This window comes from Nicotiana tomentosiformis, chromosome 8 (assembly GCF_000390325.3).
Source record: "Nicotiana tomentosiformis chromosome 8, ASM39032v3, whole genome shotgun sequence".
NCBI classification, from domain to species: Eukaryota; Viridiplantae; Streptophyta; class Magnoliopsida; order Solanales; family Solanaceae; genus Nicotiana; species Nicotiana tomentosiformis.
In genome coordinates this window covers 85438560-85582738 of record NC_090819.1, presented here as the reverse complement: position 1 = coordinate 85582738, position 144179 = coordinate 85438560, and the positions used below count along the sequence as shown (strand labels likewise).

Sequence of the window (144179 nt, the reverse complement as noted above, 5' to 3'; positions counted from 1 at the left end):
GAATGAGATAAATGCTAAGTTACATTAAATCTAACTGAATTAATTCTTGATACGAGTAGTCTAGGGAATTTTAAGAGATGCATTATGTTTATTCTGCTCAAATTAATACTAGCAGAATTTGTTTGGCCAAAGCACATAAACTGAAGAAAATCACCTTCAAGCACATAAGCAGCTTTTAAAAAATATATATTTTCATTTCAGAGAAACATGCAATTACACTGTAAGCAGAAAAATACAAACAAGTCCTCCAAATATCATCTCTATATTACAAATGCCATTCATACTCGTCATCTAATAGAACTTCCCATTCAAAAGCAAAAGAGACTAGATAAACTGCAACTGCATTTTGCAGAGCCTATTGGCTTGCGGTGTATAAGATTTCGGGGTTAAAAGGTATGCGGCAAGATAAGGTGGACTTGATATGCGTGTTGCTAGTAGGGGAACTACTTGAAGCCACGCGGTATGATAAGATGGGCTAAAACAAAGGAAGTTATTTGGGGAAAAATAATTTTCTAAATGCAAGCTCCCGCGGTGATATAAGGAAAGATTGTGAAATGCTTTGTGATTTGAGACTACGAGACGGTACCTCGGTAGTGATTCTTGTTGATACTTTTTCATTACTTCACTTGTGTTTTGTTGCTTTGTTCCGTGTCATAGCATTCTCTTGTCTTCCTTCCGTGATGCATTATTTGACTTAGTTCAGTGTAGTTAATCTTAGTGTATTTCTTTATTGTCTCCTTTCTATTGCTATCATTATTTCACTGCTACATACCTGTTCAGCTTCTTATTTATTCCAATAGGGCCTTGACCTGACCTCGTCACTACTCTACCAAGGTTAGGCTTGGCATTTACTGGATACCGTTGTGGTGTACTCATGCTACGCTTTTACACATATTTTTGTGCAGATCCAGGTACCTCCTACCAGTCTAAACATTAGTGAGACGAGCTCAGATTCAGAGACTTCAAGGAATATCTGCCGGCGTCCGAAGGCCTCGGAGTCCCCCTCTATCTAGTCTACTTTATTTTCTTTTCCTTATTAGACACATTGTTGTATATGGATGATCAGTACTTATTCGTAGAGTTTGTGACTTGTTATCACCAGGTTTTGGAAAAGTTGTATATGCTGAGTTGCAGAGTTTTCTTTATTATAGTTGTTGAGTATTTGAGAGTTATTCGTTATTTCTATTATATTCCGCATGTATATTAGGTTTACCTAGTCTTAGAGATTAGGTTCCACCATGATATCCGACGGAGGGAAATTGGGGTCGTGACAAGTTGGTATCAGAGCTCTAGGTTCATAGGTATTATGAATCACAAGCAGGTTTAATAGAGTCTCGCGGATCGGTACGGAGACGTCTGTACTTATCTTCGGGAGGCTATGGAACTGTTAGAAAAATTTTACTTCTTTGATTCCTTATCGTGCGAATTTATTGACTTCAAAATCCTAATTCTCTGTCTTTCTACTATCTCCCGGATGGTGAGGACACGCACAGCTGGATCGGATGATCTGACACCTGCGCCCCTGCTAGAGCAGCGAGAGGTCGGGGAAGAGGCCGCGGACTGGCACATGGTGCATCCAGAGCACCTGCCCGAGGTGCTACAGAGGAGCCACCAGTAGCTCCAGTTGGGGGGCAAGCATCTAAGATGCCTGTTACTACCCCCGCACTTCAAGAGACCCTCGCCCAGTTCTTGAGCATATTTGGTACTCTAGCTCAAGAAGGATTGATCTCACTTGCACCGGCCACATCCCAAGCTGGGGGAGGAGCACAGACTCCCGCAGCCCATACCCCAGATCAGTGGGTCTAGGTTGACCAGGTCCCAGAAGTCATACCAGTGCAGCCGGTTGTCCCAGTTCAACCCGAGGTTAAGGCAGCAACATCTGAGGAGGAGCAGATCAGGCTCGAGAGGTACAAGAAGTACCATCCTCCTAAATTCAACGGGCTAGCTGTAGAGGACGCACAGGGTTTTCTTGAGGAGTGCCACAGTATCCTCCGTACTATGGGTATTGTGGAGTCGAGTGGCATTGTTTTTACTACATTCCAGCTTAAGGGAGCGGCTTATCAGTGGTGGCAAGCGTACGAGTTGGGTAGCCCGGCCGAGGTAGCTTCACTCACATGGGCTCAGTTCTCAGAGATGTTCATGAGAGAGTTTGTTCCCCAGAGTCTTCGGGTTACATGGCGCGCAGAGTTTGAGCAGTTGTGCCAGGGTGCTATGACCGTGTCGGAGTATGCTACCAGGTTCAGCGAGTTGTCCAGACATGCACCAGCTTTAGTCTCCACAGTCAAAAAGCGAGTTTGTCAATTTATTGAGGGGCTCAACCACAGTATTAGATTCAGCATGACTCGAGAGTTGGAGACCGATACCCCATACCAACACGTGGTGGAAATCGCTCAAAGATTAGAGGGTATATGGGGATGGGAGAGAGAAGAGAGGGAGGTCAAGAGGCCTCGAGATTCTAGCACATATAGTGCTGCCCGTGCCCCAGTTGTAGCCCGTCATGGTAGAGTCTATGTGACCCATCCTGTTCATTTAGTACTTCCAGCTTCTAGTGGTATTCCGACTACTCCTATGTCTCAGGTCGCCGATTATGCACCGCCACTATCTAGTGTACCTCCTGCACGAGGTGCTCTTAGTGGTCAGTCCAGCCGACCAGGCCCGAGCCAGTCTCGGCAACCACATCCTCCGAGAGCTTATTTTAAGTGTGGTGATACTCGTCATATGGTGAGGGACTTCCCCAGACTCAGGAGGGGTGCACCTCCACAGTCTACTCAGGCTCCACGTATTTCACAGGCACCCCAGACTTCTCAGGTCATGGTTACCGCGCCAGTTGACACTCCACGTACACAGCCAGCTAGAGATGGAGGTCGGGTAGGTAGGGTTCGCCCTACAGGGGGAGGCCAGGCTAGATATTATGCTCTTCTGACTAGGATAGAGACGGTTGCATCCAACTCAGTCATCACATGTATTGCTCCAGTTTGTCATAGAGATGCATCAGTCTTATTTGATCCAGGCTCCACTTATTTCTATGTATCATCTTACTTTGCTCTATATTTAGGTATATCCCATGATTCCTTGAGTTCTCTTGTCTATGTGTCCACTCCGGTAGGGGATTCCATTATTATTGACCGTGTGTATTGGTCGTGTTTAGTTGTTCTTGGTGGTTTTGAGATCAGAGTTGACCTATTGTTGCTCATTATAGGAGATTTTGATGTTATTATGGGCATGTACTGGTTGTTACCCTATCATTCTATTCTTTATTGTCACGCCAAGATAGTAACGTCGCGATTGGAGTGGAGGGGTACTTTGGATTATGTTCCGAGCAGGGTAGTGTCTTTCCTTAAGGCACAGCAGATGGTTAGGAAGGGGTGTGAGGCATATCTAGCCTTTGTGAGATATGTCAGTGTTGATACTCTTGCCGTTGAGTCAGTTCCGGTAATGAGGGACTATCCAGATGTATTTCCGGTGGATTTTCCGGGCATGCCACCCAATAGGGATATCGATTTTGGTATTGGTTTGTTGTCGGACACTCAGCCCATTTCTATTCCACCATATCGTATGGCCCCAGTGGAGTTGAAGGAGTTAAAGGAGCATTTGCAAGAGTTGCTTGATAAGGGTTTCATTCGTCCTAATGTATCACATTGGGGTGCTCCGATCTTGTTTGTAAAGGAGAAAGATGGTTCTATGCGCATGTCTATTGATTATTGGCAGTTGAATAAGGTTATAGTGAAGAACATGTATCCATTGCCATACATTGATGACCTATTTGATCAGCTACAGGATGCCAGAGTGTTCTCAAAGATTGATTTGCAGTCAGGCTATAATCAGTTGAAGATTCGGGATCCGAATATTGTGAAGACTACCTTCAGGACTTGGTATGGTCATTATGAGTTCCTTGTGATGTCATTTGGGCTGACCAACGCCCCAACAACATTCATGCACTTAATGAACATTGTATTCCAGCCTATCTTGACTCATTCATCATTGTGTTTATTGACGGCATCTTGGTGTACTCTTGGAGCTGGCAGGATCATGAGCAGCACCGGAGGATTGTGCATCAGACCTTAAGAGAAAAAGAAATTGAATGCAAAATTTTCAAAGTGTGAATTTTGGCTTGATTCGGTGGTGGCTTTGGGTCATATAGTGTCGAGTGAAGGGATCAAGGTAGATCCGAAGAAGATTGAAGCAGTGCAGAGTTGGCCCGGACCATCTTCAACTACTGAGATCCAGAGTTTTCTTGGTTTTGCAGGGTATTACAGTTGTTTTGTATAGGGTTTCTCATCTATTGTTGCACCTATGACTAGATTGACCCAGAAGGGTGCTCCGTTCAGATGGACCGAGGAGTATGAGGAGAGCTTTCAAAAGCTCAAGACTACTTTGACTACAACCCCAGTGTTGGTATTACCTACGTGCTCGGGGTCTTACACAGTGTACTATGATGCATCGTGGATTGGCCTCAGTGCGGTGTTGATGCAAGACGGTAGGGTAATTGCCTACGCGTCTAGACAGTTAAAGGTACATGAGAAGAATTATCATGTCCACGACCTTGAGTTAGTAGCTATTGTTCATGCCTTGAAGATTTGGAGGTACTATTTGTACGGTGTCACTTGTGAGGTCTATACTGACCATCGGAGTCTACAACATCTGTTCAAACAAAAAGATCTTAACTTGCGGCAGCAGAGATGGTTAGAGTTGCTTAAGGACTATGATATCACAATTCTATATCATTGCGGGAAGGTGAATGTGGTGGCCGATGCCTTGAGTCATAAGGCGGAGAGCTTGGGAAGTTTAGCATATCTAACAGCAGCGGAGAGGCTATTAGCATTGGATGTTCAGGCCTTGGCCAACCAGTTTGTTAGATTGGATGTTTCGGAGCTAATTCGAGTTTTGGTTGTGTGGTTTCTCGGTCTTCTCTATATGATCGTATCGGAGAGCATCAGTATGACAACCCCCATTTTCTTGTCCTCAAGTACACGGTTCAGCACGGCAATGCCAAGGAGGTTACTATTGGGAATGACAGTGTGTTACGGATTCAGGGCCGGTTATGTGTGCCCAATGTAGATGGTTTGTGTGAGTTGATTCTTTAGGAGGCTTACGATTCACGGTACTCCATTCATTCGGGTGCCGCCAAGAAGTATCAGGACTTGAGGCAGCACTATTAGTGGAGGAGAATGAAGAAAGACATAGTGGAGTATGTAGCTTGGTGCATAAATTGTCAGCAGGTGAAGTGTGAGCATAGCGGCCAGGTGGATTGCTTCAGAGGTTAGAGATTCCCGAGTTGAAATGGGAGCGGGTTACCATGGATTTTGTTATTAGTCTCCCACGGACTCAAAAGAAGTTTGATACAGTATGGGTGATTATGGATAGGTTGACCAAGTCGGGTCATTTCATTCTAGTGGTGACTACTTATTCTTTAGAGAAGCTAGCTCAGGTTTATATTTGCAAAATTGTCCGACTTCATGGCGTGCCGGTATCCATCATCTATGACCGGGGTATGCAATTTACATCATGATTCTGGAGGGTCGTACAGCTAGAGTTGGGCACGTGGGCTGAGTTTAGTACATCATTCCACCCTCAGATGGATGGACAGTCCGAGCGCATAATTCAGATATTATAGGATATGCTTTGTGTATGTGTGATGACGTTTGGGGGTTCTTGGGATCAGTTCTTGCTGCTTGAAGAGTTTGCCTACAACAACATCTACCAGTTGAGCATTCAGATGGCTCTATATAAGGCCTTGTATGGGAGGCGGTGTCGGTTTTCGGTGGGTTGGTTTAAGCCGGGTGAGGCTAAACTATTGGGTACTGACCTAGTTCAGGATGCTTTGGAGAAGGTTAAATTGATTCAAGATCGACTTCGCACAGCCTAATCTAGACAGAAGAGTTATGCAGATCAGAAGCTTCGCGACGTTGCATTCATGGTTGGGGAGCGGGTCTTGCTCCGGGTATCGCCAATGAAGGGTGTTATGAGGTTCGGGAAGAAGGGAAAGTTGTGCCCTAGGTATATCGGACCTTTTGAGATTCTCGAGAGGATTGGACAGGTGGCCTACAAGCTCGCACTGCCACCTAGTCTAGCTGCAGTTCATCCAGTATTCCATGTTTCTATGCTCTGGAAGTATCACGGTGATCCTTCTCTTCTATTAGATTATAGCTCAGTCCAGTTGGACAAGGATTTGTTGAGGAGCTAGTAGCCATTTTGGACAACCAGGTCTAGAAGTTGAGGTCATAGAACATTGCTTTGTTGAAGGTCCAGTGGATGGGTCAACCAGTCGAGGAGGTGACTTGGGAGACCGAGCATGATATGGGTAGCCGTTATCCTCATCTTTTCACTACTTTAGGTATGTCTCTATACTCGTTCGAGGACGAACATTTGTTTTAAGGGGGGAGGATGTAATGACACGGGTGGTCGTTTTGAGAATTTTAGCCTCAATCCCCTATTTATTGCCTCCTTTATGTTGTATTATTGTTATATGATTTGCCGGGGGTGTTTGGTTTTGGTTTCGGGTGAGTTTCGGAGTGAAATGGAACACATAGTCCCTAAGTGGGAGCTTTAAGTTGAAAGAGTTGACCATAGTTTGACTTTTGTGTAGATGACTCTGGAATGGAATTTTGACGGTTCCAATAGCTTCGTATGGTAATTTTGGATTTAGAAGCATGTCCGGATGTTGATTTGGAGGTCTGTAGGTTGTTTCGGCTTGAATTAGCGAAAGTTAGAAAGTTAAAGCTTTGGAAGGTTGAGAGGTTTGACTGGGAGTTGACTTTATTGATATCGGGGTCATATTCTGATTTCAAAAGTTGGAATAGGTTCGTCACGTCATTTATGAATTGTGTGCAAAATTTGAAGTCAATCGAAGTTGTTTTGGTATGAATCGGCATTAGTTTTGGATGTTAGAAGTTCATAAGTTCATTAGGCTTGAATCGATGCGCGATTCGTGGTTTTAGTGTTGTTTGATGTGATTTGACGCTTATAGCGTGTTCGTATGATATTTTAGGATTTGTTGGTATGTTTGGTTGAGGTCCCGAGGGCCTCGGGTGTGATTCGGATCATGTTCGATGCATCTTAAACTTGGGGGGGACTGCTGATTTTTCTATTTTGGTTACATGATATGCGATTGCGAGTGGGGGATCGCGATCGTGAAGAGTGTTGCAGGCATCTTGGTAAATTTGTGCTATGCATTTGCGAATAGGTGTCTGTGATCGCGAAGCTTTGGGAGTCAGTGAATCGCAAACGTGTGAGTTGGGCCGCGTTCGCGAAGAATAAAGGAGGAGACTGGAGTTCACGCGATTTGTTCTTCGCGATCGCATGAGGTGGTTCGCGATAGCGTAGGTCGGGGTGTCTGCGTATCGCATTCGTGACTGTTGGTTCGCGTTCGCGAAGAGTACTTTGAGGGCAACTTGATTTTTGTTCTTCGTGATCGCGAGGGTGTCACGACCCAAAATCCAACTAGTCGTGATGGCATCTAACCTAACCCTCTAGGTAAGCCAATTTAACAGTAATCCATTTCAGATGAGATTAACTAAGAGAAGTAATGATAATACAACTGAATTTTTATACAAAAAAAACAAAGATTGATATCATGAGCTTCTAAGATTTAGAGTTTACAAAGCGTGTATGAAATAAATACATCATCTATTTGAAAAATACATGAAGAAATTAATAATTCTAAAGCTACCAAGAATAAGAGGCAGCTAGGACCGGAACGCATGTACACCTTCAATGCCAGCTCCCGCCATACACAGCAACATTAGCATCCAAAATCTGCACTCAAGATGCAGAAGTGTAGTATGAGTACAACCGACCCCATGTACTCAATAAGTAACAAACCTAACTTTAGGTTGAAAGTGATGACGAGCTTGGACAATGGTCAGAGTCCAACACCAATAGCCAACAACAACTCATAACAACATATTAAAAGTAGTACAAGAAATAACTCAAGGATATGATGCTCAGCTCGTTCACAGTTACAGCAAATAGGCATGCTTTTCAAGTATAACAGTAAAACCCAAATCTTTCACCGAAATCACCAAAATATGAGTAAGTCAGAAATTTGTGATTTTTATCAAAAGATTTCAACAAAAGATAAGATATTTCAAATCTCATGTAGCATGAGGAAAGTACATCTCTATGCCAAAATGTCAATGTGCATGTGAAGTCATGAATATCACAATACCGTACAGCATGAGGAAATGCATCTCTATACCTACATGCCAAGTATGCATGTCAAATGTAATGCACCATAGTGATAAACTCGTGTGCTCATGCTTTCGGGGTATTCAACCTCCCTCAGCACGCTTAGTCACTCAGCACCTCCCAATCACTCAACACTCTCAATCACTCGGCACTCCCACTCAGTAGGTACCTGCGCTCACTGCTGGTATGTCAGACTCCGGAGAGCGGATCCTGCCGAAGCACTAATATGATATGCAAATGAATGAATATGAAACTAATATGGCATGTTGCGGCGTGCAACCCGATCCCATAATCATCACTCACAATCAGGCTATCGGCCTCACTCACTCATCAATCTCTCCAATCTCTCGGGCTCGCAAATCCCATGCCAATCAGCCCAAACAATGCTAACATGATATAACAACAAGTGATAACAGAGACTGAGATTTGATATGCAAATGAATGAATATGACCGAGTATGTAATTGCAATTTAAGCAAATAGCTTAACAACATAAATGACCTTAGTGGGACCTAGCAGAGTAAGTACATGGCCTAAACATGATTTCTAACATGGATCACACTACAATTACTCTAACACGTAGGAATTTCATGGATAAAAATAAGATAGAATACTACAAGGTACCACAGAATCATCTGAGTCATAATTCACATGGTGCACGCCCACACGCCTGTCACCTAGTATGTGCGTCACCTCAACACCAAACACATAACACGTATATTCATGGGTTCATACTCTCAGCACCAAGTTTAGAAGTGTTACTTACCTCGAAAAAGCCGAATCCAATATGGGCAAGCCAAACAATACTCTAGAAATGCCCTCCCGCACGTATCAACCTCTAAACGACTCGAAACTAGCCAAAAGTACCTAAAATACGTCAAATAATGTCAAGGAAACAAACTCAATCGATAAAGGTCGAATCTTTAATCAAAAGCCCCAAAGTCAACTAAAACGTCAAACCCAGGCCCGCACCTCGGAACCCAATAAAACTCACAAAATTCGATAACCCATTCAATTACGAGTCCAACCAAACTAATTTTACTCAAATCCGACTCCGAATCGATCTTCAAAACTCAAAAATTCACTTTATAAAATTTTAGACAAAACCCCCCAAATTTTACTTTGAAATCATCAATCAAATACCAAAAATGAAGATGGATTCATGAAATATAATCAAAATCGAGTAGAGAACACTTACCCCAATCCATGTGGTGAAAATTGCCTCAAACTTCATCTCAATCTGAGCTCCATAGCTCCAAATATGATAAAATGGTCGAAACCCGCAAAAATACAGTACTTATAACCACTAAACAGAAGTACCATTCGCGCTCGCGAGGCATCCTTCGTGATCGCGAAGAACAAACTCCATTGCCTCCAACAATACGCTACGCGATCGCGAAATTAACCATGCGAATGCGATGACCACATACACCTGCACTACGCGATCGCGACAAGACCCACACGAACGCGTAGAAGAAATCTCCACCTCTATAATTCTCAACTCAACCCTATGCGATCGCGAGCTGAAGAATGTAAACGCGATGCTGAGGCCTCACAAAGGTACGCTAACTCGGTAACATTGTCGTGAACGCGATGAAGGAAAAGGCCAGCTCCACTAATACACTATGCGATCGCGACCCAATCTTAGCGATCGCGAATAAGGTCTGAAACACCAGAAATCAACAGTGCCAAAAAGCATGGAAATGATCCGAAACTCTTCTAAAACTCACCCGAACCCTCGGGACCCTGTCCAAAAGTACCAACAAGTCCCATAACAAGGACCTATTTGAGGCCTCAAATCACACATATTGACATCAAAACCATGAACCATGCCTCAAATCGAACTTAATGAACTTTTAATCTTTCAACTTCCAAAACTCGTGCCGAACCTTAGCAAATCAACTCGGAATGAACTAAAATTTTGCACACAAGTCCCAAATGACATAACGAAGCTATTCCAATTCCTAGAACCAAAATCCGAATACGATATCATCAGAGTCAACTCCTGGCCAAACTTATGAGCATTTCAAACCTTCAAATTTCCAACTTTCACCAATTAGTGTTGAAACCTTCTAGAAATATCCAAATGCAAATCCAGGCATATGCCCAAGTCCAATATCATCATCCTAACCTAACGGAATCATAAAACCTCTGATCCGAGGTCAAATACTCAAAAGTCAAACTTGGTTAACTTTTTCAACTTAAAGCTTCAAACATGAAATTCACTCTTCCAAACCAATTCTGAATCACCTGAAAAACTAAAACCGACAACTCACACATGTCATATTATATCATATGAAGCTACTCGAGACTTCAAATAGCTTAACGGGGTGCAAATGCTCAAAATGACTGGTCAGGTCGTTACATTCTCCCCCACTTAAACATATGTTCGTCCTCGAACGTGCCAAGAGTCGTTCCAAAGCCATCAAATTATCGTGTAACCTTACCATGCACATACCCGGGGTGATCCCACGTCACCCCAATCCATTTAAGCCTGACAACACAACATAACTAAAGATAATTACTCTAACCTTAGTTCGTAAAATTAGAATCCAATTCCCAGCATCTGGAATTCCTTACAAGACCCAAATCTCGTATCTACACATTGTATAAGTCTGAACAAGCTATATCAAGCCATAACCATAACTGAAGACGTAATCACCTAATATACCACACGACTCGCATACTCGTAGCAATAATTCTCGATCATAGTAGCTGCTCAAAATAACTCGATACCGGTAATAGACCTCATATCAAATAAAACCTCATTCAGAACCTTCATACATTGCCGATAATGAAGGAAACATACAGAAACTCATAACCACCCATCAGATTAACAAGTCGTGGAGCTCTCCCCCCTTCGACAAGAACTATAGCCAATTTCTAATTCGATCAGTGAAATTATCCTTCCAAAATATACCACAATCAAATTTGATAACGCCCATTCTAGGTCCAATGACCTCATCTCATCAAATACAACCACTCTACTGACATGCCACACCAATATTGCCCTAAGCCTCAAACCGTGCAATTTCTGCACCAATACGCAATAATTCAAATGCACCCAAAAATGGAAAATGGCTCAAATGAGATAACCGTCCAGCAAGCTCAACAAGTACCACCATAACGCAATACTAAGGACCTATCACATACAGTAGAACCAAAACACACAAATCTAACATAAAGGATCATATCCCAACATAACTCTGATGCGATGTGTGACCCCATCCAAACATCGGTCCTATGAAATACCTCAAGCCACAATGCTCAAAATCAACAACCACACGCAATTCGATATCAAGTACACGAAATGCATTACCACAACCATGGAGAAGCATATAACACAATATACCACAGCCCGAAAAGACCATAACCAATGCGCAATCAACCATTCCACACCCCAATCACCATCTAGCTCGAATTCCGCTACAAGGCCCAAATAGAACCGCACCATGTGTGCACATAACCCATGAATCACAAGCCCTCATAGCATAGGAGAGGAACGCATAGAACATATCAGAACATGAACAAGCTCACCTATAACAGAGTGACTCACCCCTCAACACTAACCGTGTTGAGTCAACAATTAGGCCTGCTGTAACGTTCAGCCCGATCCCATAATTATCACTCATAATCAGGCCCTCAGCCTCACTCAATCATCAATCTCTTCAGTCTCTCGTGCTCGCAAATCTCATGCCAATCAGCCCAAATAATGATAACATGATATGACAACAAATGATAACAGAGACTGAGATATGATATGAAAATAAATGAATATGACTGAGTATGTAATTGTAATTTAAGCAAATAGCTCAACAATAGAAATGACCTCAGTGGGTCCCAGTAGAGTAAGTACATGGCCTAAACATGATTTCTAACATGGATCACAACTCAATTACTCTAACACGTAGGAATTTCATGGATAAAGATAAGATAGAATACTATACAGAACCACATAATCATCCGAGTCATAATTCATACGGTGCACGCCCTCACGCCTGTCACCTAGAATGTGCGTCACCTCAACACCAAACACATAACACATATATTCAGGAGTTCATACCCTCAGCACCCAGTTTCGAAGTTTTACTTACCTCGAACAAGTCGAATACAATACCGAGCAAGCCAAACAATACTCTAAAAATACCCTCCTATGCGTACCAACCTACGAACAGCTCGAAACTAGACAAAAGCAACTCAAATACATCAAATAATGCCTAAACAAACAAACCCAAACGATAAAGGTCAAATCTTTAATCAAAAGCCCAAAGTCAACCAAAAAGTCAAACTCGGTCCCGTACCTCGGAACCCAACAAAACTTACAAAATCTGACAACCAATTCAGTTACGAGTCCAACCATACTAGTTTCACTCAAATCCGACTCCGAATCAATGTTCAAAACTCAAAAATTCACCTTAAGAAATTTTAGACAAAAACTCCCAAATTTCACTTTGAAATCATCAATCAAATGTCAAAATGAAGATGGATTCATGAAATATAACCAAAATCGAGTAGAGAACACTTACCCCAATCTATGTGGTAAAAATTGCCTCAAAAATCATCTCAATCCGAGATCCATAGCTCCAAATATGATAAAATGGTTGAAACCCCCAAAAATAGTGTACTTATAATCACTGAATAGAAGTACCATTCGCGATCGCGAAGAACAATCTCCAATGCCTCCAACAATACGCTACACGATCGCGAAATTAACCATGTGAATGCGATGACCACATGCACCTGCACTACGCAATCTCCATGACCAATGCGAACGTGAAGAAGAAATCTCCAGCTCCTAGCTTCTCAACTCAACCCTATGCGATCGCGAGCTGAAGAACGTGAACGCAATGCTGAGGCCTCATAAAGGTACGCGAATGCGGTAACACTGTCGCAACCACGATGAAGGAAGAGGCCAGGTCCACTAATACACTATGCAATTGCGACCCAATCTTCACGATCGCGAAGTAAGTCTGAAACACCATAAATCAGCAGTGCCAAAAATCATGGAAATGATCCGAAACTATTCCAAAACTCACCTGAGCCCCTCGGGACTCCGTCCGAACATACTAGCAAGTCCCATAACATAACACGGACCTACTCGAGGCCTCAAATATTACATATTGACAACAAAACCATGAATCGCGCCTCAAATCGAACTTAATAAACTTTGAATCTTTCAACTTCCAAAACCCGTGCCGAACCTTATCAAATCAACTCGGAATGAACTCAAATTTTGCACACAAGTCCCAAATGACATAACGAAGCTATTCCAATTCCCAGAACCAAATTCCGAACACTATATCATCAAAGTCAACTCCCGATCAAACTTATGAACATCCCAAACCTTCGAATTTCCAACTTTCGCCAATTACTGTCAAAACCTTCTAGAAATATCCAAATGCAAATCCGGGCATACGTACAAGTTTAAAATCATCATCCGGGCCTAGCAGAATCATAAAAATTCTGATCCGAGGTCAAATACTCAAAAGTCAAACTTGGTCAACTCTTTCAACTTAAAGCTTCAAACATGAAATTCAATCTTCCAAACCAATTCTGAATCACCTCAAAAAACCAAAACCGGCGATTCACACTGGTCATAATACATTATACGAAGCTACTTGAGATTTTAAATAGCTGAACAGAGTGCAAATGCACAAAACGATCGGTTTGTGGGTTTGAGGGTTTGATTTCATTATCTATTTTTGGACCTAGAGAGCTCGGTTTGTGGCGATTTTTCGAGAGATTTTCAAGAAATTCATTGGGGTAAATGATTCTAACTCTGTTTTGACTATATTACACGAATACATTGTTATTTTTATCCTTTAATTAGTTATTTGAGTTGGAAATTTGGAAAAAACTGTAAAAACTTCTTAGGCTAAATTTTGGGGATTTGAAAGGCGATTTGAGATCGGATTTGAGTAATTCTTGTATGGTTGAACTCATTATTGAGTGGGTGTTCGGATTTTGTAATATTGATCGGGTTCCGAGATGCGGTCCCGGTTTGACTATTTTTTGTAACTTTATTGTTCGAAATAGTTTTCTATAGTTTATATTTATGGTATGAAGTTATTTTGGCTAGATTCGAGTCGTTCGGAGTTGCATAATCGAGGAAAGGGCTTACTAGTAGATTGAGTTTGCGTATTTTGAGGTAAGTGTCTTGCCTAACTTTGTGTAGGAAAATTCTCCCTTAGGCTTGGTGTTGGTTTGCTTTAATTGTGATATGTAAAAGTCGTGTAAGCAAGGTGACGAGTGTGTACATGGATTAAATGTGGTAATTGCACGGTTTTAGCTATGTAGATTCCTTCCATGCCTTTAATTGAGTTACCATAACATGTTATATCCATCATCATTAGTCTATCTTCACATGCTCTACTTGTCTTTATCTCTTACTTATTAATTGCTCTACATGTTTAGTTGAAGTTCGTATTTCCTCTATTCTTTATTCATTATTTAACCGTTGAATTCTTTACTTGAAGTTGTTATTCTTAGAATATCTTGTTATTGAAATTGGTATTGAGTTATAAAGGATGTGATTCATATTGAGGCAAAGTGTTAAGTTGTGAAATACTATTCTTGTTGAGTTATTCACTTTCGGTTGTTATTGTTGAGACTCTTGAGTACATTGTGATTGAGCCATGGGCTATTTATTGTGAAAACACTATTATTGTTGATTTCTTTGGCAAGTTGTGATATTAGACACTTGAGGTGTGATTTGTGATACATTGTGATATTGATACGCATACGGTGGTATAAGATTTCGGGGTTAAAACGCATGCGGTGAGACAAGGTAGGCTTGATATGCGTGTTGCTAGTAGGGGAACTACTTGAAGCCACGTGGTGTGATAAGATGGGCTAAAACGCGAGAAGCTATTGCGGGAAAAATAATTTTCAAAACTAAATGCAAGGGTCCCGCAGTGATATAAGGAGAGATTGTAAAATATTTTGTGATTTTAGACTACGAGGCGGTACCTCGGTAGTGATTCGTGTTGATACTTTTCCATTACTTCACTTGTGTTTTGTTGCTTTGTTCCGTGTCATAGCATTTCCTTGTCTTCCTTCCGTGATGTATTATTTGCCTTAGTTCAGTGTAGCTAATCTCGGTGTATTTCTTTATTGTCTCCTTTCTATTGCTATTATTATTTCACTGTTATATACCTGTTCGACTTCTTATTTATTCTCGTAGGGCCTTGACCTGACCTCGTCACTACTCTACCGAGGTTAGACTTGGCACTTACTGGGTACTGTTATGGTGTACTCATGCTACGCTTCTGCACATCTTTTGTGCAGATCCAGGTATCTCCTACTAGTCCAGGCACTAGTGAGATAAGCTCAGCTTCGGAGACTTCAAGGTATATCTGCCCGTGTCCGCAGGCCTCGGAGTCCCCCTCTATCTAGTCTACTTCATTTTCTTTTCCCTTTTAGACACATTGTTGTATAGGGATGATCAGTACTTATTCGTAGAGCTTGTGACATGTTATCACCAGGTTTTGGGAAAGTTGTATATGCTGAGTTGCGGAGTTTTCTTTATTGTAGTTGTTGAGTATTTGAGAGTTATTTGTTATTTCTGTTATATTGCGCATATATGTTAGGCTTACTTAATTTTAGAGATTAGGTGCCATCACGACATCCTACTGAGGGAAATTGGGATCGTGCACTCTCATTTAGATACATTAGGAAAGGAAAGAAATAAGTTGACATAGAATAGGATAAAGCATTTTGCTTAACTATACTTGAAATGATTACACAACATGACTGACATAATTTGGAAAAAGACAAATGATTCTTTTTCATTTTTCATTAATGATTATAATCATTTAAACATCAAAGTGTGCATTAACAAGCGTTCAAAAATTAGAATATCAACTTCAGAATAGAGTTTTCGATTTGTTGTCCTAATCTGGAAAAGTGAGTGAAGTACTGATTGAAATATGTAGTCTAGATCTAAATTCACATATAGTTTTTATATATTACTATGCAGGAATGAGATAAATGCTAAGTTACATTAAATCTAACTGAATTAATTCTTGATACGAGTAGTCTAGGAAATTTTAAGAGCTGCATTATGTTTATTCTGCTCAAATTAATACTAGCAGAATTTGTTTGGCCAAAGCACATAAACTGAAGAAAAGCACCTTCAAGCACATAAGCAGCTTTTTTTAAAAATATATTTTCGTTTCAGAGAAACATGCAATTACACTGTAAGCAGAAAAATACAAACAAGTCCTCCAAATATCATCTCTATATTACAAATGCCATTCATACTCTTCATCTAATAGAACTTCCCATTCAAAAGCAAAAGAGACTAGATAAACTGCAACTGCATTTTGCAGAAAACTCAAGCCTGGAGATGATCTATTGGCAGGCAAAAAGCCTCTAAGGGAATTTGTAGTCAACATCGCACCAAAACTGCATTCAAGAATTGCAATGTTGTCTCACAAACGTGTAGCGGCTGCATTGGCACGAGTTTCGTGCCAAAATTGCTTAACACACGCTGGTTGCAAGTTCAAGCTTAGCTTGAAGTATATTTCCTTATCAAAGAAAAAACTGCAATGTAATTTCTCACTTTTGCTAACCACATTTGGATCTCTGACTATTTGCTATCAGGGACACAATAGTAACCCTAGCCACACCTCGAAATACAATCACCAAAACCTCCAGGGATCCTTGTACGGAGGAACATAGCTTTCTGTGGGAGGAAGAAGTCGGAAAGATGCCACCGACTTTTCCAAGAATGGCCCCATCTGCAAAGTAAAGACTATACCATGAATTTTGCAACATAGCATAAATATCAAAGGGGAAAACAGGAAAAAGGCAAAAGGAGGTAGAAGGCATATTAGACCCGCTATTAAATTGTTGCGTATAGCAAAATTGTGTCATGCCAAAAATGTGCATCTCGAGAAAAGTAATACAAAGTTTTATTAAGAAGGCAGAATATTTTTCTTTTTTCTAAAAATCAAATAAAGAAGGCAGATTATAATGGAAGGGGATTATTGACGAAATGGTAAGAGTTGTAAGCTTCCTGCAGAAATGCAAGGTCAGGCTGCGTACAGCAAGCTCAATGTGGTCCGGCCCTTCCGGTGCGCATAGCAGGAGCTTAGTGCACCGTGCTGCCCTTTAAGGCAAAATCTTATGCTTCATGTAATGATGTTTTAAAAGAAACGATAAATTAATCCTGTAAGACAAGAAGGTTTCAGTGATGTAGATCTTCACGAAATGAAACCTCTTTAATTGAATCTTGTAAGGGAATGTCACAAAAGGATCTCAAGATAGAACTGTGCCGTTGATGACCCAAAAATTGTGGTCTAGTCACTAGCTTTACTTTTAAAATTTCTTGAGCATTTCAATGGAGTACAGAAAGCAGCAAATCTTTCATCTGCTTCAATAGTCTGGTTCTGCTACGGCTATTTGTGTAGTATCAAGTCATGTAAAGGCAATGCTGTAGTATAATTAATTGATATACCATTGTGTGATATTATAAATTCATAATAAAATTTTTAAATAAAATCACTAAATAGAACCACTTACTTTGTCCCATTGCTTGCCAAGAGTGGATGCGCTAAAAGTATACAAATAACCTGAAATGACACGCATTCTCCAATAAGCTAACTAGCAAACAAGGTGAAATATATTTTCAATATAAGCTTGTCGGATTGCTCTAGTGATAAGCACCCTTCACTTCCAACCAAGAGGTTGTGAGTTCGAGTCACCCCAAGAGCAAGGTGGGGAGTTCTTGGAGGGAGGGAGCCGAGGGTCTATCGGAAACAGTCTCTCTACTCCAGGGTAGGGGTAAGGTCTGCGTACACACTACCCTCCCCAGACCCCACTAGTGGGATTATACTGGGTTGTTGTTGTTGCTTGTTGGATTATTATGTCAATACATGAATACGCTGATGCAATTACAAAGACGCATCTTCAAATTACTATGTCAATATAGGAATATGCTGATGGCATTCTAAGATGCATCACTTTGGTTAAAGGTATAACATATATTGAATTTATTACTTACATTTATATGTTCAAAGAAGACTTTAGCTTTATCAAATGTAAATAAGACATAGAAAATTTAGAAAACAGTTATAAGACCAAATTGATGACATATTCTTAAATTTTATATAAGACATTCACTTCACAAATTCATGTGTGTGCAGAAAATGTTACATCCAAGATATTTGGTCATTTCCTTAATAAGTTTTTACATAGGGTCCTCTTTTTGTAGGCCAAAGACCAGAAATCTGCAAACATGCAAACAAGAATAATCTGTGTAATCCAACGAAGTCATAACTAATGTCATACCCAATGCAATGAATATGCTTGAGGAAAATGATCAAGCATGTCCAAGAACCAGAAAATTAAACACCTTTCTATCCAACCTTCTAAAGCCGCTCTAATTATCAACTGAAAACCTTAAAGGAATAGATTATTTAGTACTATATCACGAGTAATAAGACAGCACGTAAGATGAGCTTTTCCACTTTAAGTCAAATGTCCTAATTTTTTGAATCACCTCAGACTAGTTATAATTTTTCTAAAGAATAGCTTAGCTAATGAAACAATTATTTCAGAAATATTGTATTAACTAGCTAAAGGAGAAATTAGTGAGTTATGATTTTAAATACCATAGTTACATCCCAAAAAGAAAAAGTACCACTTCCTATTAATAAAATACATTTTCAATTGTCCCAAAGATTATGTTTATGTGAAGAGTAAAAAATAAAATAGTCACTAACTAAAACTCAATTTTACCATCTCGCTCAGCTGTTGAAGCAGCATAGTGACGAAAAAGATTTGTTTCTTGAGCCTGCATATTACAACATGAAATATGAGAATTGTAGAAGATCATTCAGAATTTAGAAATTTGAACTTAAAGAGGGAACTTACTGTTTTGGTTGGTGATTTCCGTACAAGGTACTCATAATACCAATAGGGCTCACCATCAATCTAATAAGTTTGTTATAAAAAGAAAAAGTTGACTGAGTGCACGAAGAACAAAGTGGGCTCAATACTACACAAATGATAATTCATGCAAATACATAACACAAATTTAAACATGTAGATGAAAAGATACTCACTTCAGAAGCATGTGCATCAAGAAGTGAACTTTCAGCCAATCGCTGAGTTGAGGTTACACGCTGTAGAAACATATAAAATGTTACCTCACACAGATACCATTATGGATTTTTGTTTTGGCAATATGCCGTGCAAAAAGAAGGACAAAGAATGGGTGATGCATTTCAAGAAGTTTTATAATGCAGCCGGTGGAAGAATATGTGCAATGATACAACCAAATGCCATCTGTTTAGAGTTTATCCAACCAAATATCTCACGAGAAATTTTGTGATGCATGAAGCAACTAATTTGGTTTCACTAGGTAATGAATTCAAAATTAATAACATTTTTTCTCAAATTGAATAATCAATCTGTAAGTTCATATTGTATTAGCATAGAAGCAAAAGCTGATAAACTAGTAAAACATATTACAAGAAGCAGCTGGGGGTTGATATCCAAACCACAAACCACATCATATATTTGCTAAACTCGATTATGCATCTGCTGCCTTTGGAGATAAAGAATCATTACCAAAGCAGACTTATCAGACAAAACAGAATCAGCAACATCTTTGGCACTCCATGTACTTTTCTCCTTTGACTTTAAGAACTGTGAGTTGGGAGGACCTATCTGAATAAACATATTGCAGTAAGTCTCGACAAAAGAATGGAAAAGATTGTCAAAGTTAAGAAGAATGAACAGGAGTAGACGAAATACCGAAACAGAAATGATGAGATTATCGATGATGTCAACTCGTTCAGACACAATGCGAAGGCGTGCATCAGCTGCATGATATATCAACAGATGGCAAAAGAACCATTACATCAAAATCAAAAAGTATATTTCAGAAGCCCGTGACTCTAAGTGGACGTTTGGACATAAGAATTGTAAAATTCCAAAAAAACGTGAAAAAATTTTCAAGTGAAAATGGTATTTGAAAATTAGAGTTGTGTTTGGACATGAATATAATATTGGGTTGTTTTTGAAGTTTTGTAAGTGATCTGAGTGAAAATTTTGAAAAATAACTTTTTGGAGTTTTTCTAATTTTCGAAAAATTACAAAATTCATCTTCAAGTGAAAATTGAAAATTTTATGGCCAAACACTGATTTCGAAAAAAAGTGAAAAAATTCTTATATCCAAACGGGCTCTAAGTAATTTTTTTCCTTTTTATGGGATACGTGAAGTATGTATAAGTGCACCATGCTAGGGCCTAGGTGCTCGGAGAAACTGCCACTTAATTTGGACTTTAACCTAGTTTAGTGACTTCCTTAGTATCCAACCAGAATATCGAATAAATTACATATTTTAAATGTCACCTTCGTTTGAAACAGGAGACAAGCTACACAAACTTACGTGATAGTGGCGCAGCCGATGAATAACGCTCTGGTTTTCTGGTCTCCACCCTTCAAATAGATGAAAAGAGTGAGGTTCCTACAAGATGCAGTGCATGAAAAAAGAGAGTTTCTCTCATATGGTGAAAATTAAAAGGACAGCTCATTTGCATAAAGTTAGATAAATCCACAAGAATAAACGAATCTATAATGGTTGTCAAGTGAGCTGCAAACACTGTGTCAACGGGAAAAATGAATTATACAGAATAGAAGTGGATTTGGACATCAAAATGGATAGAGCTTTTGGCAAATGCTGAACTAAAAGTGCTCATTTGCACGATGAGATCAACTGAATTCATGTCTAAGAGTTCGGTCAAGTGTGTCCCTGAAGGCACCTAGGACTTTCCAAATGTACTGAAGGATTTGAATGTGTACTTCAGCGACTTGTCTTTTTCACCTATATTTGACGATCAAATACATTAGAATTTTCAAAGGTCTAAGCTTCTTTTGGGCTAAAACTACCATGTCTATTGTTTCTTACTGTACAACTCCATAAGAAACCAGCAATGCAGGCTAAATATTTTTTTTTTCTTTTTTCCTTTTTTATAATTCCAAAGACACATATCAAATGGAAAGCAGATAAGAATTTAGTAACCAAGCTATTGCTTACCATTTGAAGACAAACTTCTTAGAAGGCAGTTCTATAGGATACAAGTAGGAATAGGAATTTACATCATCGACAGATGAACCCATTTTCAACTCTTCCTCAGCACTAAAACCTGCATATAATACCATGTATGAGAAGATCAAATTGGAACTCAAGTCAAACAAGTCTCTCTTATATGAAGCATGCCTCACCCAGGACAACCTCACTAGGAGAAACTTTCACATTGTCAACAGATGTTATATGTGTCAACAGGCTATTGAAACCAATAGGCACCTTTTGTTACATTGTGCAGCAGTTATAGGCATATGGAACATGTTCATCCCAGCTTTTGGTCTCAAATGGGTTATGCCTGATAGTGTAAAAGATGCATTGACTAGCTGGAGTTCATGGAAGATTAGAAAATCCAGCAGGAAAGTTTGGAAGATGATCCCAGCTTGTATTTTCTGGTGTACATGGACAGAGAGAAACGCAAGATGTTTTGAGGGCATTTCTACTCCAAATTACATTCTTAAGGCTAGATGTTTAGCAAGTTTATGTAGCTGGAGTAATCTTTCCCCTGTTAATTCCCCTGACACCTTTTGGACTTTGTTAACTCCTTAACTTTAGACTATGCCTTTTGTAATAGAGCTAACATTGTCTTTTTGTCTTTCCTGCATTGTAAATTTTGCATCTTCTTGATGCCTAATATGAAATTCATTACCTTATCTAAAAAAAGTCTCTCTTCATTAAACCTAAAAGCGATTAGAAAAATACAAAACCATATTTTCTCTTGAAACATGGTTCTCTACATTAATCTAAGTATATGAAGAAAAATTCAACTATATTCGTATACAAAATCATGCTGACCCTTTTACACAAACATTCTTTATCCATATCACCTGAGAAAAACAGTAAGGAATCTGCCCGGAATCCCCCCCAGCAACTATTTTCACTTAGTTTTTAGGTAGCATAAAGACAAGATACCCTTTCCAGCAGGCAAAACTGCTGCAGTGTTGCTGTTAATAAGCCTCATTATTCTTTTATTTACACAAAAAGGAAATAAATTATAATATCAATCAACTAGGAGAGGACTAGTGTATTTTTCAGTATACGAATGTAACGGTTTCTTGCATTGGACATGCAAATAACATCCACACACCCAGCATTGATTTAGAATCAGCTGTAGTATTTATATCGTTTCTTCCTCTCTGACACTCCGTCTCCTTTCATCTTGATTCATTTTAAGGTAGTCTAACAAGGTAAACTAACGCCAATGCTACACTTATCCCTCATTTCCCTCCATGCCATCCAAATGAAGACTAAAAGCATACATATAACATAGGTTAATCAGCAGTAACAAGATTTAGGGTGAAACTTTATTTTTTTTGAGATTTGGCATTCATGCTTAATCAATCCCATTTTACTTGACCACTTTCCTTCATTGGCAATAAATTTAATATAATATTTCTTTTTCCTTTAACGGATTATTCAAATAACCATCCTAAACATGCATTTTTAAGTTAATACTATTAAAGACCGTCCCTTTATGAAGAGAACTTATTTCATCAGTCCTAACAGTATTTGTCTACCTTTTAATGGGAAACTTTTCTCCCTCCAGCAATTCAAACAAATATAAACTAGCTATTACTTCATATAATTTCAAACTACTTTTTAACGTTTCAAAATAATATCCTTGACACTTCACTACCAAACACATTATTATACCTCTTTATTATTTTATAGGACACTATTACTATTTGGAGAGTCAAACTCTATTTACACCAAAAAGGGTCTAACTTTTTCTTTTTTGGATAATGGTGAGCTTGTGCGCACCCGACTAACTCCACCGAGTACCTGCATCCGACCAGTACAGGTACCGGGTTACTCTGTCCACCAAAAAGGGTCTAAATTATTGGGTGGGGAAGGAGTTCAAAGACACCAACAAACTAAAAAATGATAATGAGATATTTTGTCTTATCACTATGATTACAAACGGAAACAACAGCATAGATAAGGTAAGAATAAATTCACTGAAGTACTCCAAATTAAAAATTGTGATGTGGAACTAGAAAATGATACTCAAAAATGCAAACTTTACAGTTGTTGTTACCTGAAAGTGGGAAAATTAGAGAGAGTGAAGAAGAAAGAGCAATGAAGGCCAAATCCCTTCTTAAAATCCCATATTCCAAAGCGGGTTCTTTGCAAAACTCTGAGCAAGCCCTGATTTTCCCACATTTCTTTTGCTTCCATAGAATCTTGCTCTGGTTTCTATTGAAAAAAAAAAGGAAATTTCTTTGTTAGAGGCAAATACGAGATATAAAAATGGAGAAATGAGTAGGAAAAGTGGAGTACTTTAAACGGGTGGGAAGGATAGAAGGGTTGGATGAAGAAGATAATGGAAGAGGAGGAGATGAGAGCAGAGCTGTTGCCATGGTATGGTTCGCCTTTTTGGATTTAGCTCATATCCTAATATGGAACTCTTTTACTGCTTGCCTTGAGTTGAAATAGTAGAATATATGGATTGTTTTAGTTGGCAGACAATTTTTTTTATTACCATTCGCGCCAATTAAAAGCAAGTACACAAATACCCATATTTTGGATTCTTATTTAAAGAAGAGCTGAAATTTAAAATTTAACCATCTTAAAATTGATTTTAGAATCGCAAGGCTAAAGTTGAAAATTCGCTTTCTAATATTTAAATCTTCATAGCTATAAAGTTGGAAAATGCTAAATTGGAATTTGGAACTTGATAACATGTGCATTTGTAACTTGATAGAAGGATATGGAAGTCGGGAATTAGGGTTGTAAGTTAGGTATAAGGCATGCGTAGACACTTTCCTCCACAAGTCATGCTTATGGGATTATACTAAGTTTTTTGTTGTTGTAATTAGGACTGTTCAAATCGAACCGAAAAATCGCATGAAACCGAAAAGTCAAATCGAATCGATTAAAAATATTAAGTTTGGTATTGAGTAAAAAAATCTGAATCAGGCCGACATATAAATATATAATTTTCTTTAGACAATGTCTAAAAATATTTGTGATTCTCTCATGGGATGTGATATTTAATAGGACTATGAAGTGCATCTATTGTTATTTACTTTAAATAATGGTTTGTATCATTAATATCTTATCAAGTGTTATTGAAATATAGCAATCTCTTTATTATTCCATATATACTCATATGTCAAGATCTATTAAACTCTTATATTATTTTTTTTAGAATTTAAAATGGTATTTTATTGGTTATTTTAAAATTAAATAACACATATCATTATTAAGATTTCGTATTATTTTTTGTGTTTAGTTATTAAATTCGGTTAACTTTGAAAGCATATATCAATGAAAAATTATTGTTAGACGATTAAGAAAATAACTATCAAGTGTTACTTAAAAATACATCAATAACTTCAACGAAATATGATCGAAATAAGATTCATATAACAAACAAATCAAAAAATCCAAAAAACCCGACATTAACCAAACCAATCCAAACCGATATAATTGGTTTGATTTGGTTTTGATAAAATTCGAACCAACCTGACTCATGTACACACCTAGTTGTAGCAGTAATAGTTGAAACTTCAACCATTTACTTATGAAGATTGAGTTTCTAATCATGGGCGTATCTACCATGTAAACTACGGCTAACCTAGTAGATTTTTCTTAGACGATGTAAGTCTATAACATTTGAATGTGAACTCAGTTGGTATTATATATTAATTTGAAGTCGTTGTACGAGCCCATAAATTTCAAATTTTCATTAGTTTCTGGGTCTAATCAAGCAAAATAAAATAGATCATAGGGCTGATTTGACACTTGTTGAAACTAGAGGGGTGCTTTAGCAATAGTCGAGAAAGCTCCACACGAAGGAGTTAAAGGAGTGTAGAATACATCAAACAATACTACCCAGACTCAGAGCTACTCTCCAAGATTTGCAGAGACAGTAGCGGCACCTTCTTGATCTCAAAAGCGGCAAATTTTTGAGAGGCCAAAATGGAGGAATTAACATCAGCTTTGAATTCTCATATGGACCAAATGGCAGATCTCGTTGAGAAATTCAGTGCAGAGATGAGGTCCAGTCTTAGACCCGCCTATGACAACTTCATGGGCTTCTTCCACGCCATTGACTGGACGGTATTTCCCTTTTTATCCAACTCCTACAAATGCTACCAACTTCGTAAAAATCAGATTTTGTTAGGGTTCTCTTATTATTTGTTTATTTTCTGTGAAAATATGTCTTTCTTAATTAACCAAAAAGAGAGTAAAAATTTTAAAAATATAAACAGTTTCCTTTGTGTATTCCTATTTAATAATCAATATTATTGTTCCTTCGGGGACAAATGATGAAATTGGAACAATACAGAGAAGATTAGCAATTGAATATTCAATATTCTCAGCAAGATATTGTAGTTTCTGTTCTTTGTTACTACCAAGTTTCAACTAACGGATAACTTCGAGCTGGCTTTCACATTATTGCCGGTGAAGTGATGCCAAAGATACTTAGTGTGCTCATCATAAACTCATGAATTTTTGTTTTATCTTGTTATCCTTGATCCCATTCATTATCTAGATTATGCTGGTTTCCACTGCATGAAATTGAGACAAGAAGTGGAAATTAATTTATGATAACTTATCACTAACAGTAGATATGAGGAAAGACAAGAAAATATGATCGTCTAGCTGAATAGAATAGGTTCAGAAATTTTAACCTGCAAAACTTAGATAGATCTTCACCTAGGCACGTAGAATCACATAGCTTAAATGGATGTCAGTTAATTTTAACTGAGAATTTACCGTGCTTTACTTTGAACTCTCATATGCTTTACAAGGAAAATCCACACTTGGATGAATGTGCATAATCAAATAGCCTAAATGAATGTCGTTTCATTTGAATTGAGAATTTTAACAAGGAAAACCTATACTTGCCTGATGTCAAGAGAAATTACAGTAAAGAAAATGGATCTTTGTTCTAGCCAAAATAGACCCGCTGCTTGATGCATAGGAACAAGCAAGATGAGAAACATTTGACCAGAAATATGAAGTAGTAGAATTATCCAATTGAAGGAACTAAATTGTTTTTGATTGGAGCAAGTTGCTGGAGTATTTGTGGAGTCTAAACTTCACTGTAACTTTCGTTTAGCACAATTATGAAATGTATTAATCACGCGAAATATCATGCAGTTGTATTCGTCTTATCTATACCCTTGCACCATCTTATCTATACCCTTGCACGCATTGTCCAATGTGAAGAGATAAGTCTGCTGAGCACTTGTCCCTGTGAAGTGTTAATATTAGTAGCATCCTCAAGCTTAAGCTTTTATGTTTATTCCATTTGTCTTGTAAGAAATGCACTTTAAATTTTAACGTATCCATCAAATATCCACTTGCTCTTGGCACCCATTAGCTTATGTTCACAGGTCATCATCCGCTGCCATTTCTTTTCTCCTTATTGGAGTTTCAGTTAGAATATAGGTATCTAGAATGACCAGTGATGCTTTAACCTTCCAGCACACACAGGCAAACCGCAGAGGCTATCGAACCACTTGTAATGCTTTAGAAGTAAGGGCCATGTTCTATCCAGTTTCACTATATCTTCCTTTCTCTACATTAGAATCCGCTTACCCTCTTCTTATGCTATATGGTTCTTCATGCTAATCTTCTTATGTCTAGTTACTTTCTTCCTTTTACGCACTTTGTATATTCTTTTTTTTTTTTGGGCCCCCAACTTATGAAACTGAAGATGAGCAAGAGTATCTAAGAGCTCTAATTGATGCCCAACGAGAGCGAAGTCACATGAGATGTGGTTGGTGCTGCAAGCTGTCTAATGCAATACAAGGAGAATAGTAGAGAGAAACTAAAGCTATATGTTCAAATTTTGGTTGGAAATTGAAATACAATTCTTTTTGAAACATATTGAAATACTATTTGTATGAGATAATATATTCATTATTACCTTATCAATATTTTCTTCATGAGAATTATTACCTTATCAATATATATGCATTACTAATTATTTTTGAGCAACTAGGTCTCTTAGGCTAACAAAGATGTCCTTTGACCTTGTCAAATATGAGATATTGGCATTTTGACATGGACGAGCTTTCTGGTTGTCTTTCTTATTGTTGGTTTTCCTTTTCCTTTTGCAGGAACCTTGGTTGATATGTCTTCTTTCATTTCATGCCATGTTTCTTCTTGTATCATTTGTCTCTCGGAGGAACATCAATTTCCAGATGTTTTTGTTCCTTCTTGCACGTAAGCGTTCCTCTTTTTATTGTAACCTGATTTCTGATATTTCTTCTTTTTACTTGCTTAGGTATATTAGCACTCAAGGCCTTGAAATTAATCTAGTAGTGTCGGTGTTCTTCAGCTCAGTTTTTTTACCCCTTTCCTAGTTCTGTTTCTTTACCTGCCTTTATCTCCTTTTTAGTTCTCTCTTTCTTAACAAAAAGTTTCTTTTATGTTTTGCATCTTTGAATGTGATGAGTGATACTATTTTCAGACATATTCGTTGAACCGTAAGGAAGAGGATAAAAGATATGGTACTACTGAAAAAAAGGAAGAAATGAAGTGAAAAGACATGTCGAGGCAAACCCTCTATGATGTGGCCGCTTCATGCAGAATAAATGCTTAAAGCATTCTTAGTGGACTCTGCGATCCCAGAAGTTAAGAACAGTGACTCTACTGTAGGATGTATAATTAGAACTCTGCAAAAAGAATTCAGGTAATCAGCGAGTAACCTATAGATTGTATGCAAACAACCATTCCTGGAACAATTGATTTGTTCTGATAACCAATTTGCGACAACTAGAACAGCTTTGGCTCCATAGAGTGAGAATAATCTGTGGTAGACAACTTCAAAAGCTCATTGACATAGTACAGTTCCAGAATGATCAGTCAGAACTTCTACATGGATTGCTAGCGTTCCTCTTTTGCAAAGTCACATAGAACTTCAGTTTTTTGGTGATTGCATTTTATGTTCTTTGAACACAAGATAAACTCTTGGAATTTATTCACTTCCTCCTCTTGGTTGTCTAGTTTTTTGGTGTATAAAACTACATATTTGTTGGTTTTCAAATTAAAAGTTCCAAAAACGAAAAAAGTTGTGGCTTAATTGAAAGCATAAGTTTTGAGGCCCGTTAAAGCTACTTGCGTTCTATATGCTTGTAACTTTTGTTGTGAAATTGCTGAAGTGAGGCCATCTTTTTAGCTCGCATGTTAGAAGCTTGATCTTTTGAATTGCAGTATGTGAATATGTTCCTTTTGCCTTACTTCTTTAGTTTCCTTATAATGCAGTTGGAGGAGTGTATAGTGCTGAAAGGCTTAATGGCTTATTAGCTGCAAACTGGAAAAGCTTTGCGCGCCAGAATTACTTCGATTCACATGGCATTTTTCTTTCCACACTTTGGTCTGGGCCTCTGTTGGTTATTGCGATAATAATCTTGGCGAGTATTTTTGGTCATTCCTTTCTGTTTGTTTCCGTCATTTCTAGTGTTTTCTACTCATTAAGTTGCTGCGCACTTTTCTTCTTTGCAGGTTAATACCCTCTTTTCACTATGTTACCTGATTGTAAGGTGGAAAAAAGCCGAGCTTAGACACCGGGCCAGACTAGCTCGTAACAAGGAGGATTAACAAACATATTGCTGCTCTGCTACGACTGGAGCATAGGGTGGGCTCCTGGAATGCGGATTATGCAAAGACTTACTCCATTATCTCCCTACACAAGATTAGTGAAGAGAATACCTTAGCTTGGACCGGGAGCACGAAGCACGTGTTACGTTAAACTTCTCCCTATTTAAATGTGTTTTCATAATTTGGTTTCAAAATTTTTCCCTTTGTAGAGGTGAAATCAGCATAGCCTTTCTTGCTTTTATACTCCATCTGAGAATCTGAGAGACGCTGTCCGTCTTTTATTTATCTTGCAGTTCTAGATCTTGGAATTTCTTATTTCATGATTAATGCAACTCTGTCCTCAGATAAACTTGCCTGTGAAACAGGAAGCTGAAGAAGCGAGAAAAATTAACACTTGAATTTCCCTTAGAATTACAAGAAATATTGGAATTACATCAATAATCTTGGGAGGTACTTAGCATTTTGTTTCCAGCCAGGTTGAAGGTTTGTTATTATGGATTTGCTGCTCTTTTTTCCACGCTAATTTCCAAACCATTTCACGCCACATTTTCCCAGCGTTTCGTTTGATAACTCACAACTGAAGGCAAATATTCGGTCTCTTTTGGTGTTACCTAGATTGCACCTAATGATATTTAACAGTTCCAATTGTGAATCTCTTATTATACATGTCACCACGAAGTTCACATCATTGATACAATTCTGTTACCATTCATAAAAGTACAGTGATGAGTGTATGCAACTGCTCTGATAAATGGATGCTCACTTAACACTCAAGGAGTAAACTATTCAAATCTTATACAGTTTTGATCGAACCTTCTCAATTAGTTCTCCCATGGGAAATTCCCAGAGGCAAGCTTTTGCAAGGTGTAACCTGGTATACAGTGAATTTATGAACATCTTTCGCAGTCAGAAAGCTATTAGCGAACAAACAGCGTATGCAATTGGAACCTCACCACCCTCAGCATCAGGAAACGGGATAATAACTGAATAACAGCATCTAATATTTAAGGATGAGAAACAAGTAGACCTTCAAGCTCTGCTGGTGCGACCTGAAAACCTTTTTACTTGATGAGCTATCTGATCCTGTCTACGACATAAAGCATTCCTTCCTTGTCAAAGTACCCAAGATTTCCAGTATGAAGTATGAACCCAGTCCTCATCTATAGTCTGCCTTGTGGCCTGTGGATTGTTGAAATAGCCTTGCGTCATGTTGGGACCACACGCCCATGTTTCCCCTAATTGTCCAGGGGGAAGAGGCTTCAGTTTATCAACACTAACTATTAGAGCTTCCACTCCGGAACTACAGACCCCGCTGATACTGTGTGTCTGGGGCCTGCATATTGATTCTCCAATGAGACAATCTCACAAGTTTCTGTCATACCATATCTCTGTGCAACAACACCTGAGGAAAGCTCTCAGCGAATTCCTCCATCAACTCCTTCCCCAAAAGTGTAGCACCAAACCCAATATGCTTCAACGATGTTAAATTGTACTTCTTCACCACAGGATTCTTAGCCAATGCCAAAACAACCGGAGGCACAATCCATAAATGTGTCACCCTATACTATTCAATTTTTCAAAATCATTTCCAAATCAAACTTTGTCATAGACACACAGCATTACCCCTTAGGAAGTGTGAATACATAATAATAGAGGACCAAACACATGAAACATAGGCAAGCCACACAAAAACACATTATGCATTTCACCCCCCAAATCTTGATCAGCAGTCACCATTAAAGACACAACAATGAAATACTCTAGGAATATGATAATAAGCTCTGAGTTACAATTATTCACTTGCTTGGGAAGTTCTAAAACTGAATTGGATTAACAGTAATGGCAATGACACCAAAGAAACAAAGAGGGAACTGGAAAGAGTTGGGGGCAAAAATAAGTACGACCTTGTTTTTCTTGATGCCAGGCGATATTCTGGACATCATGAACTTGAACTGAGAAAAGGTAATGATTTGACCAGTCAGCACAAAAAAGGGCAGGTTTTTCAGGAACAGACTTGATGTTTCTGAAGGGAAAAGAGAGCATACAAAGATTTTAACAAAACGAAACATGACAAAATGGGCAAAAAAGGGAAAAAATGTAATTCAGAGCTATATTCTCTTGTCAACACCCGAACATGACTTATATCCTTCTCCTATTATCAACACGTTTTCTCTTTGATGGTTCACCTTCCAAATGGTCCACACTGGATTTTATCTAAAGAAGAACAGAATAAATTGTCAAATAAAATAAACAAGCACATCTAAATCCAATTATTGCAAGTCAAAAGAATGTTGATTGTTCACCTTATCTAGTTTCTCTCTGACCAGCTTAACAGTTTGATTCATAGACTGTGAAGGGAAGTATTCCTGACATGGCACCAAAGGGGAGAAACAATCATTCTATTGAACTTAAAAACCAAGTATTGATAACCTGCATGCAGTTAGCAAAAAATCACGCACATAGGGTTCATATTAGTATTGCAAAGAAAAGTTGAAAATACGCTTTGCCTGCAGATTCTCGGTAAAAGAGGTAGTTCTACAATTAGATCATCTAGGAAGTGATAGCCTGACTGAATTGAAGAACTGAATAATCATTTTGAAAAGAAATGCTTAATTCTCTAGGTTTATTCTCCTCTCTTCTCTAAGGGTCTCTTTGTTGGTCCTCCCCGTGTCCATGAGTAAAATGAGATATGACCGAATACTAAAAGGAAACGTGTCATATCTCTTAAGTAAATTAGCAATTGCGCCTCGCCAATAATTTGTTGCATGACAACAGGAAGAGGAAAATAACAGAAAAGAAAGATGAGGCAGCACCAAAAGAATTGGCACCACTCACGAACCTTGCTTTCATGACCCACACTAGCCAAACAAGCATAAACTAAACCCAAAATGACGGGATCCACGCCCCATCTAGCTAGACAGGCTTACCCCAAAAAGGCGCACCCACATGATACCCAATCTAAATAATCCTCAGCCCTCTCCTTGATACCAACTCTATCAGCCCAAGGTTTAACTCGAGGGAGTACATTCAGATCATTTGATGCCATCAATGAAGCCAAGTACTTCATCCAAAAAAAAAAAGGGAATGTGTTCAGATCAACCAATGTAAGTTGCTAATTAACCAATGTAAATTCCTAATTTTTGCCATCGTAGCACTAGCTAATGACTCTATTGCTTGATAATTCTCCATCAAGCAATTAAACAAGATATCCACAGTAATCTTTCTGTTTATTCGAAGTCACTGCAATCTATACCACGAAAATCTGCCCCTGGAAACATGTCTACAGCTGCCATATTGCCAAGACCACAACAATCACAAAAGATTTTCTGTCGATTTTTCTCCCCTACAACATTCTTCTCGCTTTTTTGTTAATCAACCAACTACAAGCGTATTAATGGGTGCTAACTCTCCTACTTCTCAAAACCTAAGGGGATCTACGTGAAATTTACATACACATTTATAGCCTTCACGCACTCTAAAATGCACAAAAATGATTATCTGGCAACCACCTCCCTTCTTCATAACTTGACTATGGAACTTGATAACCATGTTAAAAGCATTTGCCAAAAGTCGAAATCATACGAGGTATAAATGCATCACAATGCAATTCTATGACCAACCTTGTCTGATGAAATTGTTGTCGCAGGAGAACACTGTACGTCATGAGCAGAGTTACACCGCGAATTGGAGCTCTGCCTACAATAAAAATGATTTTATTCTATCTTGATACAAAACTCAAAACTCAATTCAGAGCATCTCTATTAAACTACCTTTGATTAGAGCCAACTGAGTGTACAATAGAATTCAACTGAGCTGGAGAGGGCTCACTAATCACATCTGCGCTATATGTGGCAGATCCTTTAGATCTTCCAGCTGAAAGGACATTGATCCCAGAATAAGAAACTAAGGTCTACAAAATAAAGGTAAACTCATTAGACAAATTAATTGCTAACTTGTGAGAAGGTACTTACGATTTAATCGTGCTAAAACTTCCTTCCTCCTAGCTTCTAACTTATCCTTCGTCTCAAACAGACTCTCAAATTGAGGTGCATAAGAGACGTGTAGCCTGTTCCCGAGGAAAACAGACTCATCCAGTTTCCTTTTGGCAAACCTGGAGTAGCGAATATGTAAGTATAACTTATGATGCAATATAAACACAAATGTTCACATATATGAAAATTGCATGGAAACTATCAACGAGAAAACACATGCTATATAGGACTAGTTCCCTCAACATTCTATTTACGCATAGTTTGATTGGGTGCAGAGTATAAGAAAGAAACGAAGACTTTTGAAACTTGTGGTCTTAATAGGACATAACATTTGTGTGGCTATAAAACTTTTGAAACGTGTGGTATTAAACATGCCATAACATTTGTGTGGAGCTTGTCATTAAGCGTAAAATGCAGAGTTCATGTTAAATTGTTTTCAAATTTAGAAAAGTGTCATTCTTTTTGGAACAGACTAAAAACAAAATAGTGTCACTCTTTTTTAACCAGAAGGAATACAAGGGAATTGGGATCCTCTTGCAGTACATATTTCCTGCACTTTCTCGTAGCAGTTTAATGAAATCTTTCACAGTACTTATAAAGAAAATACCAATATCCATTTACATCTCTAGATGTAATGGTGATGATCTGAGCATTGAAATAACCTGGCATTGTCAACCCGGTAAAACTTGATCCAGAAAACATCTGTAAACTGCTCGCAATCTTCAGCATCCATTGGTTTACATCTAAGAACCAAGAGAACGATAAAGATGAAGGTAATACACTAAAAGACAGTATTGACAATACCCTAAGATCATCAAACTTTATCTTCAAATCTCGCATAAGTGAGTACAGTCACCATTCTAATTATATTCTTAAAGCAAAAGGACAAACATACACGATGCACGAATACATAGTTTCAACAAGCAGATATATGGATATCATCTCCACCATCCCCCCTCTCCCCAATGAAACCACAAAATAGATACTCCATAAAGAGCAAGATGCAGTATTGGTTCTCTATTACCTTTGTGTGTACTTTTCATCTCTTTCTTCTTTGACCTTTCCTTTTTAACCTTTAATTGTCGAATATAGCATTTTTTTGTGGATGACCAAAAAATCCGTCTGGAACCAGCCGCGGCCTTCGAAACTCGGAGATAATGAGCCACCCCCTCTCCTATTAATCCACTTAAACACCATGTTTAGTTCGTATAGCACATAGCTCGAACCTGTGATCTAAGTCACAAGTCCCGGAACCTTTGCCACTTGAACTACACCCTAGAGACTTGAATATAGCAAAATTGATCTAACTTTTAGGTGGAACTAGCTAAGCTAACATTTTTGTTAACTTTCACATGACACGCTCGTTTGGAAACAAAAGGCAAATATAAATTATCTATATCAGATAATTAATGTACTAAGTCCATTGCACACCCAATTGTTTCAAAAGTGAAAACAAACCAAAAGGTTTTAAATTTACGAATAAATCTCCAATTAGTTGAGAGAAAAGCCGTACTCTTCAATTTCTCCGTAAGTGGAGAATAGTTTAGAGAGCTGATCGCCACAGCCCAACGCTGGAACATTCCTCACAATCAAATATCTGCACAAAATTCCAGCAAACTCACATCACGAAAGGATTAAATAAATTTGAATTCACGATGTTAATATAATCTAGAAGACAGAGAGATAAGAGAGTGGGTTAACGAACTTGGATTCATCACAGATTGTGTAAACGCGGACTGCAGGAGGCTCGTCTTTGTATCGAGGCATACCACTTCACAATTCAATTTGGATCATATGATGGCCCCTGATAAATAATAAAGGAAATTTTACCTCACTGTACCAAAGTATACCCTCACTTTATTTTAAACCAGAATCATTTTAAAATATTATTTTTTATAACTATTTTTTATATTTTATAACAAAATAGTTATTTATGATATATACTATCATTGAATCATGAAATACGCTATTTATATTTTTAATATCTCTGTATTTCAATTAACACACGATTGTATCTCATATTTTTTCTTTTTCTCTCTCTTCGAGCAAAATAGACTGAATCATCTAGAGTTATTGCAATTGAATATTTGGAGGTGTGGATGAGAAGGAAGACAATAGTCGCTCGCTGTTAAATCAAGCAATCAATGTTCAACTGTCCTTTTCAGTTGGAGAATAGCAAAATTTCTAATGATCCTAGTGTTGCAGATAAGATTAGTTTTCTAGTGAAAGTAGGAGATATAATCGTGATGGGAACAAATGGATTGTTCGATAATGTTCATGATTTTGAGTTAGAATTTGTTGTGAACAATGGGGTGGACTCGTGGGAGTCAGATGTGCCTGATACATTGGCTTGGAGGATAGCGTAATATGCATTGGAGTATTTTTATCTTCTAATTGTTTCTGTTTGTGAATAGATGATTCGGAAAACGTCATTTTCGACGAACTTTCTTCTCTTCTTTGTTATTTAGTCACATACAAAGATACAAATATATTGTATTATGTACAAATTCACTCAAACACATTGTATTTTTGTATAAATATATTTTTTTGCATGTATTTATGTATTTCGAAGATCTGTATTTTTTTAATACAACTGAATACACTTGTATTCAAGCATTCTGTAGATACAGTATGCATGAATACAAGATATAAATATTGACATATACTGAATACAAATAGAAATACAGTGAATACAACCAATGAAATATACTGAATATAACAATAATAACATGAATTAGGAATAACTAAAATATTATTAATACAAATACATTTGAATACACTGAATATAAAACAACGAATACAGTAAATACAAACATTGAATCTAATGAATGCAACAGTAAAAAAAATACTGAAACACATTAAATACAAAAGTTAAATACAACAGTTATATACGACTGAAAATCATTTTAATTAATTAGGTTGATAATGAGGCATGTTAGAATTAATTTTGTTGAGTTATATTAGGAGTGTATCACGCTAATTGATATTATTTCCGTTATTAGACAGCTGGACAGACCTATTTTTAAGGTGATTGTCATTATTGAATTCATGAATACATTGCGCGAATACATATGAATACATGCGCGTATAGCTGGACTGCCCTTATTTTTAGGCATTTTTTTTGCTACTGTATTCATGAATACAGTAGCGCGAATACAACGAATACACTACTGTAACAACTGAATAGTAGCTATAGGAAGTAATTATGTATATGATAGCTATATGAAGTTAATAGCTACCAAACAATAGTGGTTTCTGAACATTTCTCATAACAGTATGCATGAATACAGGATATAAATATTGAAATACAGTGAATACAAATAGAAATACAGTGAATACAATCAATAAAATATACTGAATACAATTGTAATAACATGAATTAGGAATAACTAAAATACTATTAATACAAATATATTTGAATACACTAAATATAATATAGCGAATACAGTAAATACAAACATTGAATCTAATGAATGCAACAGTAAAAAAAAATACCGAAACACATTAAATACAAAAGTTAAATACAACAGTTATATACAACTGAAAATCATTTTAATTAATTGGGTTGATAATGAGGCATGTTAGAATTAATTTTGTTGAGTTATATTAGGAGTGTATCACGCTAATTGATATTATTTCCGTTATTAGACAGCTGGACAGACCTATTTTTAAGGTGATTGTCATTATTGAATTCATGAATACATTGCGTGAATACATATGAATACATGCGCGTATAGCTGGACTGCCCTTATTTTTAGGGATTTTTTTTGTTGTTGTATTCATGAATACAGTAGCGCGAATACAACGAATACACTACCGTAACAACTGAATAGTAACTATAGGAAGAAATTATGTATATGATAGCTATATGAAGTTAATAGCCACCGAACAATAGTGGTTTCTGAACATTTCTCATAACAGTATGCATGAATACAGGATATAAATATTGAAATACACTGAATACAAATAGAAATACAGTGAATACAACCAATGAAATATACTGAATACAATTGTAATAACATGAATTAGGAATAACTAAAATACTATTAATACAAATACATTTGAATACACTAAATATAAAATAGCGAATACCATAAATACAAACATTGAATCTAATGAATGCAACAGTAAAAAAAAAATACCAAAACACATTAAATACAAAAGTTAAATACAACTGAAAATCATTCTAATTAATTGGGTTGATAATGAGGCATGTTAGAATTAATTTTATTGAGTTATATTAGGAGTGTATCACGCTAATTGATATTATTTCCGTTATTAGACAGCTGGACAGACCTATTTTTAAGGTGATTGTCATTACTGTATTTATGAATATATGGGGCGAATACATGCGCGTACAGCTGGACTGCCCTGATTTTTAGGCGTTTTTTGTTGCTGTATTCATGAATACAACAGCGTGAATACAACGAATACACTATCGTAACAACTTAATAATAGTTATAGAAAGTAATTATTTATATGATAGCTATATGAAGTTAATAGCCACCAAACAATAGTAGTTTCCGAAAATTCCTCGTAAATAAATGAAACGCTGGAGTTTGTTTCAAAAAACGATGAAAGACTTTTGAAATTATTTGTCCTGTTTTGTTAAGTAGCTACAAAAAGCCTTCTTCAAATTATTTTGTGAAAGAATTTTTGCTCCTAAAAATAGCAAAATTTGTGCTTCTAGAAATTATAGAATAATCAGAAATGAAAAAGACGACCCGAAATTTATCATTAGAGGATAGAGTTCAATTTAAACAAGCATTAAAGAAAAAAATGGGTTTGAGTAATTTTGCCCCGTCCATATTGCTCAATGTTGCACCTCATTAAATTCGTTCAAATCCTTATTATTAGTAAATTGCCTTGTATTTGACCTTGCTATGAAGGAAGCCTAGTGTAATATGATGGACTTCACTTGCCCAAATTAATCCGAAAAAATATCCAAATTTATCTTTTAAATTTTGACTATAATTTTAAAAAATTCAAATAAGAATATCGTTATAGATCATAAGAAAGAATGAGACTTTTTAATACAAAGGTTAATAGTAGAGCAAACATTTAACTTTTCCTAATACAGAGGTTAATAATAGAGCAAATATTTAACGAGGACAAAATTATTCAATTTCGAATAGTATAAGAATAAATTTGATCCTGTTTTCTAAAATTAATCGATAGAAACTTCAGTAGGTAATAAATATTTACATGAGATGTTTGAGTAAACTTGAAGAATATAATTTAAAAAAATTTAACATAATTTAATAGAAAATTTAAATTTTTTTCCTAGAATAAATTGGTGTCAAAAGAAAAACGGAAGATGCTTATGCATTGTCCAATCTCAAAATGGAGATCAAAACGCTGTCGAGATTGACTCGTTGCAGGCGTGCATCAATCCGGATAAGGTACCAAGCATCAACAATCATGTTCGAATTTGAGAGGGTTTTGGGTCGGGTCGGTTTAAAAAAGCCCGGACAAACCAAACGTCTTAAATGGTTGTCACGTGGCCTCTTCCTTAACTTGGATATTTTGTTCAACAGTAAGACGGTAGGGGTATTTTTAATCGATTAGTATAATGAAGGGTTCTTTAAATATTATTTAATAGTAGAGGGATATTTTTGACCCTTTTCCGAAAGAAAAAATAAACAAAAGATATTTGGACAAGCAAAAAATTTGATTAGAAGTTTCTTTTTGGGACTCATATATATATACATATATATATATGATTTGATATACACAAAATATTCATTGTTGTTATACATCCGGTAAAAACATATAAATGACATACACAAAATATATAATTATGTCACTATGTTGATGTATGTGTTTTGTATGTATCCCTGCGTATGTAATTATATATTCAGTGATACATTGAATATACAAACAATATACAATCGACATACAACTAATTTATCATAGAACTACCATCAGAAAAAACACCATATCCATCACCAAAATTCAATTTCAATTGATTTATTCATGAGAAGGTAATAATATCTGAAATCGACCAACCCAATTTGTTGCTCCAAACAAGGTTAATATTTTTCTTTCTCTTAATTTTATTAACTCTAAAGAATGTGTTTGTGGTTTGATATGTCTTTTTAGTTTATAGTTTTATTTGACATTTTAGAGTGTGAAAATAGATATTTAAGCCTATTCCTTGATCTTTAATGACGTTGAGGTTCAGTTATTAGACAGGAAAAATGTTCGAATCTATCCCACTGCTATTGTATATTATTTATATTTGTCCATTGTTATACTTTTCGTCTACTTTCGCCCCTACCGATAACAAACTCTTCAGATTTTTCCCTAATCCTAACGGACCTATATTGTGACAGTTGAGCCCTCCAATTTTTGTCCATGTTAGCTGCCAAGTCAGCCCTTCAAAATTTAACCGAAAAAAATGAAATCCCAAAAACAGTTTTTTTTTTTTTTTTTAATCATCTTTCTATCTACCCTAAAATCATTTTTTTTGTCTTTGCATTTTGATTTCTTTTAATCCTCATGTTAAAATTGTGCAACTTTTCTTTCATATTTAAATATTTCTTGACTGTCAATTTTTAGCTTTTTATTTGCAGAAATGTCACTTCTATGTTCGTAATTTACTAGCAAACATGAAATAACTAGTTATTAGGATTCCAATGAAGGTGCTACGAATTTCTTAAAAGATTTTAGGAGAAATATTGCTTGAGTTGCCAATAGCATTGAAGAACTTTGTTAATCAAGGGGAAAATAAGAATGGAGAAAGCCAATGTCATCGATAAACCCGTAATGCAGCATCCTGATTCTCACTTATTAGCTTTTTCATCATCTGATTCGTCGCTGAAACTAAGTACACATCCAAAGGAGTTTCTTGGAGATTTATATATAAGGGAAAAAGGTCATTATTGCCACGTACTATTGTAAATAGTACACGTTTGTTCTCCGTTTTATTTTACGTCCAACAACCACCCTACCGTTAACAAAGTTGATGTAATTGCCCCTAACCCTAACAGATGGTCAATGTGGCAGCTGACTCACTCCATTTTTTTCACGTCAACTGCCAAGTCAGCTTTCCATTAAGTTGAAAGCCCCAATTCGACTCCCAAATTAGATTGACCCAATTTCACTCCCAAAATTTTGACCCGTAACCCATAACTATTTGCCCACTAAATAAATAGAAATAACCCGTGTAAAACGAGTAGAGGCCTTCGTTTGGTCGAACCTTCTAGTACTTAAAAGAAAACGAGAGAACCAAACCTGTCTATAGAATCCTTGCGTCCAGTGCCGATTTCAAGCAAAGGTAAGAAGTTATTCCAAAAAATTTGATGTTTCTGTTAGTTTTATCTCTTTCTTGTACGTAAGTGAAGTGAAGTTTTACTGGGGTTTCAAATCCCTTTTAGATTTGTTGTTGGTTGGTTAGGGCTTTCAATTCCTCCTTTCTTTATCGATTATTTCAAGCTGATAGGTGTGTGTAACCGAAGTGTAGTTGTCATAGGGTTTCGAATTTGTTGTTTCTTGGAGTTAGGATTTTCAGAATTGTTCTTGGTTGGTTAGGGTTTTCACTTCTCCCTTTCTTTGTCGATAATTTCAAGCTGGTAGGTGTGTGTTTTGCGTTTGTATTCAATTGCATGTATTTTTTTATTATTAAACCGTAATTTTGTTCTTTTTGTTTGCATGTGCCTCATATCTGGTTTATACTTTCTTGGTATTGAAAAGTCCTTTGGTGGTTTAGGGTTTCAATTTTAATATTTTGTGGTCCCAACTTCCTTTGATTTTTTTTTTTTTAGAAAATAAGTGAATCAGATTTTTTATATTGGCTTTTATTTGTTCTTTTCTGCGTTGTTTATTGGACGGTGGGGCAGGGGACACTTTATTTGTTACTTTAATACTTTAATGTATGGTCCCTCACATCCATGGCTGCATCTATTAGTTTATTGAAGTTGACTGACTTCTTCAATATGTGGTACCTTCTATTTTATTCTGCCTTTATCTCTATACCTTCTATTATTCTATTTTGCTCTGCCTTCCATTAGTCTTTGTTTGTTTATGTTGTCTGGTTTTAGTGTGAATTTTATACTGTTTCTATATTTTTTACCTTAAGTGATTTTAGTGTGTCTTAAATATGTATATTCTTTATTCTGCAGTTTACTGACAATGGTCCTGCTGGATTTGGTCTTTCATCATGGTGGAGAGTGGGTCAAGAAACCTTAAGTGATTTTAGTGATTTTACCTTAAGTGATTTTAGTGTGTCAAAGGATGCTCTTGCTGAAGGCAAGAGAAGGTTCCTAAAGATGTACATATGTTTTCATGCAATGAAGATGAGGTTTAAGAGTGGGTTGAGGCCCTTTATAGTGTTGGATGGAACTTTTTTGAAAGGGAAAGTTAAGGGTCAGCTTTTGGTGGCAGTTGGTCAAGACTCTGCAAACCATTTTTATCTATTAGCTCGGGCTATTGTGGATAAAGAAACAAAAGTCACATGGAACTAGTTTTTAAGTCATCTACAAATGTCACAGGACATTAAGATGGGTGAAGGAATCACTTTTATCTCGGATATGCAGAAGGTATGAACACTTATCTTTATTATTTTATTATTTTACCAATCTGTATATATAGATTTTAATTCTTCTTTCCTTTATATGCAGGGGCTGATTAATTCAATCTCAGAAGTTCTTCCTGAGGCCCACCACAGATTCTGTGTAAGACACATAGAAGCAAACTGGTGCAAGAGATGGGGGTCTGGCGAATACAAGAAATATCTTTGGTGGGTAGCTTGGAGTACCTATGAAGAGGACTTCCAAGATCAGTTAAAGAGTATGAGCCAAGTGGACGATGATGGTAAGACTGATGTTAAAAGTCTGTTAAAGTATCCACCTACTTGCTGGAGTAGGGCATTCTTTGATACTACCTGCAAGAACCGGTCAGTGGATAATAACCTGACTGAGTCCTTCAATGCATGGATATTGCAAGCCGGATACAAGCCAATTATAAAGATGTTAGAGGAGATCAGAATCAAGATTATGAATATGTTGACTGATAATGAAGCTGAAGTGGTGGGGTGGGGAAGTGAATACAGTCCCAAGACTCTAAATTTGTATAACCAATTCATGAGGATTGCACAAAAGTGTCATGTGAATGGCAGTGATGACCAAGGTTATGAAGTGACAGAAGGTAATGATAGGCACATTGTGAACCTGGGGGCAAAAAAATACATTTGTAGGACATGGAACCTTTGTGGAATCCCATGTCCTCATGAAATTTGTGCCCTACTATACAAGAAGGTTGACCCTTTAAGTGAGATACACTGGTACCTTTCCAAAGGGGCATATCTCCAAACTTATTCTCATAAGTTACAACCTGTAAGAGGAAAAAAGTTCTGGAAGATAGACTCCACACAGAATATGGAACGACCTGAGTTTGTAAGAATGGCTGGCAGGACAAAAGTAAAAAAGAACGAGACAAATGAGTCCCTTATTAGGCAAGGGCAATGGTCTCAATCCAGGAAAGGGAGAGTAATGACATGTAATAACTGTGGAGAACTTGGACATAATGCTAGGGGATATGCCAAGGTAATCTATCTCTTGAACAATAAATTTATGCTTCTATTTTATTCTGCCTTGTTCTAACATATAATTGTGTATGTTGATAATAACACTCTAAAGGAAAACAACCAATGGGTGGCAAAACAAGGGGAAAGCAGAAACAAAAACAAAGAACTTTGGTTGATGAACCTGATGATGAACAACCTATATCCACAACTGTTGCAGATATTCCAACTGAAGATGACTTCCATTTATCACCACCCTAACCAAGTCAAAACAGTCAAGCTAGTGAATCCAGCAACTTTGTGTTTATGCCAACCCCTTCAGTTAAAAGGCGGCTTCCAACTAGCAATGAATGTCCAGATTTTGAGATCTCTAACTTTGAACCTGAGCCTGACATAGCTATAAGACCAAAGAGTATCTCAGAAGCAAGGACAAGACTCCAGCTAAGGCAGCAAAGTGTACCAGTTGCAACCAGACAAATTGGATTTGTTGGTGATTCAAGCGGTGTAAGTCATCCATCGAAGCTTACTTTCTCAACAAAAGGCATAACATGGTTGGGAAATTCTGCCATCACTGGAAATCAGTTGAACAAACAAAGGTTGACCAAGTTGCAAGCAATAAAGGATAGTGGTAAAGAGCAGAAGTGATGGAAATTTGCTTCTAGTGAACTTTTATGATGTAAATTTTTGAAAGTGTTGTAATTACTGCCATGACAGTAAACTTTATATTTTGGTTGTGGTTCTTTAGTTGTGACAGTTGGTTGTCATGTTATAACTAGGTGTTGACATCTTTTTGGGGTTATAATATGGTATCAAGTTGTCTTATTAAACGCACTTTATGAATGTTGATAGTTGGTACATTATGAATCAAGGTGAATATTTGGTGATGAATGTTCAGTTCATTGTTGTCCATTTTAAAACCTTTTCAATTTCAGTTTCCAGTTATCCATTTTTACGACTGGAAGGTAAGTTTTTTATTTTTACACTTGCTGCTGTCTTTTATGTCAAATGAATTGAATTGAAAGGAATTAAATGACTTAGTTATTCAACATGCCATTTAGAACAATCAAATATGAAGAACATATACTAGTAAGGGAAAGCAACAAAAAAAATCTGTAGAACATGGCTGAAAAGCAACAAATACTACTATAGCAACAAATACTACTACAACATGACTTAATTGACCTAAAAGTCAGCTACACATATATAACTCAAATTCAGCAATCTTGTCTTTGCAAAAAAGTCACTTTATCATCGAGGCTGCAAAAAAACCAAGAAACAGTCCCCAAGAAATCATAAGTAACATCATTGTCTTTGCAAGTTTATCTTCCAACTTGATGACTTTATTCACTTCATATTGGTGTATAGCCTTCATGGCAATTACTTATTCCTTCAATTTGTCCCTTTTCATTTTAACCTCATCCATCGACGATGTTAAATCTTTAATATTAGTCCAATCACTTTGCGAGAATATTTTATCTTTCCATTCCCAAAACCCACATGAAATAAGCTGTCAAAAATAATTTAAAAAGATCATTTAGCTAATCATTACAAAACTCTAAACTTGTAGATTTCATAATTACAGTAAACTTAAAAAAAGAAGAAGAGAAAACTGAAATTAAACAACCTTAGGCCTTGGACATTTGTAGAATTTTCTTCCGGAGTTATGTGGAGTAGACGAAGTGAAGTGGTTGGCTATAATGCCACAACGACACCTAATCTATGATGAACAGCTACCTTGCGACATTTATCAACTAAAGATACGTCGAGAATGAAGAAAAAAGAAATTTTGGGAAGATTTCAGTCGAACCCTAAGTTCTCAGCAATGGAGTGTCTTTTGGGGTAGAAGAAGAAGAAGACGGTTATGGGTAAAAATTTTGGGAGTGAAATTGGGTCAATCTAATTTGGGAGTCGAATTGAGGCTTTCAACTTAATGGAAAGCTGACTTGGCAATTGACGTGAAAAAAATAGAGTGGGTCAACTGCCGCATTGACCGTTCGTTAGGGTTAGGGTCAATTACATCAACTTTGTTAACGGTAGGGTGGTTTTTGGACGTAAAGTAAAACGGAGGACAAGCGTGTATTATTTACAATAGTATAGGGGCAATTATGGCCTTTCCCCCTATATATAAAGTCCAAACCAGAGGCTTCCCTATCTCCTAGCGAAACCCAGTAGTAAGTTTAGATCCATGAAACATGGTTTAATTTTACCACAAAAAGTTTAGATCTTGGAGGTTTATCGGCGAAGTATACCTATAAACTGAAAAAGAAAAAGAATGAGAAAAATACAACTCAAAAAATTAGGATGGGATCATGTGGAGTTGCTCTGGTGGATTTGTCGGATTCCGGTGGTTGGATACTGCAGAGCTCCTTATTCTTCCTTTTTTTTTGTTCTTGGGGAGAGTATTTCACATGAAAAATGATGGAATAGAAGAAAAAACGATGTTGGAGAAGGTTTTCGACCCGACTTCGGCCAGATTCCGGCGAAGACTCTGCCACCTCTTTCTTCCTCTCTTTTATTTCGTTCCCTCACTAGGGGCCATCTAGCTTGGCAGTTTTTTATCTTTATTTTTTTTAATCTGATTGTCATCTGACGTGGACAAAAATTGAAAGTGTTGTCTGTGACAATGTAGGTTCGTTAGGGTTATAGGCAAATCTGAAGAGTTTGTTAACGGTAGGGGCAAAAATAGATGAAAAGTATAATGTGGGACAAATATAAACAATATACAATAGTAGAGGGACAAATTCGAACATTTTTCCTATTAGAAATCACATTCATAAAAGAAATTAATTCTACTTCATAATTGTGGCTGTGGGAATTTTGGATTAAAAAAATTAAAATTCAAATTGGGAAGAGAGGCTTGAGAAAGAGGTAAAAGAAAAATTGGAGAAGAATGGAGGCTAAAATCTCTTTAGTTGCTATGTATTAAAAATCTTATTATATTAGATAAATTACGTGCAAATATTCCTAATAATAATAATTGGATTTTCAATGTTGTATATCAAGGTAAAATTCAGTATTTTTTTTTACCGTATGTCTCCTAAGGGACAAGTTGATTAAAAGTGAGGAAGAAAACTGGAAAAGGTTTATATATGTCCCTCTACTATTGTCCCAAATGGAAGACTTGGTTCTTGTCTCTTCTGAAGTCTTGTCATTGTCTCAAAAATAACTTTTGGCCTTATACTATGGTCTTCTTCATCTGCAAATTCTGGAAACTCAAAGTCTGGTAAAGTTTTCCTACTAGTAACATATTGGAGATTTGAAATGTTATCAAAAATAGTTGGGGAAGGAATGAACACAAGTATACTGATGGAGGCTTGACTATTTTGAGATTGTTGGGGTCCTAATAATGGTATTTCTTCATCAATGTTTTCATAATCCATAGTTCTTTTCCTTTTCATTGTATGCTTTCCCTTAGATTGAGAATTAAATGGCTATCATAAATAAATAAAAAATTGTTAGATAATAGAAAATCTATTGTTAAATACTAATAAGAGTAGCAATCAACTTGTACACCCCCTTGCATTATGATTTGGTTCTCCACAGTTATTGCAGTTCATGGTTCTCCCTTTCCTTAAAGGAGACATTCACCTTGCCTCATCTTTTTGCCTATTTCTCTTCACCTTAGTCCTGTCAGCTAACTTCATCATATGCGGTGGTTCCATTGCATGTGATTGGCCTATTTTTCAGAATTTCTCACCCCTAACAGGCTGCAACTTATGTGAATAAGTCTTTAGAGCAGCTTCTTTGCTATACCACTAATGTATTTATTCCAGAGGGTCATTCCTCTTGTATATCACTGCTCTAATTATATGAGGACATGGTATTCCTAAGAGTTGTCATGCCATGCAACTGCATTGTTTCAATTCTATTTTGACAGTATGTTTATCTGCTCCTTCTTTAATCTCATAGCCAGCATCTACACTAAAGTGAATCACACATGTGGGAGCAATCTTAAAAGAATCAGCATACAATTTCATACTTTGTGGACTGAAGTCACGAGTCCATGACTTTAGTTGATCTTCATGTTCTCTCAAAAAGGTCATAACCTTAACTCTAAAATCCTCTAGCATCTTAACTATTGATTTGTACCTTACATCCAAGACATATGCATTGAATGACTCTGTGAAATTATTTTTTACTGCCATGTTCTTGCACAGAGTGTCAAAATAAGCTCTACACCATCACTGGGCAGGATAATGTAGCAAATCTCTCACAACATCTTCTTCCATATCTCTCATATTCTTCAATTGGTCTTGAAATCCTCCTCATAAGTGCTCCATGCACACCTCTATAGAAGCTTCTTCATCTCCCCAGATCTTCATCTCTTATACCAATTAGCCTCAATGTGTTTAACACAAAATCTATGGTTAGCTTCAGAAAATGTTATTCTCATTGCCTCAATCAGACGCAACAAGTCATAAGCAACTAGAAAAGTAACATAAGAAATAAAATATGCAGAACTAAACCTATAAAAATAGAAAAGAGTAATACTTTAAAAAATATAAAAGTACTAAACTAATAAAAAACATAAAAAGAACAAACTTCACAAAATATAAATGAACTAAACTATAAGAAACAGAAAAAATAAACTTTAAAAAGTATAAAAAGAACCAACAGAAAAGTACCTTTTGCATGTCTGAGATGAAAGTGTATCATTCTCCATTCTGTAGGTCCAATGATCCTTTTAGCAATCTCAAAAATCAGTCCAACTCCTCTTTGTTTCTTTGTCTACTACAGCCCATGCTATAGGATAAAAATGGTTCATTGAGTCTTGACAACAACAACTAGAAGTTGTCCTTTAGCTTTTCTCTTCAGGAATGTCCCATCCAATTCAATAAAAGGCCTTAAAACTCATCTTTAATGCATTGAAACAAATATAAGTTCTTAAAAATCTCCTCCTACCTTCAGCAAGTACATATTTTGACAAGTTCATAGCTATATCACTTCCAAGATTACTGATCTTCAACTCATTGGCATATGTCTCTAGCCTATTATACTCATCTTTAAAGCTTCCTTGAAGCTTATTCAGAATCAATGCTTTTGCCCTCTTGCATTTTTCATGACCTACATTCAGCTAAAATGCATCTTTCAGGTCAACCCTCATCTCTTTCACTTTATATTTTGGACTATTTAACTTCTTCTTAAAATAATGTACAATAGTACAGTAGTCAACACTACTATTATCATAAGCAATATAGCATTCATGATGTGGTTTTAAGGTCTTGATTCTTACCCATGGGCGGTCCCCATCTTTAGAGATTGAGCGAACAAATGTGCAGTCAATTTGACACTCATACCTAAGCCTTGTTGTATTACTTTTTTAAGAACTATCTCTTTCTTATTTTTCATAGCATACAGTTTCAAACACTTCCTAGCTTCAGCGATGTCCTTGAAGGTCATACTCTTGTCTAGTTCCTTATAATCAAGGAGTTGATCAGTAATGCTCATATTTCTTTAAGTTGCAATAGTATCTAATTCTTCAGAATTATATTCTGAAGAATTAGAATCAAGTTCATCACTATCCTTACCATTAGTTGAGCTACAGTCAATAGCAGCCTCATGATCAGGTACTACAACCTCATCATATTGGGTAATATTAGGTACTTGAATTGATATCTCACATTCCTCAACAACAAACTAATTAATAACATTATAATCAGTACCAAACTCTACTCCATTCCCCACCATAACTGAATATTATGTCCAGATTAACCATACTTTTGATCTGTAATTAAATAACATAAAGAAAGATTAGATCATGAATGATAAAAAATTCTAATAAAGTTGAGCAAAGGAGACCATACACTAAACTAAATTAACTAATTACTGATCCATGCATTAAACAATACCATATAAGAAGAATAAAACAGAGAAAAATACATAAAAAATAATAAAGTTCAAGTAACCTAAACCACCATAGCCATAAAACCATCTCCAAAACCCTAAACCACCAAAAATAAAAAATAAAAATGAGACTAGCACATCAACCAAAACACTAATTGTGTAAAAGAAATACAAAATTACTATAATAATTAACCCATATTCAGGACTACTAGCTTAACCACATGCAATACAAGGGCCCATAAAGAAAAAACCATAAGTTACATTAAATAATCAAAAATTACAGTAAAATCCATATACAAATCAAGCCATAAATGAATCCCTAACCAAAATGATAAAATCAGGAAACCCTAATGACATTAAACCTATTTTTAACTTACGACACATTACTACAACAATTATAGGCTAACAAGAATGAATCTATCATTTTGGTGGAATTATTTTTACCTTTACATCCTAAGAGATTCAAGAATCGGCGAATGGAGAACCCGTTATTTTGGTCTATTTTTTGTCGTAATATGATTGTGTAACGATCGGACCGGTCATTTTGAACTTTTTATTTTGTTCAGTGGTTCAATGTCTTGAATGGATTTATATTATGTATTATGACTTGCGTGTATGGTCGGATTCGATTTTCGGATATTTCGAAATTGATTTGGATGAGTGATTCTCATTTTAGAAGTTTAAGTTGAAAATATTGAGCGAGGTTTAACTTTTGCGAAAACGACCCCGAAATATTATTTTTGTGGCTCCGATATGTTCGTATAGTGATTTTGGACTTAGGCGTATGCTCGAAATTGATTTCGGAGGTCCCTAGGTTGATTTTGGCATGTTTTGCCGAAAGTTGGCAATTTGAAGGTTTAAAATTTTTTTTAGGTTTGACTATGGTTTGACTTTATAGTTATCGAGTTCGGATTTTAATTTTGAGACTTGGAATAGGTTCGTTATGTTATTTAGATTTGTCTGCAAAATTTGGCGTCATTACGAGTTGATTTGATAGGAATCGGAGTGCGTGGTTGTGTTTTTAGAAGTTCTTAAGTTTCAATTTCAATTCCATGCATTTTTTATGTCCGATTCATGGTTCTAGATGTTATTTTAGTATTTTGATCACGTGAGTAAGTCCATATGATATTTTTAGATCCGTATGGATGTTTGATGGTGGAGCCCGAAGGCTCGGGTGAGTTTTAGACACGTTCTGCAGAGTTTCAGGTTGCTGGTTTATGTTCAAGTGCAGCAGGTCTCGCAAATGCGAGATATGGTTTGCATTTGCGGACCTCGCATTTGCGACGTATGCATCACTTTTGCGAGGTCAGGTGATATTGCATGTTTTTGCATTTGCGATATCTCTTTTGCGAAACCTTAGTCGCATTTGCGATAATGGAAGGGCAGTGGCAGGTTCGCATTTACGAGCTTTTTCGTCGCATTTGCGATTGGCCATGCTTCGCATTTGCGAAGATTTTTTGTCGCTTTTGCGTTATCTGGGTGGGCTTTGCAGTGTTCGCATTTGCGGTCGTCGCATTTGTGAGCCAAGGGTCGCAAATGCGACTTCTGCAACTGAATATAAGGGTTGAATTAGGCCTCATTTGTTTTTTTTAAGATTAAGACGTATGAATCGTGTAAGAATATCAAAATGTGTATTAAGATTAAAACATCTGAATCTAAATACACATATGAATGCCAAGATGTGTATTAAGATCTGAATACTAAATGATTAAGATTGTTTGATTTTTAACATCTGAATATATAAAATTTACGTTTATTTGAAAATTAATAAACATAAAATTCAAATAAAATACTAATTAATCTAATATTACATCACTAAAATATATAGCTTTTTAAAATATGATAGTTGTTGGTGGTGATGGCTATCGGTAGTGCTTGTGAATGCCGACTAAAAGCGGTGGTTGGTGGTAGTTTAGGGTAGTAGCTAGTGGTGATTGATAGTGGTAGCTATTATTATTAAGGATGGTGGTGGTGGGTGGTGATATTTAATAATGGAGGGTAGTGGTGGTTGTTGTTATTGAGGAAGATGGTAGTGGGTGGTGGTAGTTTGTAATGATGGACAGTGCCAATAATGGTTGTTGATGGTGATGGGGTGGTTAGTTGTGGTAGTTGAGGTGGATGAGTGTTGGTTGTCGTTAATGATGGTAGTTGGAGTGGTGGGGATGGTGGGTGGTGGTATTCGACAATGATGGCAACTATGATTGAGGATGATGGTGGTGGTGGGTAGCATGGTGGTAGTTGATAATGGTAGGTAGTGGCGGAAGTTAATAATGAATATGGATAATAGCATCTTAATGAAATTAAGTCTCTGTTATAGATCTTAATGATACAGACCTATTCAGACTCATTAAGTGGTTGTGAAGTAAAAAAAAATACTTAACGATTAAGATCTGAATAATTAAGATTCAGACTTTGAAAACAAACATACTTAATGTCTGAGATCTGGATGATTAAGATTCAGACCTCCATTAAGTGCAAACAAATGAGGCCTTACAGGACTTAGCTTCATTTTATCCGATTTTGGAACCCTAGACTCGGTAGGAGGCGATTTTAAGCAGGGATTTTCACACACAATCATTGGGTAAGTGATTTTGATCTATTTCTAACTATATTACATGATTATATATGAGATTTAACATCAAAATTTTGAGAATCAAAGTGAGATTTTGGAAAATTTTAGTTATATTTTGAAAAATAAAAATTTGAGATTTGAGAGTCGAATTGGACTCGATTTTTGAAACAAAATACATCTATAGACTCGTGGGGTTATGGGTAGTCGAAATATACCCATGGACATATATATATATATATATATATATATATATATATATATATATATATATATATATATATATATATATATCGGGTTTCGATCGGCAGAGCCCGATATTGAGTTTTGTAGAATTTTCTAAAAATCGTAGCTTTATATATCATAATTAGTTTCTCTTACATTTTTGATGTTATTAAGTCGACTTTGGTTAGATTTGAGCCGAGCAGAGGTGAATTGTAAAAGGAAAAGCTATTTGTTGAATGCTGATTTGGACTAGTTGAGGTAAGTATCTTGCCTAACTTTGTGTGGCGGAACTACCCAGTAGGGATTTGTTTGATTGCACTATTTGAATTACGTGGAAGACGTGTATACGAGGTGATGAGTGTGTACACGGCCTTATATGTAGAAATTTGACCGGTTTAGACTCCTAGGTTTCTTATTTACATTAAATTAAAGTTGCCCTATCATGTTATATCCTTCATTATTAAATTTGCTCTTACATGCTTTATTTGAAGTTGTTAGTACATGTTCTATATCTTATTGCCAAATATACTCTGATATGCTTTAATTGAAGTGTTGCCTCTTTTATTGTCATGTTATCTCTTCCATTGTGATTCTTATTTGATGTCGTTACTACATGTTATCTCTTTCATTGTTGAGTTATTCTTATTTGAAGTCATTATTACTTGTTATCTCTTTCGTTGTTGAGCTTATTCTTCCATTTAATGTGTTGTTGAAATTATTATGTTGATTTACTTGCCATACTCCCATGTTATTTCGTTGTTGTTGTACTCAGTGTTGTTGAGTCGTGGGCTATGTGTGATTATGGTATTGAAATTATTGTCATGGAAGTATTGTGGCATATGAGCATATGTCGCGTGAGTTGTTATATTGTGTTGTTATGTTTTCTTTTGGCACATGTGGAATTATTGAGAGGATTGACGGGGAGTTTGCACGTGAGTTGTCCGTGCTATTGTTATTATTGATATTTGTACATGCGGCGTGACAAGACGGGCTATATATGTTGGGTTTGCGTATGTTGCGAGAAAAGGTGAGATAATTATCTATGAGCGTGTAGCGAGACAAGACAGACATTTACTTTATTATTGCGCACGCGACGAGACAATATGATAGTACATTTGCACAAGCATATACCGTAACATGTCACCTATATCAGTCCAGGAGTATGAATCTTGATGTTTATTGATCATGTATATGTATTCTTGTATACCTGCCTTCTGTGCATGGATTGGACTGTTGGCACATGAGTTCTCCATGAGGATATGAGGTATTGTTACTATTGGCACGTGAGTTATCCGTGAAGATCTGAGGTATTAATGGTATTAGCACTTGAGTGTTCCATGCAACACGTGAGTTGACCGTGCGGTTATGATTGGTAATGTGGGCACGAGATGTCATGTGATTATGATTCGTGATTTAGGACCCGTGACGTGTGATTATAAGGTGTAGTACCTGGGGGTGATTCTTGTGTAAACCTTGTGAAAGAATGGTTAATTATTTGGTTGTCATTTGCTTTCCTTAATTGGGTTCACTGGTACCTTAATTGTGTTCTGATTATTTTGCGGTGTTATCACCATTTTACTCGTTGTTGCTATTTGTTACTTCTACTTTCCATTTGCTATTGCTAAATTGTTAATCTTTCCATGTTTAGCTTTATATTGATATTCGTTCCTTTGTTGATTTATATTAATATTTGCACAGGTTATTATGTCTAGTAGGTGTCTCGACTGTACCTCGTCACCACTCCATTGAGGTTAGTCTTGATACTTACTAGGTATCGCTATGGTGTACTCATACTATACTTCTGCACATTTTTGTGCAGATCCAGGTACCTCAGAGCATGCCAGTCGTTAGCTAGTTGTTGGAGATTTGCTACGGAAACTTCAAGGTATACCTGCCACTACGCTCGCATGTCTCGGATTCACCTTCTGGAGCTTTATATTGTTACTGTTTAGTTCTATTCCAAATAGTGATGTATTTGATATTCTTAGTTACTCTTAGAAAGGCTTATGACTTCGTACTATCGATTTTGAGATATTGTATATTTGCTTATCATTATTGGCTAAGTATGAAATTTACTGGTTCATGATTAATGGTTAAATGGTTTAAATTTATTAATAACTCAGCACGTGTTAGACTTATCTAGTTTTAGAGATTAGATGCTATCACGACATACTAAGGTGAGAATTTGGGATCGTGACACATTGTCTGGTTAATGAGCAGCTATTTAAATAAACCCAATAAAGGTTTACGGATTGGGTCTTCGATGGGTTTCAGATCGAATGTTGAGAAGGGAAACAGATTGACAATTAAAAAAAATGGTTTCTTGTCTTTAAAATATGGCATGTGTCAGGGCAGACTGTGTCTGTTAAAGAGGGGTAGATTTATCAAAAATCCTAACGGCATGAGTAAAAAATATTAAATAGTATAACAAAGAGTATAAATAACTAATAAACAATAGTACAAAGACATATATAGACCTTTTTCGGAAAAAAAAAAAAATAAGAGTAATAGTGAGAGCACAAAGATGGTCTCCGTACACATGTGACCAATCCTTCCTACTCCTTCACAAGGCGGGAGATTATCACTTAGACCCCTTCAGGGTTATAAAATTAGTCCTGGGATCTTATAGTTTTGATATATGGCAGATATACCCTTAATTCAACCAACAAATAATTTATTTTTCGTCCCTTCCTCTTAGCTTGAAAATTAACGGTAACCCCAAATAAAAGCGAAGGAAAAGAAAATAACCAAAACACATAAGTCATACCACACAAATAAGCCTAAATAAAATCGTAAAGCATACCACACTCTTATCATGTCTAGGATGTTAGTAGTACATTCTTCTGTCTTTGAGTTGTAACTATTTCACGATTTTGATAAATAAAATTCTTTAGTTACCAATATGACAACTTAAAAAAAATACATACAATAACAACAATAATGTACCTAGTGTAATCCCAAATTGTAAAATTTGGAGAGGATAAAATATTCTTAGACCTTACCACTACCTTGTAGAGATAGAGATGTTATTTCCAAAAGATTGTCCTCAAGAAAAATAGGTTTGAATAGAAATTAAGAGGTCATGTTGAAAATACTAAAGACAAGAATATTAACAACCAAAAAATAATAAAGCAGTAAGATAACCAAAGCAGAGGGAACAACAGATAATAATAAAAATCGAAGAATAAAAAAATACTAAAATGATAATAGTACTACTGGTATGGAAAAAATAGAGCAGATACGGAGTTCCAAACTCGATGGCCTACTAACCTTTTACCCTAATTTTCGTCCTCCATATCTTCCTATCTAAGGTTATGTCCTAGGTAACATGGAGACATGCTATGTCATGTCTAACCACTTCTTCTAATACTTCTTTGGCCTACCTCAACCTCTCTTCATATGCAAAATTCCAAATAATCTTTAAAACATATAAAATTTAAAAAGCACATCTAAACTAATTAGTAAAGTAATAACGTGAATCAAATATATAATATGAACTCAAAACCTTTAAAAACTTCATTGATTGTTGAAATCTACCGTCACCAAATTTATATTTTAAAGGCAAGTAATTATTGGAACAACTTCAATAGAAATTAAACTTTTTTTCCCACCTCATTAATAATACGATTAAGAGCTTAATGAAGATTGAGAGGAGCGATTTTTTCAAATTTGAATCAAAATAAGTAATTTTATAAAAGATCAAAAGTTATTTCTGATAAATGATCTAAATAACTTTCTAAAGAAAATTTCAGTGTTTATATATAATTTTTACGATTATATTATAATAATTTAGTCAAATAATTTTCTTTTAATTAATATTATTATGTAATTTTTATAATAAATATGCTAACACTTAAAAACTCAGTTATTGTGTACCGGGTGAGTAAGGCCTCATTTTTTTAAAACATTAAGACGTCTAAATCTGAATGCACATCTAAATATTAAGATGTGTATTAAGATTAAATTGTCTGAATTTGAATATTAAGATGTGTATTAATATCTGAATACTAAAGGATTAAGACTGTTTATTTTTTTAACATCTGAATGTAGAAATTTTATCTTTATTGAAAAATTAGTAAATAGAAAATTCAAGTAAAATACTAATTAATTTAATATTTTATTAACAAAAAATATTTTAAAAATAATATGATAATTAGTGGTAGTGATAACCAACGGTGGTGCTTGTGGATATTGACTGGAGGCTGTGGATGGTACTGATTTTGGTTGATGGTGGCAGTTCTCAATAGTAGCTAGTGATGATTGATAGTGAAAGTTGTGGTTGAGGAAGGTGGTAGTAGTTTATTATGGTGGATAGTGATGACTATAGTTGATGATGGTAGTGGAGGTGGTTGCTGGTAGAATTGAAGTGGGTGGGTGAGTGATTGTGGTTAAGGATGATAGTTGTGGTGTTAGTTGATAATGATAGAGATAGTAAGTGGTGGTTAGGGGTGTCAATGGATATTCGAAAATCGATTAAATCGACCGAACCGTACCGTACCGAACCGATTTTTAGGTTTTTTTAAGAAGCCGTAGGTTTTTATATAAATCTATAACCGCACCGATAATTAGGTAGGTTTTTTATTTTATAAAAATAAATCGAAAAAATACCGAACCGTACCGAATAAATTTTATATGTGAAAAATATATTTATCTAGTAAGTTTAAAAATAATAATGCATTAAATTTTTCTTTGGGCCTTGAAATTATGAAAACTATTACAAGCCAACAAGTAATTAAACTCAAAATACTAATTCCTAAAACCTAATATGCTACATCTACTTAAACTAAGTTATTTCAAGTATCTTTATTAGCAAGACATAAAGTATTCTAGCGATAATGAGTAGCAAATGTATTGAATATGTTTTCTTTCATATAATTTAGATTTATCTTTTTGAATATTTAATCTTCTATAGACTTAATTCTTGAGTCCCAACTTGGTTAATATCTTTCCACTCGTGTGATTTATATTTTCTTTGCCTTTGCTTGATTTCTTTTACGTTGTTGTAGAATAGTTGATAGATCTATACTCAAGTCGTCTTTCATTTTTTTTTAATTCATCACCCTTCAAACAGTAAGAATGTCTAGAGAGTTTTGCTAAGTCCTATAAAAGAACGTATGTTATTGCATTTTACTTCTACTGGTGAATTTTACATGATATTTATAAAAATACCGAAAATTAACCGAACCATACCGATACCGAAGAGAAACCGACATGATTGGGACGGTTTCGAAAAGTCTAATTTTGGTTATACAGAATAGAATAACCGAAAAATTGGTATGGTATAAATTTTATAAAATAACCAGCCGAACCGAACCATTGACACCCCTAGTAGTGGTGGTCGATAATGACGTGAAATGGTGGGTGATGGTAGTCGATAATAATTATGTTGGCAGTTATGGTAGAGGATGGTAGTGGTCAGTGATGGCGGTTAAATATGGTGATAGTCGGTAGTGGTGGTTGAGTATGGTGGTGGTGGGGGGTGCATGATGGAAGGTGATAATGGTGGCCAGTAACATCGCTTAATCATTCAGATCTCATACATTAAGTGCATTTATTTTTAAAGTTTGAATCTTAATCATTCAGATCTTAATCATTAAGTGTGTTTATTTTTTTTTTTGCTTCATAATCACGTAATGGTTCTGAATAGGTCTGTATGATTAAGATCTATAACAAAGATTTAATTTCATTAAGATGCTATCATCCACAGTCATTATTAATTACCACTACCGCCTACCATTATCAACTATCACCATGTCACCCACCACCACCATACTCAACTACCATCACCACCACCACCGACACCACCATCCTCAATCATAGTTGCCACCATTATCAATAACCACCATCCACCATCCCCACTACCCCACCACCATCATTATCAATTAGAACCACAAATCCATCCACATCAACTACCGCAACTAATCACCCCATCACCATCAATAATCATATCTGGCACTGTCCAACTATTATAAACTACCACCACCTTCTTCAATCACAACCACCACCACCACCATCCACCATTATTAATTATTACCACCCACCACCACCATCCTCAATCATAATTGTGATCACTACCAATCACCACTAGCTATTACCCAGAATCACCATCAACCACCACCTCTAGTCGGTATTCACAAGCACCACCTTAGCCATCACCACCACTGACTATTATATTTTAAAATATATATATTTTATCGATAGAATATTAGATTAATTAGTATTTTATTTGAATTTTATGTTTATTAATTTTTAAATAAAGATAAATTTTATACATTCATATGTTAAAAAAATAAACAATCTTAATCTTTAATATTCAGATCTTAATACACATCTTAATATTCAGATGTGTATTTAGATTTATATGTCTTAATCTTAATGCATATCTTGATATTTAGATGTTTATTCAGATTCATACGTCTTAATCTTAAAAAGGACAAATGAGGCTTAAATGAAATTAAGTCTTTGTTATAGATCTTAATCATTAAGACCTTTTTAGACCCATTAAATGGTTGTGAAATAAAATAAATACTTAATGAATAAGATCTAAATAAATACGATTCATATTTAAAAAATAAATAAACTTAATATTTGAGATCTGAATGATTACAATGCATACTTCCATTAAGTTCAAACAAATAAAACTGTCACGACTCCAAATTTTCTCCGTAGGATGTCGTGACAGCACCTAGTCTCTTAGACTAGGTAAGCCAAACAATATGCGGAAACATAATAAACTATAAGCTCAATACGTATGATTTCTCAAAATTCGGTGAGATATAAGTCACAAGCTCTAGATACAATGCTGAACAATCTTATACATCAATGTCTATCAAAACATAAAGAAATAAGGAAAACATGGTAGAAGGGGACTCTGAGGCCTGCGGACGCGGGGAGGTGTACCTTGAAATCTCCAAAGCAGCAACACAATGCACTAATATCGAGTCTGATAGGATGTACCATGATCTGCACAAAAATATGTGCAGAAGCGTAGTATGAGTACACCACAACGGTACCCAATAAGTGTCAAGCCTAACCTCGGTAGAGTAGTGACGAGGTCAGGTCAAGGTCCTACTGGTCAAAATAAGAAACAAGACAGAGATAATATGACATAATGAAAATGACAAGAAAGTGAACAATAAAGAATTTATGGGAAACAACAACACGGAATCAAGGAAAGCGTAAAAATAAATCACAGTCTTTCCTTATATTACTGTGGGATCCTTTATATTTATTTTTTGAAAATTATTTTTTCGAAATAGCATCCCGTGTTTTAGCCCACCTTATCACACCGCATGGATTCGAGTAGTTTCCCTACTAGCCACGCGTATCAATCCCACCTTATCTCACTGCATGTATTTCAACATCCAGACCTTATACCACTGCATATGTATCAATAATCACAACAGCATGGCAGAAACCTCGTGCAACAATAACAACCGTACGGCAGAAACCTTGTGCAAACAATAACAACCGGACAGCAGAAACTTCGTGCAAACAACCAAACAATCACCTCAACAATAACACGAAAGCCAAAACACAACAACTGAATAAATGATATTCCAAGAATAGCAATTTCAAGTAAATAATTTTCACAGTTAAGTAATGAATACGGAAATCAAGAAAAACAAATAATTCAACTAAACATGTGATACAAGTTGCAAATAGAAGATAAGACAAGTATACATATGAAATTATGCTAAACATGATGACTATAACGTGCTAAAGTAACTCAATTAAGGCATGAAAAGGAAACTACGTAGCAAATCTAAATTTTAATATTTAGCCCATGTACGCACTTGTCACTTTGCGTACATGGCCTTCACATATCACAAATTATCACCAAAATACCAAATCCTAAGGGGAATTTTCCCCGCACAAGGTTAGACAAGTTACTTACCTCAAACCACGCTCAATCAATCAGTTAGAAGGCTTTTCTCTCGATTACTCCGAACGGCTTGAATGTAGCCAAAATAATTTCATACTATAAATATAACTATAGGAAACTAATTTAAATAATAAAATAATGATCTTAGCTAAGAACTGAAAAATCGCTCCAAAAAGTCGACCCGGGCTCACGTCTTGGAACCCGACCAAAATTATAAAATTCGAACATCCATTTGATATCGAGTCCAACCATACAAGAATTATACAAATCCGATATCAAAATCTCGATCAAATCCCATAAATTCGGCCTAAGGACCTTCTTCCCATAATTTTCCTCCATTTTCTCCCAATTTTCACCCCAAATCACTAATTAAATGATGAAATCAAAGATATAAACATGGAATTTAACCAAAACTAAGTAAGAATCACTTACCCCAATCACTCCCTTAAAACTCTCTCCAAGAATCGCCTCCCACCGAGCTCCCAAAATCAAATTTTGAAAATGAACTCAAACCTCATTTTGAAATATTTAAGTTTCTGCCCAGACGTTATGCATCGCGATCGCGGAACCTACGTCACGATCGCAAAGAACAAATAATCACAGCCTCCAAAATAGTCTACGCGAACGCGAACACACTACTGCGAACACGATGCTTACCCGACCTGAATCTTCGCGAGCGCGTGCACAACTACGCGATCGCGAGGCGTAAAGCCTGATGCCCTAACCGACCACTCCTTTACGCGAACACGTGAACCTTCTTGCATCCGCGATGACCTGAGACTCTCAAAGCTATGCGAATGCGGGCCTAATATCGTGAACGCGAAGAATAAATCACCACCTGCCAGCAACAACTCTTCGCGATCGCGTCCTTTTCTTTGCGATCGCGAAAGAGGAAACTAGATACACAGACACCAGAAAACTTCAGCCAACCGCTAAGTCCAAAATTGACCGTTAACCATCCGAAACTCACCCGAGGCCCCCGGGACCTCAACCAAACATACCAACAAGTCCCAAAATATCATACAAACTTAGTTGAGCCTTTAAATCACATCAAACAATGCTAAAACCACGAATCACGCATCGATTCAAGCCTAAAGAACTTATGAACTTCCAAATTCTGAAACCAACGTCGATTCGTACCAAAACAACTTCGATTAAACCCAAATTTTGCACATATGTCATAATTAATGTTACGGATCTATTCCAACTTCCAGAATTGGGATCCTACCCCGATATCAAAAAGTTCATTCCCGGTCAAGCTTTCCAAAAATCTTCCAACTTTCCAACTTTTCAACTTTTGCTAATTAACGCCGAAATGACCTACGGACCTCCAAATTAACATCCGGACACGCTCCTAAGACTCAAATTACCATACATAGCTATTGAAGCGGTCAAAACTCTATTCCGAAGTCGTCTTCACACAAGTCAAACTATGGTCAACTCCTACGGCTTAAACTTCCAATTTAGGGACTATGTGTCCCATTCCACTCCAAAAATCTTCTGAACCCGAAATCAAGAACCCCGACAAGTCACATAACCACAAAATGAAATAGAGTGAGCAATAACTAGGGGATCGAGGCTAATACTCTCAAAATGACCAGCCGGGTCGTTACATCCTTCCCCTTTTAAAATAAATATTCGTCCTCGAACGAGTATAGAGAAATACCTGAAGTGGTGAAAAAATGAGGAAAATGGCTATGCATATCATGCTCGGTCTCCTAAGTCGCCTCCTCGACTGGATGACTCCTCCACTGGACCTTAACTGAAGCAATATTCTTCGACCTCAACTTTCGAACCTGCCTGTCCAAAATGGCCACCGGCTCCTCAACATAAGATAGATACTTGTCCAACTGGACTGAGCTGAAGTCTAGCACATGAGATAGATCGTCGTGATACTTCCGGAGCATAGAAACGTGGAACACTGGATGAACTACAGCTAGACTAGGTGGTAGTGCAAGTTTGTATGCCACCTCTCCAACCCTCTCAAGAATTTCAAAAGGCCTGATATACCTAGGGCTCAGCTTGCCCTTCTTTCCGAACCTCATAACACCCTTCATGGGCAAAGCCCGGAGCAAGACCCGCTCCCTAACCATGAATGCAACGTCGCAAACCTTCTGATCCGCATAACTCTTATGTCTGGATTGGGTCGTACGAAGTCGGTCTTGAATCAATTTAACATTTTCCAAAGCATCCTGAATCAGGTTTGTACCCAATAGCCTAGCCTCGCCCGGATCAAACCAACGCATCGGATACCGACACCGTCTACCATACGAAGCCTCGTACGGGGCCATCTGAATGCTTGACTGGTAGTTGTTGTTGCTAGGCAAACTCCGCAAGTGACAAGAACGGATCCCAAGAACCCCCAAAAATGCATCAACACCGAGACGCATCACAATACACAGTATAAGACCCCGAACATGTGGGCAATACCAATATTAGAATGTAGTCAAAGCAGTCTTGAGCTTTTGAAAGCTCTCCTCACACTCTACGGTCCACCTGAACGGAGCACCATTCTGGGTCAATCTGGTCATAGGTGCTGCAATAGATGAGAAACTCTTCACAAATCGACGGTAATACCCCGCCAAACTAAGAAAACTCCGAATCTCCGTAGCTAAGGACGGTCTGGGCCAACTCTCACTGCTTCAATCTTCTTCAGATCTACCTTGATCCCTTCACTCGACACTACATGGTCCAAAAATGCCACTGAATCTAGCCAGAATTCACACTTCAAAAATTTTGCATATAACTTCTTTTCTCTCAAGGTCTGAAGCACAGTCCTCAAGTGCTACTCACGATCCTCCCGACTCCGGGAGTACACCAGAATGTCGTCAATAAACACAATAACGAACGAGTCAAGATAAGGCTGAAATACACTGTTCATCGAGTGTATGAATGTTATTGGGGCATTGGTCAGCCCAAAAGACATCATAAGGAACTCGTAATATCCATACCAAGTCCTGAAGGCAGACTTCGGGACATCTGGCTCCTGAATCTTCAACTGATGATAGCATGAATGCAAGTCGATCTTAGAGAATACTCTGGCACCCTGTAGATGATCAAATAGGTCATCAATACGTGGCAATGGATACCTATTCTTCATTGTAACCTTGTTCAACTGGCAATAATCAATACACATATGCATAGAACCATCTTTCTTCTTTACAAATAAGACTGGAGCGCCCCAAGGCGACACACTGGGCCGAATGAAGCCCTTATCAAGCAACTCCTGCAATTGTTCCTTTAACTCTTTCAACTCTGTTGGGGCCATACGATAGGGTGGAACAAAAATGGGCTGAGTGCCCAGTAACAAATCAATACCAAAGTCGATATCTCTGTCGGGCGGCATGCCCGGAAGATCCACCGGGAATACATCTGGGTAATCCCTTACTACAGGAACTGACTCGACAGTAGGAGTATCAACACTGACATCTCTCACATATACCAAATATGCATTACACCCCTTCTCAACCATCTGCTGAGCCTTTAGAAATGAAATTACCCTACTAGTAACATAATCTAAAGTACCTCTCCACTCTAACCGCGGTAAACCTGGCATAGCCAACGTCACCATCTTGGCGTGACAATCAAGAATAGTATGATAGTGCGACAACCAGTCCATGCCCAAAATAACATCAAAATCTACCATACTAAGCAACAATAAATTGGCTCTGGTCTCAAAACCACTAAGAACAACCAAACACGACCGATACACACGGTCAACAACAATATAATCTCCCACATGTGTAGACACATAGATAGGATAACTCAAAGAATCAAGGGATACATCCAAATACGGAGCAAAATAAGATGACACATAGGAATAAGTGGAGCCTGGATCAAATAAGACTGATGCATCTCTATGATAGACCAGAACAATACTTCCGATGACAGAGTTAGATGCAACTGCCTCCGTCCTAGCAGGAAGAGAATAATATCTGGCCTGGCCTCCCCCTCTAGGGCGACCTCTAACTGCTCGATCTCCACCTCTAGCTGGCTGTGCAGGTGGGGTGGCAGCTGGTGCGACGACCATGGACTGAGAAGCCTGAGGGCCTGATGGAATACGTGGAGCCTAAGTAGTCTGTGGAGGTGCACCCTTCCTGAGTCTAAGGAAATCCCTCACCATATGACGAGTGTCACCACACTCAAAACAAGCTCTCGGAGGACGTGCCTGCTGAGGCTGGCTCGGGCCTAATCGGCTAGACTGACCGCTGAAAGCACCCCGTGCAGGAGGTGCACTAGATAATGGCGGTGCATAATAGGGAGTCTGAGGCCTAGGAGTGGTCGAAATACCGCTGGAAGCTGGAAGTGCGGAATGAACATGGCGACTCACATAAACCCTACCATGACGAGCTGCAGCTAGGGCACGAGTACCACTGCATGTGCCTGAATCTTGAGACCTCTTGGCCTCCCTCTCCTCTCTCTCTCGAGTCAACATACCCTACAATCTCCTAGCAATCCCCACTACCTGTTGGTATGCGATGTCCATCTCCAACTCTCGGGCCATGCTAAATCATATACTAGGGTTGAGCCCCTCGATAAATCGACTGACCTGCTCTCTAACAGTAGCAACCAAGACTGGTGCATGCCTAGCCAAATCACTGAACCGAACCGCATACTCTGACACGGTCATAGAACCCTGGCGCAGCTGCTCAAACTCTGCGCACCATGCATCTTGAGACTCTAGAAAACATACTCCCTCAAGAACATATCTGAGAACTGAGTCCAAGTAAGTGAAGCTGCCTCGGTCGGACTACCCAACTCATATGCTCGCCACCACTGATAAGCCACTCTCCTAAGCTAGAATGTAGTGAAAGCAACCCCACTAGACTTCGCAATACCCATAGTACGAAGGGGGCACTCCTCAAGAAGATCCTGGTCATCCTCTGATGCCAAGCCACCGAAAGTAGGAGGGTGGTACTTCTTGTACTTCTCGAGCCTGAGCTCTTCCTACTCAGAAGTTGTTGCCCTAACCTCGGGCTGAACTGGGGCTACCGGTTGCACTAATATGACCTCTGGGACCTGGTCAACCTGGACCCGTGGCTCTGGGGTACGGGCAGTGGGAGTCTGTGCTCCTCCCCCGACCTGAGATATAGCAGGAGCAAGTGGGATCAACCCTGCCTGAGCTAAAGTGCCGAACATGCTCAGAAACTGGGCGAGAATCTCTTGGAGAGCTGGTGCAGTAAAAGGCGTCTCGGTTGCCTACCCTCCAATTGGAGCTACTGGTGGCTCCTCCGTAGCAGCTCGTGCGAGTGCTCTGGCTACACCATGTGGACGTCCTCGGCCTCCACCCCGGCCCCGACCTCTCGCGGCTCTAGTAGGGGGCGCGGATGTCTGGTCATCTAATCCAGTTGTACGTGTCCTCACTATCTATGAGAGAATAGAAAGACAGAAATTTAGAATCCAAAGTCAAAGATTTTGCACGATATGGAATCAAAGAAGTGAAGCTTTTCCTAACAGTTCCATAGTCTCCCAAAGATAAGTACAGATGTCTCTGCACCGATCCGCGAGACTTTACTAAACCTTTTTGTGACTCATAACATCTATGAACTTAGAACTCTGATACCAACTTGTCACGACCTCAAATTCCCTCCGTAGGATGTCGTGACGGTACCTAGTCTCTAAGACTAGGTAAGCCTAACAATATGTGAAAATACCAAATAAAAACTTAAAATTTCAAAACTTCAACAATTTCATCAATAGACTATAAGCTCAATACATACAATTTCCCAAAACCTAGTGAGATATAAGTCACAAGCTCTAGATACAATGCTGAATAATCCTATACATCACTGTCTATCAAAACATAAAGAAATAAGGAAAACAGGGTAGAAGGGTACTCCGAGGTCGGTGGACGCGGGCATGTGTACCTTGAAGTCTCCAAAGTAGCAACACAATGCACTAATATCGAGGCTGATAGGATATACCTGGATTTGTACAAAAATATGTGCAGAAGCGTAGTGTGAGTACACAACAATGGTACCCAGTAAGTGCCAAGCCTAACCTCGGTAGAGTAGTGACGAGGTCAGGTCAAGGCCTTACTGGTTAAAATAAGAAACAAGACAGAGATAATATGATATAATGAAAATGACAGGGAAATGAACAATAAAGAATATACGAGAAACAATAACATGGAATCAAGAAAAGCTAATACAACACGAAACGAGAACAAGAATTTTACATGTTAAGGAAAAATAGAACCAAATAATACATCAAATAAAGAATATCAACAGGGGCACTCCCGAGGTACCGCCTCGTAGTCCTAAATAGTAAAAACAAATCACCGTGGGAGCCTTTATATTTGGTTTTTAAAAATTATTTTCCCGAAATAGCATTCTGCGTTTTAGCCCACCTTATCACTCTGCATGGCTTCTAGTAGTTCCCCTACTAACCACGCGTATCAATCCCACCTTATCTCACTGCGTGCATTTCAACACCCAAACCTTATACCACCGCATGCGTATCAATAATTACAACGACACGACAGAAACCTCGTGCAATAATAACAACCGCACGGCAGAAACCTCGTACAAACAATAACAAGCTCATGACAAAAATGTCGTGAAAACAACCAAACAATCACCTCAACAATAACACGAATGCCAAAACACAGCAACTGAATAAATGATATTCCAAGGATAGCAATTTCAAGTAAATAATTTTCACAGTTAAGTAATGAATACGGAAATCAAGAAAAGTAAGTAATTCAACTAAACATGTGATACAAGTTGCAAATAGGAGATAAGACAACTAAACATAATGACTATAACGTGCTAAAGTAACTCAATTAAGGCATGAAAAGAAAACTACGTAGCAAAATTCAGAATTTCAACATTTAGCCCGTGTACGCACTCGTCACCTTGCGTACACGGCCTTCACATATCATAAATTATCATCAAATACCAAATCCTAAGGGGAATTCCCCCTCCCCCCCACAAGGTTAGCCAAATTACTTACCTCAAACCACGCTCAATCAATCAATTGGGATGTATTTTCCTCGATTTTCCAACTCCGAACGGCTCGAATCTAGCCAAAATAATTTCATACTATAAATATAACTATAGGAAACTAATATATATAATAAAATAATGATCTTAGCTAAAAATTAAAAAATCGCTCCAAAATGTTGACCTGGGCCCATGTCTCGGAACTGCACCATAATTATAAAATTCGAACACCCATTCGATATCGAGTCCAACTATACAAGAATTACACAAATCCGAAATCAAAATCTCGATCAAATCCCCTAAATTCAACATAAGGACTTTCCTCCATTTTCCCCCAATTTTCAACCCAAATCACTAATTAAATGATGAAATCAAAAGATATAAATATGGAATTTAACTAAAACTAAGTAAGAATCACTCACCCCAATCACTCCCTTGAAAATCTCTCCAAGAATTGCCTCCCACCAAGCTCCCAAAATCAAATTGTGAAAATGAACTCAAACCCTCGTTTTGAAATATTTAAGTTTCTGTCCAGACGTTATGCATCGCGATCGCGAAACCTACGTCGCGATCGCGAAGAACAAATAATCACAGCCTCCAAAATAATCTACGCGAACACGAAGACACTATTGCGAACGAGATGCTTACCCGACCTGACTCTTCGCGAACGCGTGCACAACTACACGATCGCGTAGGCCTAAAGCCTGATGCCCCAACTGACCACGCCTCTTCGCGAACGCGTGAACCTTGTCGCGTCCGCGATGACCTGAGACTCTCAAAGCTACACGAACGCGGGCCTAATATCGCGAATGCGAAGAATAAATCACCACCTGCCAGCAACAACTCTTCGTGATCGCGTCCCTTTCTTTGCGATCGCGAAAGAGGAAACCAGATACACCAGAAAACTTCACCTAGCCTCTAAGTCCAAAATTGATCGGTTAACCATTCGAAACTCACCCGAGGCCCCCGGGACCTCCACCAAACATACCAACAAGTCCCAAAACATCATACGAACTTAGTTGAGCCTTCAAATCACATCAAACAACGCTAAAACCACGAATCGCGCATCGATTCAAGTCTAATGAACTTATGAACATACGAATTCCGAAACCAATACTGATTCATACCAAAACAACTCCGATTAAACCCAAATTTTGCACACAAGTCATAATTGACATTACAGACCTATTTCAACTTTCGAAATCGGGATCCGACCCCGATATCAAAAAGTCTACTCCCGGTCAAGCTTTCCAAAAATCTTCCAACTTTTCAATTTTCGCCAATTAACGCCAAAATGACCTACAGACCTCCAAATCAACATCCAGATACGCTCCTAAGACTCTAATCACCATACGGAGTTATTGGAGCTGTCAAAACTCCATTCCGGAGTCGTCTTCACACAAGTCAAACTACGGTCAACTCCTACGACTTAAAATTCCAATTTAGGAACTATGTGTCCCATTTCACTCCGAAACTTTTTCGAACCCGACACCAAATGCCCCGGTAAGTCACATAACCACAAAATAAAATAGAGGGAGAAATAATTAGGGGATCAGGGCTAATACTCTCAAAACGACCGGCCGGGTCGTTACAAAGGCCTCTTTCGAGGCTTCAACTTGATTTTTTAATAGTAAATTAATTATAATTTCATAGGGCCAAATGTGTGTGGCCAAATGGTTAAAAGAAAATAGTTAAACACCCATATTAACCACTAAAAAATGGGTTGGATAATGAACTTTTTAAAAATGGGTCAAATATGGATAAGAACCATATTATCTGTTTAGAAAATGGATAACCAATGGGTAACCAATGGGTAACTAATGAGTTTAACTTTTATATTTGTAAAGCCTCAAATTGGTGGTTTCTCAACTTTGGGAGACTAGGAATTCTCCCAAAAGTGATCATATTCATGAAGCCATGAATTAGGGGTGGCAAACGGGTGGGTCGGGTCGGATATGAGTGGGTCGAAAATAGGTAATTCAAAAAACGGATAAATTATCCGACCCGACCCGTATTTGAAACGGAGAAAAAACGGATTATCCGGTGGATATTATGGATATCCATATTATCCATGACTTCTTGAATATGATCACTTATGGGAGAATTCCTAGTCTCCCAAACTTGAGGAACCCTCAATTTGAGGCTTTACAAATGTAAAAGTTAAACACATTAGTTATCCATTTGGTTAACCATTTTCTAAGTGGATAATATGCTTCTTATCCATATCCGACCCGTTTTTAAAAAGTTCATTATCTAACCCATTTTTTAATGGATAATATGGGTGGATAATTATTTTCTTTTAACCATTTTGACACCTCTACCATGAATAATATGGTTACCCATATTATCCGTCGGTTAACTCATTTTTTATCCGTATTAAATATGAGTCGGGTCGGATAATTTATCCGTTTTTTTCATTACCCGTTTTCGACCCGAAACATATCCAACCCGCCCCGCCCGTTTGCCACTCCTAGGGTCAAAATTACAATATTCCTAAACTTGAGGGAGTGTGACCAAATAATTACCGGTCTCTTCCCTCTTCTCATTTTCTTCCCTCTTCTCATTTTCTTTCATACATATATATATATATAGTGAACGACAGAATACCTATTGCACTTTCTCTCTCCATTTTCGCATTTTCTCAGAGAGAAAGGAGATTCCCTTTAAAGTCTTTGATCGATCTCTATCTTCGTTTTCCCGGCGAAATTAGGGTTTGAATATCCGCTCATCGATCTCTATTCCTCGATTTCGAAGGTGAATTTCTTTCTCTTTTATCTTTTTTCCTGCGACCACTGATCGATTGATCGATCGCTCCCTCGCTCGCCCGCACACGCACGTAAAATTTCTGTTTAGATTTTTCACTTTGTTTTTTTTTAATCTTCGTATCGTTGTTATTTATGTTTATTCTTTATTGAATTTTTTGTTTAGATTTTCTGTATCTGATCATCTGGTATCTCTTCTCTATTTCCCGCTCGCAGTTGTTTCAGTGTAAGTTGTATGTTTAGGGTTGGATTTTTGGCTCGTTCGCTTCTATTTTTGTTTGTTTTATGCGAATGTTATGCGAAGTGAGAGCGTATCGACTTTTGGCTATAGGTAGTTACGCGTACAGCATGAGCTTTTCTCGAATTTTTTTTGTAGTAGTTGTTATTGCTGATTTGCCTCTAATTTGTGCAGATGGTACGTGATATCTATTCCGTGTATTTGTTTTAATGAGTCTATTCCATGTAGTACAAGGTCTTTTGAGCAAGCTTTAAGAAATTTATTTATTTATTTCAAAGCCACGTCATCTTCTTATATACTTCAAGTTTTTGCTTTGTACGAATACGAGTCCAAGTTAGAGTGTCTCTTTAGGTCCATTTGTAGCTTGGCACATCATACAGTATAATATTTTGGCGAGCTTGGAGAAAGTTGTGTATTGGTGACGTTTAGGAACCTACTTGTATGACATCTTCAAGCTTTTGCCTTGTATGGGTACTAGTTGAAGTTGGAGCATTTATTTAGGTCTCTCATTAGCTATGCGTATTAATTTTTTTGCAAACTTTGAGGAAGTTGTGTATTGGTGATGTTTTAGAAAAGAATAGACGGTGGTCGATGCCAACTATGGTCAAGGAATCTACTTGTGTGACCTCTTCATGTTGTGGTAGTTTAAATTTCTTTTTAACTCTGTGGATCACATGTAAAAATCTTCATGTTTGTTGACATTTCCAGTAGAGGCTGACATCTAACTTGTCGCCTATTTACTTAAGGAATTGTAGTTTAGTTTTTTCAACGGTTTTCTTGGTCTATAGAAACGTAAGTAATTCGGTACAGTCCGTCTGATATCTTATTGATCTATCACTTGAAAAATATTTTCTTTCTTGGCTTATGGCTATCCCTTGGAGCTCTTTGAGGTGGACTTGCTGATTATTGATTGGCGCAACATATAGTGTGCCTTTTTTTGGGGTGGGGTGGGGGGTGGGGGTTTGTGGGGGGGGGGGGGGGATATGGAGCAATTCGACAAAACAAAGTTTCTTTCTCTGTGAAATAGTTGATTAATATTAGAGGTAATATGCAAACTTCTGAACATAACAAAGTGTCTACATGCAGGGACTAATTCTGTGTTGTATTTTATTGTTTGATCCATTTTTTTTCCAGAGTAAGTGCTTTTCTCTAATTAGATGCATTTTTTATCGGCTAAGCATATCAGTGAGAAACATGTAAGTTCTTTTTCTGAATTAGATGCACTGGTCATTTATTGTTCAATTTTCCAGTGAGGAATGTCAGTAACTGCTTTTTCAGAATTAGATGCATTGCTTTTTATCAAGAAAAAAGAAAACCTGGAGTTGGAAACCTAAACCAGAAAAAATGTCTCCCCAAAAGAGAACCCTATGTTTCCCCTACTCAAAGTGGTTTTTTAGCATCTGAATTAGCTTGATTTGTTTTTTTGGTGAGTGAAACCCAAAGAAATACTCTTAAGTGCTGTTGTCCAGAGAAAGTGCAGTTAAGTTTGTTTAGCAACTCCACAAAAGCATTTGAGGAACTTGGATAGGCTACAAATTTTTCTAAATAGACAAATCAATAAGTTGTATGTTTCTGTTTTCTTTGAGTTTTGCAAATAAATTGCCGAGTGAATTTCGCATGGTTGCATGATAATCATTACCAGTTATATGAGTGCTGGTAGTAACTCTCTGAAGCATCTACTTTGTAACCTGGACTATGTCTATTAAGACATGAGAGTGCAGTTTCCTTCTTCTTCCTATCTTAAATAAGACTGAACTTCTTGGAAACAAAGAAACAAGTCCCCCCCCCCCCCCCCCCCCCACACACACACACACTCCCACCTCCACCCCACCCCCACAATGAATGAAATGATTTTGTTATTAACCTCTCATTTAATTTGATTTTCTCCCATTTGGTTCAACTAAATGTGTCCAGGCTATCCTTTATAAATATTATATCTAGTCAACTACTGCAGATTGGATCTTGCTGTCTTGAATTTTCCGTATTCTTATCTGCTTGGGCTTTTTCTCAATCTTTGGATCTGATAGGTGAACATTGAATACTTGGTGGAGATGTAGGGCTAGTTTGGAGATTTGCTTTCATAACTCTGGCTTGAGCTAGGATAAAAGAAGAAAAATCAGTGTTTTTAAAAGCGGAAAGCGCAAAAAAGCGGCAAGGTTCATGTGACTTGAAGCGAAAAGCGTGAATTGAAGCACATGCTTCTTTGAAATGAAGTGCACAAGTTTCAAAAAATAAAAAATTACCAAATGCATATAAGTTTAGTACTACAATTATCTGAGAAATAAAACATGACATGAAATTGTGAAGCATTTTATTGAACAGATCTTCTGTGAAGTAGAGTGTTGCAGAGATGCCAAGTGAAGTGTAACCATAAATCTATGGGCTTGTGACATGCTTCAGTGACCAATGGGCATATTTCTACTAAAGTGTTGAAATAGTGAGGAGGGGAGAGAAGCGGATAACATGTTTTGCTTTTAATTGCATATGTCTTTGATCTAGTTCAATAATTTATCTGGACCAAGGAAGGGGGAATCAGAGTTTGGCTCTGCTGATAGATTAAAACATTATTGATGTCTTAGTTAATCTGCGGTGCCAAATTCACATTTCTACTGAATTTCATTTCAGCTATGCTGAGGATTACTACCATTTTTTTGTATTACTTTATTCTTGTGGTTAATTTTAGATACCTTAATGAGTAAAATAACTTCTTCCTAAACAGAATAATAGCCTCCTGCAGTCTTAATCCAGCTGATATCCATATGTAAAAAGAAGTTAAAGTAATATTTAGTTTTGCACAATATGTTTGGGTTATCCGTTGTAGATGCTCTTACTGTGGTTGCTTATCCTTCTTACCTTTTTTTCAACAGTGAGCTCTGTATGCGCTGCACCAATGAAGACAGGAACATCAACTTTGAATCCGTATGCAGAATCGTATGTGCCTATTTCGAGAAGAGGGGCACCTGATGGAAACAAAGAAGCTAGATTTTCTCCAAAAGAGTTCAAGAGTGGAAGTGAGGCTGTTTGGTTGGCACCTGGTGTAACAGCTGGTCGAAGTCAACAGCAGACTCACCAAACTGCTGATCAATATAAACTGAAGGACTATTCAGCTTATGGCTCACCATCACATAGTCCTGCAGGAGCTGTGGGTAAACAAGTTCTGGACGAGGAATCCGACATGGATTTGGCTTATCTTCAGATGACTTTTCCTGGCATGTCGGATGAATCACTTTCTGAGGTCTATTTAGCAAACAAATGTGACCTTGATGCTGCTGTTGACATGCTGAATCAGCTTGAGGTGAATTTTCTGTGTTTTAAATCTGATATAAGTAGATTGTATTTTTCATGGCATTAAAAGTTTGTTCTCGTTCTGGTGTAGTTTCATTATGAATGCATACCTTCACCACATCCACTATGCACTCAGTTCTTCATGCTATTATCATGTCTTGCCAATAAATTATTAACAATATTCTGGATGAAGATTGGGTAGCCTTTAAAAAGTGAAACATAATTTTAAAGACTAGGAGAAGCTTTTACTTGTCTCTTCCAACAAAGGACTTGCAAAAGCTTTGTGTTGTTGAAAATAACTATGTTATTTCACAAATAATGTTCCTCCAACTCTCTTCCTTTATATGTTGTTTTGCTTCATCAAATAAGCTTAATGATCTACATATGGTAAGAAATTGCTACTAACAATAATTAAGTTGTCTTTTGGGGAAAGAGGGCAAATAGTTCTTTGGTACATTAAATCTTCCTAATTTACACTTTCCTTCTTCTGGATTCCTTTTGACCTATTACTGACCAAAGAGTATATATATTTTTATAATTTATTTTTAGCTTATCTGGCGGGTTTATTGTCTTAATCTCTTAGATACTAGTAGGGACTTGGGAGTCTCTACATGTTGCTCTCCTTTACAATTTCTCCCAGGGCTCCTGCTTCATCTCTCTCTCTCTCTCTCTTATTTTTCTCTTTCCCCCCCTCTTTGGTCGGAAAAGAGACAAGCACGTGAAATGCATAACATACGGAAGGCATAATGAGGGAGTTTCCATATTTAGGGATGTATGTGCTCTTTTAGCTGTATCTTTGACACATCTTTTAAACACACACCGGGGGGGGGAGGGAGCATATCTTTCCTATCCGTAGTGTAGAACTGCAGCTGAGGGAAAATAATGATACTTGAGTTACAAGGCCAGCTGTTACTTCTGTAAAGCTATTCTGAAACAGGAACTAATATATTGTGCATGCCTAGGCAGTGTGGTAGGAAAAGGTGCCATTTTTCAAGGTTGTGCCCCTTTAATTTCCATCTATTAAATATTTCATAGTGCCAATATAGAATTGATTTCAGGTGCTTTAACTTAATGGATCTGATGGAAATTGTTCTCTCTCTTCTTAAAGCTCTACTCGGGTGATTTTTCTGAAAAGCTTCCAGACACTCTTGACATTGGTGACGTGTCGGACTCTGGGTTCTCGGGCGATAGTTCATCTCAGAAATTGAAAACGGTGGTAGGTGAAACTGTTACAGTTGCTTCGTCATCCGGTTTATCAGACTCAGCTCCAGGCAGTTAAGGTGGTTGTGCTGAAGTTTGTTATGAGCAGTTTTTCTATGTCTTGCTGTAGATATGGAAGTGTGGATTCTAAAGAAAAATGTCTTTTTGGTTGAAAATTTTCATAGATACATCTCTCCCTATCATTGTATAGGTTGCCTTCTTATACTTGTATGTCTCTCAGCGGTGGCTTCAAGCTCTTCACTTGATAAACTAGTGATCTGAAATTTTTCCTGACAGTCTAATATCTACAGTACAGGAAAAGAATGATTTCCCAGCATGGGGATGTTTGTTTCTTGTGCAAATGAAATTGATTTGTACAAATATTTTCAAAATGTTGATAGTTTTAGCCATCGTCAAAATCTGACGAGAAAAAGCTTCCTTCTTTTTCGACTAACTTCTTTCTTTGGAATATTTATTTTGTGATGAGTTGATGGTGCAATTTTGGAATGAGGTCAGAGTGCAGATATTTGCCAGGCCAAACAATTGGCAGGGGTCGTTGGCCGTACTACTTGTCTAATCTATATTGCCCTTTACTCATGTTCGATGACATGTGGTGTTGCCGAGTTTCCGTGTAATTTGGATTACAATTGTAGGATGTGGTTATTTCGCAATTTGTAATTGATTTTTACTAAATGTTGCGCTTAGGTTGATTCATTAAGATGGAAATTTAAGAATAGAAGGGCAAATGACGATAAAAGGTGTCTCATTTTGGGAAATGCACCGTGTCTTATCCATTATTATATAGATTTAAGTTATATACATTTACACACTAAAAATTCACCTTTGGCTCAACTTAATTTGTTGTAGTAGGTTACGTACAATTTATCCTATGGTTAATGTATAAAATTCCTCTAAACTATCCACGTTTGCAACTTATGAATTATATTGTTTCCTATTTAAAGTACCTCAAGTGTTTACTTAAAACCTCAAATTTTTTATTTGGCGTTGAATTTGGTTTCACTTTCTTTGTAGTGTGTGAGAACTAAAAATTAGGCCATGAAGAGCAACCACATGAGATTTTTGCATTCATTTTTTAATTAATTGTTCTTATTTTTATTTGTTCTTTTTTCGTTTTTCTTTTTTATTCAATTTTTTTCTGTTAAAATTCTACACCTTCTGCTAATGATAATAAATACAATTGAAAGATCAATATCCTAAAATAATAGTAAAACACTAGACGAAATTGATCGATAACAATAAATCTAGTTGAAGACAATAAATTTGCATCAAGAAAATAATCGAGATCGAAAAATATTGCAATAATTGTAGTATTTGATTTCAAATAATATGAGTGTACAATCTCTATGAATCCTCTCATTCTTCTTTCCAATTGTAAATAAATCCAAGGGCCTTTGAGCTTGATCTTGAATATGTAGTTTGTTGTCGCGAATGATGATCTTGAATTCAACTAGCACGAACTTTGATTTGAACTGGTACTCCTTGAATCTTGATTTGTTCTTCGTTCTTGAGCTTGAGCTTGAACTTGATTAGTTCTTTGTTCTTGAGGTTGAACTTGATTTGTTCTTCGTATGGAAACTTTGAAGATTTGGCGGAATTTGAAAACTTCAATTTGAAGACCGACAGACTTGAAGACTTCAACTTGGAGACTTGGAGGGCTTAAATATTTCAACTTGAAGAGCGGCGAATTTGAAGAGCGGAGAACATGAAGACTTCAACTTGAAGACCGATGGACTTGAAGATTTCAATTTGGAGACTTCAACTTGGAGGGCTTAAATATTTCAACTTGAAGAGCAACAAACTTGAAGATCGGCGGATTTAAAGATTTGGCGAACATGAAGACATAGTGAATCCCTGAACTTCAGTGCAAATACTTGGCAGCATCCTAAAAGACTATAATCGTCCCATTGAAGACACATGTTTACCATGGAAGATTGCCCCCTATAAGTCATATGAGATCTAAAGTTCAACAGAAGAATAATATTTCAGCCTGATTTTCAAGTGTTGGTTGAATGAATTACTTCCATTATAATTCATTTGGACAAAGATTGGGGAAATATGTATCTTTTGAACTTATGCGACTGAACTTAGAATGAAACTCTAAGCCGCCTACGTACCTTCGTGAAGAGGATCAAGTCATACCGTAGTTCAGAATGGGTGAGTTTTTATTTTTATTTTTTTTATGTCCTAACTTTTGCCTAGGCCGCCTCTTTCGAGGTTTTCAACCTAGCAGACTCTTTTTATTTTGGTGGTGGGTCGTACACAGTTTAGACTCATGCGGGCCAAGAGTGTAGAAGCATGCAGTTTAGGCTCGTGTTCAAGGATAATACTTCTTCAAAAATTTGCCATTGATAGGGTCGATTCTCATGCCATCTGCATCAACCAGCTTGTAATCCCCACTTGAGTAAGCTTCTTGTACGACATATGGCCCATCCCATTTTGAAGTCAACTTTCCTACAGGTTTATGGGAAGTAATAATGGGTCTTCGTACGGCAAGGACTTGATCTCCTACTTGAAAGGATCTTGGACGAACTCTTTTCTTGAAAGCACGAGATAATCGAGCTTGGTAACATTCAAGACTCTGTTGAGCTTCCAGCCTCTTCTCCTCAAGAGCCTCCAACTCTTCTAGTAGAAGTCGGGCATTTTCTTCATCAGTGATCCCTTCTAATAGCTAATCGTAATGAAGGTATTTGACGCTCAAGTGGCAAAACGGCTTCGACTCCATAGACAAGTGAATAAGGAGTCGCTTGTGTTGGCATGTAGTGAGTTTTCATATATGCCCACAAAGCTTCTTCCATACGGTCATGCCAATGTCGTTTGGATTTGGAGACAACTTTCTTTAACAAGTTGCATAGAGTCTTGTTGAATGCCTCAGCTAGACCATTGGCGGCAACATTGTACATAGAAGAGTTACGTTGCTTGAAGCCAAAGAGATCACAAATCTTGTTCATTAACCTATTGTCGAATGGCTTGCTATTATCCGTTATTATGTAACGAGGAATGCCAAAATGATAGATTATGTTTACTCAGATGAAACTTGCAACATTTTCCTTCTTTACCTCCTTAAGAGCAATAACTTCAGCCCATTTTGAGAAGTAGTCAGTTGCAACCAAGATGTATAAGTGTCCACCAGAGGGTTTTGGCAATGGTCCAACAACATCTAGTCCCCATGCATCAAATGGCCATGATGCAACAATCGGATGTAGCAATTCAGGAGGTTGATGAATAAAATTTGAGTGGAACTGGCAAGCCTTGCATCTTCGAGCGTAGTCCAAGCAATCTTTTACCATCGTTGGCCAATAATATCTTATCCTTTTTATATGGAAGTGGAGCTTTGGTCCAGACTGATGTGATCCACATACCCTATAATGCGTTTCTTGCAAAGCTTGGAGTACTTCATCTTCCCCTAAACATCACAAGAGTACTCCCTCAAATGATCTTCTATATAGAGTATCTTTGCAGTAAAGGAAGCGAGGTGCACGACAACGGATTTCAGTCCTTCTCCTCGGATTTTCTGGGAGTATCCCGTAGCTCAAGTAATCGATAATGGGTTGTCGCCATTCTTCCTTCTCAGCCTCAGAAACGGCCACAAGATGCTCAAGTTCATTTTCTTCACCTTCACCCTCACTTGGCGGCGGTACTACCCATTTTTGGTAGATAGTAACTTGCGCCTGATCAGACAGGGTTAACGATGAAGCTAGGGTAGCTAAAGCATCAGCCTTCTTGTTTTCTTTCCTTGGCACATGTTGAATAGTCACGTCACCGACCCACCCCATTAAGTTTTTTGCATAATCATGATATGGGCGTAGTTCAGGTTTCTTGACCTCGTAACTACCTAAAACCAGGTTGACCACCAATTGAGAGTCACCAAAGATTTGTAATTGCAACCGCTTCATTTCGACAACCATTTCAAGTCCAAGTAATAATGCTTGATACTCAGCAACGTTGTTAGAGCAGAGTTGCATCAACGTAAAAGAGTAGGGTAGAACTTCACCTTCAGAAGTGACAAATACTATGCCAGCACCAGCTCCTCCGCGATGTGAAGCACCATCAAAGTACATCTTCCATGGAGGTTGAACTTCAATGACCATTGCATCCTCATCAGGTAGTTCATCGGTTAGCTCCCAATCATCAGGTATAGGGTGATCTGCCAAGAAGTCTGCTAACGCTTGTCCTTTTATAGCCTTTTCAGGGATGTACACAATTTTGAATTGTTGAAACTGGAGGTACCATCTTGCTAATCGATCATTAAAGACAGGTTTTGACATCATGAACTTGATTGGATTTGCTCTAGTAACAAGACGAATGATATGAGCTTAAAAGTAGTGCTTCAGCTTTTGGATTGAGAAAACTAGTGCCAAACATAACTTTTCGATTGGCGAATAATTCAACTCATTTGGTGTCATCATCCTGCTCAAGTAGTAAAGGGAGTTTTCTTTCCCTTCACTATTTTCTTGGGCCAACAGCGCTCTAACAGTCCTTTCTTGTGCTGAAATATATAGTATCAACGGCTTTCTAGGTATAGGGGCTGCCAAAACTGGAGGTTTCATCAAGTAAGTTTTGATGCTTTCAAAGGCATTGCTACAAGCTTGGTCCCATTTGAAAGGAACACCTTTCTTCATGAGGCGACTGAATGGTTGGCACCTCCCAGCTAAGTTTGAGATGAATCTCCTAAGGTACGCTAGCTTTCCTTGCAGACTTTTCAATTCATGAATATCGCGAGGCTCAGGCATCTTCAAAATGGCATCCACTTTGGCTTGATCAATTTCGATTCCTCGATGTCGGACAATGAAACCAAGGAAATTTCCAGAAGTAACTCCAAAGGCACATTTCAATGGATTCATCCTAAGTTGGTGCCTCCGGAGTAACTCAAATACAATTTTCAAGTCTTTCAGGTGGTCGCTCTTCTCTCTTGATTTTACCACCAAGTCGTCAACATAGCATTCGACATTCTTATAGAGAAGATCATCAAAGATATTCTGCATATACCTTTGGTAAGTAGCACCAACGTTCTTCAAGCAAAAAGGCATTACCTTGTAGCAATAAATACCCTTGGGGGTACGGAATGCAGTAAGCTCTTCATCTTTTGGCACCATGCGAATTTGATTATAGCCCAATAATTCGTCCATAAATGACATTGCCTCGTACCCAGTAGTAGCATCAATCATCAACTCTGGAATAGGAAGTGGGAATTCATCTTTGGGACACGCATTGTTGAGATCTCTAAAGTCAACGCACACCCGAATCTGGCCATTCTTCTTCCTTACAAGGACAATACTTGAGACCCATGTTGGGTATTTAACTTCGCGAATAAAGCCAGCTTCAATGAGCTTGTTAACTTCATTTTCGATCAAGGGAACCAAGTTTGGCCTAAAGCGCCTTTGGGCTTGCTTAACAGGACGAGCGGCATTCTTGACTACAAGGTAATGAACTGCTACTTTTGGGTCCAATCCAGGCATCTCTTTGTAACTCCAAGAAAAGACATCCTTGAACTCCTTGAGTAACTCAACATAAGTACTTTCTTTATCGATTGCTAGTAAAGCACTTATGTATGTGGGCCTTGATTCTTCATCCGTGCCAAGGTTAACTTCTTTTAAGGCATCAATCTTGCCTTCACCCTTTCTTCAAGTTCCGGGGGAGCATCTTCATCTTCTTCAGGGTCCCCATCATTGAAGGATATGTGATAACATGGTGAAACATCCTCTAATTTCTCGTCATCCTCCATTAGAGATGAAACACCGTTCTCGCCTTGTGCAGTGACATGATATGAAGAACCCATACTTTCTTCATCTTCATCACGTTCTTTAGTGTAGACCACAGTGTATGGCTTCACCTTTAGTACCTCATCATACGAAACCATGACTTTTGTTTGTCTCCTCATTCTAGAAGGAACCAGACTTTGGAAATCCTTAGAGATCTTCTGAATTTTGGTCGAAGTGGGTGTTCTTGTATTTCGTTAGTTTCTCTGGAACTTATTCCCTTTCTTTAATAGACCCAATCTCTCAAACACAGAAGTCCTCACAGTTGATTTTCCAAGTCGATCAAATACATAAGGCTTGTTAGAAGCAGCATATTCATCTTCTACGGTGATATAATTACTGCTCGCCCTTCTTATGGAGATACGCACTGGTGACGGTTGCTTGTATCACAAACCTTCACGTGGTTGTCTATTCGCAGCTTCTGATGGGAGCTTCCCTAACTTTGACGGGTCATTGAGATTGTATCCAGCTTTTGCAAATAGCCTGTAAGCGTTAGGATCAAAACCTTCATTTGTTCGCTTTATAGGGAGTGCCACATTCTGCAAACGAGTTTAGGCCACAAACCCTGCAAGTGGATTTGAGGATAACTTTACTGCCTCGATTCGTTTTACTGGAAGAGTTAAATCCTTTAGCATGTTAGTTTGGAGATTAGATGATTCACCTTCATCTTTCCTCCTTTTAGGGACATATTGGAGCGCAGGAGTTACTTTCTTGCCATAAGACGCAATATTCCCTCTATAGGATTTATTCGAGTTAGTTTGCACCTCTTCAGTAACAGCTTTGGCTCTACCAGCAGTCACTTCAACTCTTTTAGTTGTGGGCTCGTCATTCTTGCTTTTCATGACATTATCAGCTTTTAGCTCCTTCACAATGCAGTTCTTCAAGTAGAACTTTGCATCGGCAAAAGGTGACTCAGCCTCGGTGAATGGCTCATCATCAACAACTATCTTCTCCTCGACTTTACCCTCATAGTATTTTAAACATTAATGGTAGGTAGATGGAACTACTTTATTCTCATGTATCCAAAGCCTTCCAAACAAGACGTTGTATGGAGTCTTTCCATCGATCACATGCAGCCATGCACTTGATTGCATATCTTGAATGGTGATTCCCAATCTGATAGCACCTATGGCTCTTTGCCCCCCTTGGTTAAATCCTTGAATCATCACACAACTTTTCGAGAGTTCGTTCATGGGAATACCAAGTTCTTTCATAGTGCGAATTGGCAAGATGTTCACTGAGGATCCTCCATCAACCAAATTTTGATTTACCTTTTTATCGCTCATATAGCCAACCCGGTACAACGGGCGGTTATGAGAAGTGTCACCTAGTAGAAGATCGTCATTTGTGAATGTAAATTTTTCCTCACGAGCATTAATTTCTTGAGGAATAGACTCGATGAGCTTTTCCGAAGATGGTGCTGATGGTGGGTCATCACTCTTTTCATCCCCTTTGTGAGCATGGCAACAAAAGGCATCAATACCCTCATAGGAAATCTTCGTGCGGAACCAACTTGGTAAGAACTCCTCCAAGGTCACTGGATGTCGTGGCTTTTAAGGATAGTGCACCTCCACTTTTGCTTTCTTGAAATGCTTAATTGGATTCCATCTCCTTGGTCTTTTCACCATCATTTTCCTTATTGGTTGTTCTATTGATTCTTTTTGTGGGCTCATTTTGTGACGCCTACGGCTAGTCACCAACGTCCAAACCTCATCATCATCATCGTCGTCTACTTCTACTTTGTTATTCTCCAGTAATTCTTCATCTTTGATTTCTTTTAAACTGCATAGCTCATCTAGACTGAATGAGCCAAATGTGATAGAGATTTAGTTCGCAATTGCCTTCTCATCTTCAAGCACGATCTTCTCTTCACGGGCTAAATACATAACTTTGTCCTTGAATACAAATCACTTCTCCAGAGGGTGGCTCACGAGTCGATGGTATTTGCAGTAATTTGGGTCATTCGTTTTACCAGCTTCATTTGGCCGCTTTATCTCCGGAAGCTCAATGAGATTTAACTCGAAGAGTTTTTCAAAAATTACTGGCACATCAGAATCTAGAAATGAGTACTCCTTCTCTTGTATTTCTTTTAGAGTCAACTTTCCACTTAGTTTATCTTGTAAAGAAGTGGATTTCGTACTTTGGTTCTTACTCACCTTCGTTGTGAACTTCACATGTGATGTGTTGGCATTCATAGCTTCTTTGTTTTCAGACTTGGGTGCAAACTTGCTCCATTTCCTGACTTCTTGCTTGCCGTTCCCTTTGCGAGGCTCATAGATAGGCAGCCTTTCGTTTCCAGCGGAGGCCATGCCTAACTCCATGTCATGGGCACGAGTCGCAAGTTCTTCAAATGTGCTAGGCTTGATACCTTACAAGATGTAGCGGAGTCCCCAATGCATGCCTTGGATGCACATCTTTATACCTGAAGCTTCACCCAAGCTTGTCTTTGCAGTTGAGGCTTGAATTCCTCTAACGATTGATAAATTCGATAACTGGTTCACCCTTTCGTCGACGAGTATTTGTAAGTTCTATCATACTCACAGTACGTCTCGTGCTATAAAAGAGATTGAGGAATTCTTGCTCTAGTTGATCCCAGCTATCAGCAGAACCAACCTCGAGGTCTGTGCACCAATCAAAAGTATTTCCTTTTAATGAGTGTACAAAATGCTTGATGAGGTAATCTCCATAAGTCCCAGCATTGTTGCATGACTCAACGAAGTGTGCCACATATTGCTTTGGATTGCCTTTGCCATCAAACTGTTGAAATTTTAGAGGTTGATAGCCAACAGGTATCTTCAACATATCGATCCTTGAAGTGTACGACTTTGCGTAGTTAAATGAGGACTTGGAAGCAACTTTATATTTATTTTTTATAGTCCCTTCAATGAAACCCTTTAGCTGATTGATTGGAATCATCCCTTCCGAATAGACTAGAATTTCCTTAGTGGATGTAACTTGTCGTGGGGGAGGATCAATCTCTTGAACTTCTGGGAGTTTGCCAGGTGCATGGGTGGATTCTTCTTCCATTAAAATTCCCACCCAGTCTGTTAGCTTGTCAATTCTAGCATCTTGATTTTGTACGCACTTGGTCAAGCCAGCGATTTCTTCCGTCAAGTTTGCCAACTGCTCCTCCACAGATGAAGTGTTTGTCACCATGGCTTGCATGATTATTGTGGATGATGGAGAGTAGCATGTATTGTCACACAGATTGATCCTTGATTGGATCACGCTATGCGGTGTAAGTGGAGAGGATCTATCTCTTGAAGCATCATCATCTTCCTTCACAATAGAGTTCTTGGATCCGTAGAGGTCAAGTAGAGCAATAGCTTTCTTGATCTTTTCAGCAACATCGCTTCCTCATTCGGGTGCGTTTGTGGAATATCTTGCTCCTTTTGAGGATGAAGATATGAAAACAGGGGTTGATGCGGACGTCACTTAGATTTCTTGTTGTCCTAAAGACCTTGCTTTGCTCCTCGTAATTGATCCAAAGCTTCCAAAGGTAACATCAAGGATGCTTTCCACATTAGCATATAACCTGGAGTTAACAGCCTTGGTGTATGTTGATCTAGAGTTGATTTTCTTTGAAGCCATTTCGACGTTCTTGGACTTTGGTGATTGAAAAGTTGAGATAAGAGGTAGGGATTGTCCCACCTGGCGTGCCAGAATTTGTAGACAATAAATTTATGTCAAGAAAGTAATCGAGATCGAAAAATATTGCAACAATCATAATATTTGATTTCAAATAATATGAATGTACAATCTCTATGAATCCTCTGATTCTTCTTTCCAATTATAAATTAATCCAAGGGCCTTTGAGCTTGATCTTGAATATGTAGTTTGTTGTCGCAAATGATGATCTTGAATTCAACTAGCACGAACTTTGATTTGAACTGGTACTCCTTGAATCTTGATTTGTTCTTTGTTCTTGAGCTTGAGCTTGAACTTGATTAGTTCTTTGTTCTTGAGCTTGAACTTGATTTGTTCTTCATTCTTGAGCTTGAAATTGATTGCTTGAACTTGAACTTGAACTTGTGGAGGAATTTGTAGCGTTTGATCCATGAGCTCTTTCTTGCTTCTTGTATAACTTCTGGTGTCTTTTCTGGGTTATAAAGACCCTTATTTATAGTTGTGGGAGAGAAGAGTTATGATAAAAATAAACTCTTTTCGACTAATCAGATTGAAGAGTGACAAGGCCATATTTGATTGGCCAGAATATGTCACTTGCATATGTGGAACGATTTCATTGGCCTCTTAATTTGATTTGGCATGCCTTGTCATTTTGACACGTGACATGGTCTTATTGGCTCTTTCGCTTGACTTGGCGTGCCATATCATATGGCACCAAACTGGGCCTCTAGGAAAATAACATCTTGGGCTCATCACTTTAGTCCAACTAAATGGGCTAGCCCAATGGATTAAGACTTATTTATTTAATCCATATATATTGGACTTGAGTAATTAATCTAATTAAATTAGCACATAAAATTTATTTGAATTAATATATTTAATATATAGTCCAAATTAGTTTATTGGATTTAAATCCAATAAAATTTAAATGCTTACACTAGTTATATATTAGGATATAATTTACTCAATAATTGTAAACTCGTTGAAGAGATTGAACATTAATGTTTGCGTTATGGAATATATTAACTAAATCTACCATTTTAAATAAAATTTAGTTATGATTTGCAATTGATATTATTATTTTTGATTAATTTATATTTAATGTTACTGTTATTTTAAAATTATGACTTTTAATTTGATTTACTTTTATTAGAAAAAGGAGAAAACAATTTAACAAGAAAAGGCGAAAGGAAAAAAATAATTAATTTTTAAAAAATGAAGCAAAAATGGCACTTGGCTGTTTTAGTCCCCCCACCCACCCACCCAAATAAAATGTATTAACCCTTTACAACTTGTTTGGATGGTTGTTACGTATCGTTTCATAATGTATCGTATCGTAATGTATTGTATTGTACTGTATCGTTTGATAAATATAATATTTGAATAGATTGTGTCGTTTGGCATCGATTTATGATATCACGCATCAGCAATATGAAGAATAAACTTGCAATATTATAAAGAACAATTATGATACAGGGTAAAATTATTATATAAAAAGATAGGGTAAATGATAAAATAAAATTATTTAATAATAATGAAGGGTGAGATTTAGAGAAAAAGATAAGGTAACAACGCGACCACATCAAATCGATTGTTACATAAAGTGACACATTTCGTCGTTATGTAACGATGGATTTAACGATACGATACATTAAAATTTAAATAATAATTAAAATAAATATATTATTTAAGTAACAATACGATACAATACAAGTTAAAAACAATCCAAACAAGCTGTTAATATAACATACGAAATTGAACAGCAGCCAGCTCATACATCCTCTACATTTGGCCCTCTCTCAAATTGGCTATACATTCTTCATCGCTCAGTCCCCCCATCGAAGCTTTCTTTGTTCGTTGTCTGATCTTACAGTGTTCAGGTTAGTATTATCGCTACGCTCTATTTACTTCTTGTTGTTCTTCTTTCTGTTGTTTGGACCTAGGGTTATAAATTGGTTAATTGTCTCAATTGTGGTTATGGTAATTGAACCTAATTTCCTATATATAGCTTTTTTTACTCATATGATAAATCAAAAGTAGTAGAGCTTCAATTTAGTTTGGTATATCTTTCTATATGCATTCAATAACTCCACATCAACTGTATAGGGCCCCATTTTTCTTTTAAGTTTCGTTAAACAAAGGTCCAGAGAGTTGAAATGTTGATGATTTCTCATGTGGAATTAGATCAAACCTAAGGTCCAGTCCTTCTTAGCAAATCGTAAGATATTGATTGGTCGAAATCGAAAAGGTAACTACAATGTTGAATGAAGAGACATCTTACTTTAGTGTAGTTGCATACACCTTATAGTTATTCTTATCCAACACTCTATCAAAATATATAGTGAGATATAAAAGACAAGCCCTTCACACATTTTTCTGCAATGTTGTAGAGTTCCTAATGGTATATATGTTGAAGTGATAATTTAGGATATTTATTTGGGGATCCAAAGTAAGCAAATAAATTTTGGAGATCCTCCTTAATGAGGAATTGGAAAACAGTTTGAGTCCATGCTGCCTTGGTACACATGAGCCACTTCTTTTGTAAAAATCTTTTTTTTTTTGCTTAAGTGATATGTGACATAATAAAAAAGGTTATATAGGAACTCTATTTTGAAGAGGAGCTCTACTGTGAACACTAGGAAGCTTGGTAAACGAAAGAATTGCTAACATGTTTGTCATGTTGCGAACCTTAGCCTGTGGAACTGCAAAATTTGCCTTACTGGTTCGTTGCTTCCGGCATGATTGCAGGGAAGGAGATGAGCATTTGCTTTTGTGTACTTGAACTTCTAGAACTAATTAAAATTTAGAAAACTATGATTAACTAGCACTTTATCAACATGTTTAATCTGTGTTAATATATACGGATTTTGCTTTAATGAAGTCAGTCAGATTATCTCAAGCATAACCCTCAACTGGTAAGACTGCTTCGTTATTGGTGATTGCTGGCTACTTTGGTACTTCTATGTCTTTCTATCCCTTGTGATGCACTTGGCTGATAAATCTTTTAATTCTTTTTGTTAGTTAGCTTTCTGATTGGATTTACTTTTGCAGGAGATTGTTGGATACCTTACCATACTATAAAACTGTTGATATCCTAAGGTTACTCATAGAACTCAACCAACTCAAGATATCAAGAAACTTAAAAAGCAACGCGACAAAGAAAAAACTTCGCTTTACCGTCCTTAACGTTGATTAAACCCTAAATCTGTGTCGTTTTTTATGATATAAACAGGAGATTTTGCACCCAGTTCAGAAAATAATGACTTCGTTTGGGTCGCTTAAGCAGGCTATCTTTGATAGACAAGCAAGAAAACAGCAATACCAAGATCACATACTGGGCCTGAATGCTTATGATCGCCACAAGAAATTCCTCAATGATTATGTTGGATATTATGGAAGAGAGAGATTCACACAAGAAAATTTGCCTGTTAAAACAGATCAGGATACACTTAAAGAAGGATATCGGTTCATACGAACTGAGGAAGATGATATGAATCCATCTTGGGAGCAAAGGTTGGTGAAGCGCTACTATGACAAGCTTTTTAAAGAATATTGCTTAGCCGATATGACACACTATAAGAGTGGCAAGATTGGCCTGAGATGGAGGACCGAAAAGGAAGTGATATCTGGGAAAGGGCAATTTGTCTGTGGTAACAAACACTGCAATGAGAGAGATGGTCTAGCTAGCTACGAGGTGAATTTTTCATATGTTGAAGCAGGAGAAAACAAACAGGCCCTAGTGAAATTGGTAACCTGTGAAAGATGTGCAGAAAAGCTTCATTATAAAAAGAGGAAGGAGAAGGAGAAGGAGAAGGAGCAGTCTAGAGAAAATCTGAAAGATAAGCATCGAAGGAAAAGGGAAAGATCTGTAAGTGATGATGACAATAAGGATGATAAATATGAACGAAGGAAAGGCAAGAGTAGAGGGTCCAAGGCTTCAACTTCATCTGAAAATCCAGGTAATGAAGATAATGAAAATATTGATGAGTATCTGGAGGGAATGTTTCCTTGACAGGAGGATATTGATATCATTGTAGAGATTTCAAGTTCCATTAAATTGTTTTAGATTGCAGCTAGATATTTTTGATTGGGCAACGGAGAAGGAATTTAGTAGGAAAAGAGGGAGTAAATTCGTAATTGTATAAGGCTAGTCTGGTTAAAGGAACACAGGAACCTGGAAAAGCAGGAAGGGGAGAGTTCAAGTATTCTATTTAGTTGTCTTATCCATGGTCATTGGTCGGTGAGTCCTGATTCTACGTCGGGTATTATTCACGTGTAGCAAGTGATATTTTTGCTTAGTTATCTACAGCTTTTGTTAATTAGTAGCTACTCTGAATGTAAATACAAAATCTTGCACACCTATGGTCGTTATGAAGTTTCTTGAAGTTTACTCGTTTGACCTGAGGAATGTCTCATCCTTCAATTGTTTTTTTTTTCGATTTATAGATGTAAGGCTCCTCTTAAAACTGTGCTCATGGACCACAATTGTGTTGAAAATGTAATCGCGTATGTAATTGAAAAGAAGGCAGTGAAGTTCATGACTTTCTATAGCTTTCTATGTTTGCTGTTTATCAAGTATGGTACTGGGCTTCACTTGTTATCGAGGAGGATGGAACTGAACTTCACTATCGTGTTTGTGAAAATAGTTGTTCCATTAAATATTTGCTGCCAATTAACCATTTCAATCATATATCTAAAGTAATTGTATTTAAGCTTGATTGGAATTGGGCCCGTTTCTGAAATTCAAATTATTATATATAATGGTACCAAGTTTATACGTAAATACTTACTATCAGATAAAGTTAGTGCGTGTGTGTGTATTTTTCAGATAAAATCAAAATCATGATATTTATGCATATTAGGGGGTAAGATAAGCTACATATAGACTTTCTTAGTAAAATATATTTCGTGTCTCCCCTTCTCGTACTTTGGTAAAACTGGCTGAATAAGAACTGACATCTCAACCATAGAAGGGAAGTATGGTAATGCAAAAAAGAGGATAGCACCATTCGAATTCGACAGGTATACACTTTATTAGTAATTCGAAAAGTACATATAGACTTTATTGGTAAAAACAATTTTGAAATAACATTTTCTTTTTAAGACAACTGAAAACAAAAACAAAATGAGGTTCCGTTATTCTCGTTGAAATATCAGAAAAATAGTAAAGCTGAAACAACATTTGCGTTAAACACTTCCTAGCAAGAAAAACAAAATCTAATTTTGTGTCATTTCTTGAATATCAAGGTGACCAAAGTTCTAGTAAGTATTTGTTTTAATAAATTTCACAAACCTTCAAATTTTATAGTCTAATATCTCTCCCTTCAGCAAGCTTCCCATTTTCATTTCAAGGCAATTCTTGATCTCAGTATGTGCTGAAAATCGGAAATATTAATTGGAATTTGTTATACAGAGCCAGAAATATAAAAAAAATTATTTTCCTTGGAACTTTTTTTATAAAGGTGCGTTTGTTTGAATATTTGGTTATCTTGAATAATAAAAATAGGAACTTTTCATTTTTATTGTGAATATTGATCTGGGTATATATGTGCTGAAATATTATGTTTCAAAAGGCCCCCTTTTACTCCACTGTGAGAAAGATTGATAATTTCTGTTTGAGTTTATGATATCTTTAATCTTGTACACAATTTCATTTTCATGACCAATATTGATTTGGGTATCTGCTGAAAGATAGATAATGTTCTTTGAATTTATGATTATCTTGAATTGAAAATTCTAATGCAGAACTGAGATATTTTCATTTTCATATCTTGATCTGCTTATTTCTTTTTTGAATTTGCAGTTTCTAAAGAGCCCCTTTGGCTGAACTGCTGGGAAGATAGGGAGATGTTTGAATTTTGATGATATTGAATTGGAAATTCAAATTCAGAAATAGAAATTTGCTTTTAGGTAGAGAAAAATGGGGGTGGATTATTACAACGTATTGAATGTAGGGAAGACAGCGACAGATGATGATCTGAAGAAAGCTTACAGAAAATTGGCAATGAAATGGCATCCTGATAAGAACCCCAACAACAAGAAGGAAGCTGAGGCTCAGTTCAAGCAAATATCTGAGGCCTATGAAGTTTGTCACACTTACCCTTTCTTTATTTTTAAATGTGCATATATCTATGGAAATGTTCACAATCACGATCACGCATTTAAATATAGTAACAATAGAGAAAAACTTTGACTTATTCTTATGTATTCTGTTGTTGCTTCAGTATAATATATGTAATGGAGTTTCTTTCTTAAACCTTTGTGAAGTTTGAAGGATCTATCTACGGCGAAACTTTGTGCTAATATTGTGAAAATGACAGTATAACTTCAAGGAAAATCTTTGGAAGTCCCACTTTATGAAAACTATGATACTAAAGCTGCTACAAGGAAGAAAATGTTATTTCCTTTTACTATCCTTCAAATTCTGTATAATTGAAAGCTCTTTGTTTGCTAGGCCTAGTCGACTCTGCTGTCAACCGAGGTCCAAATCTTGTAGTGAAGGCTATAATGATTTTCTCATAACTCTAGTGGTTGTTGAATTGATTGCTCCTTACCCCTTGTTAAGCAAAAAGAACAGATTTTGTATTTTGTATGTTTTAGTGCATTGTCTCTCTGACTTTTCTTTAGGCCTCCAAACTATTATAATTGAGTTTTTACTTCTTTCTTCAGATTTTAAGTGATCCACAGAAAAGACAAGTCTATGATCAGTATGGTGAAGAAGGTCTAAAAGACATGCCGTCACCTGGATCTAGCGGTAATCCTCGTAATGCTGAGGATATTTTTGCAGAATTTTTCGGGAGCAGCCCGTTCGGGTTTGGGTCAGCTGGAGTAAAGTCGACGAGATTTTCATCAGAAGGAAGCGGTTTGTTTGGGGGATTTGGTGGTGGTGAGAATATTTTTAGAACAGCGAGTGATGGAATGGGTGCTACTATGCCCAAAAAACCACCACCAGTAGAGAGTAAATTGCCTTGCAGCCTTGAGGAGCTTTACTCTGGATCAACAAGGAAAATGAAGATCTCTAGAACTGTGGTTGATGCGAACGGGTAATCACATTACATTCCTTTTCTTTCCCCCTCTTTCCATTGTTTTAGAATGTTCTTTTTATGTTACTAAAAGAAAAGAATACTTTTAATGTAAATATTTGATGAATATCTTTCTCTTTGAGCCAAGGGCCTATCAGAAACAATCTCTCTATCTTCAAGGTAGGGACTCCCCTTACCCCACTTGTGGGATTATACTGCGTTTATTGTTGCTGTGTTTGATGAATATCTTTCTGCTTTGCTACCCTTCCTAAAAGGAGATTGCATTCAAAAACTCTCCTCACTTTAGTTCAGATATCTTTATGCATATAACGATCATTGAGGAATCTTAAAAAGAAAATGGTGGACCGTCCCTGCTATGTGAAGTTTTGTTTGTCTACAACTGTTATTCCTCTTTGTTCTGAACTATTTTTCAGATTATTTGAACTTTAAACTATGAATGAACAAGGAGCTTGTAATGTTAAGTTGCTTAAATAATCTCTATGTTTTGATACAACTGACATGCATTCATTTTGCAGGCGGTTAGTGACAGAAACGGAGATTTTAACGATTGATGTAAAACCTGGGTGGAAGAAAGGGACAAAGATAACATTCCCAGACAAAGGAAATGAGGAGTTGAACCAGCTTCCAGCAGACCTCGTGTTTGTAATCGATGAGAAGCCCCACGACGTTTACAAGAGAGAAGGGAATGACCTTATTAGGAACTATAAGGTAACATTAGCAGAGGCATTGGGAGGAACAATTGTCAATCTTACAACGTTAGATGGTCGCGAGTTGACAATTCCAGTGAATGAAATTGTGAAACCTGGTTATGAGCTTGTCATTCAAAAACAAGGCATGCCAATCACAAAAGAACCTGGAAATAGGGGTGATTTAAAGATCAAGTTTGAAGTTAAATTTCCTACAAGATTCACAACTGAACAACGAGCTGCCCTTAAGCGCGCTTTGGGAGCTTGAACCTGCTAAATCCAACATTCCAAGTAAATTACAAATATAGGATGTTATTTTTTATGAATTCATTGTAACAAAAACAAAAAAAGTTCTTTACACATGTTTGGGACTCGTCAAAGATGAGATGCTACTTCTTTTTCCATTTGAACAAGGTATAGCACTTTCTTTTTTAGATTTTCTTTTAATTGAAAGCAAAGGGTGGGTTTATGTCAATTATTGTGTCCCTACTGACAGAGGCGGATCAAAAATTTAATCGCTATAGTTTGAAAATTTAAGGTTCTTAACATTGAACCCATTATATTTTTAAAGTTATGGGTTCATATCTACTATTTTTTACAAATTTAATAAATTTATACTCCGTATCGAAAGTTATGGCCCGCCACTTTAATTAATACTACATCCGCCGCTGCTGACTGACTTGATGGAGGGTTAATATTGACACTTGTGTTGTAAACTAACACTTTCAATTGCGAAACGTTATATCATATACTTGAAAGTTGGCAGCTTATTTACCTAATTGTTGTTCTTTTCCAGTCTCTCTTACCCATCTGTTTCCCTCACAACCCCAAAATAAAGAAACAAAAAAAAAAGACCTGTCCCTAAGATTGATAGTATCAAATGAATATTGCACTTACAAGATTATTCAGACTAGAGTATGACATCACAAAGAAAGGAAAAAAAGGGATAATGAACTTTTAATGTTGTTAACCCCCATTACGAGTTTGTTAATGAGAATAGTCCTCTGACTCCAAGGAGGGCGCCAGAAGAGTTGCCAGTTAATATATAATATACCATATCCAGCCATGGACAGAAATTATGCTTAAAAGACGAAAATTGTTGTGTTTCTCTTTTCCTGAAACACAATACAGTGAAAATGAACCAGTGAAGAAGAAGAGAGTATCTCCTGCTGCTGCTTATATGCTAAAAGTACATAATTGTTCTAAAACAACTAGAAAGCTACATGCCTAATCTAAGGTCTAAAATCCAAACACGAAAAAGAAAACATATCCAGAATTTACATCATGATGACTAATCACCAACTAACAAAAAAGAAAGACTTCAGAATCCCCTATTCCTCACATCCCTTCTCCAATCAGCTTGATACTGTCCCCTGGGTGACAATATTTGTGGCCTGTTTGGAACGTTTATTGGTGATTGCAAAGGCATAGCCATAGGTGTGGCCAATGGTCTATGGTGAGCCAAGAGCGGCCGCTGAAAATTATGGCCTAAAGGGTAAGGAGGACGCTGCTGCTGGAGTGGGGCTTGTGGCCGCCACTCCGGAATGTCATCGTCGTCATCATTCCACGGTTCAATTCCAATACCAACATTTGTAACTCTATCATTAGTACTAGCTGTACCAGTTTGCCCATACTTAAGTACAAGTTCTCTCATCTGGTCTACAGGGCGAGAGGGCGGTGGTTGGTTATACGGAGGGGCGATTCTTGACCCATGAGACAAGTTTTGAGACGGATGCCTAGGCCTAGAAGCATTTATATTACCAGAAAAATTAAACTCAGGCAAATCATCATCATCACGAACTGCTTTGGGACCAAACCCAGGTGGGATATCATCATCATCGTCCGGGGTAGGATCGTGTTTCAAAGATACAGGTCCTTTAGGCATCAAATTTACATTAACGTTTCCATCTTTTTCATGCTGTCCTCTAGAAAACATCTGTTGTTTTTTCAAGCCGTGTTTATGGTGCGAAGAAGAGTTAGGTGATATCGTTGAACTTATATGAAGTTTTCTCCATACAACTACGCCAATTAGACCATTTTCAGTTGAATCATATAGCTCTCTAGGGTCTTTGGTAAAGTGTTTGCTTATCATATCAAGTAAGCGCGGTGGACACAAATATACTTCCACTCCTGGAGCTGGCTCGGCAAACCCCGGCCTCTCATCTGAAACGTATGAATCCACTGCCTAAAAAGATTATCAAAGACCAGATAAGCAAACGTAAACCAATTGATAATACTGCAGAAGAGTTGCTAGAAATACAGTTCATACCTCAGAAATGTTTGCTCGTTCAATCTCAGATGAGTTGTCCCTTAGAACAAATTGAACAACCTGCATTATGCAATATGATTAGCACAAGAAGTTTGAAGAATTTTAATATCGCAACTTATGTAAAAGCACTAGTATTTTTTTTAATGAAGAACTTGTGTAAAAGCACCACTTTCAAGACGTAATCTTGACCATTCAAAATTAGGATCCATCAGTTTACTGGTACATCAGAAGTTATTCATCCACCTCTGGTTTAAAACGATGGTTAAGCCAAACAAGTTGAAAAATTGTATTTATCGCAGACTAAACACTTAATTTCACTAAAAGCTAAACATTGTGGGAAGTTGAGTGCAGCATTTATTTTATCTTTCTAAAATCTTGGAGCTTTTGATATGTCTGACATTGAAAAAACCTAATTAGAGAACGTTAAATGAACTTAGTCGAGCCTTCTGGAAAAGATGATTATTCAACTCAAGTCATTCCAACCACGGCATAAGAAAAAAAGCAAATCATCCAGTACATAATAAAAAGCTGGAAACGTGGAAAGGACCAATGCTCTGAAACCATCTGATTGAAATGGCTGTATTTTGGAATATACATTCTTAGTAGACAACAATGGAAGTCGTCAAAAAATAAGGAAAATCTATACACTATCTGCAATAAGCTGCAACCTGAAGTATGGGATAAAAGACTAGCTACAATAAAGGAAAGAAAATCATAAGATACCATGACTGCACGACTTCGTGACATAGGAAGCTCTTGAAGAAATTTCTCGAATGCATCAAGTCGAACTCTACCCTTGATCTCAAGAGAACTTGGCCACTCATTAGTTGGTGTCTTTTCACCACTGAAACAGAAGATAACAAAGAAGAAATGCCACTCTCTTGTTAGCACCACAGATAATGTTTTAATCAACACGTGCATTTTGAATGTTCTAGAGGGGAGTTAAAAACAGAGAACAATGAAGGATATTCACTCGGGAGAACCCACTCGAGATCTAATGCAAAGTACTAGAAAAAGGTAAAGGAAAACTAATCCAAAGCAAGCAAAGCCAAATGATGCAACATGCATTTAAATTGGTGTCAGTCTATTCGTCTGCAGAGAGAATTTTCAAGACAAATAAAATTATCAAGGGAACGAAAAAAATAGCATGGCACTAAAAAGAAAGAGATAACCAACAGAGACTCAACTGTGATAACAGTGCGATAAAACATGTACTACAAGAGAATGACATCAATAGATAGTAATTGCTCTACAGATGAAAGCTCTTTTAAAAAATATGCATACCTTCTAAACAAACCAAAGACTGTCACCAAGGATGAAATAGTAAGCTGGAGTGCCCCCTCCCAGATGCTTGAAACTAGAGAAGCGTTACCACGAGGTCCTGCCTTCTTGATAGGGCTCTCAGCAGATTTTACAAGTGCATTACCAGTAGTAGTTACTTTTTTAACAACAGAGCCCCCTGTAGATACCAGGGACTCCTTTGGTTCGGCGTGATTCTTGACCCCTTTATCTGCAGAAGCAACAGCAGGATCTTTAGAGGCTAGACCAGAACCCACAGCTTTGTTAGGGTCATCAGAGCTTTCTTTGTCCGGAGGAGGTGTGGAATTATTGTTTTCGGCTGGCAGGTTCTCAAAAGGAGGTTCAGAATTGAGTGATTCCATGAATTCGTCTAAGGAAACAATAGGAGGAAGAAATTCTGCATCCTTGAATTCTTCTACAACCATTCCCTGCATCAAATCAGCCCCATCAGCTGGAATTACCAAGCTATCAGACACATCTTGCTTTTCTGGCCTATTCTGTTGGCTGGTAACATTTTCTTTACTTCCAATCTCATCCGTACCAGAAGGGCTAGAATCTTTTCCCCTCTCTATCTTCGGGATAAACTGCGACACATTTGAACCTGCAGATATCTCAGCTGCAATGTTATTATCGTCCCGTTCAAAATCCACCTGATATTCACCCTTGTGAGTTTTCTTAACCAGGCGTCTCATGTCAACTTCACTATCAGGCAAAACTACCATTTGAGCAAGTTCCTCGGCTTTTGCCACCCGCCACTGAGATAACTCCTTTGAAGCAAGTTCTTCAGCAGTCATTGAACATAACTTTTCCGGGGATATCTCACCGGACATCACTCTCTCTCGCAATTCAGGATTACTGCGATCTTTTAGGTTGAAGAGAAGAGACCTGCCCTTCTCTTTATATTTTTTGTTCACGCCTCCAAATAATTTAAAAAGTTCCGCCTCAACTTTTAAAGCTATATCTTGTGGAGATGATTTTGCATGCTCGCCTTCATCTCCAACCACACCCTCATCAAACAAATTGGCTTTTTCAGCATCCTGGAGGAAGTCAGCTTCTCTTAACTGCATATCTAGATCCATCGCCCAAGTGAGACCGTTCCCTTGCAGAAGTTCATCTTTGACAAAAAAGTTTTCGCTGAACGGAACATCATCCACATGCAATTCAAGCTCATCAGAGCCAGGTATAGAGTTTCTCATGCTCACATCATCTTGAAGCCCATGAGATGAACTCTGACTGTCATTGGTTTTATCAACAGCGAAAGCGCCAGCTGAAGGAAGTACATCACCAGAGTTTTGATGCACATGATCATGTGAGACAGACGTTTGAGGTAGACCTTCACTGGCAGTTCTTGGAGCTACATTCACCTGCGAAGGCTGAGAACCAACTGCTTCATTTGGATCCTTGGCAGCATTTACAACAGCATCTGGATTCTGACATGACATAGCCAGAGCTGAAGCAAGAGATTCTCTCATTTTGGACCTCACAGCATCAGAGGACTCGGATCGAGCCTTGGAGGTTGGCTCAGCTTGAATTGTTCGTCCTTTTGGAGTCTGCAACCGCTGGGAGGCAGTTTTATTGGATATGGATTCATTTCGTGCCATTTTCTTGCTTGACGCGGGTAGACTTTGTGAACCTCCAGAAGTTGACTTTGACTGTTGCTGTCCAGGTTTCTTGATAGCAGAAGATTGCTGCGCAAAACTAGGAGATGTGGATAAAGAAGCTCCCAGTGCAGTGCGCTTATTTGGCATTGATGGCGTATGAGGTGAAGAACCATGTACTGATGGTTCCATCTCAGCCTTCCGTTTGGCGAGTAACGAAGATTTCTGTGCACCTGGACTATTTGGCACATATCTATTATCTGCTCCCATCTGCTGATGTGATAACATGAACTGCTGCGGATTCATTTTGGGTCCCATCTGTCCCAACTGATCCGCAGAAACCGATGTATCAAATCTGTTGGCCATAGGCTCATTTGCCCAAACAAACTGATGTGATGCAGAATTATTTGGCATGTGTCCGACAATCCTCGTTTGCATATGTGCTATGGTAGAGTCAGGATTACCAGAAACATGGTCCATCTGAACCAGCTGCCCATCAGGTGGTCCTGAGAACTGCTGAGAAACAAGATCACTGGACATTACAGATAAACAGAAGAGCGCATACAACGTCAAAATTATAGTCAGAGTGCCCCTGCACTTTAGAGCAAAGACGCTATGTTGTTCACACCAACATCTTCCTCCAGACCTGACTTATTCGTAGCACAAGAAGATCCCTGCACTCAGCAAACAGCAAGCAAAATAATAAATCCCTGTGGAAATTGGAACAGGAAAGCAACCGCCACTTATCAAAACCAAGAAAAAAGATTTTTTTTTAGAGACAAGCCCCATCAAAGCAGAATATAGGATGTAATTTAACATATTCAGCAAGGCAAGGGTTAACAAACCAATCAGCGCAGTTTCAAATAAGGAAAACACTACAGGAAAAATTTACATAGCTTTGAAACATGACACACTAGCCCTTGGGATTCCTCGGTCATAAAAAGAAGAACTCTAAAAGACAAGTAGCAAGCTTTCAAAATAGCTATATACACAGCAGTAGCATAATTATGCTTTCTCTTGAAAGAAGAAAAAGTTTTGCCCTGGATGAAAAAACAAAGTTAATATTAAATTCCACCATGACAAACACAATCAGTCCCAGAAACAAAAACATTACCTACCCAACCGATAATTCCTCACAAGATCTCTTATCAAAACCCTAGTTTCTAATCTTCCAACGGTATCCAAAATCCCTTAATTACCAATTCACCAACGCGGATAATTAAGTAGTTTCACCTCGATTCTAAATTACATAAAGATACATCAGATGGGTCAGATAAATCAGTAACAAAAGGAAGCTATTTACCTACATGAGCAGAAATAGAACGAATTTGATAAAATGAGCTGCCGAATTAGTGAAAATTCATTTTTTTCCAAAAAATAAACATAAAAACATTTTCAACAAAGACAAAATAAATCAGCTTCATCTATCAAATTATACTTTAAAGATAGAACTTTCACAATAAAAGTTCAAGTGGACCTATACCATATGAGAAAATCAAGAAACCCAATACATAAACCCTGATTTCAAATCCTTAAAGGGCATCGAAAAATCATAAATTTCAACAAACAAACAAAAACACAAATTCAGAACATGGGTCGAATGATACGTACCTAAAATCAATAAGAGCGACAAGTTATTCAACAAGCTGAGCTGCGCATATACACAGATTATTATTTTATGGAGAGAAAAAAAAAAGAGAAATTAGGAGCTGAGCTGAGCTGAGGCTAAAGCTTTATCGAAGAAGCCCTAGAAAGATCCAAATATAAATCCACAAGTGTGGGTGTGGCGAAGCCGATTCGCTAGCGGGCTTTCTGTTTCTGACACGTTGCTGTTGACCTACTATGGGCCTATTATTTGTTTTGGGCTTTGGCCCTAAAACTTTCTATTGACCTTTTCTCAAAGTGATTTTTACGCCGATTCATTATTTATTTTTTCTACCATATATACATAAATTATATAAATTAATTTTATACATAATATATATATATATATATATATATATATATATATATATATATTATATTTTTTAGATTTTTAATTTAAGGGGCTGGGTGGAAGATTTTTAGGTTAATTCTTCTTTCTCAAAATTCACTATAAGATATAAAATTACACCAGATAAAGGATCTTACATGTGTTATTAAAGTTCAAAGTTTTTAAATTTTGGCTGACGAGTGCAAAATTAATCTATAAAAAGACTAAAATTTTCTCTTGTGAAAGATAATATAATAAATTATCGATCCTACGAGGATTAGGCTACTATTACTATTTATCAATGTTTGTTCACTATATAAGAAAACGATAATTTGTGAAAAGATGATTTTAAAAGTTAATAATAACAAATAAAAGATAAACTTCATGAAAATATATGAGCCCTCAATAATTCATTTATGAAATAACTAGCAATTTTTATTTCTTTACCAACCTTCGTTAAATTATGAACATTTCTTGCAAATACATTCAATCCATATGATCCTTTCTAACAATAATTCTCATTTTGTTATATAATTTATAGAAAGAATTAGATGTATAAAACTATAAATATGTGAACGCAATGCTCAGTGATTATATATAAATAAAAAGGAGTTTTTTCATATATATACGAAATTTTAAACTTATTTATCAGTTTTAGCTAGATTTTCCTATTTACTGAAAATAACTATTTTTTATTTATAAAATATATATAAATCCAGTCAAAAGATATAATATATATCCAACTTAAATATAATTTTTTGTTTTATGAAATTCGGTCAAAAGCTACAATTTATATATTGTTATAAATAGTATTTTATTTATGGTGAATGTCTATCTTTTAGAGATATTTTATAATTTGTTACTTTGTGACTGGGTCACTTTTTCCCTATAAATAGAGGAATTCTATTCCATTGTAATTCACCCCAAAATCAATAAGAATTCTCTCTTTTCTCTGCAATCTTTTAATTTTTTATTTTATGTTATAACCGTGAGATTCTACCGTCTCAAGAAGCTCTTTGAGAAGACTAAATAAATATGGATATCTCTAAAAAATTTGGATCAAAGTTCAATTGTAAAAATATTTATTTAGTTGATTCAAGTACGACACATACAATATTCAAAGAGAAGAAATATTTCTCTCATTTAAGCATATGTAATGCATATGCTACTACAATTTCTGGTAGTAGTAATTTAATTGAAGGCTTTCGAAGAGCTACTATAACTCTGTATAGGGGAACAGTACTTCTCATAGATAATGCAATGTTCTCCTCCAAGTCCGGAAGGAACTTGGTGAGTTTTAAAGATATCCGCTGAAATGGATATCATATTGAGACAGTAGATGAGAATAATCTATCTCATTGTTACTAAAAATGTCTCTGGCCAGAAAAGGACTATTGAGAAGTTTTCATCTTTGTCTTGTGGCCTATATTACATAAAAATTAGTGCAGTTGAGGCACATTCTATCGTAAATCAAAAGGTTATTGATTCCAATACTTTTGTACTTTGGCATAATCGATTGTGACATTATGGATCAGTTATGATGAGACGAATGATAGAAAACTCAAATGGAGATCCATTAAAGAATTTAAAGATTCTTTTAAATAATAATTTTTCTTGCACTTCTTGTTATCAAGGTAAGTTAATTATTATACCATCACCAATAAATATTGGGATTGAATCCCTTGAGTTTTTGGAACGTATACAAGAGGATATTTGTAGACCTATTTAGTATTCACCCACCTAGTGGGTCGTTTAGGTATTTTATGGTCTTAATAGATTCATCTTCTAGATGGTCTCATGTGTGTCTATTGTCATCTCACAACCTGACGTTTGCAAAATTAATGGTACAAATAATTCAATTATGGACACAGTTTCTCGATAATCCAATTAAGTCGATTCCACTTGATAATGATGCTGAGTTTTCATCCCAAATATCTAATGATTAATGCTTATCAATTGGGATGAAAATGGAACATCATGTAGCTCATGTCCACACTCAAAATGGCCATGCAGAGTCTTTGATTAAACGCCTGTAATTGATAGCAAGACTGTTACTAATGAAAATGAGGTTGTCCGCTTCTTTTTGGAGTCATACCATTTTGCATGCAGCAATGCTTGTTCGTCTCAAACTGGCAATTTATCATAAATATTACCCGTTGTAATTAGTTTTGGATCATGAACCTAATATATCTCATTTAAGAAATTTTGGATGCGCAGTATATGTGCCTGTAGCACAGCCATATCGCACCAAGATGAGTTCCCAAAGAAGGTTAGGCATATATGTTGGGTTTGAATCGCCCTCCATTGTTCGCTACCTCAAAAAATTAACAGGAGATTTGTTCACTATTCGATTTGCAGATTGTCGATTCGATGGGATATTTTTCCCAAAATTCGGGGGAGAAAATGGTGAGACCAAACTGTTAAATTTTGTGGGAAAATCCATCATTGTCACACCTTGATCCACATGTCTCTATTTGTGAAAAAAATGCAAAAGATTATTCATATGCAGAAGATAGTGAATCTGCTATATTATCACTTGAACGAAATTATTGCACATTGATATCACAATTCTTTTGAATATCATATGTGAAAAATAAATTTGGTGAAATGTGCTTTGTCCTATCTCTTTTTATGAATCCTCAGGCTATGCATGTTGCATTATCTTCATACAAAATCGTGGGTATTTTGTCACACTTCAAACCATATTTTTCTTGAATAAGATGTATTATAGACATCAACCAAATACATTCTCGACTTGCTTCATGAATAACAATTATCTCAACATTATCAGCTGAAGTAGTCGCGATTGATTGCTTAGTTAATCACCAAGATATAGCAGTGCCTCCACATGTAAACACATAGTCTGTTTGAGATCGAGCCTTGTGTGGGTCAGATAAATACCCAGCATTGGCATAACCAATAACATCAGGACTGCAATCGTTGCCATAAAATAAACACATATTATATTAAACTTGAAGTTTATTGATAATTGCACATGTCATGGTATAAACCTGAAGTTTATCAATATTGATAATTTATCTAGTTGACATAATTGGTTTAGCCATATTAATTTAAGTATGATGTACAAAAATAAAGAGAATTCATATGGCACTACAATAAAAAGGGGCTTTAGTGGTAATTATTTAGCGGCAACAAATTAATTGCCGCCAATTTATTCACAGAAGGCAAATATTAGCGGCCAATGGATATTAAATAGTAAATATTATAATTTTAGTGGCCATTCAAGAAATTAGACGGTAAAAGTATTGTTTTTAATTTTGGTATTCCCTATGGTTTCTAATTTTTCCTCTAAATTCTCTCTCGCGTAAACATTATACCCTCTCATACTGATGTCGTATTATAATTTCATATATTTTGACGTTATTTACCATACTTGATTGTTGTTTGGATGCTAATTTGTGCGATAATGAAGCTTAATAGAGTTTATTTTACGTGTAGGAATGCTTGGGTATGAAGTGGAGAAAAGTTGCACGAAATGGTACCTCAAAGCTACAAGATGGAGCAATAAAAGAAATGTACAAGGCAATGAAAAGTCACGGATATAGACAGTGCAAGGCTTTGTCCAGAGCATTGTCATTGGCTCCTCTGATAGTGCCTCGCGGTAAAATATTGGCGCCTCTAACAGTGCCTCGTGGAGTAATGTTGGTGCATCTGACAATGCCCTGCGCCGACGACGCTTATCCGAGCCACTTTTATTTCTCACTATTTTGGACGTGTAGACTTCGATCCCAACCATATAAATACCTCTTAAAGTTATTTTTTGAAGGGTTAGACATCATTAGAGAGGCAATAGGCTACGGAACACTTTGAAATCACGAATCACACGAGTTTTTCTCTCTGATTTCCTTTAATTTGTAGTTTAATGCTTTTGGATATTACTATGATTATCTACACAATTATGAGTAGCTAAACCCGTCATCTAGGGTTGATGGAACCAATTGTTGGATGAAGTTTTGATTGCGTATTGATATAATTGAGCCGTTTTTACTCTCTAATTGTTCAGCTATGTGTTTATTGTAGTTAATTGAATGGCTCTTGATTAATCGTGTCTAGTTATCGTGTGTTGCTTGAGAAAAAATACTTGATTAGATTGTTGTTGAACAATGCCACTTTCGAGTAAGTTAAGAGCAGTGTTTTAAAAGGCATGGGCATAAGGCGAGGCGTTTTACATATGCCTCATACGTGTTTAATTTTTAATATTTTATAAAATAATATAATTACAGTAAATATTTATAAACATGTAAAATTGCATAAAAATTAAAAAAAATATAAATATGCAATATATATATATATATATATGTGTGTGTGTGTGTATATATATATAAACATGTAAAATTGCATAAAAATTAAAGAAAACTAATATATATATATATATATATATATATATATATGTGTGTGTGTGTGTGTGTGTGTGTGTGTGTGTATGTGTGTGTGTCTGTGTGTGTGTGCGCGCGCGCGCGCTCCATCCCCACAAAAAACTAGTCAAAACAATCTATTATACGCTACTTATAGAAGCACAAGTAACTTTAGTTGAAAAAAATAAAGTTTTCTACATGGAGGAACAAAAAGGATGACTAACCTGCAATTTAAATTTTGAACTTGCTGTTATGAAGGAGAATGAAGTTCTATTTGTATTTGTAAAAAAAAAAATTATTCGTTGCTTTTGGGAGATATTAGCAGTCTAGCGGACAAGATAAAGAATTGGGAAAGACTATGAATTAGGGCTTCAATCAATAAAAAAGGTCTTGACTTTTAAATTTAATACATTTCTGTTCCTTTTTAAAACTTTTCAGTAATTACCGAGATAACTTTTGAGAATTTGGGTATTATATGAAGGACTTATTCAATAAATTTTATTTTAATTTAAAAAATTATTTGGGGCTTACGCCTCACTAAAAAAATGCGCTTCAAACGCCCGTACGCCTCTTGAGACTTTCGCCCCACACTATCGCCTCGGGGCGTTTTTGGTGCGCCTCTCCCCGGGGCTCGCCCCGAAAACGCCTTTTAAAATACTGGTTAAGAGATTAATTACTTGAATTTAAATCGTAAACCTTAGATCTTTTTATCCTTGATTCAACCTCATTCTTGCTAGTTGATAGTTTTTATTGTCATTTTTCCTTTAGTAATTTATGTTAATTCACAAATCAAATCTTGAACTCTGAAAGTTGTCTGAGCTTATCATTAGTGATACTGAAAAGTTATAGCAAATATGTTAGTTTTCTGAAATATGTTAGTCCTTTTTATAAGGCATAGTTGGGCGTGATCAAATTTTAGCATCGTTATTGGGGAACTAACGGTGATATTCGTTACAACTTGAAAGAATTGCTAGAATTTTTAGTTTAGATTAATTTTCCATGGCGCTAAAAATATTTTCATTGAAATTCTCACGTTTGAATTTTTATGTGCCTCAGGTGCATGCCTAGAAGCTCCTTGAGAACTGGTGAACTATTTGAAGGTCTCTCAGATCCCGAGAAAGCATTCAAGACATTGGATCAGACAAACAGCTAAAATAGAATGAACAAATCGAAGTTCAAATTGGTGACGTCGAGAACGTCAACGGGAACAATAGAAATAATCAAGTTGACCCAAACATTAGAGTGGTGCACCCCTTGTGCCAGAGTCTTCTCTATATGATTGGGCGCAATCAACCGCTTAAAATCTGGCAACTGCAATTGCAGTCCCTCCGATACAAGCGGAAACTTTTCAAATTACAAACAACATACTGCACTTGCTGCAGAACAAATGGATGTTCTCCAGGTCTTACATCGAAGACCCACAACAACATCTGAAGAATTTTCTATCAATTTGTCACTCAAAGACAGCCGAATGTGACACCCGAAGCAATCAGATTGTTACTGTTTCCATTATCAGTGACTGGGGAGGCTCAAACTTGGCTGAATTTGCTCTCAATAAACTCCATTGCTACTTGGAAGGAACTAGTCAAGCAGTTCTTAAACAAGTTTTATCCACCCAACAAGACTGCAAGGCAAATTGATGAGATATTGCAGTTCAAGCAGAATCCAACTAAAACCTTGCAAGAAATCTAAGAGAGGTTTAAGGGTATATGGTGAAGTGTCCACACCATGGCATCCTGGATTAGATGTCAAGACAGAGATTCTATATGGGGTTGGCTTCTTGACAAAATGGCTCAAAATTCAGGCTGTATGACGAGGGATACAACACTTGCCCCAATAGTGCATTCTGTTGCTCTTGACCCAAACAATACAAATGCAGAAAACATAGCCACCCTCATGACCCAGATGAGATTGTTGACAAAGTAAATTAATGAGATGGGCATGAAACATGTTCATATTATTGACACAACAAATGGAGGCCTATGCACTCCATGCATCAATTAGCCGTATGTTTGCTCGTGGAGTGGAGAAAATGATAACCAAGGCTTCAGAGAAGACATGAATTACGTAAATAATTTTGAGGGTCAGAGACAAGGTGGATTGAAATGGGGACCTCAGAATCAGCAGTACAAACCAGCGTAACAACAATACAATACCAATCATGTGGGAGCACGACCACAAGGCCAAATTGTACCCTATCAAAGGCAATCAGGTTACAATCAGTAGCACCAAAAACAATTGTCTTACTAACAACCTCATCAATAACAGGTGACCAGACAGGAAGACAGTAATATGATAGAAATCAAGGGCATGTTGCAACAAATCATTGGGACTAATGGAAAGATGCAAGAAAAGTTAGCCGCACATGACTCGGCTATTAAAGGCATTGAAACTCAGTTAGGCCATTTGTCCATGGCTTTGAACAATCGCCCACAAGAAACATTGTCAGCAGACACACACATTAATTCAAAAGAGCAGAACCAGAACCAGTTAATGGCAGTGAGTCTCAGGAATGGAAGGGATTTGGAGAGAGGGAAAGAATTTGCTCAATCCAATAGAGAGACAATGTCAAATACTCTAGTGCCAATTGTGATCGATGAGTTTACGGAGCTCACAGAGGTCGTAGTTAAGCAAGCACAAGTTGACAAAAACAATGAGAAATAAATTGAACAGTTCCCAGAACAGGTATTAGAAAAGACTTCTAATCAGTAAAGGACACATAGCAGTGGGTAGAAGATACTTCCAACACTATTCCCTCAAATGTTGGCAAAGCAAAAGAAAGATGATCAATACAGAAAAATCATAGAAATGCTCAGACAGATTCAATTGAATATTCCGCTGATGGATGCTTTGAGGGAAATACCAAGTTATGCTAAAATTATGAAAGATTTGATGTCTCGAAAGTTTGACTTCCAGGACCTGTCTACTGTAACTCTGACTCAAACTTGTAGTGCGGCAGTGACAAGACCTATGGCTCAAAAGTTGTCTGATCCCGGTAGTTTCACTATCCCATGCACAATTAGATGTTATGCTTTTGCTAAAGCATTGTGTGACTTGGGAGCCAGTATTAACTTGATACCCTTGGCAATCTACACAAAGTTAGGCATTAGCAGAGCTAGACCAACCTTAATGTTGCTGCAACTGGCTGATCGCACAGTGAAAAGGCCAACAGGAATTCTGGATGATGTGCTCGTTCAAATGGGAAAGTTCATATTTCTTGCCGACTTTGTTATTCTTGACTGCTAGGTTGACGAAGAAATACCCATAATTTTGGGAAGGCCATTTTTAGCTACTGGGGGAGCATTGATTAACTGTGAGATTAGATAGTTGAAAATGAGGTTAAACAATGAAGAAATAATATTCAACGTTCAACAATCTATGAGGAGGCCCAATGAATTTGCAAATTATTCGCTAGTGGAGGCAGTTGATGTGATACTACAAGATGAGTATGAGACTCTTCATGTCAGAGACCCATTGGAAGCTTGTTTGATGAATTTAAAGGAAGTGGATGGTAAAGAGTTGGTATAGTGGGTTATGGCTCTTGAAGGTCAAGGTTTCTGGAAAAGGGAACCTCAGTTTGAGCCATTACACTTAGAAGAAAGAGAAACACCACATGCGAAGCCGTCAATAGAGGAGCCATCACAGTTGGACCTGAAATCGCTTCCAGCTCACCTTAGGTATGCTTTCTTAGGGCCTAACTCTACTTTACTTATTATTATCTCATCTGGTTTGTTAGCTGTGCAGGTAGAACAACTCTTACAGGTGTTACAAGAATGTAAGAATGTTATTGGTTGGGCCATGGCAGACATTAAGGGTATCAACCTGGCCTTTTGCATGCATAAGATTCTCTTGGAAGAGGGGCACAAGCCTTCTAAGTAACATCAAAGAAGGTTGAACCCGAACATGAAGGAAGTGGTGAAGAAGGAAGTGATTAAGTGTCTGGATGCGTGCATCATTTTTCCTATCTCGGATAGCGTCTAGGTAAGACCGGTCCAATATGTTTCGAAGAAAGGTGACATGACTACTGTACAAAATGAGAATAATGAGTTGATCTCTACTCGTACAATCACGGGTTGGCTAATTTGCATGGATTACACAAAACTTAACAATGCCACCCGAAAAGACCACTTTCCCCAACCGTTCATTGACCAAATGTTGGATAGATTGGCAGGGAGGTCTCACTTCTACTTTTTGGATGGATATTCGGGGTACAATCAAATCACAATAACCGCTGAGGATAGGCATAAAACGTCATTCACCTGTCTGTATGGCATCTTTGCTTTTCGGAGAATGCTGTTTGGCCTATGCAATGCACCAATCACTTTTCAAAGGTGTATGTTGGCCATTTTCACTGACATGGTTGGAGATATTATGGAAGTCTTTATGGATGATTTCTCAGTGGTGGGAAATTCATTTTATGACTGTCTTAACTGTTATACCCCATGTTTTCGTACGTGAAAGTACGCCGTAAGTCAATTGATGTAAGCTCAGAAATGAGATTCTCTTTGAAAGTATATAAAATGATCTAATGATATTACATACCGTATTTCTGTTCAACATACAAACGATTAGGTTGAGGACGAATGCACTTAAATGTGAAAAAGGAGATTTTGGATAAATAAAAACGAGTTACTTGCTTACCCGACGTGCCTGATTCACCAACTTACTTTCCGCCCTACTTGCTTGAGCTACTCGACAAATATCTAAATTATTTAATGAGGATGAGACACATGTTTCAAAATGGAAAAAAGACCAACATGAATCACCTACTTGATTAAGTAGGTGACAAGTAGGTACATCACTTACTTAGAGCTTGTGGATCAAATTAAAAGGGAATGGAAAAGGATAGAGTTGGGCAAGTCTTGGGGCAGCCCAAGACCCATCTTCCCAAGCCTATTAGTGGGGCCATATAAACATAGATGTATCTCAATTTCACTTAGAAAATAATTCATAATCCCTCTCTCTCTATTGCAATGTGAAGGAGCTCCAAAATATCAGCCCAAGATCTCTCTCAAAGTTATCCAAGGGTTCAAGACCAAATCCACAAGTTGGTAAGGTGATTTCTCTCTTGGAAGATCAAGATCACCTAGCTATCTCTCTACTTTGTTGTTTAGGGTAAAGAGCTTATTTGAGTTTGACATAAAGCTTAGTTGGATGAGTATTATTGCTGCCAAGGTAAGGTTTAACTTCTCCTATGTGTAAGCTTCTTGATAAGGAGCCCTAAGGCATGAATATCTATCCACCCATATGGTTTAAAGCAACGAGAGAATCAGAAGGTAGATACAAGTTTCAACAAGTAAAAGAAGCAAGATGAAGAAGGGTACGAGGTACCCAATTAGTGAAGATTATCAGTATTTACAATTCATGCAGAGAAATATAAGCATTTTAAGTTACCTTCAATTGTAGCAGAGGTATGTACAATTGGCCACACCCATCTCAGTTATACTCCATGGGAGCCAACATATATAGTTTAAGAGAAGGACGGGATATCAGGATCCAGTTGGGGTTAGAGTAACCCAAAATGGTGGATGGATTGTTAGCGTTAGCTGACATTTCCGAAGGATATTGCAAATGTGGTAATAATTCTCCTTGTGAGGCACCTAGATAGTGCATTCTAGAATAGTACAGCTAGATATTAATACTAGAATGTTCAAAAAATTACAAAGATAGGCACTTGAATCCTAGAAGGGATAAATATTTACCTTATTATGGCTCCCGTCCCTAGTAAAGAGAGAATATTAGGCGACCCGAAGAGCTAGTGGATGGAGCAAGGGGAGCTAAAAGCAAAAGAATATTTTGTTAAAGCTTTCAAAATAAAGTGATAGACAGAAATATTAGCAGGAGAATAAGAAGAGAGTAAATGAAGCATTACGAGCATGGTGTGATAAGTGAGTGATAACGACAAATCAAAATATGACAGGATGACAGAGTCTCTAGTCAAGTGAAGGAAAAGACAAGTGTCAAGCCTTCAGGAAATAAAAGAGTATAAGCCATTAAGTCATATCCCCACTTCGAGAAATGAGTTGATGACTCCAACGTGATTACCAGAAGGAAAAGTCAGACCCCCAGAGTAATAGAAATTAGTATAGGATAGTGAATAAGATAAACTGAACATGAATTAGGGATCGAAGGATTTTATAATAGCCGGCATCGTGAGAATTTCAGAGATAGCGTTCCGGCAATAATAGAATGGATAACAAAAGAATATCCTTTAAAGTTCATTCAGGAAGACGCTTCCCTAAAGCAAGTACTGTGAGCAGAGTTAAGCTTAAGGGACTATGTGTGCCACTTACACTAGGTGTCACCCTCGTGAGTAAGAAATTTTGTTATCCTTGATATAGAAGGATTACCGCAAGGCGAGTAAGAGTCAGTGAGTATGTGAAAAGATGCCAAAGATAATTGAAGGGGAAAAATGGTGTGATATGGTATTAAGTAGGAGTTATATGGTTCAGGGAACTATGGAATAGTAAAGGAAGGATGGGATAAAAATGAGAAAGGGATGATATTGCACTTATTCAAATCCCATAGATAGGTTATGACTCCAGCACATTACGCAAGCACGACGGTAGGGAGGGGCAGTAAAGGTTCCCGACCAGGATATTGTTGATAAATAAGTACGAATGAATACTTGATACATAAGGAGCCAGTGCGAGAGGTAAGTTAAGACAAATGACATATCCCAAGAGAGATTACGCAAAATATAGATATGAAAATTGACCAACGAGTAGTTAGTAGTTGAGTCAGGAAGAGCCTAGTTATGGATAGACAAGAGGATACAGACAAATCAACAGATTGTGTAGGATAAACATAGTGAAACTCAATATGGTGAATTTAGTCTCGCAGTTATGACATTGTAATCCTTGAGAAATATTCAGATATGAGTTGGGGTAGTTAAAGGTACCGTATTGGTGTTACGGAAATAAAAGAAAGTGCCGCTGGGAAGACAGTCAAAATATCAGTTCAGAAGCAACCCTTCAAGCACAAGGGCGTGGAGGTAAGTAACTAAGGATAATTATAGGCGAGGAAGAACATCAAAAAATTCCGTCAAGTATACGATGTAATAAGCTCGCATCTTTACCAGAGTCAGAGGAGTCTAAGACTATGAACATTTAGAAGAGATGGAATGCTGCCCTGGTAGTAGAATAAGGGTGTAATTGTGAAAGAAAAAAGGATGACATTTAGATATTTGAATGAGTAATGATCTAAAGAAAAGGGATTTCATGAATTTCACGGTATTAAAATACCCCTATAAGATGAATCACATTGGGATGCTATGAAATACAGTTATTGAAGATGCTCAGGCAAATCACTTCAAATGTTCCTCGATGCGACGTGAGCCTTAGTGACAATGTATTACATAAGAGGTTTTAAGTTATCAGTGGTAGATTGTAGATCACCATTGAGGTGAATCAACCATGGATGGATAAAAGTTACAAAGTATGAGATGAGATTAGGCCGTCATTCTTAAGATGAACAGTAAGGAGGAAGCATTAAAGGACTTAGATTTATACATATAGGATAAGGAACGAGAGTAACCTAGAGTTTGGTAGCAGACCTCAGTAATAATAAACCGAAGTAAGAGTTAGGATATAGTATGACCTACTTAGATGTAGTAAATTCATAGACGCTCAGAGGGACAACTTGTCATAATTCTGTATATGTTCACAAAGTGAGGCCTAGAGATTGGCTAAAAGCTAGATGAAAAATGAGAGAAGAGCATCTAGGCACACATACAAGGACAAAGTCATACAGACTGCATGATAGAAGGTAGCAATAGTTACGAGATTAGAAGAATTCCGACCACAAGTCGTGGTATGAGAAAGAGGCCTAAAGGGGGGAATGCTCTGGCCTTTGGATTTATTCACACAACATTTGCCTAGATGGAAAGGAGAGTATTAAAGTATTTGCAAGAGCTATAGGTTATGAGAATGATAAGTGCATCAGTCAACATTCCAGGATGAATTTTCCAAAGAGGGGGAATGATGTTACACCCTATCCCCATATTTTTGTACGTGAAAGTACGCCGCAAGTCAATTGATGTAAGCTCGAAAATGAGATTCTCTTTGAAAGTATATAAAGTGATCTAATGATATTACATCCCGTATTTCCGTTCAACATACAAATGACTAGGTTGAGGAAGAATGCACTTAAACGTGAGAAAGGAGATTTTGGATAAATAAAAATGAGTGGCTTGCTTACCCGACGTGCTTGCTTCACCAAATTACTTTCCGTCCTACTTGCTTGAGCTACTCGACACATGTCTAAATTATTTAATGAGGATGAGACACATGTTTCAAAATAGAATAAGGACCAACATGAATCACCTACTTAGATCTTGTGGATCAAATTAAAAGGGAATGGAAAAGGATAGAGATGGGCAAGTCTTGGGGCAGCCCAAGACCCATCTTCCCAAGCCCATTAGTGGGGCCATATAAACATAGATGCATCTCAGTTTCACTTTGAAAATAATTCATAATACCCCCCTCTTTCTATTGCAACATGAAGGAGCTCCAAAATATCAACCCAAGATCTCTCTCAAAGTTATCCTAGGGTTCAAGACCAAATCCACAAGTTGGTAAGGTGATTTCTCTCTTGGAAAATCAAGATCACCTAGTTATATCTCAACTTTATTGTTTGGGGTAAAAAGCTTATTTGAGCTTGAATTAAAGCTTAGTTGAATGAGTATTATTGCTGCCAAGGTAAGGTTTAACTTCTCCTATATGTATTTAAGATCATCTATGTATATATACTTGATTTGATAAAGAAAACTTGTGAAGTAAGTTGAACTTCATGTTGAAGTGTTGTAGTTGCTGGACTATTTTGGAGTTGAATTCTTGATGTTTTATGGCTAGAAATCAGTAGAAATAACTTAAGAATACTATTGCTATTGTGGTTGATGTGTTTGGAAGAAGAGATGGCTTGGAAAGTGCAAGTTAGAACTTGGTTGTTGGGTGAGATGGTGTGGACTGTTTTGGTGATGTATTGTAATAATTATGAGGTTATATATATATATATATATGTGTGTGTGTGTGTGTGTGTGTGTGTGTGTGTGTGTGTTTGTTGACATTCTGGACATGTTGGTCTTGTTTGTAGATTTGAGGAAAATGAAAATAATAAGGGGAGGTGCTGCCCAAACTTTCGTAGATGAGTTAGTCGCTCATTTGTGTTGAGTTCTATCTTTCGTAAGCTTAACAATGTTCCCTTATTATTTGTTGTAGATTGAAGTACTAACGGGCTGAACCTACATCGTGTGGTTAGGTAAATGACAAAGGTATGTTAAGGTTATCCCTTTTTTTCTTTTGTCATGATCCATATGATACAAATGAAACGAGTGAACGCGCAACTTTCACAAATGACACTATTCTTAAAAGTACTAGGGGTTCCTATATTCTTGATTCCCCATGTGTCCTATTATTCTATCATTTGTTCATGGGTCTCAGAAAATACATAAGATGATAAAGTTTATTTCATGATATTAACCGAAGGCATATTGATCTTATGACATTCCGAGATATCTTATTCAGTTACTTCTTATGAATTGCATTCATTTATACATGTACATTGACCCATGACCATATGGTATTATATACGCATATATTATATGTATATGGGGTATGGGGAAATGTTATGGCGTTATATACACACCACCACCTGATCAGCTGGTATACGTTGATGATTTCGCTCACAGAGGCCGAGGTGATATGATGGGATGCCCTCAGAGGCTTGATGATATTATGTACTTATATACCTATGAATGGTATGATATTTACATGAATATGCATGACATTATAAATGTTTCATGATTCACAGAGATATTCAGACTTACATATTGAGTTCTTTACACCATGTTTCTTTTATGCCTTACATACTCGGTACTTTATTTGTACTGACGTCCCTTTTTCCTGGGGACACTGTGTTTTATGCCCGCATGTCCCGATAGGTAGGTTGACAGTCCTCCTAGTAGGCTATCATCTCAACGGAAGGTGTTGGTGCACTCCACTTGCTCCGGAGTTACCTATTTGGTCAATATGATTTGGACATGTATTGATTGGTATGGCAGGGCCCTGTCCCGACCTTTATGACGTTTATATACTCTTAGAGTCTTGTAGACAAAGGTCATGTATATGGATACTTTTATGGCTTTATCGAATTATGTTTTGAGTGTACAAATTATCATTTCGGCCTTATAGGCCCGTATGTCACGTGTAAAAGTGTTTATATCACGTTTGGTCACCATATGTCTAGTATTCCCTTATGTTTTATTCCAGTTATCTCATGATGGCCCTTCTAGCCCATTTACCTTTAATGGTGTGATAGAGAAAGATATGTTACGATAGTACTCGATTGAGTAAGGCATCGGGTGCCCGTTGCGGTCCTCCGATTTGGGTCGTGACATTAACAATTTGAAAAGAGTGTTAAAAAGGTGTATGGAGATGAATCTGGTGCTAAATTAGGAGAAGTGTCATTTTATGGTACAAGAAGGTATAGTTTGGGGCATCGAGTGTCAAGTAAGGGTATTGAGGTCGACCATGCTAAGGTTGACGTGATAGGGCATTTGCCACCACCCACTTCGATCAAGGCAGTAAGAAGTTTCCTTGGGCACGCCGGTTTCTACAGTCGATTTATAAAAGATTTCTCTAAAATTGCTAATCCCTTATGTAAACTGCTTGAAAAGGATCACCCCTTTGTGTTTTCTGACGATTGCAGGTTAGAATTTGAGGAGTTGAAGAAGAAACTAGTGACTACACCAATCATCGTTGCACCCGACTAGGAGCATCCGTTTCAGCTCATGTGTGATGCGAGCGATTATGTTATAGGAGCAGTTTTGGGGTAGCGAAAGGACAAAATTGTGCATTCAATCTACTATGCAAGCAGAACGTTAAATGGTGCACAACTCAATTATACCGTGACAGAAAAAGAGATGTTGGTTGTGGTATTTGCATTCGACAAATTCAGGTCTTATTTGATAGGTTCAAATGTGATTGTTTATACTGACCATGCAACACTTAGGTACCTGAAAGCTAAGAAGGAGTCCAAGCCACGCTTGATCCATTGGGTCCTCTTGCTACAAGAGTTCGATTTGGAGATCCGCGATAGGAAAGGAACGGAGAACCAAGTGGCAGACCACCTTTCAAGGTTGAAGGGAGCTGAAAAGAAAGTAGAAGTTGAAGATATAACAGAGACATTTTCGGATGAACAATTACTAGCAGTGGCAATGGAGGAGACGCCTTGGTATGCTGATATTGCTAACTATTTGGCAAGAGGTATTGTACTTTATGAACTCTCTTAGATTCAAAAGAAAAAGTTCTTTCGGGATTGTCGGTATTATTACTGGATGAACCTTTACTTTTTAAAATATGTGTGGATAACATGATCCGGATGTGTTACCTTTACTTTTCAATTGGGTAGGTCTAAGGGTTGATGAAAATTTCTAATTGCCCGGCGTAGGGTTTCGATGGCCAAAGAATTAATTCCTTGAATGAGAATTTTCTTAGTATCTTCTATTGTTGGTTTATATAATTTTTTAGCTTCAAGAATCTAAAGAACTATTTTTTCAATAATCAAATCATACCACTTACTGATTGTTGCAACGTAATTAATTTTATAATATAGTTTTCTATATTGTATTATGAATTTAGTGATTTAACTTCATTGTTTCTATATTCTAGATCTCTAGTTGTTGAGATTTATTAGAAAAGCTTGTGCGATAGAAAAGCTGTTATGGAATATATTTCTACACCTTTACTCCTCTAGTTCAGACTAATTTGTTTATTAGTGTTTTTTATTTTGTTGAATGGATTCCAAGTAACTTGTGATGCAAATACAATATAACTCATATTTGGATTGGAACACCACCGCAGAAGTTCGTTCTTAATGTTATTACAAGGAGTACAGTTACCTATGTCCCTTTCTTGACCGTTAAAAGTGTAGCAACCATTAGGTTTGCTCATTTCTCAACTATCTCTTTATCCTTCTTTCCCTCTTTTCTTTTTCTGGATAAATATTGTAAAAGTTATATATTTATCTTGATTCTGCAGTTGTGTGTTGTGATAGCTCGATATGGAAATTAAAATTTGAAATGTTTATGTATAGGTGTAATTTCATAAACATTACTTAAGATACTATTGGTTTGTGAGGAAATCATTTAGTAGGATACATTTATTTATAAGTGATCACGCCCAACTATGCCTTATAAAAAGGACTAAGCGGTCGTTGTAAATATATTCCGGTTAACAAGTCCGGAGTCGAATCCCACAGGGAATTAACCTATTAAGCACAACTAGTAGACTCGCACAAATTCACGCAATCATTATTCAGAAATATTTAAATAATAATTTGGATGTTTACTAATTAAATATCACGTAATGAAAATGCAGTAATTAATAACTAACTACAAACAAGTTGTAAACAAGAATTGGAATGGTCTAAGGTTGTGATTTCCTCTATTGTCGGAATCCTTTCTGCTACGTTTCCTATAAATTTTTCTAAGTTTTCTCTACCGATCATGAGCTCTCAGAGTGTCGTAATTCTCTCCCGAGTAACTACCATAATTTACTAGACATATTCTTCCGAATTACGCTAGCTGGCACTAAGTTACTCCTCACTCGGATCGCACCAAGGTTTCGTTATTCCTAATCCCACCTTTAAAACCTCCGTATTGACCCCTCATATACATTAGGAGAGATAACTACCTAAATATGCACTCTCTTCCGAGTAATACACACTAAATAGGCACAATCGATTGAGAGCTCTTCAACCAGCCACAATATAAACGTAGTTGAACAAATAGAGAAAAACTACGGCAAATCTATATTAACGTAACAGGAAAATCATCCTCCAATAGGTTCCATTAAAACCCTAGATTATAAGTTTAGCTACTCATACTCATAGTAACAATATCCCAAGTATTTTTCATAAATAAATTACAAAGTAAAGATGAAGAAATGTAGAAATCGATGATTCTATCCCCCAACGGGTGTTCCACAAGTTATTCTTGCCTCCGGTCGCAAAAACTCCTTCAAAAGTGGTGTTTAATGTCTATTTATACGTGTATGAAAAGACCTAAACGACATAGCCCTAGTCCTAGTCAAACAGGGAGACGAAATAAGCCTTCAAAATTCGGATCAGGCTCGCCTCAAACCGTGCCTCGCGAGGTAAAACGCGAGATGAACCTCGCCCCAGACCATGCGACGCCTGCCTCCACGCAAGCTCAACCTCGCCTTATCCCTCGCATCGCCTGCTCCCACACGAGATCAAAGGCTCACCTCGCCAGCTCTAACGCGAGCTCAATAGCTCGCTTCGCCAACTTCCTCATTTTTCCGTTGCTCACTTCTTTCTTTCTTCTTTTCGACTGTTTTCGAGCACGCTTTAGACTTTAAATATTCCTTTTGCTCTACTTTCATCTCCAATGTACCTACACATAAAATAGACTCCATTATGCGCAAATAAAGTGTAGTTTAAACAGTAAAGCACATAAAATGTAAGGTAAATAATGTACTAAAATATGAAATTATAGCCACACATCAATACCCCACACTTAAACATTGCTCGTCCTCAAGCAATCAAACTACACTTATAGGCACGACCTTTTTAAGAAATTCCCTTAACTCGTCATACCAAGAATCTTTAAAATATACTAAGCACAGAGGTGTAACATTCTCACCTCAAGATTTGACTCACAAATACCATATATTATTCATAATTCACTTACTTATTCTAACATGGAGGTCAATGACATTACCTTTCCATCATGAATCACGTACCCTCACACAACAAAAGAAATTAGTTCCACACACAATAAATTTTAAGATTGTAGGAACTCAAGATAGGAAGAATGCACTCGCTCTCAGAAATAACATTCATATGCCACAAATGATGCACCATAGGCTTGCCCGTAGTGTAATACTTTATTAATCGAGCTCATTCAGTCTAGGATCAAGTATGACTTTAATTGGTTGTAATGTAGGCTGCGGGTCGGGTAGGATACATTTGGATATGAGTGACTACACCTCCCTTAAGCACTTTAATACATATACTTTAACACTCAAGCCCATACTTATGTCAAACCAAAACTCCACCTTTAATTCAATGTATATTACCCCATACTTTTTTAAGCACAATTACATCACTAACCACCACCATCAAGAATTATTTTTCATACAATACAACTATATGTATATTTTTTCTTTTTGTTTCAATCCAAGTGGCTTTTATTGATATATATATATATTTCTTTTCAAAATGGTGCACTTTTCTCCTTATTCTATTTGTTTTACTGAAAAGCCAAACCATCACCCCACACTTTAACTTTTACATAGTTCATCCCAATTCAAGTGCTCATGAGAGGTGACAAGATTCAAATATATGGTCAATTCAAATAAAGGGTAAGGCTTGTAATGTGATTACCAAAGAAATATGATTACATGCTTAAAGGGGTTAACTACGTTATATGACATTTAGGCGAGTAAACTATATACATTTGGCTCAACAAAGAAATTCTTATATCACTTCCTAGACTGAACAAGACTACTATTTCGCTTCGCACACACACGGGGCAAGTTCTAGACATCAATTTTAATGCACAGAATACATACAAACCTCACACAGACATGGCACATAACTCACTTAGGATTGGTTTTATCACGACACTCTAGTCAAAGTAGTTAAGCAAATTTAAGAATCTATAATTAATGTATTTATACTAGAGTCAAACATTGAGCCTAAGCATCACAACCAGAGTACTCACTATTCTCAAGGCATAACAAAGTTAAGAGATATCGCTACAATTCAATTCTTAGCCCAGTGGTTTCTACTCCTAAAAATTAAAACTAACTACACCCGATTCAACTAAAACCTTTGGAAAAGAAATGCAGTACAAAGAAAAATCAAGAGGGAATTACTACACTACCTACAAGAAAATCTTTTTATTTTTTTTCTTTAGACTTAATTCCCTCAAGAAAACTGTCTAGGACATCCGTCATCAAGAAGAGTCCAATTTTTCTACTCTTTTTTTTTCTTTTTAAAAGGCTAAGATGACACTAACTAAAAAGAAATATAACTAAAAAAAATAACTAAAACAAGACTAATATTTACAACAAGACTAATATTTACAAGTTACCACCCCACACTTATTTCATGCAATGTTCTCAGTACATACACAAACTGACAAAACAAGAAAAAAATGAGTAGGGTGTATGAAAACTCCCTGATCAAGCCTCATCACCGCCTTCCTCCTCGAAGGCTGCCCATACCTCATCTTCTGCTTCCTCCTCATCAGCATCATCATTATCCGACTGCTCCGGCTCGTCCTCGGACTGCTCAGGTGTGTTGACATCCTCATCCTCTAGGAGTCTGTAGCCATCACCAAGCCCAACTAGCTGCTGAGCATGAGCATTGAGTGGGAAACGCTCCTCCAATATGGCCCTCTCCTCTATAGTGGCCGAACGTCCCCCAATCCGAAGCTGCAAGTCCATTATCCCATATAAATGGGCCATAAAGCTGTCATCGCGAGTATTGCACTCGGCACCTGTCATTGATGGCATATCTATCTCCTCCTTAACCCGGACGCTTGTAATGTCCATTAGTCGTAGGGGCTGATCAATGATGTGATCGAAAGCTTTATCCCCCTCTACCTCTTCCTGTCTCAAATATTGTGTTAACATGTTTGCAAAGGGCATTTAATCAATTCTCTTACTAGTTCTCACTTGAGTCATCTGGTAGCAGATCAAATGACCCACATTCACCCTCTAGTTAGTTATGAGGAAATATAGCACACACGTCCTCTCACGGCTAATAAGAGTGTCATGATTGCAAGGTAGGAGCCGTGTATTAATCAATTTCAGCCATACTTGAGCCTCTACCCTCATCTTCTTCTTGGGGAATTTCCTATGACGATTGGTTTTCTTATCCCGAACCTACGCCATCACAGAATTGACACCACAAAGAGTGTGTCTTAGTTCTCGATATGTAGGACGGTTGATGAATTTGTCCAAGGGTTCCTGAGGAACATCTGGAGCACCTAAGAAATTGCATATTACTGAGGCTGAAAAATCTATCAATCTTCCCAAATGGGCACCAGCTGCTCAGGATCCTTTGGATCAAAATCGACATAAAATTCTCGAACTAGATTGACATTGATATCCCCGGTATTTTTTAACACATAACGCAGCCCCAACTCATTAGTACCTCTCCAGATTGCTAGGTACTTGGCTTGTAGGCGACGCTCATGAATAGTAGATTCCGAATGTATATGTCTCGGCTTACAACGTTTGTACCAATACTTAACATGTGGAGGTATGTTCTTGAGTCAAAAATCCCTCTGTCCTTGAGATTGTGGGCGAGTGCCTGCTATAGATCCCACTACTTGCAATCCTGCAACTTGACTTGAAGTGGCTTCACCCCCTTTTCTCTTCTTCGGTAGGGATGCAGAGGGAGCCTTGGCCTTAGACGGAGTAGTGGATGTGGCCTTACCTTTACCGGTGTCCTTCCTTGGAGGCATGTTTGTAGCTTAGATGTTTAAGAGGAGGGATTTCCCTTGAATTGCTGTTGCAGGTGAAGGAAAGAGCAGATGAGTGCTTGTCTTCAATGGGGTTGTGAGGGAGGGGTTTTGGCAGTGTTCTTGGCGTGAGCAGTGATGTTGTGTGCCTTTTGTTTTTGTGAGCAGTGAGGTTTTGGGCGTTTAGGTTAAGTTTTAAGGGAGGGGGTTAAAATAAATAAAGGAAAAAATTAAGATAAACATTTCACTTACCTGGCGGCGCGAGGTTACTGCCTCGCTTTACACCTCGCGAGGCGAGTTCCACGCGAGCTCTGGGGATTGCTGTGCGAGGCTCCACGCGAGATGCACCTCGCTTTTTCCCTCGCGAGGCAAGCTCCCACACGAGATTTCCATCAGGCGACACAAGGCTTTCCGCCTGTCCCAGCTCGCTGGGGATTAGGCAACGTGCAGTGCAGTGTACGACTAGCCGAAATTACCTGCAAACATATTAGTTCCTAAAAACGAAAAGAAATAAAATTCTAACTACACTAACAATCAACTACGAATTGGGTTGCCTCCCAACGAGCACTTTAGTTAACGTCACGGTATGACAAATACAACATTACAATGGGTTGCCCCCCATGAAGCGCCTGATTTAACATCACGACACGATGCATGCAATCGACTTAAGGCTCGCTCAACATTGTTGGCTCTATCAAATGAGTCACCGATACTACGTTCGTGTCATCCATGCCCAAATAATGTTTCAACCTGTGACCATTGACTCTGAACTTGCGAGAGCCATCTTCTAAAGAAATCTCTACGGCTCCGGTGGGATGAATCTCTAGCACACGAAATGGTCCTGACCATCTTGACTTCAATTTGCCCGGAAACAACCTCAATCTCGAATTGAATAATAGTACCACTTCTCCCGACTTAAAATTCCACTCAAGAATATTTTTGTCATGCACTAGTTTCATTCTTTCCTTATATAACCTTGTATTCTGAAAAGCATGGTGCCGAAACTCGTCAAGTTCATGTAGCTCTGTGACTCTACTAGTTCCAGCGGCCTCCAAGTCCAGATTTAATTGTCGTAACGCCTAAAGGGCTTTATGCTCTAACTCCACCGGCAAGTGGCATGCCTTTCCAAACACCAATTTATACGGTGACATAACAAACAGAGTTTTGAATGCAGTACGATAAGCCCATAGCGCATCATCCAATTTTCTCGCCCAATCAGTCCGAGTATCATTTACAATTTTGGTCAAAACACTCTTGATTTCTCTGTTTCACACCTCGACTTGCCCACTTGTTTGTGGGTGATATAGAGTAGCAACTTTATGGTGAACGCCATATTTCTCCAACAACTTTGCAAAGGCTCGGTTGCAGAAGTGGGTGCCCCCATCACTGATGATAGCTCTTGGAGTGCCAAATTGGCTGAAGATGTTCTTTCTCAGAAAACCAATAATTGCCTTTGTATCATTCGTTGGAAGTGCCATGACTTCTACCCATTTAGAGACATAGTCCACCACTACACGTATGTACTTGTTATTATATGAGCTGACAAATGGTCCCATAAAGTCGATTCCCCATACATAAAATACTTTCACCTCTTGAATTGGGTTCATGGGCATCTCATGTCGATGGGAAATATTCCCCGTTCATTGGCACTCATCACAACTTTTCACCCAGAAGTGTGCATCTTTAAACAGCGTCGACCAATAAAAACCTGACTCTAACACTTTAGCCGATGTCCTTACACCTCCAAAATGTCCTCCATACGGTGAAGCATGACATGCCTGCAAAACAGAAGATTGATCTATCTCGGGAATGCATCTCCGGATCATGTTATCAAGACAAATCCTGAACAAATATGGTTCATCCCAAAAATACATGCGACAGTCACGAAAAAACTTTTTCTTTTGCACAGACGACAAGTTATAGGGAACAATACCGCTTGCCAGGTAATTTGCAATATCTGCATACCATGGTGTAGCCTCAAGGCTCGTTGCTAAGAGTTGTTCATCTGGGAAAGTCTCCATGATCTCCTCCACCTCAACCTTCTTTTTCGCTTCTTCAAGCCTGGATAAATGATCAACAACTTAGTTTTCTGTTCCCTTTCGGTCCCGAATTTCCAAGTCGAACTCTTGTAGGAGTAACACCCATCAAATTAGGTGCGGATTTGACTCCCTTTTCTCAATTAGGTACTTGAGGGAAGCACGGTCAGTGTAAATAATTACCTTTGAGCCTATCAGGTATGACCTGAATTTATCAAATGCGAACACCACAACTAGCATCTCCTTCTTTGTCACTGTGTAATTTAGTTGGGCGCCGCTCAAGGTTATACTTGCTTAGTATATCGGATGCATGACTTTATCTTTTCGTTGCCCAAGAACTGCTCCCATAGCATAGTCGCTTGCATCGCACATCAGTTCGAAAGGTTGCCTCCCAGTTGGGGGCCACTATGATTGGTGCAGTCACCAGTTTCTTCTTCAACTCCTCAAACGCTACCCTGCAGTCATCAGAAAATACAAAAGGGTGATCTTTTTCAAGCAGTTTACACAAGGGGTTAACAATTTTGGAGAAATCTTTTATAAACCGTTTGTAGAAACCGGCGTGGCCAAAGAAACTTCTTATTGCTTTGACGGAAGTGGGAGGTGGTAACTTTTCTATCACATCAACCTTTGCACGATCCACCTCAATACCTTTACTTGACACTAGGTGCCCCAAGACTATACCTTCCTGCACTATGAAATGGCACTTTTCCCAGTTGAGCACCAGATTGGTCTCCACACATCTTTTCAGCACTCTTTTCAGATTCTTAAGGCAGTCATCGAACGAGTCTCCCACCACTAAGAAATCATCCATGGATACTTCCATTATGTCTTCAACCATATCTGTGATGATGGCCATTATGCACCTTTGAAATGTGGTGGGTGCATTGCATAGGCCGAACGACATTCTCCGAAAAGCGTAGACGCTATATGGATAGGTGAATGACATTTTCTCTCTATCTTCTGGGGCAATGGAGATCTGATTATACCCCGAGTATCCATCCAGAAAGTAAAAGTGGGACCTCCCAGCCAATCTATCTAACATCTGATCAATGAACGACAAGGGAAATTGGTCTTTTTGGGTGGCCTTGTTCAATCTTCTGTAGTCCATACAAATTCGCCATCCCGTGACTGTTCTTGTTGAGATCAGCTCGTTGTTTTCGTTTTGCACAACATTCATTTCACCTTTCTTTGGCACACATTGAACTGGGCTAACCCAGTTGCTGTCGGAGATGGGGAAAATTATTCCCGCATCTAACCACTTTATCACCTCCTTTTTCACGACTTCTTTCATGTTGGGGTTCAGCCTTCTTTGATGTTCTCTGGAAGGTTTGTGGTCATCTTCCAGTAAAATCTTATGCATACAGAAGCCCAAGTTGATACCCTTAATGTCTGCAATGGTCCACCCAATTACAGTTTTGTACTCTATTAATACATACAAAAGTTGTTCTGCCTGCACATCTAATAAACCAGATGAGATAATTACAGGTAAAGTCGAGTTAGGTCCTAAGAAAGCATACATGAGGTGAGTTGGTAGAGATTTTAGTTCCAACTGTGGTTGCTCTTCGATCGATGGCTTAGCTGGAGGGGTCTTTCTTTCTTCTAAGTGCGAAGATTCATATTCGAGCTCTCTTTTCCAGAACCCTTGGCCTTCAAGAGCCAACACCCACTCTGCCAAGTCCTCTCCATTTACTTCTTCTAAGTTCATGAGATAGGCTGCTAGGGGTCTTTAGCGTTCAGAGCCTCATCTTCCTCCTCTAAAATTACATCCACAGCTTCTATCAGAGAGCAGTTAGCAAATTCACTTGGTCGCTGCATAGACTTCTGCACATTGAACATTATCTCTTCATCGTTTAGTATCATTTTTAGTTCTCCAATTTCACAATCAATTAGAGCTCTCCCGGTGGACAAGAATGGTCTTCCCAAAATTATAGGAATCTCCTCGTCAACCCGACAATCCAAAATGACAAAATCTGTTGGAAACACAATCTTTCCAACATGCACTAGTACATCATCAAGGATACCTGATTGCCTCTTCACTGTCTGGTCGGCTAGCTATAGTAACATGGATGCGGGTCTTGCTCTTCCAATGCCTAACCTTTTGTAGATAGCCAAGGGCATCAAGTTTATGCTTGCCCCTAAATCACACAATGCTTTAGCAAAAACATAGCTGCCTATTGTGCATAGGATTGTGAAACTCCCTGGGTCTGAAACTTCTCAGCTATGGGTCTCGTCACGACAGCACTACAGGTCTGGGTTAGTGTAACAATGGCCAAGCCTTGAATGTCGAACTTGCGAGACATCAAATCCTTCATCATTTTTGCATACCCAGGCATCTCCCTCAAGGCGTCAATTAGTGGAATGCTCACATGGATTTGTTTCAACATCTCCATGAATTTCTTATACTGCTCATCTTTCTGATATTTGGCCAATCTCTATGGGAATGGTGCTGGAGGTCGCTTCCTTCCTGTGATTTGAGTTTTTTCCTGCTCAAGCATTGCTTCTACTGTCGTTTCTTGTGCTACCTCAGTCTCCTTCGCAACCTCTTTTCTTTGCTTGTGCTCTCTTGTGCATGTTGTATTGGCACCTTAGTTAACCTTATTGAGTCATCTACCTCAACGGGTACTGGCATAAGTGTTTCAGTTGGTCGGCTTTTGCGAGCAATTTCTTGCTCTAGATATAGGTCTCTACCATTTCTTAGACTCACTGCCATAAGCTGTTTCAGGCCCTGCTCTTTTGGATTGACTTGTGTGTCTGCAAGTAACGTCCCTTGGGGGGATTATTCAGAGCCATTGATATCTGTGCTAATTGAATCTCAATGCCTTTATTCGCTGATTCGTGTACGTCCACTCTCTCTTGCATTTTCCCATTGGTCCCAATCAATTATTGCAGCATTCCTTTAATTTCAGACAACCCATCATCTTGTCTCACTATTTGATATTGTTGAGGCTGTTGATAAGCTAGCTACTGATTTTGCTGGTTGTATCCTTGTTGCCTTTGGTACGACACAACTTGACCCTGTGGTCGCATAGCTCCAGGATTGCTGCTATTATTGTACTGCTGCTGTGCTGGTCTATATTGTTGATTCTGTTGCCCCCAATTTTGACCACCTTGCCTCTGTCCTCCATAGTTGGCCACATAGTTCATATCTTCCTTATAGTAATGGTTGTCACTTTCCGCACTCCAAGATCATACATATGGTTGGTTAATGCATGGTGCATATAAGCCCCCATTAGTCGCGTCAACTATGTGTACCTGCTACTTCTGGCCTGAGTTATCAATCTTTTTGGTGAGGATACTCATTTGCGTCATTAGAGTGGCCATATTTTTGGCTTTGGAGTTGTTTGGGTCCAAAGCCACTGAGTGAACGACAAGAGTGATCGTAGAGTCTCTTGTCATCCATCCTGAGTTTTGAGCCATTTTATCAAGTAGGATCTTGCATTCTCTGAATGATTTTCTCAAAAATGCTCCACCTGCTGAAGCATCAACATTGGCCTTTAAGCTGTCTGCCAATCCCATGTAGAATCTTTGCCCCAACATCTGATCTGGAATGCCATGATGTGGACACTTAACCAGCATACCTTTGAACCTCTCCCATATTTCTTGTAGTGTTTCTGTTGGTCTCTGCCTGAAGCTCAATATCTCATCAATTTGTTTGGCAGTCTTATTGGGTGGGTAGAACTTGTTCAAAAATTGCTTGACTAATTCCTCCCAAGTAGTGATGGAGTTTATGGAGAGTGGATTAAGCCAAGTCTGAGCCTCTCCCGTCACCGAGAATGGAAACAATAATAGCTTTATTGCTTTCGGTGTCATATTAGGTTGCCTTTGTGTGACACATATCGACAAGAAATTTTTCAGATGCTGCTGAGGATCTTCAATGTAAGACCCCGAGAACAATCCCTTGTTTTGCAACAAATGTAGCATGTTGTTTGTGATTTGAAATGATTTCGCTTGTATATGAGAGACTGCAATTACGGTTGCCAGATTTTTGACGGTGGGTTGTACCCAATCATACAATGCTGCTTCTGGAACAAGAGGCACCACACCCTGATTGTTCGGGTCATTTGCATTGTTTCTGATGTTTGGATTTTCTATTCTGTCATCCATGTCTGGTTCGATTTGTTCTGTTGAGTTCTGTTGCTGTTTGCCCTTCTTGTTTGCACGATTCAGTGCCTTGAAAACTTTCTCAGGATCTGATAATACTTCGAACAATTCACCAGTTCTTGAGGAGTTTCTAGGCATGCACCTGTAACACCCAAGACTAAAAACGTTAGAATTTCAATATATTTAGTTTAAAATGAAGAAAATTGACTGCACTAAGAATTCTAGCACTTCTTTTAGTTACAATTAATAACACCGTTAATTCCCCGGTACGTCGTCAAAATTTGATCATGCCTAACTATGCCTTATAAAAAGGACTAAGCGGTCATTGCAAATATATTTCGGTTAACAAGTCTGAAGTCGAATCCCATGGGAAATTAACCTATTAAGCACAACTACTAGACTCGCACAAATTCACGCAATCAATATTCAGAAATATTTAAATAACAATTTGGATGATCTCAGGTTGTGATTTCCCCTATTGTCGGAATCCTTTCCGCTACGTTTTCTATAAATTTTCCTAAGTTTTCTCTACCGATCATGAGCTCTCAGAGTGTCGTAATTCTCTCGCGAGTAACTACCACAATTTACTAGACATATTCTTCCAAATTACGCTAGCTGGCACTAAGTTACGGCTCACTCGGATCGCACCAAGGTTTCGTTATTCCTAATCCCACTTTTAAACCCTCCGTATTGATCCCTCATATACGTAAGGAATGATAACTACCTAAATATGCACTCTCTTCTGAGTAATACACACTAAATAGGCACAGTCGATTGAGAGCTCTTCAACCAACCACAATATAAACGTAGTTGAACAAATAGAGAAAAACTACGGCAAATCTATATTAATGTAGCAGGAAAATCATCCTCTAATAGGTTCCATTAAAATCCTAGATTAGAAGTTTAGCTACTCATAGTAACAATATCCCAAGTATTTTTCATAAATAAATTACAAAGTAAAGATGAAGAAATGGAGAAATCGATGATTCTATCCCCCAACGGGTGTTCCACGAGTTATTCTTGCCTCCGGTCGCAAAAACTCCTTCAAAAGTGGTGTTTCATGTCTATTTATACGTGTATGAAAAGACCTAAATGACATATCCCTAGTCCTAGTCAAACAGGGAGACGAAATAAGCCTTCAAATTCCGGATCAGGCTCGCCTCAGACCGTTCCTCGCGAGGTAAAATGCGAGATGAACCTCACCCCAGACCATGCGACGCCTGCCTCCACGCGAGCTCAACCTCGTCTTATCCCTCGCGTCGCCTACTCCCATGCGAGATCAAAGGCTCGCCTCGCCAGCTCTAACGCAAGCTCAATAGCTCGCTTTGCCAACTTCTTCATTTTTCCGTTGCTCACTTCTTTCTTTCTTCTTTTTGACTGTTTTCGAGCACGCTTTAGACTTTAAATATTCCTTTTGCTCTACTTTTCATTTTCAATGTACCTACACATAAAATAGACTCCATTACGCGCAAATAAAGTGTAGTTTAACATTAAAGCACATAAAATGTAAGGTAAATAATCTACTAAAATATGGAATTATAGCCACACATCAATAAGGATTAAGGAAAAGAAGACATAGATAGGTAAACAAGAGCAAACCAACCTAAGTAGGATACAAATAGTTCTAAGCCTCTCTTTGTTGATAAGCTGTACAACTCCATTGTATAGTTTCATGATGTTTTAAATGTGATTCTTGCTTAATTTGCCTTGTAATTATAAATGATCTCCTTATTGGAGAACAAATATGAGCACTTAAATAACTTCATGACTAGTAATTTTACTTTGAGTCAGCCTGTTAAGTTTGTGAGAAATGCTTAATATAGCACTTAGAATTGCATGGCATTTGATTTCTGTCTTTGATCGATGGTACTCTGTGTGTTGTCTTGTCTAGGATCCTAAGTTTCAGCCAGAAATGTCAAGCACTTATCAATCTGTGAAATGCAATAAGGCTTGTCCCTGTGACCATAAGAGGCAACAATGTATTTATGAGAGATGGTACGCTGAGATGAGTGCAAGTTTTGGGTTGCTTGGAGAGGATATAATATTGTTTTGAAAATCTAAATGAGCTTGCACCACAACGAGCTGTTTTTGGATGTGAAATTGCAGAATCTGGTGATCTTTACAACCAACGTGCTGATGGTATTACGGTTTTGGGCCGAGGTGATCTTAGTATAGTTGATCAACTTGTTGAAAAACATGTAATTATTGATTATTTCTCTTTGTGCTACGTAGGGATGCACTTTGGTGGCAGGACGATGGTTCTTGGTGGAATAAAACCACCTGCTCACATGGCCTTCACCAAATCTGATTTTCTCTCAGGTATGCATTGGAAATAAGTGTTTAGAGACACAGTAATGTTAGGTCTCCTCCTGGCAAATACACTTGATAAATCTTACGCATTTACTTTAGTCTCGGATGGCAACAATCCGTACTACAATATTGACCTGAAGGAGATACATGTAGGGGTGGGCGTTCGGTCGGTTCAGTTCGGTTTGAAGAAATTCGGTTCGGTTATTTGGTTTTCGGTTTTGTAAAAGTATTAACCGAAACAGTTCGGTTTTCTAATTTCGGTTTGGTTTATTTCGGTTCGGTTTTCGGTTTGAACAATATCATATTGGGCTTCTTCTACGTATTAATTGGACTGACTAATTTGTTGATTTTTTCCAAAATTTCGGACTACTTGTGTTGCTTGAATGTGATAAATCATAAATCTGTTCTTTTATTTATATAAATCTGATTTGTGTTGCTGAGGAGTATTCTTGATTAAAAAATCTGATTTGTAGAGAAAATATACTATAATCTTAGTAACACAAATATAACGATAAGGACTATTATCTCCCAAAAACCTTTTGGTCTACCAAGAATCAAATAAAAGCATGTACATTTTTTAAAATATATCAAGATGCCATTTCTTCTAGAGCGAACAGCAGACCACCAACAGGAGCTCGAAAAGCAGCAGCCATCTAGTTTATTTATAAAATCACATGCCAATGTGATAATTTGCACATAATCAAGAAATAAAATACCCATATCAAATTCAATATGCAGCAACATATGTCCAATATTCAGCCATGAGAGAACAAAAAATCCAGAATCTATGCTGCTTTGCTGCCAAAAACCTAGAAATATGCCAATGTGATAATTTGCACATAAACTTCATTCATTATATCCAAAAGTTAGCTTGAGCAGCTAGTATGAAATCACTGTTTAGTACAAGCAATATTACATAACCAAAAGAGAAATCGAGAAGTTAGAAAGTTTTCATGTTGCGAAGTCTCAAAATCAATAAAATAACTACATTAAGTACTACTGCAGCATCAGCTTGTCTACCAAAAGAGCTCACTAGCAAGTTATTACTGCAGCATCACTTGTCTATTTACTACTTGTCTATTTACTTGTTGATCTAAGCATTTATGAAAATGATACATAATCTGTAAGTTCCATTTAGGCGCCATGATCAAACCTTTGCAAAAAAGACATAAGTATAAGTCAAAAACACAATTGATTTATAATAAAGTATATCAATGTTATATCATCAAATATACAGAAGGTTATCAACTTACCACACATGCCACATGTTGCAACTATATGTCAATAATAGTTGAATCTTTTGCACAATTTGCCAAATCTAAGGAAAATATTGAAGAAAACTTTGTCATGCATCAGTGTTAAGTAAACTATTTGTAATATAATAAATGCAAAACACAAAATAATTACCAAGTTTCAGTTATTCTAGATACTCCAAGTCTTCCTCAACTTTAATAGGAATAGGTTCACTTCTAAGCCAATCTTGAAGACAAATAAGAGATTGCACCAGTTTAGGCGTCAACGAACTCCTAAACGAGTCAAGAATGCGACCTCCAGTACTGAATGCACATTCTGATGCAACACTTGAAATAGGAATGGCTAACACATCACGAGCCATCTCCGCAAGAATGGAAAATCTAGGCTCATTGATTTTCCACCACTTTAAGATTTTAAACTCATCTGTTTCGGGCTCAATATCTTCAGCAAGATATCTATCTAACTCTGATTTAGCACCTAAGCCTCCTGTCACTTCCTTATGTTTCTCAAATTCCAATTTCGTTCTCATTGTTCCTCTTTTCAAAAAGCTACCATAACCACTCACGGTAGCTGTTGTATTTCCAGATGAAGCAGATGTAGATCCTTTTGAATTTTTCTTTACATAATAATCAAACAAAGAATCCATATAATTTTTTACTTCTAAAATCAATTTCTTCCCTTCTTTTTCTCCAAACATCCTCACAATTGCAAAAGGAACATAGTCAAGCTTGTTACGGGGATCCAAAATTGATGCAATAAAGATCATATTGTTCATTTTTTCAGGTTCACCCCAATACTTGACAAATTTTTCTTTCATTTTTTTTGCCATTTCTTTCAAACTAGCATCTTCATGTTCCATCCACTCTTTCAAAATAAGATCAAGCTCACAAATTTCAACAAAATATACATTGGAAGTGACATAAATAGAACCAGAGACCCTCAAAGTAAGCAAATAAAAAGCTTCAAGAAATTTTATCATTATTCTCACATTATCCCAGTCAGCACTTGTGAGATCACCTGCACTAGTTCCATCTTCACATACATAGGTACGAAGATGATGCAACAATCTAGTATCAAAGAAACTATATTTGTCAAAGGCAAGCTCAAATTGTTGTGCTGTGTCTAACATCATGTATGTAGAGTTCCATCGAGTAGAAACATCTAAGCATAATATTCTCTTGGAAGTTAACTTTTGAGATTCACAACATTCTTTAAACTTTCTAATCCTAGCGAGAGATAGTCTAATGTATCTCACAGCTTGTCTAACTCTCTTGATAGAAATACCAATTTCTTTCAACCCATCTTGTACAATGAGATTAAGTATGTGAGCCATACATATAACATGCAGATGTTTACCATTCATTATATTAGTTCCCCAAGTAGTCAATTGTTTAGACACTTCTCTTACTGTGACATCATTGGAACTAGCATTATCTACCGTTATAGTAAATACATTTTCCAAACCCCAATCAAGCAAGCAATTAGTAATAACCGCCGCCATATCATTACCCTTATGACTAGAGATAGGACAAAAGTTTATTATCCTTTTATGCAATTTCCAATCGTTGTCAATAAAGTGAGCAGTAAGACACATATAGTTTATTCTTTGTATAGAAGTCCAAGTATCTGTTGTAAGACAGATTTTTGGACGTGCTTCATTGAAGGACTTCTTCAAACTTTGTCTTTGTTCACAATAAAGTTCATAACAATCTCTTGTCAATGTTCTACGAGAAGGAATTTGAAATTGAGGTATTGTGACTCCTATAAACTTCTTAAATCCTTCCTTTTCAACAAAACTAAATGGCAGTTCATCCAAAATTATCATTTGAGCTAAAGCTCTCCTACTAAGTGCTTGATCAAATTTTCAAGTGGTAAGCACCCCTTCATTTGGCCCATTTGAAGCTAGTAGAAAACTTAGTTGTGTTTGACTATTTTCTATTTTACGGGGCATTTTGGGACACTTAGTGAGATGATTGTTCATTGATGTAGTACCATTACCTTTCGTAGCAGCTGCATAAGTTTTTTCACAATACTTACATTTTGCTCTTTTAGCTCCACTAGGATCATCATACTTCTCAAAATAGTTCCAAGCATCAGATCTAGGTTGCATGACTTTCCTTTTCTTTGGAGCTTCATCAAGACTGAGACATTCAGTGTTAGGTATGCTATCATTTGAACCCCCACCTTCGTAGGCTTCACTTACCCTACTTCCATTTTCTTCCGTCTACGAAAACGAATACAAACAGAACAATAAAACACTAAGCTATAATAATGCGAAAAAGGAAGTTAGAGGATGAGACAGAAACAAGCACAAAATTAAATGAGAAAACAGAAATAATAACCGAGCAAGGAGACAAAAAATGGACATCAAATTCAAGAGTCAAGACTTATTTCAACAATATACATGCGCCTTTAAGTCTTTAACTACTAATTTTTAGCAGAAAAAAAGAAGACAAAATTTACTAAAACGAGAGAAAGAAGAGAAGATCGGCGAGGATAGAGAACAAAAAAGAAGCAATGAGAGAAATATAACAAAAATTAAACTTACCGGCACAAGCACACTGCACACCAGTGTATCAATGGTGATAGAGACTAGAGAGAGAAGTTTGAAGAAAAAGAACCCTAGCGTATGCGTATTTGGGAAAATCTTAGGAATGGGAAAAGCAAAAGCTGATAACAAGCTTAAAAGTCTTTAAGTGTGGGCCTAGTATTTGTTAAGAGTGGGCCGTCTTTAATGGACCTTAAAATTGGGTATAATATTTGTTATATTGGGCTTAGCCTATATATAGTTTAAAGAATCTATTTGCTAATAATTCGATTTTTCGGTTAACCGAACAAAATAAATCAATAACCGATGACCGAATCGAAAAACTGAATTTTAAAATTTTAAAATTGAAACCGACCGAAAAGACCGAATAACCGAAACTAAAATAAAAATATTTTCGGTTCGGTTGGTTTTTTCGGTTCTAACCGATATATGCCCACCCCTAGATACATGTCGCTGAACCTAAATCCGCGAGTTTTTGGTGGAAAACATGGGACTATACTTGATAGTGGTACCACCTATGCTTACCTTCGAGAAGCAACATTTGCAGCTTTCAAGAATGCTGTAAGATATAGTTTATCTACATATTTTCCAATGTTTTGTTTGATTCGTTCTGCCAATGTTAACAAGTAGTAATTTTCGACATCTACAGAGTTCCTTGCAAGTTTCTGCATATCTTTGATGTTATCTTTCATTGCTTTTGCTGTGTTACATTTAGTGAAGGAAATGTGGAGTCACTGATTGTGAATTTATACAGTATGTTACTTATGGCTATTAACTTTAGATAAACTAAGTCTTTTCCTTTTTGGGATGAACCTCTTGAACTTTTCTTTTCAGGTAACGAAAGAGCTTCATTCTCTAATTAAACAGATCGAAGGGCCAGATCTTAGTTTTAAAGATATCTGCTTTTTTGGTACTAGAAGGTATTTATAAGAAGAGTTCCAAAACTAATTTGACGTCTATGATTTTATTGTTTAATTTTTTTTCCTATTGTTGGTGTTACCAATATTATTTAATATCTTATATATATATTCCAGCGACATATCACAACTCTCAAAGAACTTTTCGCATGACGACATGGTATTCAGCGATGGAAAGAAAGTAACTCTCTCCTGAAAACTACTTTTTCAGGTAGGCATTTTATTCTGTTTTAGTACTTCCTTAACTATCTTGCCGACACTTTTTGGCGTCACATATACTGGCTTCTTTTTCTTTTTACGATTTAGTATTGATTAATTTTCCCCTTCTCCATTGTAACTTGTATGCTATAAAGCACTTCCCAAATGGAAAGAATCTAATTCGTCTTCTTGGAGGTATTTCTAACAACTTGACAAAGTTCATCGTCCTAGCTCTTCGGTTCTGTAACATGCATGCTTTTAATTGCAACAGGAATCGTTGTTCGCAACACTCTTGTTACTTACGATTGTGAAAATAAAAGAATTAATTGGTTTTTGGAAATCTAATTGTTCTGAATTATGGGATAGACTCAATTTATCCCCTCCACCTCCATCTCCACCTTCACCATCGCTCTTAAGCTTGGATAACACAAACCATGCTGAAAAAGCCGAAACTTGATCAAAACGACAGACTTGGTTCTCGCAATGAGTCCAAGGAGGGGGACGCTTTGAGGGCGTCTATTAGGAAGTATAACTTCCGTAGGGACTTAGAGGAGGCTCCAGGTGTTACATCATTGAAGAACTATATGAATACTGAATACTTTGGAGAGATTTCAATAGGCAATCCAGCTCAAACGTTCACCGTACGCTTTGACACTGATAGCTCGAATTTCTGGGTGCCTTCGTCGAAGTGCACTTCTGTAAGATTCTATACATGCTTATGGTACAAAGCATAGTAGTGAAAGCTAACAGAGGACATGCATCCATCTTGGGTCATCTAATTTGATGATTGTCTATCTTGGTGCAGGCTATACAACTCAAGCCGATCAAGTAGTTATATGGCAAATGGTATATTATGTGTCCATTTCTGTGTTTTGATACAAATTGTTTCTCACTGTCATTTGCTTTCTTATTGTTGCTCCAAAACGCACACGCAAGTATACGTGGTCGACAAGTAATATAGAATTGTAAGTCCAGATATCATACCCACATGGACTTGTGATTAACTATTTACTAAATTAAACTAAGACAGTTAATCTATTCAAGCGCTTTTCTAAAGATTATTAACTACAACTAATCTAGAGTCGAAAACTAAGAAATTAAAGAAAATAAGTCTACAATCCTAAAGATGAATTCAATGGGAGAAAATATTCCAGAGTTATGGGTTAGCTAACAATCCCGTTGAGTTTTCCACTTAAATCGTCTAATTAATTTATTTGATTTATTGATTGACAGGGTTAATATTGCTCGTAGTCTTCTCCCGAAGTACTACTCGCCTATTCAAGCTAACCTAATGCCTATATTCCTATGGAATTAGGATTAATAAGAACACATCAATAATTTTCGTATAACAACCAAGCAAGACGATTAGGTATATTCCTATCCTAACTGCAAATCCGTTCCCGATGCTCGAGTTCAAGATCTTACTCTACTCAATATTATATGCAATCTAGAATTCCCTCTCCCGAGTTCAGTCCTAGATTCGTAGATAGTATTTAATTGGTGATCAAGCAATCAAATAATTAAGCGCAAGATTGAATAAATAAACCAATATGATAAAATAATAAGAATAATTTTAGCTTCAAACTACAACGTTCATGCAACACCCAAAATACTAGAATTAATAAACTATGAGACTAAAAGAAGAGAAGAGATGAAAAACTGAGAATCCTTGCTCCAAGCGTGGTTTATGTTCTCCTCCTCCAAAGTGACGTGTTCTCCCTAAAAAATATGTTAGATCTCCTCCAAATTAGGTTTAGACTTGCTTGTATACGAGTTGAGGGGGGGGGAGGGGTCTTGGGCCAAAATAACCTTGTCCCCGGGGAATTAGGAGATGTTTCCCGTCACCAGCGCCCAGGGTAGCGCGGGGTGCTAGACTTGGTGCTGGGAAAATAAACATTCTGCAAATTGGGCCACAGGTAGCGCCCCACGCTACCTGTGGCCCTGGAAATCGCCATTTTAACTTTTTCTCCTTTTTGGCTCTAATCTCGTACCTTTCGCTTCTATTGCCTCCGGATGATTCCTACATATAAACAAACCACGAATTAACATAAATCAATACATTTTACATCCGAAATCCATAAAACATGAGTAAAATATGAGGCGATATATATATACTTTAAGCTAAATATCAACACCCCACACATAGACTGTTGCTCGTCCTCGAGCAACGAGACTATCAACTAAACCGCCACAACGTACACATCTCAACTAGAGAGGATCACTTCAATTATTTAACCATACACGCTACCCTTGACTATGATCGATACCGACAATTAAAGCATGAACATACAAAATTCACATTCTTCCAGTTTTAAACATGCCCAAGTATATCATTTCAATTCAAACAACCTATCTGTAACTACCCTACATCAAGAGCCGACTCGTTACCACTAAGCACCCTTACTTGCGCATTCACCCAACAAGAGAAATTTACAACATTACCAATCCTTCATGAGATCATGTGCCCTCACCAACAAATAAAAGAGTGAATATAAAGTAGTCCACACATTCAAGTATGCATTTGAATATAATTTAAGGACATCACACAATTGAACAAAATTCGCTCACTCTCACAAAGAATTTCATGTGCATCTCATGGTTGTACCATAAACTTGTCCGTAGTGTACATCTCTACTAATCTAAGCTAGGCAAATCTAGGATCAATTAGGACTTTAAGGTTGTAGTGTAGGCTAAGGGACGTGTAGGATACATTTAGGCACAGTGACTAACTCTCCTAAGCACTTTAATACACTACACTCACAATTCGAGCACATATTCTTCTCACCCAATTCACTCGCCACAAACCATATACAACATAGCCTTTTTTTCAATTAAGCACCTCTATACTCCCACTAGCATGAATTAGTAAGATTATGAGGTGTGTGTTTCTCTACATTATTTGAACTACTATTTTTTTCCTTCTTGATTTTTTTTTCTTTTTCTCTTTTTTTTTCTACACACACTCCATATATTAAGGTTCTTTGGCTAGTGACCTTTTCCCCCACAACTTTAGTGTACCTTAAAGGCCCTTCCATGGTTCCACTCGAAAGCTACTCCCTAATCTCTCACCTTACTTCTTTTAGCGACTAAGTGCCTTAGGAGGTAAAGGTTCAATAATCTCAAATTAAGAACGAAAGAGGGGTACGACTTGTAATATGGGTTCCAAGGAAAAGGTCTATAGGCTCAAAGGGGCTAGCAACGGAAAATTTTATTTTTAAGTGACAAGCACATCTATGATCAAGCAAGAAACGCCTACGTCATCTCCTAGACTAGCACAACTTATTGATTTCTCTTCGGTTAACACACAGAGCACGTTCTAGACTACACAGGATGACACATAATATCATAAATCCTCACACACACATTGCACATAACTCAATCAAGACGGTTCTGTTCAACTCTCAAGTCAAACAAGCACATATAGTTGAGAAATTTTGAGCAATATTGCACTATATGGCATACAAGTCGAACAACTAAGAAAAGGCATCACAGAATAGGCTATTTATTTTACTCGGGCATCACCATTCAAATCCAACGCACGGAAAGACAGAGTGCATGCCATAACCTAGTATGCCAGCACCAAACACGTCAATAGGTATCTCAGAGCAACTCAGTTTCTTCCTAACCTACTCCTAAAAAATAAATAAAGTACCCGGTTCGAGCTACATCCTTGGAAAAGAACCGGCGCCCAAAGAAAAAGTGTTGCTCCAAAACGCACACCCAAGTATACGTGGTCGACAAGTAATATAGGATTGTAAGTCCATATATCGTACCCACATGGACTTGTGATTAACTATTTACTAAATTAAACTAAGACAATTAATCTATTCAAGAACTTTCCTAAAGATTATTAACTACAACTAATCTAGAGTCGAAAACTAAGAAATTAAAGATAACAAGTCTGCAATCTTATAGATGAATTCAATGGGAGAAAATATTCCGGAGTTGTGGGTTAGCTAAAAATTCCGTTGAGTTTTCCACTTAAATCGTCTAATTAATTTATTTGGTTTATTGATTGACATGGTTAATATTGCTCGTAGCCTTCTCCTGAAGTACTACTCGCATATTCAAGCTAACTTAACGCCTGTATTCCTATGGAATTAGGATTAACAAGAACGCATTAATAATTCCCGTATAATAATCAAGTAAGGGGATTAGGTATATTCCTATCCTAACTGCAAATCCGTTCCCGATGCTCGAGTTTAAGATCTTGCTCTACTCAATCTTATATGCAATCTAGAATTCCCTCTCCCGAGTTCAATCCTAGATTCGTAGATAGTATTTAATTGGTGATCAAGAAATCAAATAATTAAGCGCAAGATTGAATAAATAAATAAATATGATAAAATAATAAGAACAATTCAAGCTTCTATCACAACCCAAAATCCAAACCGTCGTGATGGCACCTAACCCAACCCGCTAGGTAAGTCAATTAACAAAATAACATAATATAATAACGCTGATGTGAATCAAAGATGTGATAATTGAATTTTATATAACTTCCCAAGGACTGGTAGTACAAATCATGAGCTTCTAAGATTTAGAATTTACAAAGCTGGTATGAATTTAAGTACATCATCTGTTTGAACTGTACAAGAACAAATTAAAACTCTAAAGCTACCAAGATCAAGAGGCAGCTATAACCGGAACGCAGGTGCATTTTCAGATCCAGCTCCCGCCGTGCACATCAACATCAGCATCCAACATCTGCACGCAAGGTGCAAAAATATAGTATGAGTACAATCGACCCTATGTACTCAATAAGTAACAAACCTATCCTTAGGTTGAAAGTAGTGACGAGCTGGGACAGGGGTCAGAGTCCAACTCCAATAACCAGCAACAGTCATAGCAATAATAATAAAATGGTACATGAAAATAACTCAGAGGTAAGATGCTCTGCTCGTTCACAGTTATAGAAAGATAGGCATGCTTTTCAAGTATAATAGTAAATCCCAAATCTTCCACCGAAAGCACCAAAAGCATATGAATAAGTTTGTAAATCGTGATTTTTTCCAAAAACTTTTCAACAATAAATAAGATGTTTCATTTTCAGATAGCATGAGGAAAATACATCTATATGCCTACATGTCAATATACAGGTGAAATCATGAATGTCACCTAAGCTGGGTAGCCGAAGGGAATGCATCTCTATGCATGTATCTCAAGTACGCAGGTCAAATGCAATGCATCTCAATGATGAACTCATGTACTCACCCTCTCAGAGTACTCCATCTCACTGTCTCATATTCTCACTCATCATGCCCAATACTCATCACACTCAGTCACTCAGTATTGTACAGGGCAGATCCAGCCCACATGCAAATAAACCAAGGCAGATCCAGCCCAAAGATGCAAATAAACCAGGGCAGATCCAGCCCAATACAAATGAACCAAAATGCAAATAAACCAGGGTAGATCCAACCCAATGCAAATGAACCAGGGCAAATCCAGCCCAATGCAAATGATTGCTAGCAATTGCACCCACTATGGATGTGCAGACTCCAGAGGGGCCGATCCAACCCAAGCGCTATAAAAAGCCAAATTCGGGCATGGATCAATAAAGCTTGCTGCGGCGTGCAACCCGATCCCATAAATATCACTCACAATAGGCCTTCAGCCTCACTCAGTCATCAATATCTCCAATCTCTCGGGCTCACAACATTCATGCTAAGCAGCCCAAATCAATGATATGAGATGTGACAATATACAATAATAGAGACTGAGATATAATATGTAATGATGAGTACGACTGAGTACATAACTGCAATTAAGCAAATAACTTATCAGCAAAGAACGACAATTGTGGGTCCCAATAGTACTACCATATAGCCTAAATTTTATTTCTAGCATGAATTACGGCTCAAGTGCTTTAACAATATGGTACAATAAATATTTTCAGATAAAATAGCTACACAGTTCCATGGAATCGACTAAATCATAATTTATACGGTGCACGTTCACACGCCCATCACCTAGCATGCGCGTCACCTCAAAATCAATCACATAATGCTTAATTCGGGGTTTCATGCCCTCAGCACCAAGTTTAGAAGTGTTACTTACCTCGAACAAGCCAAATCCAATACCGAGCAAGCCAAGCGATACTCCAAAAATGCCATCACGCGCGTACCGACCTCCGAATGACTTGAAACTAGCCAAAAGCAACTCAAATATATCAATTAACACCAAAGGAAACAAACCCAATCTATAAAGATCGAATCGTTAATCAAAAGACCAAAATCAACCCAAAAGTCCAACCCAGGCACGCGCCTCAGAACTCAACAAAACTTATAAAATCCGACAACCCATTAAATTACGAGTCCAGTCATACTAGTTTCATTCAAATCCAACTCCAAATCGATGTTCAAAACTCAAAAACTCATTCTATGAAACTTTAGGCTAAGACCCCCAATTTTCTCTTTACAATTCATAATCCAAATGCCAAAAACAAAGATAGAATCACGAAATATAATCAAACCCGAGTATAAAACACTTACCCCAATCCTTGTGATGAAAATCGCCTAAATAATCGCTTCAATCCGAGCCCCAAATCTCAAAATATGATAAAAGAACCAAAAACCTCGATTTTATAGCTTCTGCCCAAAAATTCCGCATATGCAGTCACACTGTCGCATCTGCGACCCCCGCTTCTGCGGTAAAATGCTTCGCTTCTGCAAAAATAGCTTGACCCATCTCACCTTGCACTTGCGGTCCAATACTATTTGCGCTTCTACGACCAATTGTCCGCAACTACGGACTCGCATCTGCGTCCATTCTTCCGCAGATGCGTAAGCACCAAAATCAGCATACCTTTAGCAATGCAACATGAAACGAAAATGGTCTGAACCTCGTCCTCGGGCCACTCGAGACCCCGTCCAAAATACCAACAAAACCCATAACATAACATGGACCTACTCAAGGCCTCAAATCACACATAACAACATCGAAACGATGAATCACACCTCAAATCAAACTTAAATAAATTTTGAACTTTCAACTTTCAAAACTCGCACCGAAACATATCAAATCAACTCGGAATGAACTCAAATTTTTCACACAAGTCCCAAATGGCATAACGAAGCTATTCCAATTCCCGGAACCACAATCCAAACCTAATTTCATCAAATTCAACTCCCGTTCAAACTTATGAAATTTCCAAACTTTCAAATTTTCAACTTTCGCCAATTAGCGCCGAATCCTTCTAGAAATATCCAAATGCAAATCCGTGCATACGCCCAAGTCCAGAATCACCATCCGGGCCTAACGGAGCCCTCAAAAATTTGTTCCGGGGTCAAATTCACAAAACTTAAACTTGGTCAACTCTTCCAACTTAAAGTTTCAACGATGAAATTCATTCTTCCAAATCAAACTCCGGATCACCTGAAAACCAAAACCGATGATACACACCAGTTATAATACATTATATGGAGATACTCATGCCCTTAAACTATCGAGCGAAGTGCAAATGCTCAAAATGACTGGTCGGGTCGTTACATCCTCCCCTACTTAAACATACGTTCGTCCTCGAACGCGCTGAGAGTCATTCCAAAGCCATAAAGCCATCGTGTAATCTTACCATGCACATACTCGGGGGTGATCTCATATCACCCTATCCCATATAGGCCTGAAAACACAACATAACTAAAGATCATTTGTAACGACCCGATCGGTCATTTTGAGTCCTAGCACGTCACTCAGCAGTTTGGGGCCACGAGTAGCTTTACTTCAGGTATTAAGACTTGTACGCTTGGTCAGAATTTAATTTTGGGAAGTTCGGAGTTGATTTGGAAAGAAAATTCTAAATTCGGAAGCTTTAAGTTGGAAAAATCAACTAAAGTATGATTTTTGAGTAGACGACCTCGGAATTGGGATTTGAAAGTTCTAACAGGTTTCGTATGATGATTTTGGACTTAGGCGTATGTCCCGATCGGGTTTTAGATGACCCGGGAGCGTTTCGGCGCCTATTGTGGAAGGTTGGCATTTTGGAAGAATTTTATAAATTTGAGTTGAAGTGCATTTCAATGATATCGACGTCCGTTTGGGATTCTGAGTCTGGGAATAGCTCCGTATAGTGATTCTGGTATTGGGAGCATGTCCGGATGTGGATTTGGAGGTCCGTAGGACATTTTGGGGTAATTTGGCGAAAGTTAGAAATTTGAAGGCTTTTGAGAAGTTCGACTGGGAGTGGACTTTTTGATATCGGAGTCAGATTTTGATTCTGGAAGTTGGAGTAGGTCCGTAATGTGGAATATGACTTGTATGCAGAATTTGAGATCAATCGGACATGATTTGAGGGGTTTAGGCATCGAATGTAGAAGTTTGAGGTTCTAATGTTCATTAAGCTTGGATTGGTGTGCGATTCATGATTTTGACATTGTTTGATGTGATTTGAGGCCTCAAGCAGGTCCGTGTTATGTTGTGGGACTGGGTTGTGTGATTGGACGGGGCCCCAGGGGCCTCGAGTGTGTTTCGAGATGGTTTCGGATCATTTCAGGCTGTTTTGGATTGCTGTTGCTGCTATCTGGTTTCCTTCATCGCGAACGCGAAGGGTGTCCCGCATTCGCGAAGAGGAATTTGAGGTAGCTGGGCTTTGGCCTTCGCGAATGCAAGGCGGAGGTCGCGAACGCGGAGGGTTGCCTAAGGAAGCTTACGCGAACGCGACACAGGGATCGCGAACGCGAAGAAGAAAAGCGGAGTGGGGGCCTGGAGTAGTTTGGCCTTCGCGAACGCAGAGCTCCAGCCGCGAACGAAAAGTAGTGGTGTCTATAGTCTTCGCGAACGTGAGGCTTTGATTGCGAATGCGAAGAAGGGCCTGGCCTGGGCAGATTGTTTTAAAGACGGGATTTGGCCATTTTTCCTCCATTTTTCATTTGGTTGGGCGATTTTGGAGCTCTTGGGAGGGATATTTTTGTCATCTATGTCAAGGTAAGTGATTCCCACCTATTGCAAGTTAAATACTTGGATTTTATAAGGATTTAGACATGAAAATTTGTAGAAATTTGGGATTTTAAAGAAAAACCTAGAAATTGGTATTCTTGTATTTTTGTTCACGAATTTGGGCATTAAATTGAGAATAAATTATATATTTGAGTTCATGAGGCTATGGGTAATGGTTATCTTCGAAATTTTTTGGAATCTGGGCACGTAGGCCCGAGGGTACTTTTATTGACTTTTCGACCGGAGTTGAAAATTGTTGTAAATTGATTAAATATGAGTATTAGAGCATATTTTGATTGGGTTGCATCTTATTTGACTAGGTTTGGAGCGACGAGCATCGGTTTGAGTTGTTGGAGCGACTTTGGAGCCTGTTATGGAATTGCGGAGCGAGGTTAGTCTCCTTTCTAACCTTGTAAGAGGGAATTAACCCCATAGGTGAAATAATTCAATATGTTCTTCTATTTGTTGGGGCTACATACGCACGAGGTGACGAGAGTCCGTGCGTAGCTACTATCATGCTTAAGTCCCGATAGTCTAAGACTCAAATTATGCTATACTTGCGATGTGTGCAACCTTCTTGTTAATTTGATTGCTTAAATCACATTGAACTTGGTAAAGGAATTTTAAAAGGATAAAATTCGTTTTCTTGGCCGTTAAATGAGAATTGGAATTTCCTTAAATAATTGCCCCTTAATAAATTCTTGATTTGGTTGTTTGAATGTGTTTATCTTTTGTGGAGCGGGCCGAACGCCTCAGCAGATTAAATAGATGCATCTATGGTTCGCACCGTTCGACCCACGGCAGTGCACAATTTAAATATTTATGTTGGAGCGGGCCGTATGACCTCGACATGATTTGCGCATGATTGAATTGATTGCTTTGGAATTTACCATATATGATATTGCCTCCTTTGCCTGGGATAAATTGTTAAATAATGGAAAATAAATTTGGAGATTCCTTAATTATAAAAGAACTGCTTACTTACTTCAAAATATTGAACTTGCAACCATTTTATATAATCCATGCTTAATTATATCACTGGTATATTAATTATATCCCATAGTAAGTGTCCGAGTCGACCCCTCGTCACTACTTCTTCGAGGTTAGACAGGATACTTACTGGGTACGCGTTGATTTACGTACTCATGCTACACTTGCTGCACATGTTTTTTATGTGAAGGCATATATATGTCTAGAGGCCTTGTGGGCGCAGAGGCGCGGTTATTGCGGGGACTTAGGTAAGCTGCACTCTCTACTACGATCCGCAGCCAGCAGAGTCTCCTTCAGAGTATTTATATTTCTCCTGTCCAAATTTGTATTCCGGACAAATGTTGTATTTCATTTTACCTCCTAGTTGATGCTCATGCACTTGTGACACCGGTTTTTGGGGTGATTATGGGTTGTCCCATATTGAAATTTGTTGAAAACATTATTAGTTATCTTGTAAATTCCATCTCTTATTATTTAATGGAAGGAAAAATGTTATTTCAAAATATTAAAAAAGAGAACCAAATTGAGTATTTATTATTAACTTGCATGACATCGGTGTCCGGCGCCATCACGACCTTTAATGAATTTTGGGACGTGACAACATGGTATCAGAGCACTAGGTTCACTTAGGTCCTATGAGCCATGAGCGAGTCTAGTAGAGTCTTGCGGATCGGTACAGAGATGCATGTACTTATCTTCGAGAGGCTACCAGATTGATAGGAACACTTCCCTTCTTGATTCCTCATCGTGCAATTCGATTCCTTTGAGACTTATGACTTTATTTCCTTCCTATTCAATATTACGTGACGCGAAACGCTTATTATAAATTGGAATTGAGGAATTTTAATGGCACTACTGATGTAGAGCAGGATGTTTCTCCTTGCGTATTCGATTGGGCTAACGTCGTCACCTTGTGGAAGGATGTTCTGTCATCTCAGCTCAGTAGCTGTATTTCTGATAGTTTTGGGGCTATGCGCCAATTGCTATGATGATTCGTGCATTGCTATCGCACCGTGTTTGTGTAATGGAAGGATGCTTGTCTATGCGTTGAAGCAGTGGATGACTTGGAATGAGGTTTACTCAGTGCATGATTCAGAGATCCGGTATTTATTTTCGGCGAAGGAAAGGCAATCGGACTAGGAATGTTTAGATTTGGGTTGATGGAATAACGAGATTTGGTATTTTCGAGCGTGGTAGAATTTTCATCAATAATGTGGTGTCATCTCCCTTGATTGAATGTGTTAAGTTCGTCGTGTTATGGTCTTCATCAATTTGTCTTCAGGGCAGGGTATTGTGAAATATTGCCGGGGAAGCGACTGTCAGAGATCGCAGTGTGCAGTGGTTCAGGATTGAATCGGTGTTTCGGGTGTTGAGGGCTCAAGGAAGATGATCTTAGGGGAGGTTTAAAATTGGTGGCGATCTATTGGTTCAAGTGCTATAGAGATAGATATTGATTTAAGGCAACAACTGGGCATCGAAGGATGAGGAAGGACACGTGGGAGGTGTCTCGCAATGGTTAAACTTCTAGAAGGCCAAGTGTGAGAAACAAGAGTCGAGTAGTTGCTTAAAGGAGAGGGTTTGACCAAAGTGGGAGAGTGGTAGAGTATCAGATGGGTTTTGTGGTAGGATAGCTACACGCCTTGGGGAAAGTTTGGAGTGATTGGGATTTATGGTGGATAGTGACTAGGTCTACGAGCTTAATTTGAAATTTTGGCTGCTATATTGAGGAAGATTGGGTGTGACAAGAGGGGGTAGCTTAATATGAAAAAGGATACAACATGTCTTTGGATTGGAATATATTGTCACACATTTAAATGATGCCAGTGGGGAGTGAACGGGCTTGTACAACTGGTGAATGAGCACATGCTTAGGATGGTTTGTTGGCTTCATGGTAATTGTACTCGGTGCAGTGTTGTTGGAGGATGTCGGCATGAAATTTCCACAGGTGGGATATCTCCTGTGAGCAGGTTAGCGGTTGCGTGGTGTTGATGAAGCTTCTACGAAGAATTTTACTGGTTATCCAGTAAGAGGTAGAATATGTGAATATGGCTAGTGATTTAGAATGTTCATGAAATGTTTAACATAAGGATTTCTAGGAAATTTGGCAGGTTGATTGTGCAAGATCATGTCAATAGGAGATAAGGAATCTTGGTGGGTTCCAGGGTTATGCAATGGTAGCTTCAGGCTAAGTGGGAGAGCTCCACCGTCTATGATTGGATTGTGTAATTGTCAACTAGTGCGGTTTCTGGTTATCAGTGTATTGATGGGTCGCCATGACTAAGGTAAGAGAGCATCAGCGGTAATTTGAGCAAAGGATTTGAGGAATGTGTGCTATATTTGGCCTTATCGATTCGTGTTCAGGTCTGGGGAAGACTTAGAGTCTAGGCTTCATGCGGAAGTGGTGTATAAGGAAAATGATTCAGCCGAGTGCTTCTTTAAG

The 144179-nt window shown here is 37.6% G+C and overlaps 12 protein-coding genes, 1 non-coding gene and 3 pseudogenes across 20 annotated transcripts; 9 read left to right on the top strand and 7 right to left on the bottom strand.

The window, feature by feature from the left end:
- The first annotated feature begins 2211 nt into the window (after positions 1 to 2211).
- On the top strand, positions 2212 to 4065 carry LOC138897768 (uncharacterized). The gene is made up of 2 exons (XM_070183779.1): positions 2212 to 3511; positions 3566 to 4065. The coding sequence occupies exons 1-2, from the start codon at positions 2212 to 2214 to the stop codon at positions 4063 to 4065; spliced, it is 1800 nt and encodes a 599-aa protein (XP_070039880.1).
- Positions 4066 to 16710: 12645 nt separating this feature from the next.
- LOC104100782 (psbP domain-containing protein 5, chloroplastic) lies at positions 16711 to 23720 on the bottom strand. Of its 2 annotated transcripts, XM_009608102.4 has the most exons (11): positions 23563 to 23720; positions 23321 to 23478; positions 21235 to 21343; positions 20587 to 20636; positions 19950 to 20017; positions 19764 to 19862; positions 19256 to 19315; positions 19065 to 19124; positions 18930 to 18984; positions 17712 to 17761; positions 16711 to 16927 (listed from the first exon to the last, which is right to left on the bottom strand). In XM_009608102.4, exons 1-11 carry the CDS (start codon positions 23640 to 23642, stop codon positions 16829 to 16831), a joined length of 888 nt encoding a protein of 295 aa, XP_009606397.1. In that variant the 5' UTR covers positions 23643 to 23720; the 3' UTR covers positions 16711 to 16828. The 2 variants fall into 2 exon arrangements, with proteins under 2 accessions (XP_009606397.1, XP_009606398.1); XM_009608103.4 differs by lacking the exon at positions 19256 to 19315.
- Positions 23721 to 25092: 1372 nt separating this feature from the next.
- On the top strand, positions 25093 to 29191 carry LOC104100783 (uncharacterized). Its single transcript, XM_009608104.4, has 4 exons — positions 25093 to 25347; positions 27360 to 27465; positions 28507 to 28655; positions 28747 to 29191. Exons 1-4 carry the CDS (start codon positions 25207 to 25209, stop codon positions 28840 to 28842), a joined length of 492 nt encoding a protein of 163 aa, XP_009606399.1. The 5' UTR covers positions 25093 to 25206; the 3' UTR covers positions 28843 to 29191.
- LOC117277867 (U6 spliceosomal RNA) lies at positions 25538 to 25588 on the top strand (annotated as a pseudogene).
- Positions 29192 to 29473: 282 nt separating the features above from the next.
- Positions 29474 to 30579, bottom strand: LOC104100785 (probable CoA ligase CCL7; annotated as a pseudogene).
- LOC104100784 (uncharacterized) lies at positions 30579 to 34698 on the bottom strand. 4 transcript variants are annotated; one of them, XM_009608105.4, is made up of 8 exons: positions 34540 to 34695; positions 34348 to 34431; positions 33497 to 33577; positions 32814 to 32953; positions 32613 to 32715; positions 32463 to 32538; positions 31146 to 31208; positions 30579 to 31056 (listed from the first exon to the last, which is right to left on the bottom strand). In XM_009608105.4, exons 1-8 carry the CDS (start codon positions 34599 to 34601, stop codon positions 30982 to 30984), a joined length of 684 nt encoding a protein of 227 aa, XP_009606400.1. In that variant the 5' UTR covers positions 34602 to 34695; the 3' UTR covers positions 30579 to 30981. The 4 variants fall into 4 exon arrangements, with proteins under 4 accessions (XP_009606400.1, XP_009606401.1, XP_018627817.1 ...); XM_009608106.4 differs by having other exon boundaries at positions 32463 to 32534; XM_018772301.3 differs by lacking the exon at positions 33497 to 33577 and having other exon boundaries at positions 34540 to 34698.
- A 33705-nt stretch (positions 34699 to 68403) lies between these two features.
- On the top strand, positions 68404 to 73763 carry LOC104087413 (polyadenylate-binding protein-interacting protein 6). Its single transcript, XM_070182483.1, has 3 exons — positions 68404 to 68578; positions 71692 to 72119; positions 73218 to 73763. The coding sequence occupies exons 2-3, from the start codon at positions 71715 to 71717 to the stop codon at positions 73386 to 73388; spliced, it is 576 nt and encodes a 191-aa protein (XP_070038584.1). The 5' UTR covers positions 68404 to 68578; positions 71692 to 71714; the 3' UTR covers positions 73389 to 73763.
- Positions 73764 to 75644: 1881 nt separating this feature from the next.
- On the bottom strand, positions 75645 to 76617 carry LOC138897767 (uncharacterized). Its single transcript, XM_070183778.1, has 3 exons — positions 76387 to 76617; positions 76108 to 76245; positions 75645 to 75998 (listed from the first exon to the last, which is right to left on the bottom strand). Exons 1-3 carry the CDS (start codon positions 76615 to 76617, stop codon positions 75645 to 75647), a joined length of 723 nt encoding a protein of 240 aa, XP_070039879.1.
- Positions 76618 to 76740: 123 nt separating this feature from the next.
- LOC138897766 (uncharacterized) lies at positions 76741 to 77595 on the bottom strand. The gene has a single exon (XM_070183777.1). It carries the CDS (start codon positions 77593 to 77595, stop codon positions 76741 to 76743), a length of 855 nt encoding a protein of 284 aa, XP_070039878.1.
- A 6856-nt stretch (positions 77596 to 84451) lies between these two features.
- LOC104087414 (uncharacterized) lies at positions 84452 to 87117 on the top strand. Of its 2 annotated transcripts, none has more exons than XM_009591864.4 (2): positions 84452 to 84593; positions 85946 to 87117. In XM_009591864.4, exon 2 carries the CDS (start codon positions 85973 to 85975, stop codon positions 86723 to 86725), a length of 753 nt encoding a protein of 250 aa, XP_009590159.1. In that variant the 5' UTR covers positions 84452 to 84593; positions 85946 to 85972; the 3' UTR covers positions 86726 to 87117. The 2 variants fall into 2 exon arrangements, with proteins under 2 accessions (XP_009590159.1, XP_009590157.1); XM_009591862.4 differs by having other exon boundaries at positions 85765 to 87117.
- Positions 87118 to 87791: 674 nt separating this feature from the next.
- LOC104087415 (uncharacterized) lies at positions 87792 to 90876 on the top strand. 2 transcript variants are annotated; one of them, XM_009591866.4, is made up of 4 exons: positions 87792 to 87975; positions 88517 to 88798; positions 89383 to 89756; positions 90272 to 90876. In XM_009591866.4, the coding sequence occupies exons 2-4, from the start codon at positions 88634 to 88636 to the stop codon at positions 90708 to 90710; spliced, it is 978 nt and encodes a 325-aa protein (XP_009590161.1). In that variant the 5' UTR covers positions 87792 to 87975; positions 88517 to 88633; the 3' UTR covers positions 90711 to 90876. The 2 variants fall into 2 exon arrangements, with proteins under 2 accessions (XP_009590161.1, XP_009590162.1); XM_009591867.4 differs by lacking the exon at positions 87792 to 87975 and adding an exon at positions 87982 to 88175.
- Positions 90877 to 91518: 642 nt separating this feature from the next.
- On the bottom strand, positions 91519 to 97360 carry LOC104087416 (uncharacterized). Its single transcript, XM_009591871.4, has 5 exons — positions 97220 to 97360; positions 93996 to 96282; positions 93435 to 93555; positions 92712 to 92771; positions 91519 to 92627 (listed from the first exon to the last, which is right to left on the bottom strand). Exons 2-5 carry the CDS (start codon positions 96146 to 96148, stop codon positions 91764 to 91766), a joined length of 3198 nt encoding a protein of 1065 aa, XP_009590166.1. The 5' UTR covers positions 96149 to 96282; positions 97220 to 97360; the 3' UTR covers positions 91519 to 91763.
- A 7356-nt stretch (positions 97361 to 104716) lies between these two features.
- On the top strand, positions 104717 to 105202 carry LOC104087418 (uncharacterized). The gene has a single exon (XM_009591875.1). The coding sequence runs from the start codon at positions 104717 to 104719 to the stop codon at positions 105200 to 105202; it is 486 nt and encodes a 161-aa protein (XP_009590170.1).
- Positions 105203 to 124034: 18832 nt separating this feature from the next.
- LOC117274442 (small nucleolar RNA R71) lies at positions 124035 to 124141 on the top strand. The gene has a single exon (XR_004504542.1). It is a non-coding gene; the product is annotated as a small nucleolar RNA R71 (small nucleolar RNA).
- A 2166-nt stretch (positions 124142 to 126307) lies between these two features.
- On the top strand, positions 126308 to 132647 carry LOC138897765 (aspartic proteinase 36-like; annotated as a pseudogene).
- On the bottom strand, positions 127882 to 130748 carry LOC104087417 (zinc finger BED domain-containing protein RICESLEEPER 2-like). Of its 2 annotated transcripts, XR_011410439.1 has the most exons (3): positions 130151 to 130748; positions 128152 to 128755; positions 127882 to 128051 (listed from the first exon to the last, which is right to left on the bottom strand). XR_011410439.1 is itself a non-coding variant. In XM_070182481.1 (2 exons), exons 1-2 carry the CDS (start codon positions 130260 to 130262, stop codon positions 128316 to 128318), a joined length of 552 nt encoding a protein of 183 aa, XP_070038582.1. In that variant the 5' UTR covers positions 130263 to 130748; the 3' UTR covers positions 128066 to 128315. The 2 variants fall into 2 exon arrangements, 1 of the variants encoding a protein (XP_070038582.1); XM_070182481.1 differs by lacking the exon at positions 127882 to 128051 and having other exon boundaries at positions 128066 to 128755.
- Positions 132648 to 144179: the final 11532 nt, after the last annotated feature.

Coding starts and splice junctions, on each gene's coding strand:
- LOC104087418 (XM_009591875.1), top strand. CDS start 104,717: ATGTTGGCAAAGCAAAAGAAAGATGATCAATACAGAAAAATCATAGAA.
- LOC104100783 (XM_009608104.4), top strand. CDS start 25,207: ATGGAGGAATTAACATCAGCTTTGAATTCTCATATGGACCAAATGGCA. Junction 25,348..27,359: donor TCCACGCCATTGACTGGACG/GTATTTCCCTTT, acceptor TTCCTTTTGCAG/GAACCTTGGTTGATATGTCT. Junction 27,466..28,506: donor GTTTTTGTTCCTTCTTGCAC/GTAAGCGTTCCT, acceptor CTTATAATGCAG/TTGGAGGAGTGTATAGTGCT.
- LOC138897768 (XM_070183779.1), top strand. CDS start 2,212: ATGACCGTGTCGGAGTATGCTACCAGGTTCAGCGAGTTGTCCAGACAT. Junction 3,512..3,565: donor GGATATCGATTTTGGTATTG/GTTTGTTGTCGG, acceptor GTATGGCCCCAG/TGGAGTTGAAGGAGTTAAAG.
- LOC104087415 (XM_009591866.4), top strand. CDS start 88,634: ATGGGGGTGGATTATTACAACGTATTGAATGTAGGGAAGACAGCGACA. Junction 88,799..89,382: donor AAATATCTGAGGCCTATGAA/GTTTGTCACACT, acceptor TTCTTTCTTCAG/ATTTTAAGTGATCCACAGAA. Junction 89,757..90,271: donor ACTGTGGTTGATGCGAACGG/GTAATCACATTA, acceptor TTCATTTTGCAG/GCGGTTAGTGACAGAAACGG.
- LOC104087417 (XM_070182481.1), bottom strand. CDS start 130,262: ATGCAACCTAGATCTGATGCTTGGAACTATTTTGAGAAGTATGATGAT. Junction 128,756..130,150: donor TTATGCAGCTGCTACGAAAG/GTAATGGTACTA, acceptor AAAATTCAAAAG/GATCTACATCTGCTTCATCT.
- LOC138897767 (XM_070183778.1), bottom strand. CDS start 76,617: ATGGTAAAAGATTGCTTGGACTACGCTCGAAGATGCAAGGCTTGCCAG. Junction 76,246..76,386: donor AAGTTATTGCTCTTAAGGAG/GTAAAGAAGGAA, acceptor TTTGGCTTCAAG/CAACGTAACTCTTCTATGTA. Junction 75,999..76,107: donor GTATGGAAGAAGCTTTGTGG/GCATATATGAAA, acceptor CATTACGATTAG/CTATTAGAAGGGATCACTGA.
- LOC104100782 (XM_009608102.4), bottom strand. CDS start 23,642: ATGGCAACAGCTCTGCTCTCATCTCCTCCTCTTCCATTATCTTCTTCA. Junction 20,018..20,586: donor ATCGGCTGCGCCACTATCAC/GTAAGTTTGTGT, acceptor TATATCATGCAG/CTGATGCACGCCTTCGCATT. Junction 19,125..19,255: donor TTGATGCACATGCTTCTGAA/GTGAGTATCTTT, acceptor CAAACTTATTAG/ATTGATGGTGAGCCCTATTG.
- LOC104087413 (XM_070182483.1), top strand. CDS start 71,715: ATGAAGACAGGAACATCAACTTTGAATCCGTATGCAGAATCGTATGTG. Junction 72,120..73,217: donor ACATGCTGAATCAGCTTGAG/GTGAATTTTCTG, acceptor CTCTTCTTAAAG/CTCTACTCGGGTGATTTTTC.
- LOC104100784 (XM_009608105.4), bottom strand. CDS start 34,601: ATGCCTCGATACAAAGACGAGCCTCCTGCAGTCCGCGTTTACACAATC. Junction 32,954..33,496: donor TACCGGGTTGACAATGCCAG/GTTATTTCAATG, acceptor TCGCTACTCCAG/GTTTGCCAAAAGGAAACTGG. Junction 32,716..32,813: donor AGTTTTAGCACGATTAAATC/GTAAGTACCTTC, acceptor ATGTCCTTTCAG/CTGGAAGATCTAAAGGATCT.
- LOC104087414 (XM_009591864.4), top strand. CDS start 85,973: ATGACTTCGTTTGGGTCGCTTAAGCAGGCTATCTTTGATAGACAAGCA.
- LOC138897766 (XM_070183777.1), bottom strand. CDS start 77,595: ATGTCAAAACCTGTCTTTAATGATCGATTAGCAAGATGGTACCTCCAG.
- LOC104087416 (XM_009591871.4), bottom strand. CDS start 96,148: ATGTCCAGTGATCTTGTTTCTCAGCAGTTCTCAGGACCACCTGATGGG. Junction 93,556..93,995: donor GTCTTTGGTTTGTTTAGAAG/GTATGCATATTT, acceptor CTTCTGTTTCAG/TGGTGAAAAGACACCAACTA. Junction 92,772..93,434: donor CACGAAGTCGTGCAGTCATG/GTATCTTATGAT, acceptor TGCATAATGCAG/GTTGTTCAATTTGTTCTAAG.